This window comes from Lagopus muta, chromosome Z, assembly GCF_023343835.1.
Source record: "Lagopus muta isolate bLagMut1 chromosome Z, bLagMut1 primary, whole genome shotgun sequence".
In the NCBI taxonomy this organism is placed as follows: Eukaryota; Metazoa; Chordata; class Aves; order Galliformes; family Phasianidae; genus Lagopus; species Lagopus muta.
The window spans coordinates 62073389-62191065 of NC_064472.1; the positions used below are offsets into that span (position 1 = coordinate 62073389).

Consider the following 117677-nt stretch of genomic DNA (forward strand, 5'->3'; position numbering starts at 1 on the left):
CCCTGGCTCTGCCAGCAGTTCCTGTACATCTCAAATGCCCTGTCATGTTCTGGAGACCAGTGTTGCTGCAGTGACATCCCAGTGTCCCATCAGACCTGCCCTGTGACATGAGTTCCAGCACTGGACAATCTGGGATTCAGATCAGGCTTAAAAAAAAGTTTAATTATCTGTCTAAATAAACAAGCATGGGTAACAGGTTGGTTTTTTTTTTTGTTTTTTTTTTGTATTTTTTTGTATTTTTTTTCTTTTTTAATAAGGAATGTTGTCAGTCCTACTTTATTATGCGTAATAGAAGGAGGTGAAAAAAAAATCAATATAATCACTGCACCTAACCTACTTAAACTACAATCACAATGTTATCTGAATGCCTTACAACATTGTTTAAATCCAACAAGTAGACAAGAAAACAACAAATCTATGCAGGGTTTTTTATACATATGGTGAGAAAGTTTGCAGAATGTTAAAATATATTTTCTGTTCTGTATGCTTCTGGTACAAGGAAGTGATGTGCAGAATACTGTATACTTATGAGCAGAGCCGTGACTCATACAAACAATAATCTACTTCAGAACATAAACTGCATATCTTAAAATGTTACTCCAAATCTCCTACCATTGCTCGTATAAAATAAAATCCAGCACCTACTAAAGTTCAGCCAGCTGATTCTCTTTGACTCCAGTGGGCATTTGACCAAGCCCATGATGACTGTGAAGTACCTGACAATTTAATTGTATTCATATGAAAAAAATCACATTGCATAGATTTAAACAGGAAGACATGCAATAACAAGACAAGTCACAGTATAGCAAAACCTTGTTTCTTTGGTGAAACAGAAGCAGATATAAAAGTTACAAAGATTTTAGACTTTCATTCACAAAAAAACCAGACATTCACATTGTACACTATACAAGATAATATAAATAGAGAAAAGTATTATGTGCATTGTTTGGGGGGAGGGTGGGGAATGAACCAGCCATCGCAGCGATGCATTGCCAGGCTGAAGCACAAAGGCCAGGTACCCAGGATGGAGCAGTCACTGCCATTTTCTTAGGAGATATTGTCTGGGACTGTAACCACTGTTCCCAATAAGCTGTGGCAAGGCTGCCTCATGGGTAGCTCTGCCTAGGACAAACTCGCTGTGTTTTCAATTCTTTTCCTTTCCCTTTCAACTTTCCGTATCATCTCTACACGTAACACAAAGGCATAAAACTCTCATCTGTCTCTGTATTTGCAGTGACATTTTAGAAAGTGTATCCCAGGGAACTCACTGTTCTTCATTTTCCCTTTTTCTTTCCTTTTTTCCTGTGCCCAAAGCTGCGCAGGGAACTTCTCAGAAATAATCACAGTCCTTTATGTGGAGAGGTCCTTTCAAACATTACCTTCTACACTTACTGTACACATCCAGGCCAGTTGTCACACTGACCAAGGTAAGAAATTAACAGAAAACTCCTACGCACACACTGCACCAACTACAACCTATAATTTCTTTGTGCACACACTTTTGTCTAGAAAGCCAAGATCCTGATTCTTCTGCAAGTCGCACAGATCTCACCCATCTAACCACAAACAAATGAGCCTGTTTAGCAGGAATTTTTGTTCTCTAGGGAAATAGCATAAGATGGTTCCAAAAGTGGAGCTCAGGGGCTAATACTGCTCTGGAGAGCTCTTTTAATCTTCTTTGCATGGGTAAAATAACATCCAATAAATTAAATCAGTATGGCTTACTTCATTTATTTATGTACGCTTCACAGCTGCAGCATTCATACACAAACATTCATTACTTTATAAAAAGATTAAAAAATGGTTATATATACAAAATTATTTACTTTTTTGATTTTGTTTGTTTTTTACAAAAATTGATCCCCCAAATACTAGGTCTATCTCCATTTTAGAATGCAGAGACCTGTAATATAGACCTTGTAGTTAATGTTGTGAAAGTCATTTTTTTCTTCTTTTTTCTTTTTTCTTTCTTTCAAAAAAGGTGGCCCTGGTTGATAAAGTTAATGTATTAGCACTTGGATTTTTACAGGCCCTCCTTGTCATATACAAGTCCTCCATGCAGTCCTTTCTCACGAATGATGAGGCTGGAATGGAGAGCAGAAAAAAAGTTCCACATTGCAGTCCCTAGTTCATGCTATATCCCCGCTTATGTGCTCTAAATTTTGCTTCACATGGACACAAACTGTACCTTGAATGATAACTGGCACAGTTTGCATTTAAAAAAAATTCATGTAACTTTTGTGTTTATCTTCACCTGTTAATAGCAAATTTCAGTCAGTAAAGTTATTTCCACCATTTCCAGCCTAAGTAAACATAAAAACAATGTCATAAATGACTGAAGACCTCTGAGGCCATTCTAACCATAAATATGCCCGAACTTAGTGTGACTTTTCATTTTATATACAGGATTTTAAAAACAAAAAACAATTAAACAACATTAAAATCATCTTATTTACATTTTCATTGGTGCTAAAATTGAGCTGTTTAAATATTGCAAAAGGCTGGTGAGTATCATAAAATGGTCCACACTGATGGCATATAGAAAACTAATGATCATTATAGGCTGGAAATGGTTTCTTTTTATCCCCATAAGCACTTCTCCTCTATATACTTTTTAAAATTTTCTGATAAACACAATATTTTTGCAAAATGCATTGTGAATACCGGAGTCCGTAGTTTCAAAACAATTTCGTAATACTCCTAAAAGTGATAGAAAAGGCACAGAAAGTTAGAACTTTGGCTGAAATGGTGGAAATCCCCATTCACCATTTAGCACTCAGCGCCTTGAGTCCTGCCACGTCCTGATCCAGCGATGGTAGTGTTTTGATGAATTTAATGATGTTCCCTTTCCTGACGAAGAATGTTTATAGTAGTATTTCTTAGAATAAGTCCTTTGGTATGTGGACGCTGCAATGAGAAGGAGGAAAAATAAAAGGAAATCAAAATAATTCAAGCATGAATCATTCGTCTTTCCATCCCTTTCTATTTATTCTTGGTTAATTAGAGGGCTAACAAATGATTAACTAGTATGACCACGTTACAGACAGGAGAATCATCTCTTACACAAAGTCAGAACACACCGATAGAAGTTGTGTTGTAAGTAACCTATTACTTTAAGTAACCTATTACTTTAACCTATTACTTTTAGGGACTTTGCAAGAGACCTGCTGTTTGATTTAAAAGAATCTTAATGGCTTCTGTAAAAGCAGAAAAGCCACATTCATGGTAGCTCTTGGATCCAGATGACTTTTCTACAGAGGAAGTTGCACTGCTGTCATCATCTGTAATGCAAGACTTTGTTTATATCTCCTGCACTTCTCTTAAAAGATGTGCTTGTTACTTATCATTACTTACAATTATAGATGATAATTTTTACGTTAATGAGCCTATTGATCCCAGTCCAACACCAACTCATTTTCAAAGAACTTACGATTCATGCATGTAATTTTAGGCATATCCCATCTTCCATTCCCTTGGCAGCGTATGGTTGGAATATGACGCTGGATGAAACCATCTTTGCAGTGATATCTAATAAGGGAGTTAATCTCATAACGAGGTTTCATCTTCCCAAAGGTCTTTGCATTTTCTACAACAGGAGGTTGACCACAGGCAACTGAAAGGAAGACAAAAAAAACCCAAAAAACAAAAAAACAAAACAAAACCCAAAATGTCAGTTAGTGAAAGCTCATCTGAATGTGATAACTGTCTTCTGCACCAGTGGCTTCAGCAAGACTCCAAAGAGACACGTTCAAACAAGAACAGGGAGATTGGTCTTCTGTTCTTGTAGAGCAAATGGGAAATGGGAAATCACAGGTTGTGTTGTTAATATTTCCTTTTTGCATTAAGTTACTGATATAAATTTGAACCAAAAAAGTTTTCATACTCACTGGAGAACTGTAAAACCTGAAAAGTATTGAAGTTACAACAAGCATTTAAGAAAATTATCTTATTCTCAAAACGTATCATGTCCTCCTCAACAGCACCTTGTTTAAAGACACATTAAACTCATGCGTTCATCAGTGCACAGAGAACATAGTAACAAGCTGCAAACAGTAACTGGGCAGTGATGAAGTACACACAAGATTTTTGTTCTTCTTTACTTCCCCAGTCCAAAGAGGCAGAGAACAACTAAGATGTTAATGTACAGCTCCTGGCATTTCTCAGATTTATTCTATCAGCTTTAACAGTGTGTAAGCCCAGAATGCATTTCAGATTCCTAAAGTGCAATTGCGGTTGGACTATATCTCAGAAGTCTTTTCCAACCTTAACAATTCTATGATTCTGTGATTAAGCTACATGGTTTTGGAAAATGTGGAAGGGAAGGGCAGCATCACTTGACAGATGATGCTCAGTGCTGAAGAGGCAATTGGAGTCTAGAGCAATTTCCAGATCACTTTAGGGCTAACCAAAAGTCAATGCATGTTACTGAGGGCATTGTTCAAATGCCGCTTCAACACTGACAAGCATGGAGCACCCACCACCTCTCTAGGAAGACTGCTCCAGTGTCTGGCCATCCTCACAGCATGGAAATATTTCTTAATATCCAGCCTGACCCTGCCCTGTTGCAGCTTTGTTCTGCTCCTACGCATACTATCTCTGCTGCCCACACCATTCACAGTGATGTCATCAAAGGAAAGAAGAATTGGTAGTATTTTCAAGGCATGCAAGTAAAACAGTCCTGCCAGGTCTGTGAATGTCTCTTGAGATCTGTAAATAAGAAATTTGCCTGGTTTTAACCACGAGTTTCAACTGGGTATCATTCTGTGTCTGAGTCAAAAGAAGATTAGGAAATGTGATTTGCGGATAAAGGTGGTTTTCAGGGGCTAACTCACTTCTGAAATCCTTGTACTGATTACCAGAAATCGACAATATTTTGTCCCGTTAACATTACAAAACCGGAATAAAGAATTATATGCCATAGTTTCTGTAATGTTTCTACCTGTTCCTTTCTTGCAGGTGTAGGTCAGGTGGTAATTGCATGGAACATCATTCCATTGTCCATTCTCATGCCATATTATAACAACACAGTCTTCTCCAGCAGAAAAGAAACTATCTGGCTGGTTTGGTCGCCAGTTCTCATATTGCTGCAGGAAAGATTAACAAATTCATTATTTCCAGAGTTGAGATACATTTACATTCCATTTTACAGAAGAGCACACAATATTACCATTAATGAGCAGCAATTTCAATTGTTTGGTTCAAGCAGTTAAGCACAAACTAAACAAAGCTAGATTTACAGTATCTTCCCACTCTACCAACAGATGCAATAAATAGACTACTATCTCTGCTAGTCCATGACTACTAAATGGCAAGACACAGGTTGGCTTCTCAGATTCAAATTATCTATCCTCTGACTTCATGTAATGAAGCCATGCAATGGGACAGCTTGCAGAATTAGGTGTAAAATAAATAAAGGTGTCAGGGTGTGTGCCCAGATCACTGCAGATCGATATCTCCATTAAAAACTAGAATATAGTACAGAGCAGCCTTTCAGATTAAGAAATGATTATCTTAATTCATCCACCTGAAAAAAAACTAACATCACAGATATCTTGATCATATGAGGGCTGCTCCAAAAGTATTGCTTCCTAATTTTTTCTGTTGGCTGAGGACGTCAGAGGCAGACGTTGGTTGGTGGTATGGCAGTAGAAGTTAAACCTTCCCACCAATATTCTGTTACATGTTATTGCCATGTGACTGATAGCAGTAGAGGGGCAGTATGACAGAATGGCATCTGACATGGAAATGCAGATGAAATGAATTTGGAACTGAATTCCTCCACGTGGAAAAAATGGCACCTGGTGACATTCATTGATGCTTGCTGAACTTCGATGGAGAGCAGCCAGTGGACACGAGCACAGTGAGGCAGTGGGTAATATGTTTCTGCAGTGGCATCCACAATGTGAAAGACAACCAACGTTCTGGATGGCCATGCAGACTGTTACAAGCACACATGAAGGTTCTTGTTCATCACTGGCAAAAATGAAATGCATAGCCAGTGGTCGTAACTACATTGAAAAAAAGTGTTTTGTAGCTGAGAATTTGAATTTGCTCTCCCAAATAGTGTTACTATGGTTTTTGTATCTGTTGACGTTTCCATGGAAGTAAATAGGAGGCATTACTTTGAGAGCAACTTACATGTATCTGTGGCAATGAAAACTGAAACTTGTACACTGTTATTGGAAGTACAAATCTGGTTGTTAGTACGTAACAGAAATTTTAAAAAGCTTATTTGTTTATTTATTTATTTACAAACTAAATTTTCTAGCCCAGTACCTGGAACACAAATCTGGCACATCAACATAGGCAGGCTCTGCATTTGGGGTTCTAAGGTGGCAATATACAGATTTGGAGTGACATAGCTACACAGCTCTCAGCTTCCAGCTCAGGATCTGCCTAAGTTATGTCCCTACCAAGAGCTCTGTGATCATGACTGCTGGCATGCTGTGTGCAGTTTGATACTAATGCATCTTGATGGGCTAGATGACTTTTTTGTTGTTTGTTTGTTTGTTTCCCTAACTAGCAGGAAAAGCAGAAGCAAAAGAATTGTCACACAGATTGAAAATCTGTGCAACAGTCTTTGATAGGTTACGTGTGATTTGCTGTCCTTGCGGTTAGCAGAGGCAAGATAATCTTTACTCCACTTCTTGTTTCATCTTGATCCCCAGTTAAGCACAATAATTTGAGACTTTCATAATGTTATGCAAAAGAAAGCTTGAGTAAATATGGAAAACTATTCTTAGCAATTTTCTTTGGGATTTCTGTGTCACCCCATGAAGAATTTAATGAAAGATAAAAATAGATATCTAAAAGAACAGGAATTCACATAAATGCCAGACTTTAACTGGGCAGACAGTCCCTTGTATGGTAAAAATGGCAGAGTTTCTATAATGCTTATGTTTTCCTGAGTGCTTACATCTTTCTGACTAGAGCTGGGCCATATAAATGTCATAAAAGTTTAGCTTTCTATTTTCTTAGCTTTATCACTGCCTGTGTGAACACATTTTAGAAATACAGTTAACAAATGCCATGTGGGTAGCATTTACCTTACAATGAATCAGGCTATGAAAAAAAAAAAATTGACCTTTTCCTGCTTTATGTCATCTCATTCATCACAGATTTTAATTCTCCAAGCAATTTAACAATTATAGTCTAAATAAATTTGTTCTGCACTGAATTTATTACCTCTTCCAATTCATAAAACATTCTTCAAGTGCAACAAGCTTAACTTCATTGTTCTTAGTCTCATCTGTGCCTAATAGTCCTAAACTACAATTCATGCTAACTTCTTTACTCAAGACCAGAATTGAGTACTTCACACCAGCTCCCAGCTAAGCCACACTCCATACACTGCTACTTGCCTTGCCTTAAGAAGCTGAACATTTGTGTTTGCTTTGTTGGCAGGGCTGCTGTGTAATGGCAAAGGATTATATCTAGACTTTGTGGTTTATTCAAGAATGTCTGATATCCTCTAGCATGACATGCTGTTACCTCACATCTGATATCATCATTGCACACATTTATGTTGGCGGAATACCACTGATTTGGCTTGGTTTTAGTGCCAGAATTGCTAAGCAGAGGAAGTTCCAGACTGCTGAACTGTTTCTTAGGTCTCCACCCAGATCTTCTGTAGTTTCTCAGTTCCTTACTTAGCCACTGATTACATGATAATGGTACAAAAAGATTCTCACAGTCCTAGTGGAACAAACTGTTAGAGAAATAAACCAATGCGCTTTTTGGTTTTGGTTTTTTTTTTTCCCTCACAGATGATATTTTTGCATGGCCACCAGCTTGAAACTGTTTTCTGCTTTCATAACTACAAACCAGAGGTGATTGCACTAGATGCAGTAAAACTACAACAGCAGAAATTTAGTGGGAAAGAACCAAAAAGAACCAAATCCCTTATACCAGACAGTGTATGCTACTGTTGATTTTCAACAACACTCCTTACAATCTCATACAAAGTGTGCTAAGTGTAAACACTCCCTTCACCACACAAGACAAAAAAAAAAAAAAAAAAAAAAAAAAAAAGTATTTTAAACACTCCATTCATAAATTTTCATTCAGAAAGCAATGCTCAAAATATTCTAAATAAGATGTCACTTAAGATCCTCAGTGCAATTACAGAATTTTAGAAAAGTAACATTTTACTGACAAGAAAAAAGCTCAATATTTTAATTTCATTCCTTGGCAACATGTATCACGTAAGACTGTTTGCCTTTTAAGACCATGTCCAAAATAGATCAGCCATGGTCAGAGAGGAGCCAAAACCCGCCGGCAACATCCCATGCAGCCTGCTGCTATGTCCACATCACATCCACACCAGCAAAACCACAAGAGGAAGCACGTGGATGAAGTGCAGGGCATCCTTCTGCCAACAGGCAAGCTTCAATCATGGCCATTAGCAACATTTTTAGCTGTATCACACATGAAGTATGAGTTATATTTCTTGTGTTTTGCTATCTGTATTTTCATTTGTCTCTTTGAGAGCTACACCTCTGTTGTGTCTTACCATTAGCTCTCACTGAAAATATGAGCTCCTGTTATACTTTTTTTTTTTTTTTCCAGAAATCTTTCTTGTGTTGTCTTTTGATGAAACTGAAGTCCACATGATGAAAAGTACCAAAAATTTCCCTCAGGAATAGCACAGAATGCCTATGGGTTAGAGCCACAGTTGAGACAGGCTTCCCTGGCTGAGTGATCTCCAGTCAGTGACACAGTGGCAATGTGTGTTCTTGTCTTGCTCCTTATTGTAAAAGCTCTGTGTTTGAGGAAGATTTCCTTAAGCAGGATTGAATTAAATTGCAGCCTTAATCAGATGACAGGATAAAGTAGGAAAAGAAAACCAAGATCACACAAAGAATTGTGAAAATACTGATTTTAGTGGCCATCATTCTTGTCATTCAGATGGCTGGCAGTAAGCATCACTTCCCTGATATGTACAAGATCCTATCTTGTGGGAGATTTGTTAATTTTTATTTTTATTTTTTTAAGACAGCCAGCCTTATTTGAGGGACTAATTTCCTTCTTAATGAGTTATCCATTCATCTCTTTCAGATGTTTGCCTTGCTAAGATGAATCTCCAACCCAGTATCTGATCAAGCTCTTAGACTTTTCAGCCTTCCCTTTATCTCCAAAGGATGCACCGATTGGTTTAGATCAATGACTGGGTTCTGCATTCCAGAACAGTCAACAAAACCATGTTTAATGAAGCACAGCTACTGATGCAAACAAAACATTACTGCTTAACCCCTTTGTAGTGCAAAGGCTAGTAATCTCTTGTATGTAACCAGAGCTAGGAAACAGCTTATTTGAAATGCAACTACTATTTAGATTTATAGGCTTAATGACTTTACTTTGGATTAAGAATGCATGTTTTCAGCATCTTTAAATGAGTTTAAAGCATAAACTTGTCTTGGCTACTTTTGGCACTTATAATGTCCACCATGATTTTTATTTTGTTTCATTTTGGCTGCTTTCCTACCATATAGCTTGTTAATGCAAGGTTAATGTAGCTAAAAAGTAAAACAAATGAACAAAACTAAACAAACAAAAAAGCAGTGATGCAGGGAGTCAGCTGACTGAATGTTCTCTATGTCATTTTAAGTGAAGCACGACATCATTAAGCCAGTGTAAGCCACCATTACAAAGCTTATTGGCTGCTGTCTCTATTTTTCTTCCCACTATTTTGCTACAGAATAGGAATATATTTTTTTCACAACAGCAGACAAATTCTTAGGAGTCTTCTTCAGAAAAGCCTTGTGAACATGTCCCTTACTCTGAAGGTTCTGTTATAACTAGACTACAAGTCCTGGTCATTTCCCTGCCTTATAGGTTGGGTGAATGAAAACAGATCAGTACCAGGGCACAGAAAGTACATGGATCACCTCAGAAATCTTTGGCTTGAGGCTCATGCTGTTAACCAGCACTGATACTGTTACATGAGATATTCATGGGGGGGTGAAAAGCATTGCATTTCCTTTCAACAGGAAAAAAAAAGTCAGATTACTGTGAGGATTTGGCAGTGAATAAAATACTTACATTAACTTCACCTAGTCTTTAAATACATTTATACATTGAGAAAAATGTACTTTACAGCATAGGTTCTGTTTCACTTAATTTCACCCCAGTCCTGAAAAAGATTTCCTGTTTAATTTTATGAATGGGAGTAGTTTGACAGAACTCACCGAAAGTATTTGTAAGACTAAAAAATCCATTCAGTGGGTGCTTAAGCACAGGTCTTGTTTTAAAGCCATGGATGGTGTCCTAAACTCCATAGGGTAGATCCCATGCATACTTCAAGCACTTGCTAAAATAACACACTGAAAGAAGGGATTGGGCTATGAAAGTTGGCAAGTCTCTGCTGCGAGAAATTTGAGCCAATTTGAAAACAACAGCTATGTCTAAACATGCCTATGAGCACATAAGATAAATCACATAATTACCCCAATATTATGAATATCTAGATCATAGCTGAATGACCTGCCACAAACCCTTAATCTGGGCTTTTTTCATGCGACTTGGGAAACAAACAGAATTTGGATCAGGCAGGCATGCAGTCCTCCCCACTGCAGTCAGTCACTCCGTGAGCAAGTCAAACTCTCAGAAGGAGTGTTGCTAAGGACCTTTGCAAAAGACTTCCCTCCATAGGCTTTTTTGTTGTTATTTTTTGTAACAGATGTAATGGTTCTGTGATTTTTGGTTTTCAGCATTCCACATCATAACATCATGTAGTGCACTGGGAGTTAAACTGTTAATGCTCCAGTTCTGGGACCTGTCCGGAAGAGAAGAACTACATACCCCAGGGGGCTTTGTGGTCAGAGAGGAGATATAACCCCCGGTAAGGTCACCTGATGTGCTCTTCTTCATCAGCTCTTCTTCATCTCCCTGCTGCTCAACCAGATTGTGCATCTCACCTCAGTGTTGTGGTGAGGCCTATCCATCTTCGGACATTCTCTCTCTCGTTATATTTGATTTATTAGCTTCAATTCTAATTATATTGTTTTATAGTGTGTTATCTTGCATTCTGATACTACATTTAGTAAATTTGTTTCTCCTGAGATCATTGCTGCTGTTTTTAATTATTTTGGGGTCCCCTGTTTCCCTTTTCCAGAGGCGCTGGTTTTATGAACCTGCCCGTACACCGCTGACAACAGAGCAGTCAGATATACTGCAAATGCTTTTAGTTCCTACAAAACAACTTGTAAATACAGACTCAGAAAGAATTTTGTGTGGCTCTGTAAACATCAATTAGAACTGATCACATATTGAATAAGCATTAAGATTTTTGCAAAAATATACAATTGGGATAAGAAATCTAGGAACTAGGGTTGAAATATGTAAAAATGATTTGCTAGCTGATGTTGCTGAAACACAAAAGCAGTACCAAACCTGTATTTTGGGGGGAGCACAAGTTGCATGTATGGCAGAAAATTCCCACTAGATGGCAATGTCTACTCACGACTGCCTCCAGCTGCTTGCAGTAGTTTCAAAATCATCATTATTCAGAAAAGATCTTTCTTTTATGAACTCTGTTAAAACTAACTGAAATAAGTGGACAGCATCTCAATGATTTCGACCTGCTCTGGACCAAGTCCGCTTAGGGTGTTAACTTTCACAATGGTTCATTTTTATGAGTATACTGTGTTGGTCTTCCAGGATACTCCCTAGTACAGAGAATGAAAAATGAGTGGCACAGAGAGCTGGTGAAATTCTTTTGCTAGTGGTCAGGTGTTTTACTGGAAGAAAAGTGTTTTACCGTGTTAAATATTGGTTGACAGAATATATGTTCTTTGGGAGTCACACCAACATAATTATATGTTATCAGTGTGATGCAAATTGTACAGGGTGTGACTTTCTCCTTTTGTGCACAACTTCCAGGAGAGCCACTCAAAAAAGAAAATCTTCCACTTTGTCATTTATTTCAACAGTTATAGCACGTCTGAAGTTGTCCAAGAGCTTTAGCCCAGCTGAAACAAGGCTCTGATGGAACTGGCCCCATGGGCAAAAGTAAGACAAAAAAAATACTTTGTCCAAGAGGCCCTCCTTACTGCCTATGACATTCTGAACTAGAAACATACCTGTCATTAATAACATTATATAGTTCTCCTCCATTTAAACACAGGTCAAATGAGCATCTTAAAAAGAGGCTGTAATGACTGACTACAGCATAAAATCAAAACATTTGGTAAATCTAAAATCTCCTTCAGCAGGGATCCTGTGGGATATTGGCACAATGAGCTTTTTGTTTGCAGCTGACTACAGTAGTTTTTAGTTTGTTTGCTTTATTTAACCCTCGGAGGCAGGCTGCCTCCCTACAGTACCCTGAGCCTTTTGAAGGGCTTTGCATTTAATAATGTTACTCTTTCTATGAGGACACAGTTATGGATTTGCTCAGGTCAGAGCCTTCTGATTCACTGACCAATAAAGAGAGGACAAGAGAGGGCTTTGTTTTTTGCCAGAATTAAACTTCTGTTTGGTTTTGCTTTTTTTTTTTTTTTTTTTTTTTTTTGCTTTGTTTTTATGTGACTACCTAGCACCGACAACTGCAGGGCTAGCATTGTGAATGCAGGGTGTAACGTTGTAGTGCCAAAGGGACGAAAAATGAAATGGAGTCTCTGGACAGTATTAAAAGCAGCAATATGCCCCATTACTCTCCCAGTGACAGACAATCTGGCCACAGACACTAGCCAGCTCTTTATTACTGTGCTAATCTTATGTAATGGGAGTGATCTCACTGCCCTACAAAGCATTAATTATCAACAGCATTTTCCAAAGGGTATGAATAACACCCCTTGTGAGATGGAGGCCCAAGGCACAACCCCGAGTAGCATATATGTGCTTAATCCATAACATGAATAGCTCCAAAGGACTCCTTTACCACTGTGCCAGCTCACAAGGGTCCTTAACAGTGAAATGCCAGCAGCCAAAACACAATGGAGAAGCTGCCAAGAACAACACCAGATTTTTTCTGTGTGGATGGGTGTGCTTTACAGCTGTAAAAGTTACTATTCACAGAGTTAAGTGAATTAATTAAATTCAATTTCCCTTAGATATTTTCAAATGTCACGTTGTGTTCATTCTTTCCTAGATCAAGCCAATTGTTAAATGTCTCCACTGATAGGTTAAGTCTTGTTACTTTGTGAAATTCAAGTCATAAAAGGACTCAAGTAGTTATGGACAAACTCTTATTTTCCTACAGTCCTATGGCTGTTATAGCCTTACCTCCTTCTGTATCACATGACTTTCCAAAAGTTATTTGTTTTTGTTGCTTCAAGATTACAATGTATGTGGCATAAAATTTATCCATGATTGAACATAAAAGAGTTATTCACTATCACAGAAATGTCAGAAGAAAAATTTACAGAGAAGTGCAATAAATAATTTTAATCCTGTAAATAAACTTAATAAAACTTAATAAAATATTTTATGTAAATAAACTCTTATACATGTATTTTGATTCCCTTGTAAACTATGAATTGGAGTAAAACTAAGGCCTTTCAACATCAAATACCAAGAGCACATAACCACACTGCGAAAGAATGAAAGCAGAGCAAACAAAACATGCTCTGTAACATTCTATTATTTCCTTCTGCTCTTCCATCTGTCAGTGCAATCATATCTGAAATGTCCTGAACAGAAATTTGCTTGATTTTGAGGAAGAAATGAATAATAAAGCCCTAGGAATAGTGGGGTACTGGTAAGATTAGATGTTTGGAAGCTGGGATCTAGGCAGGCAGGTCTTGGTAGGCCCAGTTTTCCTTCTTAGTGGCCCAGGTTATCTGGTGTGCTACCAATGTTCCAGATCTACAGCCATGGCCACTAACTTTCTGCAATCATTGTGGTGAAAGCTGAACTTGCACCACAAGTTCAACTTTGGTTTCCTGAAAGAACATGAACATTTTGTGTTGCACTCACACAGTGGCAATCAGCGCCCTGGGAACACTGAAACAGAAGAAATAGTGCTGAAGTGCTTTTCATGTAGCAGTTAGCTTCAGAACACAAATCCAACTTTCTTAGCCACTGCAAATGTTGGAAAATTCTTTCTATGAGAAATGGATCAAGAACATATTGAAGATGATAAAAGATTGCTTACTGCTGTACTGATACATTGCAACAATTAGAACAAACTAACAACTACAACAACTACAGGTGGCCAGCAATAGCTTTCACAGTTCACTGAAATCAGTTCATTTTGGTTTACATATTGGGCAAGATACCCTAGGTTTAGCCCAGAAGCTCCTTTGATGATGTGCACTTACGTCATCTAAGAAGCTCCCAATTATGTCTTATAGAAGAGTTATAAAAAAAATAGACAATTACAAATAAAATATGTCCTGGCTAATAAAATCCCATATAATGTAGTATTAGTTACCTAGAAAGTAATCTGTTTATGGAAAAGTAAAGTCTAGACTACCAACTGAGCTATAGGGTATAAAACGTATTACCTAATTACTTTACTCATGTTATTTGGCAGTTTTCAAGCTCAGTTTGTGTTTCAGATGTATTGGGAACAGCATGTTAACAGGTGTTTTTACAAGGAAATAGTAAGATTTTATTTAGACAAGTAAATCCAGTGCATAACACTGTGCTATTTTGCCTAAAAGAAAGGAAACTGCTGAGCAGTTTAACATTAAAAGCTACTTTACAACAAAGACCTAAAATCTGCCAAAATTCACTAAAAGTACATAGATAAATATGTACCAAATGATTCGGTGAGGTACATCAAAGTCTTCCCACATTCTCTTTGCAGGAACAGAGCCACACAATATGATGAATTATGACTATGTATGTTTCTATTTTGTTAAGAAAATTTTCCTTCTCCTAACAGTTCTCCTTAAAGAAAACATCTTGATGTTTTCAGTGTGTAATGTCAGTACAGTCAAACAAATATATTCAGCAGCACAGACATAGAAAAATGTCCTGTGGACTGAAAAAGAGTTTCAATGTTTCTGATGCTATAAACACTACTACTTGCTTTCTCACTGAATTTGATTGGACATGCTTCATTACTGAAAACATCTTCTTTGTGTCCTGAGTAACTCTGAGAATCAGACAGTGCTTTTACAGAATTACTCTTCATTTTTTCCAAAATATGCTTACTGGTATTATTTTTGCAAGTTAGATACAAATTCCAGTTGACAGATGAAAAATAAGCACAGTAATAGGTGGGCTTAATGCACTGCTACTCTTTTTGATGAACTGTTGACTGTCAACACTTTCTGTAGGGAATTACAAGAATGCTAAGATACTCAAAGTGTCTGACAATAGTAAGTTGATTATTAGGCACCTAAATAATTGCCCCTGTGTTCAATATGACCATGAACCTGTTCTGCTACCCTAGCTTCAGTTATGGTTTCCCAGTAAGTAGCTTAATTATATATGTTCACTCTTTAAAAGCCTTGGTCATATTCTCCCTAAGGAATTAAAAACAAATCTCCCATCTGACTGAAGTGGCATGAACTGATCTCATAGAAAACTTAAAGGCCCTTTCTTAGTTGACCAGCAAAACTGTTATCCATTGATTCATTAGGGAGGGGAAATTTCCACCACATCAGAGAATCTAAGCCTTCTCATATTACTAGACTAATGATAAAGAAAAACTCATCACTCTCTCTAGTCCTATAGCTGCAGCATTTCAGTACTCATCTCATATGATTGTATAAGAAGGCTATGCTGAAAAAAAAAATAGTATTTTGGGAGCCGATGGAGTTAAAATAGCACACGATTTAAAGCCAATGTTTGATATGACTATGAAGTCCACAAAAAGTAGCTGAGGTGTGTATTCAAGAGCACACTATAGATAGAAATGATGCACAGTGCATTTGGATGTATGTTTGCTGGTTTTCAATAAGGAATTCATATATCTGCTTTTGTCCGATGGTCATAAATAATAGTGGCTGGCATTTAGTTTCAGTTTAAAAATTCTGGAAAAACACACAGCATGGTTTTGAGCTGAAAACATTAAAAAAGTGACTGATTTCCTTCAACTGAATTCATTGGTTGAAATATCCTGTAGGTGCAAATGTTAAAAAAGCATTTGACCCTTTTTCCAGAAATTGTTAATGAGCTGTATGCAAACACCTGGTAAAACTTCCTTTCAACATGCTGAATATTTGAGTTGTGGGTTCCTTATGTCTACAGGAGAAGTGTAACAAAATAATCCAAGCCTTATTTCATACTGTCCAATAGTAAAGTCTGTCATTCAGTGATTCTCAGTTCCAGTTGTAATGACTCCTTTAATTTGGCTCAGAAAGAAAAATTAAATGAAAGACAAATCATAATTTTTTGTATAAACACTTTTCACAGCTATTTAATCTGGGCAGTACTAGGTCAGATGCAGCAGTGGGCCAATAAGTTAATCCATAATGTGTCTTGCTGTTGGTAGTGTTATTCATTTGCTCCTGTTTTTTTAATCTACTAAATATCACAACTTTTTTTTAACCCAAAAGCTTAGAAACCACTCAAGTATGATTTTCAAATTAAGCTAAGCTATTATCATAGTATATAAACAAGTATCAAAATAAAAATGAATGTGAGCTACTTTTATATGCACTATCTAGAAGTTTGTGTTGTGATTTTGATAGTAGGGAAACTCTTAATGTCAGGGGAATACCCAGCAGATTTGGCAAATTTTCTACTAAGTTAGAAGTCTTGAATAGAATCCCTGAATAGAATTGGATAGAAAATATTCTCTTGGAGAGGAACTGAGCTACAAAAATAAAAACAGCCAAATTACAGATGCACTCTGATATATATAAGTTTTAATATATGCAACAACCTCTACTCAGAAATTTATAACAGAATATGAGTTTTTAAGAATTAATGCTTATTTTTAAGATTGTAAATTAATACTATCATGACTGCTTTTCAGCTGCAAATACATAAATGATGTAGATTTTTGAACTATAGTATTGAAATTCATTGGAATTTTAGGTCAACATCAGGGGATTACATTTAATGAATACTGTTGATTATGTCATTATTTCTGTTAATTAATAGGGAAGTAACAAATCACTAGCAATAGAAAGTAGTGATGTCAAAGTTAAACCATCCTCAGTGGATGCCTGTTGCTGTTAGCAAGGTATGAGAAGCCACATTAAGAGAAACAGAATTAACTCATCTAGCGTGAATAAAGTTTGAGGCTACGGTCCATCTTTTGCTTTCAAAAATACATGAGGAGAATTAAGAGAAAGTGATGAAAAGAAGCTCCTCCACTGACATCCTGAAAAATTATGTGGCTCCAAGCACAAATGGGCACATTTGTTTGACCAAAGAGTCACCAAGCAACCAAGTGCACAAGAAAACTTATCATCTTCCTTCTTTTTTCCCCATATTGGCACCTCCCACGGTAGTTTCCCAAGAAATGGCTCATTTGTAAGTCATTTAAAGAACTTTAAACCTTTGGCTATTTACATGAAATGGCAATAAGTGAAGCCTGTTCCAGGTGTCTGTCTACATAAGCTGTAGCCACACAGAATGCAGTAAAGTACACATGTAATTATGTACATATGTGAGTATGTGCACATGTGTAACCTGAAGTCCAGATGCTTTCTTCTTTGAGAAGAATTCATAACTGGAAAGGAAATGAAAAGTGAACCACTTCTTTATATACTTGTGTGTGTGTCTGTGTATATACGTACATATATACATGTACAAATATACATATAAATACACATAATTCAGTGGATATTAAACAGCATTACTACAACTATCCCTGTTCTGGTGGAAAGAGCTCCACCATTTCCTGTACCGAGCATGCCTCTTTGATCTAGGTTAGCTAAAGGTGAGCAGAAAGTGTTTTCCCTCTCTTTCTGCTGATTTTCCTTTTCGTTTTAAGGTAACAAGTTGTATCAACAGCAACTTAAACGTTTATGGACAGATAATCAATTAAAGACCTCCCGAACCACCTAAGGATGGTACTTCCCCAGCCTAGCTGCACAACTGCCACACAGACTAGGACAGCCTCCAAGAAAACCTGAGAGGCTCCTTCATGCATTCTCAAAGATCCAGCCAATATAAGGGTTTGTATGCCATACCTTCATCCAAAAAAAATATAAATAAATAAATAAAAAGCATTCTGCTCCGTATATGTAAGGAAGAAAGGCGAATTGCTATATGTCATAATGTAAGAGCTGAAGATCACAAATTCTTCTCCATTTGAGAAGTATACTTAAGTAATGGTCTTAGACAAAAAGTCTAAGAGTTTTTCTCTTTGGAAACTCTGGGAGTCCAACATGTACAATAATAAGAAATAAGATTTTAGAACTACACCACAAAATAGTAATTATCCCAAAACAAGATGGTGTGCGTGTTGTTTGCTTGGATGCGTATTTAGCGACTAGATGTTTTTCATGCAGCTTCTCTCAGTTCTGGTGGGAACTTGATAAAACACCACAAAAAGCTGAGTGAATGATTTCATTTTAAAGGCATCTTACCAGTGGGCTACCATCAGTCCAGCGGAAGTCACGCTCAAACATTTTGTCATTGAGACCAATCCACTGGTAGTCATGCCCAATACCTAATGGGAAAAGAACCAGCAGGATATTTTTATTAACTTTCCCATAAATGACAGTGATTTCATCAAAGAAAATTAAAAGAATTTGCTCAGAATGAATCAGACATCCTGTTCTTAAGATTCTTCTAATACCTATGCAAACAACTATTTACAGTTATTTTCAGCTGATTTTTATTTTCAACTTTTTTTTTTTAATTTTAATTTGAGATATCTATAATAAAAACAGATTCTCATCTAACATTTTTAAACAATCTTGTCTCTTCTCTCCTGACTACATCCCCCAAAGAAAACAGATTTGTTTCCTATCAGTGCACATATCAGGAAACCACACTGAAAAAAGCCGTGTATTTAAGTCTACATTTTTAAAGTTTTATTTAGACTGTAGACTGTGACCAAAGTCCAGATTGTGCAGCATTTGGACACAGGAACCCTTTATGCCCACCTAATATGATGGCATTCATGTTATTTGAACAAGAAATGTAAAGCCACCAGAAAAAATTTTCATTATTTTCAATGCCAGAACTCTGTGTCTCATTCACTTCCTCAAAAAATGAAAATATTCTTCATAACAAATCGTAGTTTAGTAGAGATAGGAACATCACACGGCAGAAGTAAACACCAGGAAAATGAAGTGCATCTTTTAAACACTCTTAGTGCATTTTAACATGGAAATGCAAACGCTGAATAAACAGGAGGATACGTTGTGAATCCTGCACTTGTTTAGAGAGATGATAACATACGTACGGTTCACAAAGACTTGTTCCTCATGGGATAAAATGCTTGTCAAATGGGCCCCTTGTAGGCGGCATTCTCGCTCGGCCGTATCCCAGGTACGTCGGTGGGCAAAGTATTTGTAGCACTGTCCTTGGAACTTGTGCCAACCATAATCACAAGTCTCTGTGTCTGTGACAAATAAACAAACCATAATTCTGATAATGGGTGTGAAATATAAATGTTTTACATGGATGGATTTTTTGCAAGCACAAGGTGAAGATATCCCCTATCTGTAAAGAGGTATGAACACAAGCAATGAGCACTCATCCTTGAGTACTCGTTCAATTTGTTTTGTCTACCCACTTCAGTGTAAGCTTCAAGTATATTATTTGTGTAAGGAATATACCCATAACTGGTAACTCTGACCTGCTGATTGAATTATGCTGTACACCGACAATTCCACAAGGGCATTTTTACTCCATTACCCAGGGTGAACGAAATGCCTTTATGCTACATTGCAGTCAGTCTATATATCATCTGAACTTTCTGAGTCTGTATGTGAGGATTAGGATTTTTATTTGTAAGGGCAAATAGTTCTGTGAATGACTGCACTGAATTACCTTGGTTTGGAAGAAACTAATAATGGAAAATAATCATACAGGAAAGTTCTTACTATTGTTCAGTCCACAGATGCAAAGTTGGAATATTACCTTTCTGATTTTACTTCTCCAAATCCTTCACAAAAACCCATCTTCCTTGATAAACTATCAATTAATGAGCTTTAGGCATCAGTTTCAAAAGAAGGCTATAAAGCTGAAATACAAACTAATGTACACTGCCAGTACTCATATGAGGGACAATGCTGATATTTCCTTTTATATAAAGAGAAATAAACATGATCCTCAGAACAATCTGTGGATTTGATATTGTTTTGTCAAGGGTAGGCAAATGCAATCAGAATACGGAGAATATGGTAAAGAACAAGATTTCCATCCCAAGTCTGCTTTTGGACCAGCACTGTAGGAATGAATCACAGATGTAACTCAGCATTAATAAGATACGCAATAACAAATATGATGCCTGGGTTAGTCTGATCTGTGCTTGATAATGGGAAGAACCTGTCATTGAGAGAGCTTTAGAGAGGAATGGGACAAACTTCAGAGAAATCTCAGGATTCTTTTGAGCAGTGGTGGGTAAAGTGGCACCAAAAAGGACACTTTTTGGTGGCACAAGGTTATGGTGTATTCTGACTACAGCTGGTTCCAGCAAACTAAGCACACGCTACTCATCCTGAAGAGCCTCAGCTGCATGATGATAACGGAAACAAAAGCTTCTGTTTAATCTCCAAACAGGAATTTGTGACTTCCCAGAAGGTCTTGTATCAATGACCAAACAAAGCCTTATCTGAAAGCAACCATCTTGCCTTTCCAGTGTTATACATGCATTGTGGATATGAATCTTATCTCTTGTTTTCAGTTAAGTAATACAGATAATTGTTAGTAAGATTCTCTGGCCTGAAGGACTCTTTGCACTTTTTCAGGAAAAAGCCAAATACTATAGAATAGCCAATGACGTATGTCTGCATATAATTTAACTATGATATTTCTCAGGTTTGAGCTGCTACCACTGAGTCAGTTTTGGAAAAACAAATCACAACAGAAGGCTGATTCTTAATTCACAGAAGGAAGATGCTGCTTACATCCTGAAGCATGAATGTGTCAATTTTTTGGAAGTTTTTTGCCTTTTTTAATCTTCTGAGACAAAAACTAAACTTTAAAATATATCTGAATGGATATGTGCAAACATATAACTTCAGAGGCTTTCCCTGTCAACTCTTGGCAACGTCATTAACAAAACAATCTCATATCAAAATCTTGTTTTAGGTCATCACATGGATATACTGAATATGAAGGCATAACACAGCTTACGCTTGTTACCTCTTTTCTGTTTTCAACAAGCTAAGCTGCAGAAAGCTGCTTGTGCTTTGGCTAATACCAGATATGAAAAAGAGATGTAATCTATACTATCAACTTGTTAGTTTTTGGTGTTTTCTGCTTTGCATTCTGTAGGAGGTGCAGGCTGTAATCTCTGGGATCTAGGCCATTTCAAAGTTTAGTCTGCCTTTGGCTCCTTGAACGTTTTTTTAACCACACATTGCTGACTAACAGTGCCGTGTACTCTCTGAAGGCACTTCAGCTTTTATTATTCATCTTGTTCAGGGACAACCCTATCCCACAGGAAAGAAGCCAGATAACAACAAGGCATGTGTTGCATGTTGAGAATACTGTGGCTGGAGAGCGAGAGCAGATCAGGGCTGTGCTAGTCTGGCTCCAGCACAGGAGGAGCTTCACAGTTTGAGAGAAGGTCTGCAGAAAGGTTGAATGGGAGATAAGGAGTCTTGAAGAAAAGACTAAAAGATCAGGCTCAAAGAATGAGATATAAATGGCCTGAGCATAAATCATAAATCATACTACTGAATACAATACTGCATTTTCATTATATACTTATTCTGGGTTGTAATCACAGCTTTCTGCAACCTTGCTCCAAAATATGATGGAAAGACTGATAAACTGCGTGCTAAATTTATGGTATTTTAAAAGTTGTCTGAGTAAGCCTCAGGATTTATTACAACTTACAGGCTCCAGTGATGTGTGCAAGGAGACACCCACACAGCTCCTGCTCTTTGCAACTGCAATTGTGTACATGTAACAACATCTCTAAAGACTGCATTAAAAAAATGTATTAAATCTGTTCATTTAATACACAGACAGGCATGATAAGTACATTTTCAACAGCTGAAATACACTGCTGTACATCCTTTGTGTTTAGATAAATTTCATAAGAGGCATAAAGTAAATAAAAGAGTGAAAAACAGGTATTAGAACATAAAGTCTTACTCAGCTGTGAATATTATCTGTGACTGTCACAAAATCATACAATCACAGAATCACAGAATTGTAGGGGTTGGAAGGGACCTCCAGAGATCATCGAATCCAACCCCTAACTGTCAGTTTTAAGGTATCTAACTAAAGTATTGGGCCCATTAGCTCACATGTCTTGAAGAGGAACCATTTCTAAATATTCAAAATAGCCCTTTCTCAGCTGCAAGACATCAGCTAGAGACCATCTGTTTTCAGAAATTATCTCTGCATTGAGCCTTTCTCAAATACATCCATCCCAGCCTACCAAGTTCAGGGAACAAAGTGAATCAAATGAGACAGAGGTAATCATAAGCATTTCAACAAAGAATTTATGTATGAATAATGTTATTTAAAAAAAAAAAACAAAACCAACACATTGTTCCTGATACAATTATAAAGAAAAAAGCTGTTTTGCTTTCAGAACCTGGAATACAGACCAGCTGGCTATAGTATGGAGGAGGCATGTCCAGCAACAAACACAAAGGCATCATTACAAAACACTGGGCCACGCGTGCAGCTGCATTTGGTAAACAGACTTAGCTAGGTGTGCCTGCAGGGATCCTGGCAGTAGAGAAAACCAAAGTTTGAGTCTGAAATGCAAACAACATGCCTTGAAAGCAGGTAGATAACAGAGAGAATAACAAGGAGAGGGGGCAACAAAAAGCGAAGGTAACTCAAGCCATTCAAGGAAGGAAAAGGAAGGTAGAAGTACATGCTCATCTACCCAATTACTCTTGATGCTGCCGCCCAAATTGTAATTCTCTACCATTCTGTTGTTTCCAATGTAAACATGAAATATGGTTCCCCTCATCCTAAATATGAGCAGCTAAATACTGAATCAACAGTTGCATACATTGAAGTGCTGCACTGCACATCTTCTCTGGCATTCATTCCACAAAATGTGTGCAAGATACCTAGCTTGTCCCCTCTCCTCCTTTCTCAGCCATGGAGTGTGTGAAGCAACACTCTGGGAAGAGGAATTGGAATGCTCTGAGCTCTGACCTCATTTATGCAGATGCTGGAAGTTCTCAGAAGGTCTTTCCACAGAAGGATGCCAAGGCAATGACCACTGGCTCCCCTGGGATAAGGCTCATACCGAGGTCTACTTCAGTTTGCAGTCATCCTTTGAAAAACCTTTTCTGGATATTTCTGCATTTAGGAAATGACATGCAAATGTCAGCAAGTGGCATGCTGTGCTTTGAAAACATGCATGTGACGGAAAAAGAGAGTATTTTCTAGCAGAGGTCCTCCACTCCACTTTGATCTAGTCTGATTCAGAAGTAATGCTGGCATGCTGACCTACAAATCTAGTTTAAAAAGGAAACACCCTCAGTTGCTCTATTTCTAACATCAGACAACTTTAGCTCTCTTCAGGAAGAAGTTCCCGGGCTTGGATTGTCTGCTGAACCGCTTCCACCTGGCAAGAAAAATGTCTGTCACAGAGCCAGTTACAGCTCACTGGTTCTCAGAACCAATTCTTTCACTCTGGGTTAGATCACCCTGCAGGCTCCTCAGCTTCTACCACCTACTGGAGCTCCTGGGTTTATCCGCACGTCACATTTCCAAAAGTTGGCACACACTTAAAACTGTGGGGCTTTATGTCAGCTGGAAATCCACTATCCTAAAAAAGTCTCATTTTGAATTTGGTTTTCAGAAGCAATGTGCATTCATTTCTTCCTCTCACTTCCATCATATTTTGAATACTCAGCACCATGTCTAAGAAAGCCCGTCAACTTCACTTTTTCTGAGGATCTCTAAAATGAGTAGCATATACTGAAGAAAAAAAAGAGAAAGTAATGAAATATAATCTTAGTGTGCTCAACTCCACCTTTCCTGTGGCACTGAGGTACATACTCTGTTGTTCTGGCTGGTCTTTAAATCTAGTGAGGTCAGGACTGGTGCCCTGAAATAAAGCCTGCTTGCCAGACAACTGCATCTCAATTGCCAACACGGTTTTATTTTGTCTGGTGGAGTGGAAATTTGGCAGTGAACAATTTTCCCAAGTCTCAAACCACTGCAGGACTTTAAGCGGAGGAAATTTAAATTCCAAAGCTGAGTGAGCAGGGCTCTGGTTCTGATTGACAAACTAGGAAATGTTCCCATTAACCACCTAAAATGCACTCTCAGGTTAGTCATAAAAAGCAGCTGAAAGCTACCATGGTACTCGGAGCCCATCACTACTATGCGTTTGCTGAAATTAAAGGTAGAAAGAAGGAGAGGAGCAAAAACACTTCTTTCTTTTGTTGCGAGAATATTGACAACTCGCAATTTTTAAGAGCAAATTCAGAATTCCTTTCAAATCACAAGGTTGGGCAGACTACTGAAAAAATTCAACAGTGAAAAGTCCTGGAGCCAGTCAGCTTCAAGAGGTTTAAACTCTAAGAAACATCTCTATAGGTTGAACTGGAAGAGTTTTCAAACTGCCTTCCACTCACTGAATATGAGACACAAGCCTGAAAATAGGTAGCACATTGAAGGGTTAAGACACAGCATTAATTACACAAATCCAAAGGTCCAGTTCATTCCTCTGTGAATGAAACTACTCAGCTGAAGAAAAAGATATTTTTATAAGCTTCAGAAAGTATATTTTAAGGTCCCATTTCTTTTTCCTATAGAGATGTCTTCATTAATTTTACCGACAGAACAGATTTTGCTACCCCTATTGCACTCCTATATCTACACACTAAGTAAATATCTTGCAGCATGGATATTTCTCTTAAATACAACAACATTTCTTGCAAGGCAATGTTCTAACAGTTACAGAAAATCCAATGTTTGATCTCATTTCAATTGTCCCATTCAGAAAATTTTAAAACTTACTTGTAATTGTGGTCCTGCAACATACTTCTCCTAAAATAACACCAAATGAATCAATATAGAAAAGTTTGGGATGAAGATGTCAAGGTTATGAACCTCAGAGAATTGACATATAATCTAGTATACTGAGTGGGATATTTCCTACTTTCAAGTGACAGCTGTGTGAAGTGATGTGTTCTGATATGTCTTTCACACTACATGTAATTACTTTAAAACAAAAGTTCATAAGGCAGTAAAATTTTGTTCCACTCATTATCCCAAAGGCATCTCTACAGTGGTGAAATAACCTGATTTTGTGCCTGCAAGCCAATCTGAACAGGATGTGTTTGCCTTGGATCCCAGTTTCAGTTAACATTCAGTACAGCAATAGTATGAATTTTGATTGATTAAGCATGTGGATAGTGTTTGCTCTCATCCATCTGAGAAAGATGGTGTAAATGTAATGCTAAACAAAGAGCCCTCAGCTACAAATCATGGGAGTCTAACATACTCAAATTTTGTTCAGACTAAAAAATGCAAACCCATCTCACAATTATGATTTCCCATAAATCTTAATAGTTTCTTCAATCCTTTATCTACTAGAAGAAGCTACCTTAACCTAGCTATTCCAGAAGACTATTTAAATGGAAACAGATAGGTGTATAAAGTTGGAAGTGTCTTAGGTACCTGCTGGTATGACTCATCTCTCTAAAATGTTTCTCCACTGTTTGGAAAACAACAATAACAAAAATAACAACAACAACAAAACAAGACAAAATAAAGACATTCTACTCTTCATATTGAAGGTAGCTATGTAGCATAACAATGTGAGAGAAGAGGAAAAAGGATGAAAGGATAAACTTCTGAGTTTAACAAGAATGGACAGTTGGCTGAGTATGAGCCAGCAGCGTGCCCAGGTGGCCAAGAAGACCAGTAGACCAGTGGCATGCTGGCTTGTATCAGGAAAGTTGTGGTGAGCAGGACTAGGAGAGTAATCCTGCCCCTGTACTCGGCACTGGTGAGGCCTCACCTTGAGCACTATGTTCACTTTTGGGCACCTCAGTACAGAAAGGACAATGAGATGGTGGAGCAGGTCCAAAGAAGGCAATAAAGCTTGTGAAGGGCTTGGAAAATAGGCCCTATGAGGAGAGACTGAAGGTACTGGGGCTGCTTAGTCTGGGGAAGAAGAGGTTGAGGGGAGATCTTACTGCTCTCTTTGCACCAGTATCTGGAAGGCGCTTACAGCGAGAGAGGGGCCGATCTCTTCTCACTGGTGACAGGTGACAGAATGAGCGGAAATGGCCTCAAGATGCAACAGGATAAGTTTAGGTTGGATATCAGGAAACACTTCTTTACAGAAAGGTTTGTTAAGCGCTGGAATAGGCTCCCCAGGGCAGTGGCTGAGTCACCATCCATGGATGTGTTTAAAAACCATTTGGATGTGGTGCTCAAGGCCACGATTTAGTGGAGGGCTGTTAGAGTTAGGGTAGTATGGTTAGGTGGTGGTTGGACTCAATGATCTTAAAGGTCTTTTCCAATTTTATGATTAAAAAGAAACGTATATAAGCATGACTTCCTGCACTTCAACTCACTTAAGTTCTCACGGAAAACATGACAGAATTTTTCCTCTTTCACAGCCACATACACAAGACTTAAGTCATTCTAGATTTAAAAGCATATCTTACCTTGCTCACAGAGAGCACCGATATAGCTCGGTAGACACAGGCAAGTAAAAGTATTGAGGCCATCTATACATGTGGCTCCATTGCGGCATGGGTTAGACTGGCATTCATCAATATCTACAACATACAGATAAAAATGTTTTTATAATTCACTCAGCTATCAGAAGGGAAATGTTATTCTGCCTTATTCATAATTATTACTTGGACAAGTTCACACCAAAAAAATGAAGTATTGCGAAAGATCCAAGAGAGTGGTTTTATTTGCATGACAGCAGATTTCATACACATTTCCTTTCTCTTCATCCCAAAAGCAAGAAGCAGTTTCTTCAGTAAATGTGACTTTACTGATCCAAGAATCCTGCACTCCTGCTTTAATTTGTAAATATTCAGCACTGCATTGTATAGCTGAGAAAGAAGTTATCTTGCACAGCAGGACCACTATCAGTAGAGAATTTTGCCTGGATTTGTGACCATCACACAAAAAAATTCTCATCAAACACTGGAAACCTCAAATATCTTCACAAATCTCAAATGAGAGGAAAAAAAAAAATATTCTCTGATCTTTGGCTGGTAACCAGGGGATTCCTTGACAAAGAGAAACATCTAAGATGCAGTATCTAAACTGTGACTTCTAGCAGCAACAACCCACTAATGAACTACAAATTTCATCCATGTAAGCCAGGAAAAATACTGGCTAAGTATTTTTTTAATCATCTATCTTCCTGCAGAAAACAAATGAAACCATAGTAGTCCTGATAATTGTTCTGCACTGATATCAATCTTTGTCTTTTTTTCTCCCCAGTATATTATAAGTGGAATTCATTTTAGCAATATTGCATAAGGTTTTTTTCTTTCATATTCAGTGGATGACAAACAAACCCATGATACTGATCAGGGAATTAAATTAAAAACTTTTCCAAAGACTAAACTTGTGCAAAAGTTGTATACAAAATAGCCACACTGCTAGTTTCATCGTAATTTGGCTTGTTGGTTTGAAAGGAAAAGAAAGGAAAAACTGTTTATCCTGAACTGTATGGGTGAGTTTCTCAACCCAAGTTCATAGCACAGAAATCCAGGTGTCACAAGCAGTTTGAAGAGATCCTCTGCTAAAAGAGTTATTAAAATACTAACCTTTACCAGAAGTGCGTCTGATTATGGTCATACTTAAAATTTTCTTGAAAAAATACCAGCTAACATTCAATGGTTATATTTGGGTCTCGGCTATTTTACCAGTCTTTAATATAATTACATGATGCTTTTAAGGAATTATCCTGAATAAACTGATTTTACTTAATGTATTTAGGAATTTAATGTTTGTGCTTCTAGGTGATTCAGTTATAATTCACTTACATTTGTGAGTGCACATGCTAGTGCACACTACAGGCAGAGAGAAAAGGGGACAGTGGACCTATTTGTGTTCTCTTCTTAAGTAAGGCTTTACTGCAGAATATTTTCATATGTTCATGTTTTCTTCAACTTAAAAAAAAAAACAACAACCTACTTTTGCAAATCTCACGTATGAAAACTTTATACTTAAATTAATCTAAAGACAATCCAGTATCTTGATGACATCAACTTACCTAATTCACACTGCTCACCATTGAAACCTGGCAAACATGTACAAATGTAAAATGAACCACGTGGATAGCAGGTACCACCATTAAGGCAGGGATTACTTTTGCATGGATCTTGTCCTGTTAAGTAGAAAAATAAAGTTTACCCTGTGGTCCCAAAGTGCTGATATCTTTTCGAATTTTTGGAAAAATAAATCTTTCTTCATTTTTGTACTGATATTGCAAGACCTACTATTGTTACAGAAACTACAATAATAAGATAGAATATTAAGATACTTTTGTAAAATAATAAAGTTCATTTTCAGGCATCACTATTTACAACTTCAAAAATTACATGGCATTCACTGTGAACCAACATAAATAATTTTCAGAATCTGTACTACATTTGGCAGTCACAATGATCTACTGAGGATTTAGTCAGCATGACACGACAATTAATTATAGCTGAAAATAGTTAAACATAAGCAAAATGAATGGAAAATGCTTTTGCTTTTTTTGAACAGGGTTAGTTTATGTAGAATGACTGGGTACACAGAACATATATCTCTTGAATATACTGCCTGCCTGTTGATGGTTCATTTCATTATATTCAAACGATCAGTGCACACAGATTCTTATTTCTTTGAAAGTATGTTTTCATTCATGTACATTTCTCACCTTTCCTTAAACCACACTTCAAGAATACAAATAAAGGTACTGAGTACATTTGTAGATGAACTAAACATTAAGATAAAAGCTTACCTGCTGTGAAATCCTCAGGTTTTACAGGAGTTATCATTAAATAGATTTTTCTTGCAGAGGTGACTTCTAGTGATGTGTTTTTCAATTAAGTTTAAATACCTAGGTATTTGCAATTGATTTAATGCCTAGGAGCAATCACTCACACAAAAGTTCACTAGACAACGATTCATATCCACTTCTCAGCATTAGAGGAAAATTATTAAGACAACCCTTTTGGGATACAAGAATAAAGACCTAACTTACAAAATGGGTAAGAGTTTTGTCATCTAAGTTGATTCAAAGACAGGAAAAAACTTTATATTTTGGTTACATTTTCCCAAAGTGGTTTGGCTATTCTTTATAAAATAAAAGATAACATCTGTTTTACCCTTTCAGGTTTTTATGGAAGCAGTGTTCTTAAGGTACCAAATTCCCTATCTACTCGCTGGAGGTAAACTAAGTTCTGTTTGAAGCCTCCAAGAGAAAATCCCCCTTTATAAGTTTGGGCATGTAAGTAAGTGGGCAGACTCTTGCTCCAGAGGTTTTCAAAAGAATCTAATAATCTTAAAATAGAGTTCTTTTAGGACTGCTTATGTCTAAATCCAAAAAGCAGACCAATGTTAAGCACGTATTTTTACTGTGCATGTGTTTATCCACAGATAATTTTCTGGTAAACATGTTCAAATTCATAGCTACCTGGATTATCTGAAGATATATAATAGAAAGCTATGTAATTTTAAACTTGCCTTTTTCTTTCTTCAGCTATATCTAGATAAAATACATTGAAGTTATACTCCTCATAAAGATCCTACCTGCACCATCTGTGTATTTGATTAAATGGTGCCTAATAACCATTAATGTAAACCAAAATATTGTAGCAAATTATGTCTAACAAGAAGATTTATAATTTATGAAAGATAGATGCTTTATTAACTAGGTAAGCTACAGATAATCTGAATTCATGAAGCCTCAGTTTCTTCTTGGAAAATTACCTTGTAGATTAAGAAAATATATTTTTAATGGAAAATTCCAGTACTTAAAATGCAGCTAGATCTGCTCTGCAAAGTAATAATACTCTGAAAATCCTACCTGTAAACCAGTTGTATAAGTGCTATCATCATGCAAACACAGAACAGCTATCAGATAAAATAACTGCATATATCTTCATAAAAAACTGGAAAAATGAATAATCACAGCTGAATTCTCTATCACAATCAGTGTTATCATCCTGACTTTTAGAACTTGCTGGGCAGCCCAAGTCTGATCCAGAGCTTCACGATGCAAACACTCAGGAAATATCACTGACTTGAGTTTTGGTCTCCCATCCTCCTTCATTTTGTCACAGTAGAGTTTACCATCATACTGATTTCAGGCTTGAGGGTCATGAGTTCTGTTGTATTTCATTGCCATATCTCTTATCAGAGTTAAGATATTCATTTACAATTATCATAACAAATATATATAACAGTGATCATATGTGGAAGTTACCTGGAATTTGCACTGCTGTGCCTTCAACTGAACCCATACTTGTGCCAATCAGGAAATCTGATCCATTAGTGACTTCCGGAAGAGAAAATGATGAAGTTACAAGTTCAATAGTATTTAGCTCCTCAGAGCTTATTGTTGACTGTTCATTTGAATAAGGATTATTTCCAGGGGCTGCATTGTTTGTTGCAATGTTAGAAGAAACTGTTGTGATCTCCTGTCGACCAAGCAAAGCTGACTGTGTTTCCAAGCTTCTGTCCAAAGGCTCTAAAGATGAAGTTAGCATTGTAACCGTTTCCTGGTCAGGTTTAAATACTCCAACTTCTATACTGTCAGGTGAATCTGAAGCAGGTGTGGATGAAAGCCTTGGTGTCTCTCTCTCAGTACTCCTATCACTTTCTTGACTGGGATTTTTCACTCTCTCTGAAGAAAATTCAACTTCTATGGTGCTAAGTTTTGGAATATCTGTGCTTGTTCTTTCTCCAAAATTCAGAAAAGCAGTAGGGTAGTCATGTATTGATGGAGAATCTCCAGAAACAGTAGCATTTTCCTCAGTAATCAGATCATTTACAGAAGATTCTGTCTCCTCTGACCTCTCTGTTACAAGTTTATTAAAGTGAGGAGTACTTTCAGTAGTTACGCTTTCTGATTCAGGCTCAAAAGAAAACTCTATCAGAGAAGACTCTGTTGTATCTAGGTCTGTTGTGGGTGGTTTATAAGTTGCTGCAATATCAGAACTAACCTCTTTGAAAGTTCCATCTGATGAGTGATCAGACTGATCCGAATCCTTTGCAGATGATGTACTTGGAATGATTACCTCAGGATATTCAGATACTCCGTTAACTAACTGAACAGTTACCGAGGATTTGGGATTTTGAGAAACAGAATTTAAACTTACTGAGTCTGTTTCTTCATACTCTGCTGCTGACGCTGATTTTGTTTGCACATATACTGTAGAGTGCTTTTCTTCACTACTGCTAGATGATACAGTTGCATGTTGGGACATACTCTGTGTGGTGACCATACTTACATCAAATGTGTCAGTTGTCAAAGCCTTTTCTGTCTCCATAGTCAAATCTGGTGTGAGGGAAGGAACCACAGGCTTTTTATCACCTGATTCTTCTTGGCCCATTCCAGAAAACCCAGTTACAGACATTGTTTCACTTTGATCTGTTACTATTTGGTTGTTTGCTGAAGTATAAAGCTCATGCATATCATCTGCACTGCTTGTGCTTCCAACATGTTTAGCCTCGAACTCAGATTCTTTAGAGTCATGAGGCATATAGGGGCTTACCAGCGCGGGTACTGTTGGAAGGAAAATTCCCAGTTCATTGAGTATGGTAGTTGTGAGAGTTTCTGTTGCAAACTGCATAGCATACCCTGAACCTACATCCTTGTCTACTAATTTTGGTCCATGTCCAGCTGTCACCGGTTCACTATTTGGCTGAATGGAAGTAGTCAAAGAAAGATTATCACCAGATCTAGATATATTCTCTTCAATTATAGAAAAATTAAGTGTTGAATCATACTTATCCTCTTCAGCTTTCATGCTATCATCACTGCCATACGTTGACTGTACGGCAAGATTTGGCGTTGTCTGCACACTTATTATATCTTCAGGCATTGACTTGGAGTGATCCATGTCTATAATAGTTGTTTTTTCTGATGGGATTTGAAGTCGTTCTTCAATTAGTGTAATATCACCATAAACAGAAACATTCAGTGTAAGATGTCTTCTATCATCAACCACTGGAATAATATCCAGTGACATCCCAGTATCACTTGTCAGCTCTTCTGATGTAGCTGTCTTTGGATCAGCAGCAGTTTGATTTGCCACAATCTCTTTTTCTTCTGTAAAAAGTGAACCTAATCCTGTGATCACAGTCTGTGATCCATCTCCTGGTGCATCTGTTGTCATCACTTTAGGATAAATTTCCTCAGGAACCTGAGATGAAGCAGTTAGTTCGACTTCTGTCACAGGAGGTATTGTAAAATGAGTAAATGCATCAGGGGGAAATGAATCTGAAACACCATCCTGACCAGATCCCTCTCCAGAACTTTCAGGAAATATTCTGCTTGGCATTTTTGTTGCTGAGGTTGAAAGAGATTTTCCCATTTCAAGATAAGGAGTTTCACTCAGTATTACAGAAACAGGAGTTACGTCATTTGTAGCCAGCATATGTGAAGATTCCTCATGAGAAACATCTCCAGGAGTAGCTATTGGCCTGTTTGTTTCATTTTCTCCCCTCCTATGGTCCATTTCCTTATTGTAAGGTTCTTCAATCACAACAAAATAATGTGTTATCTCTTTGTCTTTAGAGTTGGAGCGATTGGAACTCTCTTCTTCTAAAGCTGGGGAACTGGTGGCCATTGAGTATGCAGTTTCTGTCAGCAGCTCTGCTGCAGTAGTTCTAATTTCTCCATTAATTTCAGCACTTGATTCAGTGCTTTCACTTTCAAAGACTTGTGTCATGTCAGTGGAAAGTTTGGGTCCTACACTTGCAGGAAGAAAAGACTGAGGACTTAAAGTATTTGTGGTTTCTTTGACAGCCAGTGACTCCACTGAAGAAATAACAGTAAACTCATCTCCCGATCCTTGTCCTGAAAATAATGGATCACTGATGAGATCATTGTTTGTTGGTTTTTCTTCTTTAGGTGTCAGGAGTAATCTGGGAATATCTTCTGTGGGAAAAATATTTTGTACCAACTTCTCTTCTTCCTCTGTACCTGCAACAGGAGAACTTAAGTATTTCCTTTCAATTATTGCAGACTCAGTAACTCTGTCATTATTAAATGGCAACAATATTTTTTCACCAGATTCAGCTTCTACTTTGTTTTCTTCTGAATATGGTCTGATAGTAGGAACATCTAAAAATTCCACATGTTCATGGTTAGCCTGTGTACTTCTGAAGAATGGATCCTCCATTGCTTCTCCAGAAGATTCTATTGCTTTTGTTGAAATTTCCCTTGACCTGTCTTGCCATGAGTGCACATCTTCTGACACAGGAAGATTTGTAGCGAAAGATGTCACTGTCAGCTCATTAGCTGTTTTCTCTTCCATTTTTGTATCAGTTACAGTTCGCAAAATGGTGATGTCATATTCAGGATTTGTGACTAGCTCATTAGGTTCAGCAGTGAAGGCATGAACCACAGCAGATGGCATGCTGACAGCTTTTCTGTCATACTGCTCTTGTGGTTCTGGTTTCCCAGTGGGTAAAATTGATGCTTTTGTAAATGATTCAGTTAAAGTTTCTGCTTCTCCAGATCCCTGATCAAAAAGTGAAAAATGCACTTTTTCCGTAGGTTCATTAGACATTAGTTTTGTGGTGCTGCTGTCAGCTTTGAGTTCTTCTCCAGAGCCATGCTCAATCATTAGAATTTTACCCAAAGAAACGGTTGAAAAGCTACCTTTTCCCTTTTTGCTTTCTGTAGACTCAGTTACTGCTTTTATGCCATCATATGTCACCATGGTGTCAAGAGTACTGTTATTAACAACTGATTCTGGAGATGACGTGACTTCAGCTCTTTGTAAATCCTTTGTTCTAATTACTGGTGCAACATGAGATGTTACCTCTCTTCTAGAACCAAGTCTTGGTTTATTGTCAGAAGGAGCTGTGTGAGTTGGTTCTGCTTCTTGTGTTTGTTCTCCTTGGTTTTCTGTACTAAAGACATTCTCAGACATCTGAATTGCTACTTCAGAATCCTTTGTTAAGCCATCTGACCCAGTACTTGAAACTGATGTTGCTGGTTCACTTCTTCCTATGTGCTCTTCATATTCTGTTGTGGCATTCTTCAGTGAAACATTGATGACATAAATATTTCCTTCATATCTTACTGTTTGTGTTTCCATGATAGACCTTGATGGAACTGAAGTCAAAGCAGCAGACTCAATGATAACATCTATGTCTCCAGAACCTGAATCAGTAAACGGGGAGTCAGTACTTACCACTTTTCTTGTGGGACTCCCTGAAAATAAGTCTGCTGGTTCTTCAGCTGATCCTTCATTTACAAAAAGCTTCTTCTCTCTCAAGAAAGGAGAGGTGGTAACCTTTTTGATTTCAGAATGCATGGTACCTGTTACTGGTACTGTTTTTCTGAGAGGGATCTGTTCCTGACTTACAGTTCTGACTTCATTAGTAGTGCTTCCAAGCTCACCCAGTTCTGATTTTCCCTTTGCAGCAGTGACTGAAATTTCCTGACTTGAATAAACAGTAGTCTGTAATTCTTTTTCATCTTCAACTTTCTTTTCAGTTGCAACAGAGCTGCCAACTAGTTGCTCCGTAATTAATTCAGACACAAAATTGGTGGAAACAGTTGCTTCAGAACTTTGATCAAAAGTAGAATAAAGATTTCTTCCTCCTCCAGGCAAAGCAGAGGTGATTTCTGAAATGCTTACAGAAATTTCTGTTGGCAGTAATGTGCCAGAACCCAGAGAAATATCTTGCACTGAAAGTGTTTCTGCAACTGCTGTTTCTGTTGTGGCTGAAGCTAAAGTGCTGTTCTCTTCTACATCCCCAGAACCTTCTAGAACTAGAAAAGAAGAAGCACTCTTCTCAGTCTTTGTTGCATAAGTTGTTGCTTCCAGGTTGCTTTCAAAAGGGTATTCTGCAACAAGTTTAGTAGTCGATTTATAGTAATTTCCCGGAGTGGTGGTCCCATCTTTTGGAATAAAGTCTTTCACAGCTATGCCTACAGTAGCAGTATCAAAACCTGCACTTGGAGCAGCAGTTACTGCAGAACTTTCCACAGAAATGACACTAGGAACAGAAGTTGTACCAGAAAATTTTTCATTATCTTCATGACTTGACATTGTCACAATTTCTGTGAACACAGACCTAGACAAATCAGATTCAGTGGAGCCATCTCCAGAAGATTCACTAGCAATCAAAAGCAAATTTTTTGTGTCTTTGGTAGAACTCTCCTCAGAGCCATGCCACATTACAGTCTCCTTATTTTTTTGTGGCGACTGCTCATACATAGAAGTGAACTCTAAATATTTGTCTGTTGTGGTAACTTCTGATTCACCACTATATACTGGTTCTAACATTGCAACATCTGCTGTCGGTTGTGTGACTTCAAATGCCCCCATTACCTCTCCAGCTTTGCTTGGCTGCATTGTACCAGAAGCTTCAGTTTCAGATATTATAAAGGTATTTGTTTCATTGATTTGTGAAAAGGTTACATTTTTTGAATGTGCAACACTTTCAATTTGATCACTTCTTGCTTCCTCAGCTTTTGTACTTTTAGGTGCACTTGTCACTTGTTGCTTTCCGTTGATGAATTGCAAAGCTGGAGGAGTTGTAACATCAGTAGTATTTTCACAGTCTTCTTCCTCCTCTTCAAAGTCCATAAAGTTTGGAAAGAAAGGATCCAATATTATATATTCAGATGAATCCTGCACAGAGTCTGAAGTACAGGGTTCAGTCTGAGATGATTCTGCATCAGTATGGGGTTCATCTACTGCATGAGGAAGAATGTGGCGACTGAACAGATCCAAAAACTCATTCACCGGATGATCTGCAAAAAAAAAAGAGCTTTTCATAATCCCTAAGTAACAGTCATGGTTGTGCATTATTGCAGACACATGAAGTATGAACAATCCTCTAGAGCAAGACAAGAACAACAGAAAAGTCAAACAGCAAATTCAGTATATTCTTCCACTCACACTATGTTAAATGCTTCCACAGTGTTTTACTTTCTACTCAGACCTTCTGAATATTGAGTTCACTGCTTACGAAGTGCTGTCCACACCAGAGCTAACCTTTCCTGTGCTAGATAGGAGAGACAAGAACTATTTCTAGACCACAAGACTCTGGTTCCAACCTGCAACAAATGCTTGTGATGATTAGTGATGTTAGCTAACCTCCACTAAAACTGAACGTAGAGGAAGCTAAACAAAAGAGAAATCTAAATTAAAGTAGGACATAAAGAACATACCTTTATAGCTCCATTTATCTTCAGTATAGAGTAACTCATATTACTAGTAACACCATGAAAACCACACCATGTGCTCTATTATTTACACTTGGATCCTTGGTTAGCAAATAGTCTCACTTTACAAAGACGTTGCAATTTGCCATTCTAAATTTTATATAAAATAACAAAAAAAAATACCAGATTCAAAGATCAGTCATCATTCAGACATTAACATGAGTAAAGCCCAGTTATTTTTTTTCTGTTTAATACTCGCTTCAAAAGATTTATACGATCTTACAGACTACAGACCTCTCATCTTCTATCTAGGTAGCCAAGCAGATAAAAAGGAAGAAAGAAGTTCTATGTAGACACTACAAGCCCTCATGAATTCCCCTAAGACTTATGATCATAAAGTCCACTGGCACTTCATAAATGCACCTTCTCAGAACAAAGATTACTTAAAACCCTCTAATCTAGATAATAAATACTATCCTCACTGAAGGTACTCCATCCATCCATGCATACAGACAACAGATTGAGAGAATAAACAACAATTTTCGGGCTTTGATTAATACAGCACTTAGCCTACTGATTTGAAGCTAGAAACTTTGTTCCAAATGTTACTCCACAAACATATTCTGCTTCTGAGGCCATGTTCAAAGCCATTTTGTCCATAGTGAAGTTACACTTTGCTGGTATAAACTCGAATAACAAATGAACCTCTGTCTACAACTACCTGACCCAACATACAGGACTCTTTGCAGCACCATCGGTAATGGTTACTATCCAGAGAATACGTTTAGGTCTTTTAGCAAACTAAATACATGATAGAGCAAAATTTACAAGTATATCTTCCTCATTAGAACTATTTACACAGAATAAAAGAAATGAAAAACTAAGAGGAAAAGTATTTCATTTGTTTGAAGTAATCCTATGTATGAACATCATTTAAGCTCTGGGACAATTGAGCCCTCAGAGATAATCAGATGATAATTCTAGAGAAGTACGTATTAAAACATGTTGAACTGATGCAGAAAAAGATGTGAAAGGCTGGTGAATCTTTGGCTTGTTCTTTTAATGCATGCAAACTGTCTGCAACTCAGGTTTTTGAAAGATCACTGCAACTCAGTAGAGAATTAATGTTCTAGTTGTTCACCCTGTGCTTACTGCTAAACTTAGAATTACCACTAAATCTTCATTCTGATAAATCTCAAGCTGAAGAGTAATGGTATTTCACAAAGAAAAAGTATTAAGTGCAGTGAATCAGAGGCTATGACCTAATTGCTAAAGAATTTGGGAAAAATCAAGATCCATTCAGGTTGCACAGCATTAAGTTCAGGGCTCCCATTACAATGAAAAATATTGTCTTATACCTGATTCTGCCCAGCTATTGGGGTATTTTCCCAGTGAAGCCTGTAGTATCAAGGAATTGTATTTTCAAAAAAATTAGAAGCTCTTATTAGCACAAAATTGTACACTTTGTTTTCAAAATCCTAAACTGAAAAAATACACAAGAAGTCAATTAATGAAAAAGGGAATGGCAAGTTAAATCTGCTAGAGAGCTTTCAGAATTTGATTCTTGGTAAGTTCGCCATAATGTGAAATACAGAAATACACAACCAGAGAATTACAAATGAGAATATGTACAAACAAGAAAGATGGCTGTGTACAAGTTTATGAAATAATATGTATAAATACCCTAGTATATAGACTAACGTGGCATAAGCATTATTACAATTTCGCATACAGCTGTTAGGATTGTGTGCACAAAGAATGTATCCTTTTGCAAAGAACTGCACATATTTAAGAAAAAGAAAGAAAAAAAAAACAGGATGGAACAGGATAGGTTATAATTCGTAGGAGGATACCATGACTAACAAGTTCTGACCAGTGTACTGCTTTTTGTAGCAGTGCACACCTGGGAGTCCCTCAAATTACTAGCTCATGCTAAATCACAGTAGGTAATAAATTAACGAACAACATCTGTTCCAAATTTACCTAGAAGACATATACAAATTCTTACATATGCAAAGATCTCTATCAGACATTACTTCTACTTTGTTAGCTCTTTCAAGATCTCACATGCCACAAAGATCCACATAAAAGAACCTTGGCTATGGTGTGATGTTCAAATAATAAATTTTGAGAAGACCCTTTCATCAAATACTAAGTATTATTGTCTTGTTTTGTTTTTCCCATGGACAAAACTACCAGCTCTTAAGAAAATAATAAGGAATCCAATTGAAGTATTTTTTATTAAAATTTCTTCTCCAGAAAAGTTTTGGTTATTTAAGTTGCCAGCACTCAGCAGTAACAGCTATAGTAAATTGTCTTAAGCCTTAGAGATGAGCAATAATCTAACAAACAATATAAGCTCATATATCTTGTAATCTTGTCCTCTAAGAATAAGCAAGACTTTAGGATGAAAACTTACGTACAATCATTAGATGTGAATAGGGAGGGAAAAGCAGATGGTCAGGGCAGACACACAAACACTCGCAATAGCTTTAAGCTGTCTAGATGTAGCTGAAAGGTGCTGTCTATATTTATGTTTGTGCCCATTTCATCTGCAGGGAAAGACACATACATTGGAGCCTGTTAATAAGGTGGAGTGAGGACAAGGGAAAGGAATTCAGTTCCTAAATGCTCTTATCAATAGTTCACACATTACAATGACAGATGAGACAAAAGGAGCACTCAAAGAGGTTCAAAGAGGTGCTCTTCTATTACTCTCAGAAGAAAGTAAGAACAAGCAATTAAAAAGTAGTCTAAACAGGGGTAGTAGGTCTACATTGCCAGTCCAACAGAGATTTGCCAGTAAAGCCTTTTGTGGAGAAAACTGAAGAGATATGCAGTGAAATAAAGATGAAATAGATAGGTGGATAGGTTTACATGCAGCCTACTGTGCTTCTTAATTGATTTAATGCATTTAGATGTTTTAAATTACCTGCATAGCATAAGAATCTATCTCAGAATATGTGTAACTGTGTATAAGAAATGGAAATTCCCTTGCTCCAGGCACTTTTTGGACACAAGAGAATACTACTGAAAACCACAGAGCAATGGATGGAGATGGCATTAATTTCCATTTCATCCCTTCTCATGATCCTTGGCTCTACAGTCAAATTAATTTTCACAGACTCAATGACAAGAATTCCCCAAAGTTACTCACTGCTGCCTTCCACACATGTAAATAATGTATAACATGTGATATCAGTTGTTGGTGTTTTTTTTGTTGTTGTTGTTGTTTGTTTGTTTGTTTTAAACAGTATTAATATTCTACAGAGAATTCTAAAAGACTTTTTCAAGATCATTTGGGAGGGGGGCAGGCATTAGAGGGGGCTTTCCCTCTAAAAACCCTTCTGATAAACAACTGAATTAGAGTAAAAAGTTAAATGAAAAACAGATTCTGATTTTTTCAAACTTTTAAAAAACTTAAATATAAAAACCAGTAGGCTTATGCACTAAGCATATTCTTGTCTTTTTCATAATCAGAAAATTAGCATTCAATCTGACATTCTGCAAACAGCACAGTTTCACCTGTGGATTTCTGCAACTTCTCCACTTATGGTGAAACTTCCAAAGTTATGTGCCAGAAGTAATAGTTCTTTGTTTTGTGGGACTAAAGGTCTGATAAACCCATGGTATCCACTGAAAGATTCACACAGTGTTCTGCGGACTTTGATTGAGGCCCTGCATTTTGTTTAGAATACAGATAAAAAGAAAAGATAATTTTAGAAGAAGACCAAAAACTTTTTTGGACTGTTTGTCTTTTAAGTGTGAGTATCATTCCATAGTGGGACACTATCACAGATTACATAGCATTCGCTATCAAGAATGCAGAGCCAGAAGGCTAGGATGAAAGAAACAAGATAGTTTGCATTACTCTTATTTATTCCTGCATTTCATAATCAGGAAATTTTTGTTTTGGCTCCATCAGAATTATATCACAGTGGATTTAGTTCATATTATGACTACAATTACAATACAATATTGTATATATGTGTCTTCATCACATTTCTGTAAACGTGACATTTAGTGACTGTTTTAAAACGAAATGTTTTTATCTTGCAATGCAAATTAAAAAAAAAAATAACCTTTGGCTCAGAAGGAAAAGTGATTAACGATTTACGACAAAAAATGCAGAATCCTCCCCTCCTTTTTTTTTCCTTAGTACAGTTGTTACATTCCATGCTTTGCTGGTTACATCACCTTATTTCTTCCCCACAGCTATATACTCTGCGCTTAATTTCAGGTACCTCCGCTTCTTTGCTACAGTTGGTCAGCACAGTACAACAACCACCAACTCCTGAAGACCCCCATCACATGTGCTTTGATAAACATGCACCTCAGCAACAGCCTTGAACATCACCTCCAATAGACCACATGCTCTGGGACTATCGTTGGGTGTCTGGGGTGGGGAATAGGGGATAGACAAAACTGTAATCCCTAGCACTGTGGAAGAACAGATCATCAGCTTGGGCAAGCTGATAAAAGAACTCAAGGTCAGAGATCTGAAGCTGATGGTTCTGCAAACCATCCATTGATTAGACTTCTAGAAAACATTCTGAAAAAGGCAATGCAAAGCATGATTGTATTTCAAAAACATGCTATGGAAAGCACAATGTCAGAAGTGAGGACTAGGTGCAGAAGCACAAACCAGTATCTGATTCATTTTTGTATATTCACAAAATTTAGCCTAGCTTCCCGCATGAGATAGGTCACAGAATTTCACTAAGTCCAACCTTACACAGTGGAAAAACAATGCTTGAATAATCGATTCAAACATGCATGTCTATGAAGAGTCTCTGAAGGCTTTTATGTGTTGTCCAAAAATTCATGCATGTTTGTGAGACACACCTGATAGGTTAGCAAGTGTGACCTCCCAACAGCAAACACAGAATCACTGGACATAAATTCAGACAGCAGATATTTCCACTCCTTCTATAAAATATTTAGTAATCCTCAAAGTAAGGGGTCCAAACTGAATTATTTGAACTGTGAAAAAATTCACTGAGGGCTCACATCTGGGCTTTGGAGAAGACCAAGCCTGAGGAATGACTAAGAGCTCCAAATGACACACTGACTCCCCAGAGCTCTCAGCTCTGCAGAGGAGCATCACTGCAGCTGAATCTGACTCAGTAGTTTGACGACTACGGCTTTCTGAAAATCTTCCAGTGAAAGAAAGCCCCGTCAATCCCATAGTAATGTGTCAGTCTCAATGAATATTTCAATTTAAAAGCGTGATGAAGGAGTGGAGGAGCAATTTGACAAGATGGCCTTCAATTAAAAAAACTGAAAAAAGTCTCTAAAGTTTCAAGAACTGAAATGTAGAATGACTTCTTTTTCAAAAAAAAAAAAAAAAAAAAAAAAGTTTACATTTGAATTGATATAGAATGCTTCTGTTTTACAGAAATAAAACATTCTGATAACATCTTTTGGACTCTTTTTCGTTTCATAGAGAGGCTTTTTTAAAATTATTATTATTATTCTTTTCATCTCATTTCAAAAGAAATAATATTTTGAAATACAGACATTTCCTGCTGAAGGAAAATTCCAAGTGTCAGTCTACAGTATGTGCAATTCCTCTAACTTGTGCCATCTTGTAATACCATTAACCTACCTAAGCAAGGTCAAAGTGCAGCAGTGCTCCAGGCATACCTCATCTCCCCCACCAGAAAAAGGTGGGAATGCTGCCAAGGAGCTGGTCTGAGTTGTTAAAGAAACATGGCTACTACTATACACACCTGAGTAAAAGACAACAAAGACAAGTCCAGAAATAATTAAACTTTTGATTATTTTAATCCTTTTACTTTTCATTAACATGCACAACATGTATAATGAGGTCTACTTAAAGACAGTTTCTTGATTACTCTTCAGTCTAAATAAATAAAGGGTTTTATTTAGTTCACTTGAAAGTGCTCCGCAGTTAGGTATATATTTATGTAAGTTTTGTTAACTTTGGCTCCCATTAGAAAATTTTAAGGACGTAACGTACGTTTCCATTGGGGTTTTTTGGTTGCTTTTTTTTTTTTTTTTTAATCAAGTTTAATAAAAAAAATTTTTTGCTTTCCATCTGACAGTCAAAAGAGAAGTTACTATTCCTCACATCACATTAGTCATTTTGAAAAGAAAAAGAAAAAGAAAGAAAAGAAAAAAAAAATCAGATATAAATTCTATACATTGAGCTTGAAAAGAAATCTAAATCATTTCAAGCAAATATCTGGAAGCAAATATTGGGAAGGAAGAGTTTGTGTACAGCTGGATGGGTAGGAGTTGAAAGCAATTCAAGGTAGGTGGTCAGCTTTGTCTCCTCAAATTGACTTCACCATTCTGCTTTACCTTATTTGAGTACCTCTGTTTTCATGTGAGATACAGCCCTGCTGAAAGCCTTAGTATCAATTGCTGGCATTAAGCTGCAGCCTTTTTCAAACTATGCCATTCCACATGTTCACACTTGACTGAATTGTTGGCCATGACCAGAAACACCTGTGTAAAGGGTGTCACTCATCTGGACATCTGTTTTGCACAAGGCTCTGGACTGCATCGTTTTGTTTCAGCATCCCTGCCAAATTTTGGAGTAATAGACATGATGATGTAAAAACCATGTCAGAAATAAAGGAACTGTTTTATTATGAAAGAGTATCATGAAACCTTCTGGCAGCCTTTGGCGTTTCCTTCAGCCTCATTGCTTCCTGCTTTCCCCCCCTGACACAATGGTGAGCTTGTTAAGAAAAAACAGATTGAGTAAAATGTCAAGTTGTTAAAAACGGCACTTTTACAGTGTCAAGTCTGAGCCCCTGCAAGTGCAGGATATACTTTCCTGGATAACAAGTGAGTATTTGCCATACAATATCCTAAGGACAACTATTTTGTTCCCATTTCCTCTCCACTCCAATATTTCATTAACAAAACTATGTTCCAGACAGCAGCGTCTCACTCCTGAGCATCCTTCCAACAATGACATTTTACTTTATGCCCATGGAGAAGACACTTCTAAAACTCTGCAGGGCTAAACAAACCCAAAACAAACCACTGGCAAGTACTACATCCGTTTCTGCAGCTAAAATCCTAAACAAAGTAAAAAGGCAAAATGTGCAGCCTGGATTAGCCGTTCTGCCTGTTATTTATAAAAGTCCAACTCCAGAGGCCAGCTCACCAGGGCAGGCAGAAAATTTGGCTGGGAAAGGAAGACAACCACTCACCAAAACTTTAGCTTTGATCCCATGGGTACTCTTCCATGGTAAAGAAGGAAACAGGTCTTGCCCTTTGCTAGCTGTCATTTACATGAGGGCAACCCCAAAATGCTTCTGTCACTACACATTTGGAACAAGTCAGAATCAATTCCATCCCTTCTAATGTGGGAAACGACTGCCCCTTCCCAGCAAAAAAATGACCTGTAGCCACAAAACTTTGGACCAAAACATCAAAATGCGACAGCCACAGTGCTAAAGCAGATGTCCATGAGACATGAAACGCCCAGTAATTAATGCTCAATCCCATGGTAAATGTCAGCAATCTTTGGCTTTAGCAACAAACTTAAGAGTAGACTCCCTACTGTGTTAGTTACCAAAAAATTTAAGTTGACTTCATATTAATGTAGGAGTAATACAATTGTTTTATGGAGTACACGTGTGCTCAGTTTTACTTTCTTAACCAATGTTATTTGCTTCAAAGGTGAAAGATTATTTGGCAAAAATAAAACCAGAAAATTTCCTGAAGTTCAAGCTCCACAACAGGTCATTCTGTTTGTACATACAGATGCACAAGTGAATATATCACATTATCCCACCTGATCTAGCTCACAATGCTTTTTCTACAGAGTATTGGAGTAGTTTATATGTATGTCTGCCATTTATTGTGATGCTTCTCTGAAATTTTATCCCCTAAAATTCTCTAAACATCTCTCAAACACTCCATAAGCACACTTACAGTTTAATCTCTGCACAAACCTGCTGGTCAAGCAGACAGCACAAAAAAATATAGTGAATCAGACACACTTTTCAGCTGCAGCCCCTGTTTCTTTTGGGGACAAATTCATAGCTATTATTTTTGTGACAATCCATACTCACCAATCTATTTTAAGGCTTGAATTTTATTCACTGAAATGTGAGCAAGGCTTTTCTAGAGTAGTCCATTGTGGGCCAAATCAATCTTGGCCAGGACCCATATGCTTGTGTTACTACACTTCTCTTCGTAAAACTTTAAATTCAAATGTATGTTTTCAAATATTTAGAGTGATTGTACTCATAGATATTGACTTACTTGGCATACGGATTTTTGCACATTTTATGCACTGCAAATTTACACAGAAAATACAGAATAGATTCTGTAATCACAATTTCAATGGGCTGTTCAGAGTATCATCTCTTGAAGTGTGAGAAAAACAATAAAAAAGCCTTCACACATTTCAGATTTATTGTGTAGGGGGTTAATGAGCATGGTTGCTTTGGGTATTACAAAGCCAAAGCAGTTTGGGAGTAAATTGGACCCTCAGTTTTACCAATATAAGACTGTATAAACCCACTGTTGCTGACAGAATATCTCAGACGTGACTCTTACTTTCAAATACACTTTTAGGAAAAGGAGAATAGTGCCATGCAGGTAAAAGCCTTTCAAAAACTAAATACTAAGCTTGATACAAAATCTCTTTCTGAATCAACTTTGGGATGTCTTTGATCCTCACACTTTTTTCCAGTCTGCAGGGACATGTGCACAGCAAATGAGACAGAAAGAAAAGTACAGCCAAAAAGGAAGCCTGGCAGAGCAGAAATACTCCAGAATGAGGTTGTAACTACAGAGGTCTTATCTGAAAGCAACCTCCTCTATCAATAATAATTTAATTGCCTCCTAAACTGTCACCTGGACCATACAACTTTTCCACAGGACTTTTGAATTTTGCTTGCAATATTTAATGGTGACTCACTACAAGCCTAAATAGCAAATGCAGGAGCAATCCAGGAGTCATTTCAGTCATCACCTCAAAGAAAGGGGAAAAAAAAAAAGAAAAAGAAATAATTTAGGTAAAATCCCACTATAAGTTCTCATATTAAAAGAATGTCATTCTGTATACATATAGGCATATCCCTTTTATGTTGGCACAGAACTATATCAAGTATGTGGAAATTCTTCTTCAAATGCCAAAAAACTCCAACTTGAAACTATCAAACTCTCACTGGATGATAAAAAATCAAAAGGTTACAGTTAAAAAAAAAAAAAAAGAAGAAGTAATCAAATACAGCATAGGGTTCTGAAAGACAAAATCAATCCTAAAGAAGACAAAACTTCCAACTCCTTATCAGGAGAGAGAGGAGAAATTTCAGCTCTAATCATTAATGAAGAGAAATGTCCATATGATTTCTGCTACTGAATTATCCTCATTGAAGCAAGGACAGTAATATAAGACTGATCAGACAAACCCTAATACAATTCAGCAAGCAGGTTTTTTTTTAAACATGAATTACTCCAATGATCAAGATGGATGACTTCAACTACATGTTCCCAAAGGCTACAGAAAATATGTAGCAGACACTGAAAACACATTCTGACTTGTGCCAGGAAATAATTCACAAACCTCCTGAAAGAAACCAGCAGGCATTATGTATATTATTGATCAAATTTATCATCTAAACACTAAAAAACAGAAGGCGATAGAAAAGGCTAGCTGGATCAGCAGGAGTGAATTTAATAATTACATCTAAAATGTGCAAAAAACAGCAGCAAAAAAAGAAAACTATGCACTCAGAAAGAAAGAATATTGCAAACACTTTTTGAGTGCTATTATCAGACCTAAATACAAAGTGTCCTATCTTAAAGGAATGATTTTCTATTAAGAGCTTTATTATTTGAAGCACTTATAAAAATATCTTTATTTATATTCCTGGGGCCATATATCCTGTATTCACTCAGAGTTTCACTGTATCCCATTAACATTTCATGTAAAGCAACACAGTATAGATAATTTTCTGAAAATGGCAAAAAAGTTGATATCCTCATCGTAAGTAGCAAGATTTCTTACAGAGGGACTAAGCTCAGAAAATTTTGGAACAGATGATCACCTTCCTTAAAAAAAATAAAGAATCATATTGTAGATATAGTTTCCATGTAAATGACAGTTCATCTTTTCTGCCAAAGGACTTTTAAAGACTTTCTTCACATGTAAACAAAACTCCTAACAGAATTCTTCTTCCTTTACAGCAGATGAATGAAAAACTACATTGTACCTATGAATAAAATTCCTTCATTTGTCTCATGAATAAACAAAGAGCTATAAGAAAGCTACAAATGTGTAATCCCTATGTCTAGGACGGAGACGTTTCCTTGGAAACAATGCAAAAACAGCAGGGAATGTGTATGCATCCTCTGAGCAGTATTTAATGTGAGGGCAGTGTTCCCTGTATCTATGGAAGTCTATAAAGGAATGTGAAAAAAGAAATCATTGCTCTTTAATAAGACTGCAGGAAGAGCCAGCAATAGTGACTTAAAAACTTCTTACTAATTCACAGACTTAGTTTATTGTGAAAGCTTCTGAATATCAAGTTTTAGCACAGAGCTGTTATTTTCAAAGTATAAAAGGTTGGGAGCTTGGTTTTTTTAAGTTTATTTGTTTGTTAGCACTTTCTCCCATGTCAGGCATCCTTGCTGGTGCATTTTAACTATGATTTATATGTGATAGTGACCAACTTAACGGCACTCCTTAAAACATCCTTCACAGCATCAGTACAACATGAATATTCTAATACAGAAAAATTCTAACTGGCTTGATTAAGTAACAGGTCTATCAGTTAGAATTAAACATGTTGCTTTAACTCTCCATGATATAAGTGTCTTTTGAAGTAAAATGTAACTAATTATAGAACAAAAGAGAAGCTGTGAATGCTATAAAGACATTCCTATTGTCCCCTAAACAATTCTGCTCTCAGTCACCTCACTGTAATTACTGTGGTGTAATTACACCAGGAAAGATGATATCAGAATCTGGCCATGTTTGCTGGTGTTTAGCCTGAGTTACTCTAAACAAAATAAAAATTTGGCTATCTGTATTCTACATTTTACAAGATACAGAGAATTCAGTCACTCAGGCTACGAAAATTATTTGAGCAGCTATCTAATACAGACAGAACTGTTTCATTCAGAATGTGCTTCAAAACTACTAGGCATTTTTCTTTCCTAGCTGAACAAACAAACCCAGAGCTCCAAACAAAACACCACTAGGAAAGACTGCATTAATAATTCATCAGCTGAAATAAAACCATGCCCACTGACTGCTGCAAACAGCAGGGAATACGACCAACTCCAGGGCTAGTGAAGGCCAGCAGCCACCATAGTCTTAATATCAGTTGGAAATCAGTTAGTAAGCAGACAAGTCCAGTTTCCATTAAATAAACAGGAGGCTTTGTATTTAATAAGATAGGAAGTTTACTAGTGCTCAGCTTACTAGTGCTCCAACATCCCAACAGAAATGAGCTTAGCTCAACACAGTACCAATAGAACCATGGCCATAGAATACCGTATCAGAAGAGATACACTTAAAGATTAAATGACATTTTGCTCGCCATGATGCTTAGGCACATTTTCAATTCTCTTTCTCTTAAATGCACAACTGATACCAGGAATCACACAGTTGCTAAGAGAGCTAAACAACCTGTGCAGGCAGAGATGTTCTATCCATACATGTTTGAGTGCGTTAGCAGGCACTGCATAAAGAAGGAGAATGCTTTATGCAGGACAGCATTTTTTTCTTTACAATAAACTTTGATTTGAAACAGTTCCTAAGCATAAACAATGTTTCTGTAGCACATTTCTATCAATTGCAGGAGGACATAAATGATTTCAGCACATAAACGACAAGGTTTCTTCTCCCTCAGCAGAACTCTCAAACACAACAATTATTATGTTAATAATTTCTGAAAAGTACACCAAAAGTTGCACGTAGCACACGTGCACCTACTACAAAGAACAGTGTCCAGATAGGTATTTGCCAGTAGACATAAATAAAGCAACTTAAAAGACAACAGTGTGGGTACAGGTGAAGACAGCTAGAGGAACAAATGCTGCAAGCTCCTAAAATGGCTTGATCACATGTGAGGTTCTACATGGTGAAAGCTGGGAGCCATGTAGTTCTGCTTCTTCACACCATCACCCAGCACCATCCCAACAACCTTGAGCAGTAGATCCTGCTCCTTGCAGAATCCCACAGCATTTTCACTCTCTCCTCAGTAATGAGAAAAATGAAGGCTGAAAGGGGACATGGTTATTCTCTATGACTGAACAGAGAAATAAAAGTATCAAGGGATAAGTGTCAAGAAGAAAAAAGACCTATTCAAGCTAAAGACAATGCTGGCAAGAATAAACACGAGTTTGAACTGGCCAAGAAACAATTCAGGCTAGATATTAGAATCAGACTTTAGGAGAGTCACGATGATCTGGGACAGCCTTCCAGAGGGAGCAGGGAAGAACAAAAGGATTAAATGAATTTTAAGATGGACCTGCAAAGACCCTATTCTGCCTCCTTTGTTCAGCTTTACGACTATGACTCATTAACATCTTGCATTCTACAGTACTCCTTTTCTTCCAAATTTCACAATCTTCTTACACTACTAAGAAATAAATATGCATGTCAGGGAATTACATGTTGAAACACAAAGGTTTGTAACCCTCTTTCCATAAAATTCCTCAACTACAGAGCACAAGTTTCTGCAATTTCATTCTGCTCAAAGCTGGAGGGGACAAGAAACCAGACAGAGTTGGTGTGAGTCCCAGGGTCCAATAAGCGCTTTGAAATACACTCACTAAGTAAAGACTTTTAAATGTCTCCAAAAAATGCAGGTGTGCAAATTACTCCTGATACAGACAGGAGTTATGTTTCCAGTATCACTGTTAAACAACACCCCCACAAGCATTTTTCAGCTCATAAAATCTTTATGAGCTGAAAAGTTCCTTCAGGTTTTTTTTTCTTTTATTCCCAGCTGCTGATACACTACCTTCCAGTAACAGCACCCGCGCTCACAACTGCAACACATATCAGATCTGTGAGGAAATAAAGGATACAAAGGAACAAGACTTCCCTCTTTGCCTTGAAAGAGATGATTCCCTTGTCCTATCCTAGGTAATGAAGAAGTGCTCATGTGGTCAACACTGGGATGAGAGCCACTTTGCTGTGTCACTATGCAGCAGGAGCAGCTTACTGCTTCGTAAAGGAGAATGAAGTTCCAGGCTTTCTCCATCATGAAACATGTGCATGATCCTCCTTATTAGAATAAAAACAAAGGAATGTTTCCCTGAACACAAATATATTTTCCTCACTAATTGGAACATCCAATCCAGACATGGCCACGTACCATAGCCCATCAGAAACACCATGCCTGATATTCCTCTTAAATCTGTGCACCTGCCTCACACGTGCACACGTGGAAGTGCGTGTATTGCTTATACATGACATTTTCTCACTGAAAGGTGACACATTCTGATACAAACAAGTTGTTCAATCCATCCAATGTTGCATTCTTTCCTGTCAGCATTTGAGTATATTTATCAGAATTTAAGCTAATGAGGATGACCTTCCAACTCCCCTAACTCTGCTTCCATAGTTAAATTTAATTATCTAAAAGTAACTGAAACTTCCCTTATGAAATTTTTAATGGATTGCAAGCACGCATTTTAAAAGCTAGGAGAAGAACTGTTAAGCTCAAGGATGGCATGAGAAAAGAAGCCTACTAGGAGAAACTGTTCCTGGATGGCTGGTTCAATAAATTCAAAGGCCTATTTTATTTAAAATCAGAAATATCTGACTTACATACAGTACCACTACAAATTATTCTGGTAGAGTATAAGAGAACCTGAAATCCTTGTCAGTAGATTCAATTGACTTTAACATCATCAATATTAAAAGTCTTTTAAGTGCAGCTTGAGTCTACAATAATAATCAAGAACCATATCCCCCACATTCCATACATCCATAACACATTCCATGCTTCTACAGCACATTCCAGCCGATGACTTCAAAGCACCTCAATGAAGGTGATGCAACTTTAGCAAGGCCTTGAGATCAAGTAGAAAGGCACAAGAAATCCTCCCTCTTTCTCCTCCTCATCACAGAGTGTGGCCATGGAAATGTTCCTCACTTCAATGGGCACAGGAGAGATGCCCATGGCCTCCCTATAGCCCTTGGCGTGAGTCCTCTTCGTGGAGTGTGAAATATTTCTCACAAAGACAACATTACCTCCACAGAAATAGTGTTATGACTACACTACAGATGGTAAATGGAACTGCAGAGAGTGCTATTCGGCTGTTAGTATAATAGCATGACTATACTGTAGCCATGTGGCTAGGGAACCAAATGTGATAATGTATTTCCATTGAGTACTGCTTCTGAAGAAAGCTGAATGGCAACGTGGTGAAGAAAGATTAAAAAAAAAACTAATCCCAATGATATTTCCAATACTTGTGCACACACAAGAAGGAAAATACTACATTCATTTATACACATTCATATATGCCCTTTATATAGCAGATTTCCCATTACTATTCCACAACAGCTGTTGTTTGAAGGGTTTGGTAAAAAGAAATTGCCATTTCTAAAAATATACTTCTGGATAATGACTTTAAAATCATGAGGGCCTTTTCTGATATTCTCCACTGATTATTTTATTTAAGAATGCTAAACTGTATTGCCTTGTAATGAATGCCAAAGCAAAAAAGGAAAAACTCCTGTTTTATGAGTAAGAGATAGTGAAAACTATGTCTTGCTGTCATTTAGCTGAGAACAAAACATCAGAGGCACAATTTACGTAGTTTGAGTATGTCTGCAGATCAATTTTCAGACAAACAATGAAAGAATAAGAAGTTGAACTGTGTCTGTGTGAAGGGCATATGTTAGTAATACTTGACAAATTCATTCCTCTTTAGCACCTCCTATATACATTTTCTTCAGTACAAAGAAAAGTTTATGGACTGCATAACAATGAAGTGAAACTTGGCTTGGCAGTCTGTTTCAAGCACAGTCTCTCATTTCTGGAGAAAGAAAAGAAAGCCCTAAACCATATCCTCAGACAAAACAAATCTTTGGCAGCTCTGATTTAACTTGTTGCAAGTAGGCATAGGGTGGCTTTTCTCTCTGAATATCTAAATGGAGGAATTATCACTGTCACACATGAAAATAGAAGAATAAAGCTCCTTCTTGACCTTTCACTGGGTACTTGATAAATCCTATTATTATTTAAGCAAAATGAAGATACTACCATACTATTCTAGGATATTTTTTTTCCTATGCTGATAGACTAAATCAGTCCTAAGGGCAGAATTTTAAGGCTGTAAACTTTAATTCAACATATAACCATCAAAAATATGCACATGTATAACTAGAAAAATGTTTGTGAAGAACCAAAAGATAAACCCCGAATAAAGTCGGTTCTGAGGACTACATCACCCCAGTGAGAGAAATCATGGCTGTGCACTGATCTGCTGTTCTTTAGGTAGTCCAGAAATTAGGAACTGGATTAATTCCTACCCACAGCATTCCAAAGAAAGCATAAAGAAGACTATCTGAGGGAGACAGAGAAAAATCCCGAATCATACACTGTAGGCATTATCTGAAAAGACAGGCAGATTCCACACACTGCCAAACCATCCTACTACTTCCCATCCATGTGGAACAAACAGCTGCCTGAAGACATCTACTCAATTGCGCAACAAACTACTGTATAAATCAACAATGGAACAGAGAAAACTATTATTTCACTACTACGCAGTCCTCCTATTACTTGTTAAACAGAATTATCCAAACTTCCTAAGGGATAAAAACATGTAACTTAACTCTAGTCTTGAGAAATTCTGTTCTGACTTACCGCTTTTGTCTCATTCAGTTGAGATTTCCAAGACACTGGCAACAACTATGGCTTCAGTTAAGATAAAGATAATATGTCACAGAAACAAAAGTAGTGCTTAAATTTTAAAATAACTATTGTTTGCTGAAATAGGTTCAGTCACTGCTGATATGACTTGTGTAGTTTTATGTCCAGTAAATATAAAGTACAGTAACAAGCACAAAGTAAATAAACATACCAAGTCCACTGGGAAAGTCAAATAACAATACAGCACATCTCAAGGGTTCTACTTCTGCCTCTTGATTTTTAAACATAATTCTACCAACCATAAACTTAATAAAACCAGTCTACCAGACTTCTATAAGTTATAATTTCTGTTGGATACATTATTCAAAATGAGGAGATTATGGCAAAGAACCAATGACAAAACAGTTTCTTGCATAATCATTCAAAAGCATCACATACAGTTAAGCTATAAAAAGCATAGAATGAATTTTTACTGTTTCTGTTGAAAAAAAAAAAACAAAAAACAAAAAACAAAACAGAATGCAATACCGAACACACTAGATATTTGAGCTTTTCCTTTTTATCAGTGTTCAACGCCTAATTTTTAAAAATAAGGTTTTACCAAGGCTCCTTAAGTAACGTTCATTTTACACGCTTCTTCAACTTTTGAATTATGGAGACATATTCTTAATAAAATTAAAGAGTTCATTGTTACTTCAGAAGTTTCTGTTCTGGATACCCATGGAATTGAAGCTGCATACACATGTACAATGTCATCAGCTAAAAAATAGAATGAAACTGCAAAAAATTACATCAACTTACATCTCAGATTCTGTAAAACTGGTAGAAAAAATCTAAGAAAACTTCAGAAACCTTTCTCTAAAATCACAGGAGATCCATCTTAGGACACAGCAGGATGCATTAGCCTTTTTTAGCTGACTACATGTACATGGCATTGTTAATTGCTACGGACTAATGGAATGTTAAAATAATCTAGTGCTTTGTTTAGGACTAGTAACGCATGGAATGGAAGCTGTGAAATTAAAATGCTTGTTCCACAGATAGCTGAAGTTAAATCAGTGACGTGACAACATTAAGTAAGAAAACTGGAATATAACCACCATTAGTCTTAATAGGAAGTGTAACAGTTCAATATTATTCTTACATAGAAATTAACCTCACCTGAAGCCATATATATAACACTTTTCCAATCATTTTGAATTGATAGAAAAATAGACCTACCAACACTTAGCAAATTGTTGTCTAGATAAAACTTGTGCTTTGCATGCTTCAGTGATCCAAGTAGCACTTCCTGTATATTCTAGAAGTGTCACACCAGCCTGTTATTATACACTGTCCATCACGATGGATTGCAGGTCTAAAAGGCAAAATCTTACCTGTATCATTGCCTGTGATTTGAATAACATACAATCTTATGTCAGTTCCACTATCAGGCTGTGAAGTAGGAGACACCTCTTGTGGTTGCAAGGCCTCTGTGGCCTCCATCACTGTGGGTGGGGCAGTAGGACGTGAAACTGCAGTAGAAGTTGATGATGTGAAATATTCCTTATCAATTTCTGGTTCTACCATCTTTCCTGTCAGATCATCTTCAGCAGTGGCTTTACTTGCAGAAATAGATTCATCAATTACTATGATGTCACTGCTTGTTACCTCCTCATCTTCCTCGGGAATAATACGTGGCGTCTTGAGAGAAACAAAAGGTTTGGATGCTGAGGTAGGCTGAATTTTCTCTACAGCACTAACAGATGATGTATCTACATCACTGAGCACAGTTGTTTTAACTGTTGCCTTAGATGAAAATGGAACTGTTCTGACTTCTTCCAGCTCTTCTGATATTCCTGAACCTTCTGGAGTTTGACTTGGAGAAGCTCCCAAAGTCAGAAGACTAATGCTTCCTGCAGTAGAAGGACTACTCAGCATCTTATGGGGGGGCAACACAGAACTCCAGCTCCCTATATTTCTGTCTTCTTCCCTTGTGGTGGTTCCTTTGCTTTCATACACTTTTGCCTGCGTACCAAACGTTACAGGCATCGCTTCTGTAATCTTCTCTTCTTGCTCAGTAGCAGTCTCAGCCTTGGGAGTCACTGTGAGATGCGAAGACCTGGTGCTAGTTACAACAGGCCCTGAAACTTGTCCATATTCTGTAAGCATTAATGCAGGCACTGATAATTCTGTTGCTGGATACATCTCATCATCGGCTGAACCTGTCTCATCGTGTTTTTCCAGAGTGGTTGTTAGAGATGATTCAAATCTTGCTGTCGTCTTTTGTTCACGCATTTGGACAGATGTCACAAACAAGGTAGACCCTGTGGCAGTACCTAGTTCCCTATCTTGATCTTTTGTGGAGAGCTCCTTTGGAAAAACTTCACTAGCTTTTGCACTTGTTACTGTTGCTTCAGTATGAATGATATTGTCAAAAGAAGTCTGATCAGTAACTCCAATGTTCTCACTACCTACAGTGACTGGAACTAGTGAAATATCATGTTCTCTCTGTGGAAATGTATTCTCTATCTCAGTTAAATTTGTAAACTTAAGGGGTTCCTTTGTTACTCCTAAGCCAACAGATGTTTCTCCTCCTCTTTCCTGAAGTGTTACCACTGACTTCTCCACAGTGGATGTCACACTGGTTGTCTGGCCTTCTTCTGTCACTGTGTGTTTTGAGATCTCCGTCCCTGTAGAGACTTCATCTTCAGCAGAGGTTGCTGGTGATTTCTCAGTAGTCTTTCTTTGTTCACCTTCTGGTGTAGAAAGAGTCATTTTCATAACATGTCCTGATGTTTCATCTGCTTCATGATCAGTCACCTCCAGGACAGTGGGCACAGCAGTTGGTAACACAGTACCACTAGAGGAGCTAAACGATTTAAATGTTGCACTACTTTCATCCACTGATATTTCGGATACAGTAAACTTTTCCAAATCTAAAGAGTTGCTTGTATGGAAGACATCTGTAGTACCTTCACTCAAATCAAAATCAGCTGATACAGCTTCTTCATCACTTTTTGTTTCTGCTGTCTCCATGCTTGTGTTGGTTTCATCCGTTACTGCTGAAACTGAAGCTCTCAGATGCTTTGTATATTCTATAATTTGCTCTGGAGATGATGTAGGCTCCATTCCAGAGATACCATCTTCAGAGTCTAGCTCAATTCTCTTAGTATGAGATATTTCTTCTGTTATATAGCCCTGATCCTTATCTGTCTGTAGCCACATGCCAGAAACTGGAGGAGTGTGTGTGAACTTCTCACTTACGAAACGTCCCTCAGATCTTGCACTAACAGAAGCAGGAAAAACAGTTGTGACATAAAGGACCTCATCATCTATTGTCCTCACTTCTGGCTCCTTTGTTTTTTCCTGCTTTTCTAAAATAGCTGATCCTTCTGTTTGCTGAGATGAGTGAAGAACAGATGTGATGCCTTCTTCAAACTTTTGTGGGGCAATGGTACCTTCTGTGAGAACAGATCCTGTTTCATTGGCAGTGAATACAGAAAAGGATACAGGTATTCCAGATGACGTAGTGTGATGCACATCTTTTAAATCCTCTCTGCTTCCCTCAGCTGATGCCTCATTATCAAACACAGTTGCAGACGAACTAAATTTAATGAATGGAGTTGACTCATCTGCTGTAGAAGATTGTCCAGTGGTTACCACAAGCTCATCTATGAGTGTCTCTGATACAGCAGGCACATCTGATTCTGGGATGCTAACCAGAGCCATGCCAGAAATTCTATCAGGCATAATGGTGTACATGCTCTCTCTTCCCTCCCCCTCTGTAGTAAGATCATACTGATCAGTGAATAAAGCCTTAGGGATTACAACAGTTGTAAGTTTCTTGTCAGATTTTGCTTCCATTGATTTTTTTGTGGGTTCTTTTGTTGACTGAGAACCAAGATACAGATTTTCTTTTGTTAGTGAAACTGAAGTCCCTGTCCTGGGTAACTCTCTCTGAGAAGCTGGTACCAAGCTATCTGTAGCTGTCATCAGAGGACCCACTTCTATTTGTTCAGTCTGATTATCAGCATCATGTTTTTGTGTATCTCCTGTTTCAATATCTTCCCACGAACCAGTGGAACTCTTAGCTACAGCTGTGCTATCCTGAAAAACTACAGAGGTCAAGAAAGCGTCCTCAGTGCTTTCAGACCTACCTTGTTCCTCGGACAATTCTGCTTCAGAGTAAGTGTGCTCCACTTCCAAAGCTGCAGATGTGCTCTCTGTTAACCTAGGTGAAACATCATATTCAGTCCTTCCCAGCATATCATAAGGGCTTATTTCACCATCTGTGACAGTCTGAGGTAAAAGGGTGGTTAACTTAATGTTCTCCATAAGCACCTCCATTTCCCTTTTCTCCTCAGCCACTTCAGTAGTCATTTTTGTATCTTCATTCTCTAGGGTTGCTTCCTCCCAAGCAGGGACCTTTGTTTTGGTGACAGCCACTTCAGTAACTGAACTCTCAAAAACAGAAGGTTTAAGAGTAACTTTAGCAGTTGATAGTTTCACACTGTCAGTTTTCAGAGTTGTAACCAGCTTAACAGTTGTAGGCTCTGATACAATTTTTTTACCTTTAAAAAAAAAAAAAAAAAAAAAAAAGAGAGAGAATAAAGAAAAGTTAAGGAATCATTCAGTAAGATTACCAACATTTTCAAATAGTTCACATATTCCTAGAAGAAATTACATGTTACATTGAGAAATATGTATAGAGGCAAAAAAGCTTTCGACAACTGTTGAGCATACAACTGAGCTTTGAGTGACATAAATATCATATTATTAAAGTTGCATGTAACTTAATGTCAAATGAAATGAGAACAGGAGCAGTATTCTTTGTAGCTGTTATTTATATAATTATCTCTGAGTATCCTAATACTATACAAGTATCCATTCGACAGCTAAATACTGATCAGGACATATAAAAGTTTATTCCACAATGGCATAAATGAGTAGTACTGCAAATCTGTGGGTTTTCTTCAAAGCTTACTATAGCATACAACTCAAATGCATAAGGAGACTGAAACAGCACTTCAGTTTATTTTCAGCACATAATTACTGATTGCAAAAAGGAATCCTCACAGGAGAGCACACTTGAGAAACAGGAACAAACATACCATCAGAAAATTCTGTATTAAAATGCAAGAATTGCTGCACTGCTTTAAATTACACTGAGAGAAATTCTGATTACGGGGAAAGGTGAGAACAGTAAACCGTAAGACCATAAACTTATTGCTATGATGATGATCTCTGGAAAACACTTTAAAGATATAACTGAACTTCCTTCACAAACAAAAGTGCTTCCATGAGAGTGCTGAACTCTCAGAATTCTCATGAAAAAGCAGAGCGATGAACCTCCTAAATGATGTGAGCAGTAAAGGGTAGCTATGCTGGATAGCTAAGTAGGCACAAATAACTTTATGTCATTTCAATGAACCAAAGTGTGATGGTTTAGAGGATCCTGGTGCCATTTCTCTGTCCAATCCTGCCACAGATTGCTACCCCACCAGAGCAGGAAATGAATCATTCCACTCCAAATTTTGGTAATGGAATTTAAACTCTTGAAAAAGGTGGATTTGTGCTCAGAAGGCAAGATTTACTCAGGAAAAGTCCTAGGTAGATATGTCTCCCCTTCTGCCAGTTCTTCTAGGTCAGCAATCTTCAGAAGAGCAACAGGAATAGAGAGGTGGGGGGTGTGAAAGTCATAAATCATGTTCATTTCCAAGTGATTAAGAGTCAGAAAACTTGGATGGACACCAGCTAAGAGCAAAGCATTACACCAAGCACAAGGAGGATGCATTAAATAGATTGCATATATGAGAACTAGCAACTTACCACAGTCAGTTATTATTAGACATTTGGCGTCTAAGAAAATACTGCTAAACATCTATTTGAGCAAAGAAATCTATCCTCCAACACACAAATATCAAATCAGATTCAATATTTTGTGACTCCAGCCTGAAACCAGAGGGTTCTTTTTACTACTGTGAGATAGTAAAAGAGACCAGGAAACTCTAGCTATTGTAAGGAATGAATACCAGTTACTTATTGGGAGAAAAGTGCATTCTGAAACTGGGTTATTACTGCCTGGCACAGAGATGAAGATGTTCCAGATAATGACCTGGGACTTCAGTAACACTGGAAAAATTAAAGGAGTTAAGAGTATGCAGAAATAACAGAATGTAAACAAGGAAAAAATATTTAGGAAGGCTCAACTGTAGCTATATATATTTGTGTAGTGACAGTTTATTCTCAAGCAAACCCAGTATGTATGCACAGTTCAGTTACTTTCACACCACTATGCCTAAATGGGTGAGCCTTTGATATTGAACATGTGGATTTTGCCTTTGCAAGTGAAGGTCATGCAAATGTTTGTTTAGTTTCACACACAAAACTTTGAGAATGTCACCTTTGTAAAAAAGCTATTTGAACTACCTTGAAGGAGACAGAAGCTGCTAGCCAGACCCTGGCTGCTTAGAATATGTAGGTGGATTTACAGAGCAGTGGAATGAGGAAATAGAAATGATATTTCAGCTTTCTTGAAGAAGTGAAAGTGAAAAAGAAATTGTGAGGGTAAAAATGCAGGATGTTGCTGTGTTTAAAATGATGTTCTTTGCCAGCAGAAAAAGGAATAGATTCAGTTTCTACCACATATCCAATCTTTTGTGTACATGTGTGTGTTGCTTTATAAGGAAGATTTAGCCACTTATACACATTTTTTGTAGGCCAAAGTTGAGCACTTGAACAAGCAGGAGCAAAACTCTTGAAAGCTCACTAAGCAAAGCACAGCCTTAATACCAGTGACTTTTGAGTTCAGGGTCCTATGACCTGAAGAGGATACTCATTATTTGTTTCAGTACCTATGATCTTTGAATATGAGATGCTGCTCCCAAAATCAACAACTTAAGAAGTACTATGCTTTACAGTGCTTTTCGTCACTGAGCGTGCAGGGTGGTCTGAGGCATGGAGTTTCTTTTCATAAGCAGGGAGTGAAAAGTAAATCAGAACAGCTCTGCTGAGTGGCAGCAGTTAATTGCTGCGCTGACACCAAAGAACCACAGATCTGTCACACACCTCCTCTGAACAGCAAAGTGGGAAGCACAAAACATAGTGCCATATTATCCCTTTCAAACACAGGATGCATTTCCTTAATGAAGACTGAATTTGTTTTGCAGCAAATATCATCAATTGAGTGCCCAATTACTCTCCCTTAAGAGACAATTAAGAGCACTCTTGGAAAGAATATTGGTACCTAATACTCTTTTACAAAGCTAGATAAAAATGAGGGCACAAAAGTTGGTTTTATAGGCAGTGAAGTGAAAAGTAACTTAATTCTCCTGTGGCTGGGAAATATAAGCAACTTCCTGATCTCCTGGAAGTGTTTGCAAGTGCCAAAAGATCAGATTCATGCCCAAAATGCAGTTACTTTTTGTTTCCTATAATTATCTGCTTATCAGTGATAAAATCAGTACACTGGCAGTAAATCTGACCAAATAGCAAGTGTATTTGATTTAGCAAATGTGAATTCATATACTGGTATAAGTAATATATGTATTATTTTAATAATTAATCAATGAACAGCCTAACTTTCTCTTTTCCAAGACATGCAATTGCCAACATGCAAAGAGCAGTTCTGGTTCAAATAAACGTTAGGGCCTCCAAAACTGTTTCATCATAAATGCGATATATAAGGCTTTCCATACACATTATTCAGGTTCACAGACCTTTTTGAGTTTGTGTTTTGAGTTTCTTGGAGAAATCTATCAGTGTTCTTTTTTTTTTTTTTTTTTTTTTTCCTTCTGTGAGAAAAGACAAAACCGAAGAGAGGATTGCCTTTTTAGTAGAATGAACATCAGTTCGAACTCTTCACCCAGATGTTTTGTATTACTGTACTTCTTGCAACACGCATGCAATATGCTATCTCCTCTGTTCTTCTTATGCAAGACATGAGGCAGATTTTCCTAATAATATTCACGAACATACTAGCACCAAGAAAGCAAATTATCTCACCAGCAGCTGTTCATATCAAAGACTATCTTTCAGGTTTTTAATCAATTCTTTTTATATTGAACAGTCTGAATTAAGTTGATTTTGGATGGAGTATATGGTTTCATAAAGATACTGCACATTTTCATTCTCTGTTTATTTTATGTTTTCACTATACAGCACTTTCTTCCTCTTCTCTCCCACTAATGTTTAAAGAAGGATTTAAAATAATGGAGTAATATTAAAACTTAATATTTTTTCAAGGAAATCACAATGCACTACTTTATACATGGTTTAACTTTGCAATTACCAAAAAAGGATTTTAATATGTTCTATTCTATTTAATAATACTTTCAGGATATCTAGGTGTACTTCTTGGAGGAGAAAATGCTTTCGTAAAAGATTACATAAATTATCTACATTATGACTTTTATATATACATTTTCAGCATAATCAGTTCCACAAAACTTTAACCATGTGTCTAAAATGAGCCACTGATGCAGTCTCTTTGCACTTGGAGATATTGTTTCTGTGCTTACATTTAGGTATGTATGTAAGAACCTGGATGAACATAGACCCTATAGATAAAAAAAGAGATTTCTTCAAGTTACTGTCAGCACCTAGGACAATTAAAAAATATATAAATACATAAAAAGTTTTAAGTCACACTAAAACCTGGAAATGCTGAATTCTTTCTATGAATCACAAGCCAAAAAAAATTTTCCCAGAATAACACTGATGTTGAAAAGATCCAAATTAATGGTTTTTAATGGACATCTTCCATCCATTTTGAGTATGCCTACACCAGCAGTTTGCTGTGTTTCATGTACACATACTGTGATAACTGCTGCTTCATTAAGTTTGCTCTTAGTGTCTGTTCCTTCCCTGCCACCTGCCCGAGCACCAGCACAGTTCTGAATGCTCCCCTGCAAGATGCCCCATCTGGAATTTAAACAATAGGCAGAACCTCACTGCCTGGACAAGTCTAAGAATCAGATCAGAACAGAAAAAAATAAAAACTGGAACTTTGGGCTACAGACAGAGCCAAAGATTTGTCAGTAGTACACCAACTAGGTACCCCTTCACTGCCTGTGAGATGTGTGATATCATATGGAGACCTCAACATCTGATGTTCCAGCTATGCAGTTTCCCTATTACTCTAGGAATATACTCCCACTTACCCACATTGTGTTTTGATATCAGAACACAGCCAAATGTAATGAGAAAAATAATGAAAAATCTGAATGCAGTGCCATTTTTCACTTAAAAAATACATGCAAAATCAGAGAAACTAAGTGGGATTCTTAAAAGTAATAATTCAAATCAATAACTAGTTGGCAGTCTACTTTATTTGAAAGGAAAAACTTGAGAAAGAAAGGTTATGCATCCTCCTGACACTGGCAGCTAAGGCTGCTTCCTTCCAGCTAACAACGCAGCATGGGCAGCAGCACCATGAGCTCTATAAACACAGATACTGTTCTGTAATATATTTACTGTTCTGTAATATCTGCTCAGGCAGCTAAGGGGGGAAGGATGTTATCCCTAGTTTCCCCAGATGTAAATGTGGTTCTGTGAACAAATTTTAACTTGCCTGCCCATAGAAAGAACAGTAGCAAAAAGTACTTCTCTTTCCATGTTATTTATAATTAAACTGCCAAAGGATACAAAATTTAGGTGAGCTTCTTTACTCAGCTCTTCCTAACAAAGTCCACATTCCAGCACTAAATAAAAAAAAACAACCTTTGTTTTCTGGCTGCAAAAATAAATGATGGAAGAATAAAGAAAGCCAAGATTGTCACTTCAGTCAGGAACTGGTACAAAAAATCTCAGTGCTTTGTTCTTGCCACCCACTGTGAAAGGAGACAAATTACCTGTATGTTCCATGGGTGGTATGCAGCTCCCAAAGCAATGAGCACAGGCAATAAAGAGTAAAAAGGATTTGTCCTCCTTGTACTTAAATACCCAAAGGGACAGACCCTCTACCTTTTTTATACAAGAGGATGAAAAGAAAATGCCTCCCATTGCGTCCCCTTTCCTTCCCTGTTCACTGTGCTCAGGGGTGTGCTTCAGCAACCCACCTGTGGACCTCTCAGAGAAATGCATATTTGCATTCTTTGGCAAAAGAAGTGCATGAACCTGAAGCTGTACCTCCAGAGACACCAAAAGGCTGCAGCTGGATTACAGGACTTGGTCCAGGGTAAATCAAATCCTGTCTTTATACTTCACATGATATTTAAAAGGTTAAATTGCACCCAGCCACCACCTCATCACCCTTCTACAGGTATCAGGAAGGTGTGTGGCACAGAGAATTCCTTGCTTATTTTTCGTGTGCTCTGAATGCTTTTGCAAAATCCCTTCACTCTGTAAGTGTGGCAGGCTGACATAAGAACCACTAGAAGTTGTCCTTGTGCACAGCCTTCCTTCACAGCCTTCATGACATTCACTCACAGACCCTGCAGGGAGCCTGGGAATTTAGACATTTCTGGACAGCTCTGTTGCTTTGTAGGTCTGGCTAAACAGCATACTTGGAAGAGGCATAGAAATCCGCCATCTGAGCAAAATAATGAAAGCCAGAGAACTGTTTTGTTGCAATAAGGCCTCAACTCCACAAAGGGAAAGGGAGCATGAGCACAGCCCACATTATTGCACATACCAGCCAGCACCATCACCTACAAACATTTGCTTGCTCAAAGTTATTTTGCCCATGCTGACACTTAAACTGAGCTGTGAAGAGGTGGAGGATGCTGGCTTTGACAAAATCTGTATTCTACTGTGTTTCTCTAAAGATAAACAGTTTTTTTAAAATTTAATCCATGTTTACATTGTTGTGTGCTGAGTACCACTATCGCTGAGTCTACAACCTTCTGCAGCCATTCTCAAGATGACCAAAAACCCACAGATCTCCCTCCGTGCTGCCCCTGACATGAGGCTAGAAATGATCTCTCATCCAGAAAATAGGTGGGACATACAGTCATTGATGATTGCTGTGGAAAAGAATAGGACTGCTTAGTTATTTAATGTTTTCAAAACCCAGGAACACACAGCAAACAAATAGTCAACAGTGTTTCTGCCAGCTTTTGAGTTATGCCTAAAAATGTTATCCTTTTTGCTGTCAGACAAGCTAAGAACAGTTCATGCTCCTGGGCAGCAGTTTGTTGTCATGATGGCTAATGCTGGAGGACATTTTCTTCTTTCTAATTTTTTCTCACTTCCATAGAAAACATTGCTATCAAGTTACCAAAACCCGCATCCTAATGAAACACACCAAATAAAATAATAAGAAACAGAGGGTTCAGATTGGAAAGGCTTTGGGGCTGACAGGACAGAAATCTGCATAGAGACAAGTATTTTCCCTTTGGGTCTTACAAAGATAAGTTCCTGTTGCATATTATGAAGACTGTAGCTTCCTGTATTTCTTTGTAAAAAATGCACTGATTTTGAACTTCAGATGAAGCAGCAAATGAGCAAAACCCATTCATCCCAGAAAATCAGCAAGACCCAAGAAGTAGATAACTTGAAATGACTCCTGATGCAGCTCTTCTGAAAGAAAAAATAAAGAAAGAAAAAAAAAACCAAACACAAACCCTGTTCATGGGTGACTATGCAAGGAAATGCTTCCTCTGATGCAGAATTTCCCAGTTCCCAGCTAAAAGGAAATCATAAAGCCAAACCAAAGAGTGTAATGAAAGAGAATCAGTGAAGGGGCATGAAATAAAAAGTCAAAATGAAAAAGCAAATATGAAACAAAATGGTCAATCCAGAGCAGAATTATTCCAAAATGTCGAACAGATGTTTTGAGGCAAACAAAAAACTGTTTTACTGAGAAGTTCACAAAAACCATACAGCTCTATGAAAGTATTCAGCTTTAATAAACCAGCTTTTCTCAGTAAAACGTGCATTTATTCTTCAAAGCTTCATTGACCTCTGTGTGTATCTATTTCAGTTTTGCTACTGATATGCACATCAAAAACTGCACAGATATTGCTTAGTGCATTTCTGGAGCACAATTTATTCTACACATAATGCAGTATAAAATGCCTAATCCAAAGTCTGTTGAAGTCTGTGCAAGGTTCCCACACACTTCACTGAATTAAGCGTGAAGAGACAGAGGCTGGGGTGAGAACGGGGTTAAATAAATACCCTATAGCTCCATGCAACAATGAAATATTAAACAGGTATCCAATTAAAAATGAAGGAATTTTTTGCTGAAGCAATGTTTTATTCTCTTATCAGTTGTTCTACAGCTGTTCTACCATTAATTCTTGCGTGGATTTTTTTTGAATGGGTTGTTTTTTTTTTGTTGTTTGTTTTGAACCGTGACTAGAAGTCCTATAGTTTAACACCTGAAAAACTTCCCTTGATGATGGTCTCCAGGGAGCTTCAAGTACTTAATTTAATCTGAAACTTTTTAAGCTTTATCAGATACATGATTAGGCACCTCTTAGAGAAACTGTCATGGTTTTGTGATTTTTGGCTTTCGGTATTCCACATCATAACATCATGTGGGGCACTGGGACTTTAACTGTCAATGCTCAAGTCCTGGGTACCTGCCCTGAAGAGAAGAAGAACTGCATTCCCCAGGGGACCTTGCGGTCAGGGAGAGGAGGTTTAACTCCTGGCAAGGTCACCTGATTGCTCTTTCTCGCCTGCCCTTCGTCGTGGGCGCTGCTCCCGTCTCCCTGCTGCTCAACCAGACTGCGCATCTCACCTCAGCGTTGTGGTGAGGCCTATCCACCTTTCGGACATTCTCTCTCTCATTATATTTGATTTATTAGCTTCTATTCTGATTATATTGTATTATAGTGTGTTATCTTGCATTCCGACAATATATTTAGTAAATTAGTTTGTTTCTCCTCAGATCGTTGCCGCTGTTTTAATTATTTTGGGGTCCCCTGTTTCCTTTTTTTCCAGAGGTGCAGATCTGTAGATCCCTCTACCCTGCTCGTCACGGAACCGGGCCAAACCAGCCCGTAAACCATTGACAGAAACAAACAAACAAAAAACCCTAAGATGTCTGGCAATACTCAAAGGATGAGCTGAAACACATGGATAATATTTCAGAAATTCAGAGTCATGTGGTTTCTGTAGAATAAGAAAAGGATTGATCAAAGCGAAGAGGGTTGTTATTTTTTAACAAGATTTTTAGATTTTAAATCATATATTACTAGTCTAGACCACTTCTGTTTACCAGAAGTAAAGACACTTTGCACAACGTAATTATGTAGCCAGAAAAGAGCTGAAGTTTAAAAGTTGAACTTCACTATTAAATATTGTCCAGGTCAGCTGTTTTATTGAAATTAGTGCCTACTGGTTTTAATTTACAGTTGAGTTATGCTTTTTTTAATACATATTTTGATCATGTGAGTCTGAAAGTTAGATTTTCAATGCATCAGTTGAAGCTTCTTCTAACTCTACTGCAATCTAAAATTAATATATTGTGATATTCCATTTAAATACATTCAATCACAAATTAGGAGTAAAGACTTTAAGGAGGGCTGAAGAAAGAAGTATCCCTTTTCTTAAACTCAAGACTTGTCTTCATAATGATTCAAACAGCTGCCTGCTTTGCCACAGACCTATTGCTTTAGAGTACATGTAAATTTGAGAGCTAGACTCTGGTGCTGGGCAGCATTTGCTGCAGTGGTCTTGCTCAGGGAGGAAAGTGTTGCTCAGCATGAGTAGAAGTGCAGGTCTTCAGTCATTGTTGTTGCACTTCAAACAAAATATCAACATGTGGGCACAGTACTCAAGGCTTGATCAATGTGAACCTTGCTGGCAGAGGAAACTGTATGGGGATGCTTTAAAAACCCCAGGTCACTGTATGAACATCTGTGCTGCAGACCTTTGGCACTGGTGCTATCTGGACAGGCAACTTGTTCCTTCCTTGTTTGCAGAGGAACTCAGTGTTTTTTCTTGTAGCAGATGTGCATAGCCACTTCCCCATTTTATTCTTTTTCAGCCACAGAAATGTCTTGTAACATCAAATACCTAATGAGCATATTAAGAACTATGGGCAATCTATTAGAGTTAACTGCAAAGAATCAAGGTTTTAGGGAAGAATGTTTGGTTTCTTGGCACTGCAGGAATCACTGTGTTAGACTTCATATCAAGCTGAAAGCACTCAGAGCATCAGGATAGAGGACTTGATGTGGTGTATTGCCATGCTGAAATAAAGCTGACTGGAAAGCTTTAGATGAAACTTCCATATAAAGGATCATTTGAAACAAAGACTTAAATTCACATCTCCTGCTATGCTGCAGAGCCATTTTTAACTTTTTCCCTGTTCCTCTGTCCCCGAAAAGGGATTGGCTCCACCAGCAGAGTGATTCACTACAGCTGCCACTTCAGGAAGCTGTCTGGGATGTGAAAGACCAAACCACTAGATAGTCTCACTAACACATGCACAAATCTTTTATCAAAAGCAATGGAGAATTGCAGATGGTTTCTGAGAAATTCTAAGCACCTTATGAGAGGGAGAGAGAGTTTTCAGCAAGTATGAAGGGGAGTACATACAATTCAGCATTATACTTCTTTTTTTTTCCCCTGCACAAATCAAGATATGTTTGGCAAAACCTGAGTCATCTAACTAGCAGTGTTTAATTATGTCTGATGTAATGTTGACTGCAATCAAAATTGCTAGAATTCAAGTTCACTATTTAATAAATTATGGTGGCTTGGTATGGTCTTCTTTATTTTCTCATTAAAAGTTCCATACTCATGGACTATAAGCAAATCACTCAGTACTTACTTCAGTTTTTTAGAGGGATTAATGAGTTTTATGTCCACTAGTTAATTTTACCTGCAACTTACAAACAATAAATATGAAGTGGCAGAAGGAGTAACATGACAAAATTATGCCCTGCAGATTAAAACACACTCCTAACATAACTAGTCCTTATTCCTGGTATACAGTTCCTCTGAAGTCCTCCAGGACTACCTTTACATGCAAAGTTTTGCAGTATTTAACTCACAAGCAACAAATAACAATAATAAAAATTAAAAAATGCACGTTCGAGTGTGTGTGAACAATCAGACTGTAACATTACACTAGATCTTGGGATTTGTTCTCAAGCAGTAAGGTTTGTTCATAAAGGAGCCTTCAGTGCCTTGGTTGGAGAGATTCACATCTTCAACTAGCTCATCACTGACAAAACTGAGGACAGCATAGGTTGCAAATTTCAAGCAGTGGTGACTTACAGTCATAGAAGTGAGCCCCTCCAAACTGTACTTTCTTAGTTAAAGACTAATACAACACAAGCAGTCTTTATTCCTTAGTGCCAAAAGCACTGTCTGTAACCACAGGAACTTCACCAGAGAGGCCTGTAGGGAAATTATTGAGAAGTCTGACCTTCCTGTGTTGCTGAGGAGCCTGTAAGACTCAGGACATTCAGCTGGGAAGACACAAACTCCAACCTCTTTTACATGACTGACCTTCTAATAGTATCAGTGTCCTCTTGCATCAGGAACAGTCCTGTGATAGAAGGGATCATAAAGGACAGAAACAAGGTGATAGAATCCTCTGCTAATTGACACAGTTATCTGGTCTGCAATATTTGAAAGGTCTACATAGCAGCTCAAATGTTTATCATAGGATGTATGGATAAGTTATCTGGAAGTGGAGGGGAGGTGGAGGTGTAAGTAATCATCAGTGAGGATGGAGAGAATTGTCAGAGAGGTGTTCTGAAGGAGGCTGGGCAGATGAGGCCAGGTTCTCCATAGTGGTATATGAAGCACTGTCAGTTCCAGGAAGGTCAGAGAGACAGGCAGGGATCTAGACCTGCAGTGCACAGGTGTGATAATGGTAAAGGGAAAAGAAGCTCATAGTAGAAGCTGGGGAATCTTTGAGACAAATGGAATCTGTGCAGGGATAGACTGCACCATAATAACAGCAGAGCCAGGCTGCTTGATCAGAAGATGGAAGAGGTTACAGAGGAACATTTAACCCCAAAGACCAAGGAAAGTTGACAGGCATGAAGGAGATCTGATTTAGATTGATGCAGTTTAAAGATGGATGTGGCAAATACTTGATGTGCTTCAGAAAATATCAGATTAAAAAAAAGTAGCAGTAAGAAAGGCAATTTAGACGATCCACAGTGCCAGTTGAAAAGTACGTGAAACATCACGTGGGTGAGAGCAGAACATACAACTGCTTTAGAAGCATAAAAAATATGATGGGAGGAAATGTCTAGAATCCAATGACAGCCTCCAGATTACTGGCATTTCCATGGGTAGGGCTAAATGCAACCTGTAAACAGCCTCTCTTACTGCCATTATTCAGAATAGAGCATCAGGTTAGATGATAGTCACTCCCTTGGTCAAAGAAGACATCTTTTTCTGTTCTCATGTTCATTGACATTACATACAAGGAATCAGGGTGCAATGAGGCACTGAATTACATAGCATTCCACAGTCACAGGTCCCAGGGTGATTGTGGATAGTGTATATCACTGCATAAACAGAACAGTACTTAGCAGGCTGAAATCTTACCTTAAAATTTTGCATCAATGTACCAAGATGTTACTTTAAGACATTTGTCTTAGTTTGGCTTTTCTCTTATTACTTTTTTTAAAGCCACAATGACAAAACATTTTTTAAGGACTCGTGCACTTCAAGAACTGAAACAAAACATATTATAGTGAACAATTTTCAGACTTAGAACAGTGAGTGTACTGAAAATTATAACTAAAAAAGCTTACGTTCGTAGCAGTAGGCATCAAACTTGCTATCTGGGTAAGGAAAGCCTGTTTGGTTCTCATAGCGATACAGGGTTCTCACCCCAAGTAAACCTCCGCCACACTGGGGCCTAGCCACAGAGGCAGGGTAGCGAACACTTCCATCCGCCAGCCAGCCGTAGTCACACTGGTCAAAGCCATTCCTCCAGGCAACATACATGTTTCCAACAGAAGCAAGAACACCATCTCTTTTCCGACATAGCTCTTTTGCTTCCTCAAAGGTGAGTTTCTCAGGAACAGAAACATGAACAACTTCATCTACAGGGAGAAAACAAAGACAAAGATTGAGTATCAAATTCCCTCATTTAGTCAACTTAGCTTCTCTCATCCTGTCCATATCCTGCAAGGTGACTTTCAAATTTTGCTTAGATACCTTTTACTTACCATTTTGCTCAAAACGAACAAATGAACAACAACAAAAAAAACAGACAGAAAACCTAAATCTCACTTTTCTTATAAGTGAGATATAACTCTCTTATATCTCACTTGTAGGCACTATGAAAAAGTGCCTACAAGAAAGCCCGAGCATTCATACTCAAATTATACCTACATCATGGTTGGAGACCGAGTCTCTAGGCAATGGTAACACAAGCCTCAAAGCTCCTCCGTGACCTCCGCTGGAGCAGACTTTCCCACTCAACTTTGCTAATTAAATCCAGCCCAACAGAATTTACTTTCTCAGTATAACAAATCCTTTACATCTGCAAGCCTTTTACCTGACCTTTTTAGTCATCGCTAAAATCTCACTTGGGACACAGACAAAGAACAAATAATGCTCCTCCCTGCCTGCTTCGCAGCAGCTTCAAATGTCGTATTTACATCAATCTTGCTCTTGCCTTGTGGGGAAACACAGATGAGGGAATGCATCAGACATGTTGTGTGCACAAAGCCCGATTTGTGAAAAAGCCGAACTAATCTAGATTACCCCTACTATAGTTTTCTTTCCATTAAATAGTAATTTGCACTTACTAGCCTCTCAGTTAGAGACTGAAAACAAACATTATGCCTAATATTTTGCTTCAAAGTTAAATAGCCATTATATAGTTGATTTGTTGCCTTGTTCACCCAAACACTAGAAGCAAAACCAAGGCTCTGATCTTTCTGTCTTGGGAACGAAAAAGTAAACTGACTTCTTTCCAGATTTTGCTCAGGCTTCAGAAAGTACTGATCAAACTTAAAATCAACACATTCATCTGCAGAAAACAGTGCAAACTCAAAACATTTGTTACAAGATAGCAATTCTCTCCCACATTCCTTGTAAGCAGGCTAGAACACAGCAACCATTGTTGCAGGACAGCACCGCTTATTCACATTGGACATGCAATCTGTCCCACCTCAGAGCAGCTGTTTCAAGACAACCTAGCAAAAGGCAGACAGACTACATCACCCTAAGCAATTTCATTCACATATTACACTTGCTTCAGGCTTGAAAGGAATGCAAGTGTGAAAGAAGGCAAAATGCCAATATTCTTTTTCCTTCTAGGTAGAAACCCTGGTTTGTTATTACAGCTGTGATATCAATTCCACAGTGTAAGTTTCTTTATACGTGTTGTAGGGAGTTTTTAAATCAGAAGTAGCAACTGAAGGGCAGAACATGTCTACCAGGAACACTTCATGATAAAGAAAGTGAATAATCATTCACCCTCAGAGGTATCAGAATGCTTCTTCCAGCTCTCCAGACCACATAGATAATACAGCTTTTTTATTAAACAGATCTGCAGAAGACAGCTTTTTCTGTATTGTGGAGCAGATCTAGTATCATGGCCAACACAGAATGAGGGCTGCAGTTATCCCACAATCCCAGATGGGGACGTCATTAAACACCTCCCTAGTACAGCTCCCTCTTCTCTGAGGAATATATGCTCACATAGCAGCCATTATACACACAGAATTTATGTAGGTTGCTCAGTAGGTTGCAAAGAAATACCCAAGAGGCTCAGGAAGATTTTTACATAGATATTTGCCTGAATTTGTCTGTATATGCAATATTGATAATACTGCAATTTTAATAGGAGAGTGACATGCCTGTACCTAATCAATTCTACCGACCCAACACCAATTCATTTGGTTCACCTCTTGAAGCTGGCTATACCCACACAGACACAGTCTTTGTCAAAGGGTATCTTACCAGAAAAAAATTCAATGATTAAAAAACCCCACATATTTAAGAAAAAATGCAGTCTAACTAGAACAGTTCAGCAAGCAAGTAAAAGTCAAGCTTTTCTTTCCCACCTATTTGGCATATTAAAAATAAAATCTGAAGATAAATTCACAAAGAATGTAAAAAGGTACCAGAGCGATCAATAAAATGCTTTTATTTTCCCTTTAATCACATATCATTCGTGTATTTCAAGAATACTGCTGACAAAAAAAAAAAAAGTAAATTCATGCTAAAACTTAGCAGCTTGCAATAGCTTTAAAAAGTGATTTGCTCTGATTCCAGAATTCTTGTTTTAAAAACAATCCACTGAATCCACTGTTTAAAAACAACTCCACAATTTGGCTGTCCAGATTGAAGATAAATTTAAGTTCTACCTGTTTGTTTGAGTGTACACTTGATGTGTGTAATAATTGCTGGGACAAAATGTTAAAAAAAAAAAAAAAAAAAAAAGCAAATTTTTAATAAAGGCCTTGATATAGAAGTTCAAACATTCTTAAAAGCTGTCCTACAATCTTATTTCAACACCACATTGGAAAAAAAAAAAAAAAGGAAAGGTTTGTCTTCTGTCAAGCAATTGAAAAGAAAGCAGTGTTCAATATATATCATCAGCTGGATAGAATCAGTTTCATTTACAGCAGCCCAAGAACACAAGATGCACAATCCCTCCTGCACATCCCACCCGCAGCACACTGTGGTCATGTAAGATGCACGTACAGAATTCTTTGCACTTCAGGGATCTGCTAACCCATAGAGCACAGAAACAATTAATCAGTACCCACTGTTTGTGTGCACTGAGTGCAATCAGAATGGAATGTGTGGGGATGTTAAATGTCCTGTATTTCCTAAAACGAGCTTTACACTACTGCAGATCAAGAAGAAATCTCCTATCTCTATATTTAGATGAGATATTTTGCTATCTGTGTCATTTCTCTAACATTATTAGTTCTTAGTCAGAAAGTGATGGTTACCAAATTATCAAAACTTATCATGCATGTGCTGCAAGGACTATTTAATAATATCCCACTTCCTTTTCCCGCACTTCTATCCCCACAGCTGTGCAGAAATTCAGTTCATAGTACGTGAAAAGTGTTGGTCCTACTTCACTTTCCACTGGAAAGAGAACATGGTTTGAAATCATGTTGCATTAGCTACCCTTTTCCCTCTCTATTGCTTCTTCCCTCTTTCAAACAGATCAAACAGATTGAGGAAACCAGCTTTTTCTCTTGAAGACAAGCTGATTCACTGCAACCCCCAAGGAAAAAGCTTAGAATCCACAAACTTATCAGCTAGTTTTATAGCAAGCTTCATTCTTTTGAAGGCTAGCTCACTTATCTTCTCTCATCAGAGATATCTCACTGAGCTGGGCATGTTTGTAGGTGTGAATTTCATGAATCACACATCTTAAAAGCAAGCACAGAAATAAGGGCAGGCATAGCCAGGGGTCAAAATGCAACATGTATTGACTAGGGCAAAAGTAATAAAACTAGACTTAGTCCTACAGCACAGACCTCACCAGTAATTTATCTTCCAATAGATGAAACCACAACTAAGGTATTGGTATGCTGCTATTTCCTATAGTAGCTCTTTGAGCCTAGCTATGTGGCACTCTTCTCCCAGAGTATAGCATCACCCAGTGTGACAGACACAAGCCATGTACACTTGCAGAGGAAGGCATCACGTGCAAGTCACAACAAGAATTTTACAGGGTTCCCCCAAAATGCAGAGAAGCTTACAAGAGAACCCACGAGTCTCTCACTGAATATTCTGTAGACAAAAGTGGTAGCACAGCAGCTGGTGTTGATAGTGGTTGGTAACTACCTACTGAGTGTCCTAGCCATTATTCAACCAATTTCTAAGAATGACCAAAAGACCCCTGCATTTATCAATATTTAATATTTTTAGCCTTTTTGCCCATTTTACTCTCCCAAAGCAACAAGACTCTTCATTAACAATATCCCATCTGGGATTCAGCAACAATGACTAGGAAAAAGAATTCACAAGCATTCACCAATCTTGTGGCTGGGTTCTCAGAGTCTACAACTTCCATTATCATCAGTGTCATCTAAAGAAAGACAAAGGGAAGAATCAGGGCAACACAGGGGAATGTTAAGTATACAAGAATCTAATAGCTCCCAAGAAATTTCATTTTTGCCTCCACTCTTTTTTTGGCCAAAAGATCCTTGCAAAAATGCAAGCACTGACAGGGCTATCAGACTGCTCATGCACCATAAACAGAGAGCTACCACTCACATCTACCCTACCTAAGTACACGTGCATGAGGACACAGAGACCTCTACCCTTGTTTTGCTTACTCTGGAAAAAAAGCACATGCACACCCAGGCCAAGACGGACCTGACAAGTTCACCACATGCAGTGTCCTTAGACACTGTGTACAGTTAGTTTGTTTATTAGTCCAGCTCTCGAGTCAATTTTCATTTCCCAAGCTGCACAGACAAGATTTGTTGTCTCAGCTGCAACTCTTTTCCTCTGTCCTGCCTCTGCTAAGGGCTACTTCTCCGATACACCAGACTGTTAAAGAGGTATCCTTAACAGAAGCCCAAACAATGATGACACTCTTTCTAGGAAAGGAAAACCTGGAAAACCAGCCTGGATGTACAGCTTCGCTCAGGTTTACTTAAAGAAAACAGACTTACGCTGCCTTGAACATTTTATCACAAAGACATAAGCAGCTACATTGAACTTTAAAGCAGAATGTTAGGCAAGCTGAAGTCTTTTTCCTTTACACGTTAGAACAAGTTAGTTGATTCCTTTTGATACACATCAGTAACAATTTAATTAAATTCTCCTGATTGTCTTGGATCTGCTCTATGCAAAATCACAGGCTGAACAGGAATCTATTGCACTTGATAGGACTGGAAGACTATACTTTTCCCATCAGCTTGCCCTCCAGCATGCAAAGTACCTTGGCAACTGCTATGTCCTTACAGAGCTTTGTCACTGCCTCATACAAAGGCAAGAAATGAACTTTGAACTGCATATGATTTTTTTTTTCCTTTTTGTGCTTTACTTTCATAGAAAGTATTCAGAAATCAGAATTTTCGGATCTCCCTAAAGACGAGATTTCTCATGCTCCAGATCAAATACCACATCATGCATAAAAAGCAGCATAGAATTACTTTCTACCTAGTTCCATTATTTGAGTGGTTGAGAACTCTTGTATCCTTAAATCTACACCAAATCACATAGTTCAAGGCTGGAGACATATCCAGCAAATACCAATGCAAAAACTGTGGCTGTATCACAGGCCTTGAACTGAGAAGAAAAAATAATTCTCTGTGCTTCCTCTTTAAAATCCAGTTGTCACTCCAGAGTATGAATGGACTCTAGAGAAGATTTTCAGCTCCTCAAAACACAAGAGACTTCACACCTGAAGCAGTATTTTAGACCTCGACCTTTTAAATCACTATTGTTCTCACACAGATTTCAATGACAATAGCAAAAATGCATGAGACTAATTTGAAAGTATTTAAAGGCCATCTGGTTTTGTTTTCTTTTTCTTCCCCACACTCACTAGGGGGCTGAAAATGGTGCATGAAAAGGAGACTTCATAATCTTTCCCACAGACACCCAAAAATAACTTTCTTAGCATGACTTCCCATCTGCATACTATATATGTTTATTAGACATATATGGCTTGTAACTCTCTTTGGACAGAAGATGCTGCTGCATGGAGTAGTTTGTGCTTTGGCTCTGCAGCCCACTTTCACAGTCCCTCACTTCATCATTAGGCTTTGGCAACCAGATTTCACTTTGTCTCTATTTCTGACAGCACATATTCAACCTTATCTCTGAAGACACAATGGAAATCCTTGTTCCTCATCAACCGTCTCTTTACAAGGGAGTCTCCTGCATCAGTCATTGGTCTGGACACTTTTCAGTTGGAGGTGTTTGGAGAACCTCAGTTATATCCAAACCCTTAGCACTGAATCTCTTTAGATTAAACTCTTATTTAGGAATCCTCTCATATTTAAAGGTAGATACCCTAAATATTTTTAAACACTTAGCATACTGAAATATGCAATGCAATATGAAGATTTAGAAGTATATGAGTGCACAGTAAGACCCCCAAGCCCAGTACATATTTAACAAGATCTTAACTCCAGATTTTATCTCCACATTCTTATTTTTATCACTGGGAGCTCAGAAATTGAAAATCCTTCTCAGAAGTATTATCCTGTGTAGTTTGCTTTTAGCAAAACTCAAAATATTTTATGCATAATTGTGTAGTCTTTAATTTCTATGGGTTTCCTTAGAGCAAGGAAGTGGCAAGATTTAGTTTAGACAACTGGTTTTAATTTAGTTTTTTTGTGTTTCAAAGAGAAATCCAAGTTTTTGGCTAACTTACATGGCCAGAAAGGAAGAAAACTGAAATGGTGTGTTCCTACAAATCCTCTGTGTAACTTCCCGAATTAGTACTGCAAATTCAATACAAATTTATACTACAATGTATTCTAATTAAGTATTCCTACCACCATTTATGGCCTTCTAGGCTAACAATATCTCTAGTATTGGCCAACAGATCATTAACTATTCAATGACTTCCATGCTGACATCTCATCATGGTCTAGATTTTGATATCATTAATCAAGCAACCATCCTATTCCATGAATAGTCATCTGCCCAACATGAGCTCTCTGAATAAGGACTTATTTAGCCCAAATATAACATTTGGCACTGAAACAGAACAGACTATGTAGATAAGAACTTTCAAATTTGGATGGAAATAATCGTGTTTAAGCACAGTTCTACAATATGCAAAGTATCAGCTGTTTTTAATGAAATGTTGACAGTACTCAGTACAAGGGATGGTTGCACTTTCAGAATCAACCATAGGTGGGGTAAATATGGAAACTAGAAATTTGACTAAAACTTAATCTTGAACTGCTAACTTTTCCACCAGTGGAGGAGCATGCTACAATGCAGAAGATAAAATGCAGGAGCTGTTTTTCTGCAGTGTTCACTTTCCAATAACTTCTGTTGGCAGTTTATCTAAATTTAATCTGTCTTCTGCAATGAATGGTTGCAAAGTGTAATCCCACTGGTGTAACTTGAAACAAGTTCTGCATTTAAAATTATCATTTGTTCCTTAAAAAAAAAATAATAAATAAATAAATAAAAAACCACTCTGTTTCTGTTATTCAGACAAAGCCATCTTGGCTCCATAGCTCTTTCTTAAAAAGGAACTCTGGTTCAGAGGCACAGGTTTGTGTGAAGTCGGTGGAAAAAAGTTATCCTGCATTATACCATAACATGGTACTACATCTGTTCCTCTTCAGCAAAGAGAATAAATTAACTCCCCTGCATGTCAGTGTAACATATCTATACCATATAGCACTTCTGACTTGTAGATACTTTCTTCTGACTTGAGTTCATTGAAAACTGAGGAAATAGGCAAAAAAAATGTGGTTAGTTGTTGCAGTAGTCTAATAATCTGGCATTAAAATTGACAGACAGAAGCAACAAAATCCCTGTGCAGTGGGCTGAGATTCTACTGTTAATTGGCAATTATCTTCTCCACCACAGTTGCCTCTTCACATGAAGAACTTTCCAGCTACATAAATAGAGAGCTTAAGGATAAGCTTTATTATGTGCTCAGTATTGATCTGACAGTACTTTCTTGAAGTCAGTGGTGAAACTCTGACCGACCTAGTAGGAATTCTCCCCTCTACTCAGATTCAGTTTATTACTATAGTAAGGTATTTTGTGTAGTAATACCATTATATATGAACATAACCCACGTACTCCAGCAACTGGGACCGTTCTGTGACCATCTGGTCTTCATGGGGGACTTAAAACACCACGATATCTGTTGGTGGGACAAGACAGAAGGATGTAAGCAAACCAGAAGACTTCTGCAGTGCGTTGATGATAACCTCCTTCTCCAAGCGACAGAGGAGTCAACAAGGAGAGGTGGTGTGGTAGACCTACAAGGAGAGGCTAATAGAAAATGTGAACAAGGGCAGCCCCAGTAGCAGTGACCCTGAAATGTGGAGCTCAAGATCGTTAGGACAATATCGAGGGCATCGAGTAAGCATGCTGCTTTGCATTCAAGGAAAGCAGACATTGGCCTCTTCAGGGATCTGTTTGATAGAGTACCTTGAGAGGCTGAAAAAGCTGGCTATTATTCAATAATCATTATTTCCAAGCTCAGAAGTGATACATTCCAACAAAGAGGAAGTCAGACAAAAGCATCAGGAGGCCTGAAATGAACATGTGATCCTGGACAAACTCAAACACAAAAAGGAAGCCTATAAAGAGTGAAAGCAATGACAGGTATCATTGGAGGTATACAGTGACACTGTCCAAGCAGAGAGAGATCAGGGTTGGAAAGCTAAGTCCTGACAGAATTATATCTGAATTAAATCTGGCCAAGGAGGTCAAGGGAAACAAGGAAGACTGCTACTAATATGTCAGTGATAAAAGAAAGTGTAGGGAAAATGTGAGCCCTGTTCAGAAGAAAATCAGAGACCTTGTTACCCAAGCTGTAGTGAATGGTGAAGTATTCAACAGCTTTTTTGCCTTAGTCTTCATTAACAAATGCTCTAGCCCTACCATCCAAGTCAGAAACCAGAGGATGGTACTAGGAGAAATGAAGGATCACCCACTGTAGGAGAAGAGAAGATAAGGTTTGAAACCACCTAAGGATCCCAAAGATGCCCAAGTACACAGGACATAAGACACATCCTAGGGTCCTGAAGAAATTGGTAGACGAAGTTTCTAAGCCACTATTCATCATATTTGAGAAGCAGTGGTAGCCCAGTGAAGTTCTCACTGACTGGAAAAGGAGAAACATAACCCCAATCTTTAAAAAACACAAAAAGGAACACCTAGCAAATCATGGACCAGCAAGTCTCCTGTGTCTGGTGAGATCACAGAGCAGATCTTTCTGGTAACTATGCTAAGGCACATGCGAAACAGAGATAACTCATCACAGGCAATATGACTTCACTAGGGGCTAACTCCACTTGACAAATTCTGTGGCCTTCAACAATGGACTTACAGCAATGGTGAATAAGGGCAACTGATGTCAACTGAATGGACTAGTGGAAAGCATGTGTCCCGCATGACATTCTTGTCTCTAAATTGGAGAGACGTGGATTTGACAGATCAACCACTAAGAGGAACCACCTAGATGGAAAGGGTTGCAGTCAATAGCTCAATGTCTACATGGAGACCAGAGATAAGTGATCTTCTTCAGAGATCTGCGCTATTTAACATCTGACGTAGGCAGTGGCTTAAAGTTCAGTAAGTTTGCAGATGGCACCAAGCAACATGGTGCAAATCTTGGTGGAACACAACAATGGGATGCTATCCAAAGGGACCTGGACTGGATTGAGAAAGAACTGTGTGAACCTCATAAAGTTCAACAAGGCCATGTGCAAGGTGTTGCACATGAGTTGGGGCAATCCAAAACATGAACGTGGGCTAGCTAATAAGTGAATCAAGAGAAGCATTGCAAGAAGGACTTTGGAGTCATAGTAAAAAAACTCAACACGAGCTGGCAATGTGTGCTTACAGCCCAGAAAGCCAGGCATGTCCTGGTCTGCTTGAAAAGATGCCTGACCAGCAGGTTGAGGGAATTGTTTCCATCTAATGCAGTCTCATGTGACACCACCTATATTTAATTCTGCAGTCTCCAGCATATAAAAGCTGTGGATCTGATGGAGTGGCATCCAGGATGAGCTTCTCCATATTATAACACTTCCCTGTAATAAAGGAGTAAATGAAGATAAGAGAACGCTTCTCTTTTTCATTCCAGAACAATATAGATTTGTCAAAACTGCTTCTGAAAGCTAGGAACAATCTATTTTGAATGTATAACCTTAGATTCAAGAGCTGATTCGGAGGTGAATTCCATCATGGATTTATGGAGGAATTATATGGATTCTCTGTGTTCAAGCATGCTGTTCACTGTCAGACATAGAAGGAACATAAATAAAACTAAGACAAAACTAAGAGCATTAATTGCATTGCTTAATTTTCAGTTCCCAAGCTTGTATGAATTATAACTACCTGAAGGGAGGTTGTAATGAGGCAGGGGTCACCCTCTTCTCTCAGGTAACAAGAGATAGGGTAGAGGGAATGACCTCAAGTTGCTTCAGGCAAGATTCAGGTTGGATGTTAGAAAACACTACTTGTCCGAAAGAGTGGGTATGAGAATAGACCAATCACAGGAAAATTTAATGTGTTTTTTACTTTTCAACATCCAACACCTCGTTGAACCAAGACCGATCACATGATCACAAGTGGATCATGAAGTACCACGGACTTCACATCACGATCCATGGTTTGTAATCAACATGTGGCAGGATCATAATCTCTCTGCTGCATTAGAGTCATTTAATTAGCAACTTTTGCAAAGACTACAGTTATATTATATAACCACAAATAATTTAATTAAAAATGCTAATCCTCAATAGAAAGTTCATGCTTGTGTTTTTCTTTTTGATATTGAGATGACTCTCTTTAAAAAAAAAAAAAAAAAAAAAAAAAAAAGATTAAACTTGGATTTCAATTAAATATCTTTCTAACTTTATGTTCAGGACATGTGAAAACCTCAATTACATACCTTATGAACTATAATATATTTAGCAGCATTTGCATCATATCCATCTTCATATATATATAGATAGATAGATATATGTATATATATGTATATATATATATAAAAGATACATACAGTTTCTCAAACTTTCATTGTAATTTCTTTGAATATCCTTTTATAACATCTAAAAAATAAAACATTTTGACACTAGTTTTGTGTGATCTGCTGTCACTGACTATAGCATCTTTAAACCAGACTGACTTTCTGTAGACTTCACATTTGTTTTTAATTAAGGTATAGTACAGCACAAACTATAGGTTCACTCCACTCAGCAATTCACTTCAGATTCAAAATGGCCAAAATGTATTGCACACGGAACATATTTCTTTGCTTTTCCGTATTGGAACCCCAAGTTATTTTGAAATTTGTCATGCAGAATAAATATGGACCTATCTTACCTTGCATGTGTTCCACATAGCAGTACACATCGTAAGTTTCATTAGGAAAACGGCGTCCATATGTTCTGACTCCTTTCTTCCCCATTTTATCTCCAAAGCAACCAATCCTTGGATGTCTAATTGGATATCTGAAATGCAGCATGTCCATATTTATTAACACAGTAAGTCAGAACATTAAGTTTTTACAGGCTAAGCATACTAATTTGGAGAAACTCTGTCAAAGAGTGTTCTAAGCATCTCACCTAACAGTCTGGTCAGACAACCAGCCAGCATCACACTGTTCAAATCCATCTTCATATGCTGCTTTCAGTTGCTCTGGGCTTGCTATGACAGCACCATTGTCCAAACAAGTCTGCTGAGCTTGCGTAAAATTCAAAGTGTACCTGCTGGTGGCTGCACGATAGTGAAATACTACACCTGAAAAGATAACAAACTCAGATTACTGACACATTTTGCATCATTTCTGCAGTCATCATCATACTGTAACTTTACCTGGATATTATTATGATGGTAAAAACAGATGGGTACAATTAAAACACTAGAAGGCTGAGATATTCCACCAATTGAATTACGCCCCTCCCTCTAGTGGCTACTACCAGTAACTATATGACACCCTATCTTTTTAATAGTTTGAACTATATTCAGCATACTTTGAAAAAGTAATTAAACCATCTAAGCATTTCCACTTAAGTATAATGGAACATTGTGACCAAAAAGAACGTACACTGAAGTATATCCATATGCTGAGGCACTACCTGACACACTCACTTGTCAGCCCATCCAATTGCAAGTCAAATCATGTGACCAGGCAAGACTGAACAGACCTAATCAAAAAGCAAGAAAAGAACCAGCCTTTTGGAAGTAGCCAGCTGCAGTAACTGCATGCAGAAATGCCAAGAGTGAATGGGGCAACCCTTGAGTGTTTGAGATCTGTCAGCCACAGGGAAGCATGCAGCAAGAAGGCACACCAAAGAGTTTCTTTTGATGCAGGCTAAATCATCAGTGATGGCCCTCGTGTCTGATCCTACACATTCACAGATAATTGCAAACACAACATTTATAAATATATGCCTGTTGGCCTATTTTTCATTGCTAGGCTTTCCTGCATGCAGTACCAACAATACAGACAAAACAAAGCTTGCTTTTATTATTGCCTTTCTGGTTCTGGAAAGAATCTAGACAATTTCCAAAATTACAAGAATATGTCAGATGTCTGGAGAGAGAAGGGTAAGAGTTAAGATGGTTTTTGTTAAGACACGTTATGTCAAGGAACCACATTCTGTTTTCCATACACTTATGATTCAAACTCAGTTTGACAACAGTTGTGCCTGAACGCCTAAAACAATATAAAGGGCACCAATTCTAAGATGGCAGACAACAGATACCCCATCTGACCAAATCACATCCTTCTCCATTGCTAATGTCTTTAACAGTTTAGCACCAAAATGATACCTCCTGATGATGATTGAAAAATAACACCTAGTCTCATTTATTTAAATGAAAATCTTCAGAAGCATTATAGTACCATAAATAATCCACTATGCAGAATTGCCACAAAACAAGAAAAATAAATCACAAAATGTTATTTTTAGTGATAATTTTATTGGGGTATTTCCTGATGAGGATACAGTACACTGTTATGACCTGGGAAATGTTGGCATTAAAACAATAACAAATTTAATGAGAAGTCTTTGTTATTAGTATACTGTTGAAAGATGGAAGTCTGATAACTTACTAGTAAGCAGCAACATGAGAAGCTTCTAAAAGTGACCAAATTCCAACATACCTAGAAATTGTAGGTGCTTTTCCTGAAGATTAATTTAGTAAAATTATCCTATCAAAGATCTAACTACGGACAATAAGCAAAAAATACTATTTTTTTTCTCCTTATTGTGGTTTGCTAAGAAAGTTTCTCAAACAAAATTACAACACACTGTGTGTATTCACACACAGGTAGTTCAAAGCTCAGTCATCAGACATCAATTTTCATTAAAGCTTCTGGCAGAAAACAAAAGAAATGGAAGAAGCACCAGAAATTTCAACTTTACTGTGGACCCACACACCAGCTGCAGCCACCACTTGGATCCTCATAGGCTACTATTGACCCATAAAGTGCATTTTCAGAGTTGCTGACAGAATACATAATGCATAGTTCTTCTTACAAACAGCAAAGTAATTATTTCAGCTTCAAATATTGAACTGGCAAAGCCCAAAGTGAAGAGCAGGTCACAAAAAAATTATGGCTATGTTTATATTACATAAATTAAGTATTCCAGGTGCCTGCAACTCCATCATCGTGACTGCTAAAACTGCTAGACTAGTTCGGCAAGTTACTTGGCTCAGGCCTCCTAACATCCTTCCAAACAATTTTCTAGGCAGACTTCAGGAGTTAGCAAAGAGCAGGGACAGCTGCCCGTGAGTACCTTTCTTCTCTCTTGAGAATGAGAAGAGCAAGCGTAATGGTACAGATGAGGACCACAGCACACCAATGGCCCGTGCACTATGGCACAGCCTCGAGGAAGATATGCTCTTACTAATGAAAACTCTCTGTTCTGAGAGACACAGAAAGGGAATGTCAGACAGTGAGATTTACCAGCTCCTATGCCCCTACACTTTCTCTGCTGTAAGGCTTCTTCCACTGCCTGCTTTAGGCAAATTCACAGATCATTTGTGTTGCTTTAAGTTGTGCAAAACTTTGTGTTTGTATACCCATAAGCATATGTGTAGCAGTATTTTGGCTTTGTTTACCCCATAACCATGCAGTTCCTTATCACATGTCCATGTGTCCACAGTACACTGCCTTACAACACAAAAAGTTAAGGTAACAACAACTAATTACTTTTTGAATTTAAAAATTCAAAATAACAAGTATGTTAATTGAAGATTTAAGAGCTTTATTTTAATATATTGGTTATTTTATAACACAGTCAATAATCTGGGCCACATACCTGCTGGTATAAACCAGCATGACTCTATTCAGTGGCACAATAGTAAATAAAAATGCTGAGGTTCAGTTAACCTGTTTGGTCATGGTATAATTCACAAGCTGTCCAACTTGGCCTTATTGTACCAGTAGCATACAATATTTTACACTGACTGTTATACAGAGTCAAGCCAGAAATGCGCAAGTATGTGAAGTAATTTGCTCATTTGGCTTGTTGTTTTAATTTTAATTAAAACAAATTTTATAGACATTTAGACTCATTGCCTCAATACTTTTTCCCCCCTGCAAGTTCACTTAACTGATGTAACATGACTTCATCCAGGCACAAGAACACTGCTTTTCCATAAAGCCACAGAAAGGTTTATTAACTTAGCAGGAGAAGGCAACATACTTCTCTGAACTCGCACTATTTTAAAGCTTTAAGCTGCCTACATATGAGTGCCTTCTCAACAAGCCCCTTATTTCTTACAAACTGAAAGCAATCAATGGCTTTGCTGATGACATGTGGACCTTGCATTACCTTGGTAAGGCAGAACTAAAGAGTTAGTGCTAACATAAATTTAAAGAGCTGCTGAGAAAATGCCTTTGGTCATTTGTAAATCCTGGAAAGGAACTTGGAGAATGCTTTGTTCTCCTCACCCAGATCCAAAAGGTAAACTTCACCTATTCTCCGAGTTTAAGGCTCTTCCATTTCCACTGAGGAGCCAATGGACATAAAAGAGCCTCCAAGATGAATGGGTAGGAAGACGTCAGTATGTATAAGCCTGAGCAACAGCTGCAATAATTAGAAGACCCCCTGGGGCTAAGAAGATTAAAGTGCAGGACTTTCATTGTTTCAGTTAGACAGAGAGAAGGGGGCAAAATCCATTGTCCGAGTTCTTGCACTTTACAACATTTGTAAAGGATTTTTCCCCTTTGTCCACTTGCCCTCTGAAAGAAAAGGCAAAAAAGGAGTTGTCCCAGGAACAAATAAAGTAACTGGAAAACAGACTACAAGAGCGTAAGTTTGTCACCGAACATCTGGCAAAGTCAGTCTAATTACAGGAAAGAGCAGCAGTGTCTGCAAAAAAGAGCACTCACAGGAAAGTAATCTGCAGCACCCAAAAATTCACTGCTGCTGCCTGAGCAAGAGAGAATGTCTTTTATTCACTTATTTTTGCCTTACACCAAAGAAGGAAAGCATGAAGTATTTCACTTAACAAACTAGGACCTTCCTGAGTAAGAGACTGATACTATGGTTTTGCACCTTTGGATTGCAGCTTTGCTTTATCACTTGCCAGGGTATCATGCTACAACACTTCCTAGAACTGGAGGGAAGGGCTCCTTCAAGACACTTCCTGCTTTATTGTGGCTAATAAACAACAGCTTTCACTAGTGAGCTCATGCTGCTGCAACTTGCCTGCCTGGAGTCACATAAAGACTGAACTTCAGAAGTAGTCTCATAACACAAAGAATATGTAAAGAGAAAAGATAATTATGGCAGTCGTTATTCTGTTCATTTTTATTTTCAGGTCTCAGTCAAAGTGGTGTAGACCCTTCAAGCACCCCTCAATGCCAAAGCTAATAGAGTTCTAAACAAATTGGGTGATCTTCCTTACTTTTATGCAGAAATCAACTTACATTACAAATACAATCCAAAACAGAGGCAACAGGGAAGAGCACTGCATTAAAGGAAGAAACAGGAATTTTGAGCTTCTTGCAATAATTCATCTCTTCTCCCACTCCAGACTTTGCAAACATCTTGCAACTCCCATCTCTTGCTCTGGCAACCTGAGAGCAGCCTTGCATTGCATTCACAGATGTCTCCAGGATCCTCTCTGCACGCAAAGAGGAAGCACAGACCAACCACCCAGTTCCACTTGCTGGCTCTCCAGGGACAAGGCTTCTTGCACCAACTCGCACATCACCCCTCTGCCCAAAATCTTTGCATCCATCTTTACAAAGTAATGCAGCAACATGCAAGTGTACACAGACTCCTCTAAACAAGCTAGTGCAGAGAAAGAAAGCAGTTGATGCTCAGCCTGAACTGCATTCTTCTGACAGACAACTTGCCAAAGTGGAGGACTTGGTTACTACATCTGCAATACCTCGGAACAGACAGCCTAGATCAAGTACCTGCTGTTACCTCTGCATAACAATGTACTTGGACACACAGCATTCAGTGAGGCCAAGACACTGATATTGAAATTTAAATTGTTAAAAAAAAATTAAAAGAAATACATAGCCTCTCAGAACTGTTCTCACAATAGGAGATGACTGACAGGATAAAAATCAGTGTAGCTATGCATATCAGCACCTACTTTACTTTATCTTCTTAAGGGAGAAGGTGTGTGGTCCTCTGCAGATCTTCAGCCTGACCCCAAATCACCTGCAGCCTGAAAATCAGCTGCCACCTTCCAAGTCCCTGTGCCAGGGCTGTGACAGATGTATCATAGCATCCTCATTCTTACTCCCTAGGCACAGATGCATGCATAACCAGGTATCTGAATACAGAATTCAGTTTCCCTCTCTTTGAGCCATTGTATATTCTGCTCTTTACCTTGTAGCTAAGAAACCTCTATCTTCCCTACCATCACTTCCTCAGGAGAGTAAAGAATAAGCTTAAAAACGCAGCAGTCCATTTCTATTTAGTTATCAAGGAAGTATGAAATTTCAACATCAACAGGTGATAAGGATTCAAGATAGATAAATCTAAGAGATTACAAAACCCCATCTCTTCAAATGCCATACTTAGGTGCTAATAAAGGGGAGTTCTGGCTTTAGAGAGAATAAATCAATTACGTTGTCAACACGCAATCTCTTAGGGCTCAGGGCACAACTGAGAGGCAGTGTTCCCACACTGGAAACAACATCCATTTATTATCACTATAATGCCTGCAAGAAAGAAGTTTGCATAAAAATAAAATTGTGAATTACAGTCTACTCTGCCTCCCTAATTGCTGCTTCTTCCCTTTAAAGAGGTCAGTATTTTAAGCCTCGAATTTTTCTTATTGGCTTTTCTCTACAATCCGATTTGTAAAAAGCCTCTCAAACAGTGGACTCAAATAGAAGCTAACAAAAGAAGGCCTGTGAAAGCAGTGAACTCCCAAGACAGCAGTAAGAAAAGGGTAACATTATTGCCAAAAAATACTCTCTGACAAGATTTTCAAAAAGAGCAAGAAAACTGAAGGATCACATTTGCTACTTCAATCGAATGCGCAGGCATTTCCAAGGTAAATAACCAAAAACTGGCTCAAGTGAGTTGTTAGATCAGTTCTTTCATGTTCCTTGCACTTGTCCAAATATATTGCTTTTTAATATCTCGCAGAACTACAAAAAAACAACAGTTTCATTAAATGCTCAATTATGTTTGAGAATGAATCATGCTGTTACTCTGCATGTCCAGGTCAGCTTTTTATAAGGAAACTTACATCTATTTTACACAAGCGAACTTTATTATACCTAGAGAAATGGAATAAATATGGAGAGGTACAGTAGTACTTTTTATTAAACTCTGTGGAATTCAAACTTACCACTGTTACTCCTAAGGTTAGGAGCCTAGTTTACATTACCTGTCTAAGACTCTCTGAGCAGGGAACAGGAATGAGAACTACTAGAGAGCTCATCTCACCCACAACTCTCATCAGAAAAGAGCTGAGTGCTAGGCATCTGACTTTAAATCACTGAAAATAAAGTAAATTCTACTCTGACTTCAGACCCAGCACACCTGTGAAACTTGATAAACTATTAGTGGGTGGCTGAACACTCAAGGACGATGGTCAGAAGGCCTGAAGATCATTGCCTGCTGGCAATCAACCTCTACACTATCTCTATCCAAGCATCTATACTGGGTTGCAGGTGAAACCTCATCTGTTTCAAAAAGCAGCTTGAAGTGGGAATGGAGAGACAGCTCAGTGTCAGCTAAGGCACTGTAACTTGAAGTCTCTTGATGTTCAGTAACAGCAACAGGGAAGAAACTAAGAACAATGGCAAAATAGGTTTCCAAAGACAGTAATAGTAAAATAGAATAATTCAGTTGGAAAGTACATATAAAGATCAAATCCAACTGCTTTGGACTCCTAACAGGACAGAGTTTATGATCTGGGTTTAATAATTACAAAAAGGGTCCTAAAGATAAGCTCAAAACACCATAGAAAGACAAAATTACAACAGCTGAAAAGGAGGAACCGCACACAAGAAAAAGAAATTTTCAAACAGTACAGTGTAAAGAGGAGATATCACCTCAAATGAAAAGCAAATATGAATGTTCTGAATGTTCCACTTTTTGTAAGAGGTCCAAGTGCATAATACTGTAGACTGCTAGGTCTGCTATGAACAAAAAAATCATCCTGTCTGAAAAGTCGATTTAATTGTAGCAACAAGTAGGGTGTAAGGGAAGATTTTTCTTACAATTAGTAATGGAAAAGGAGGTATCCAGCATGATGAAACTATGTAACACTGCTGAGCAGTTGATGCAGGCTCCCTCCCCAGCCTCAAGGAGAACCCATAACTGCCATTAACTAAATAAGGTATCCAGGTGGTAGCCTACAGCTTCCTGTACAATTAAAATTAAGTATTTCACACTTCTCTCTTAAGCTTTCACCATTGAAAACAGTAATGAGGGGTACAGTTCAGTCTCACCACTGAAAATAGTAATGAGGGGTACAGCAGTCTGGCCCTACTAATGTTCAGTGACATAGACAGTGGGACTGAGTGCACCCTCGGCAAGCCTGCTGATGACATCAAGCTGAATGGTGCAGTTGATACAACAAGAGGAAGGGAAGCCATCCAAAGGGATGTAGACAGGCAGGAGAAGAGGTCCAATGAGAAGATATTGAAATTCAACAAGCCCAAGTGTAAGGTGCTGGATTTGGGTCAGGACAATCCCAAATATGAGGACAGACTGCAAGAACAACTCATTGAGAACAGGCCTGCTGAGAAGAACTTGAGGGTTCTGGTGGATAAAAAGGTGGGCAAGAGCCAGCAGTGCCCTTGCAGCCCAGAAAGCAACTATATCCTAGGCTGAATCAACAGAGGAGAGGCCAGCAGGGAGAGGGAGGTTGTTGTTCCCCTCTACTCTGCCCTCATTAGGCCCTAACTACATACAGGCCTGAAGACCTCAGGACAAAAAAGATGAACTGCTGGAGTGTGTCCAGAGGAGGGCTACAGTGATGATCATAGGTCTTGAGCCCCTCTCCTACGAAGGAGAGGTTGAGGGAGCTAGGACTGTTCAGCCTGGTGAAGAGAAGGCTCCAGGGAGACCTCACATTGTGTTCTTTCAGTACTTTAAGGGAAATTGCAAACAAGAGAGAGACCAACATTTTACATAGGCAGATACTGATAGAACAAGGGGAGGAGCTTTAATGTAAAATAAAGGAGATTTGGATTAGATATTACATGGCGATTCTTCACTCAGAGAGTGATGAGGCCCTGGCACAGCTGCCCAGAGAAGCTGTGGGTGCCCCATCCCTGGAGGCATCCAAGGCCAGTGTGGATGGAACCCTATCTGGTGGGTAGCAACCTGCACTTGGAGTGGTTTGGAACTGGATGGTCTCTAACATTCCTTTCAACCCACACCATTCTATGATTCTATGATTTTTGGGACATAACATGCAAAGTGCCTGACAATTCATTCAAATAGTAAGCCCTGCTCAATTTGGGCATTAATGAAGGTATATAACAAAACATGTAACATGGTGATCTGTAACACCAAAGGAATAAGTTTTCAAGCGATCAAGCATGTCCTTTTGGTTCTATGTTGCTACGACTTCTCCTTAATTTATTCTTTGATTTAACACAGACAACAGTGTTGGCATTAAAATAATTGAAATAGAATATTTAAAAGGAGATTATAATCAGAAGGGAAATCAAGTTTTTACAAAGGTTGATAGTGATAGGATAAGGGGGAATGGTTTTAAACTAGAGGAGGGAGGATTTAGATTGTTTGTCAAGGGGAAGTTTTGCACTGAGAGGGTGGTGAGGTGCAGGTATAGACTGCCCAGATAGATTTTGGATGCCCTTTCTCTGGAGGTGTTCAAAGCTAGATTGGATGGGGCCCTGGACAACATGGTCTAGTGCTTGATTTAGTGACTTGCAACCATGCCTGCGGTAGGGGAGTTGGAATTTGATGATTCTTGAAGTCCCTCCCAACCCTACGATTCCACAGTTCTAAGATTCTGTGCTTCCCGAAGCATCACAGAAGCATTCCTTCCCACCTCTAAATTGTCCCCAGAGTGAAGCTGGCAAAAGCCTCCAACAAGTTAGTCATGTTGGGTTCATCTACACAATCAAGAAGTTTACTGCAATGTTCGCAGTCATAATAACTGCTTTGTCTACACACTTTTAATTCACTGAAAAGGTGAAGCAAAAGGTGCTTGCTCAGACCCCAGAGATTAAGTGCTACACAAACGCATTTTATCTTTCATTCCATGATCATAAAATATGCACATTAGCAAAATGAGTGATAATTTTGCTCAGCTTTACACAAGCAACATCACCTGCAGGTCTGCTTGGAAGAGCAGACCAAAGCAGTGCTGAGCCACACCAGTACTCAACTCAGAAATTACCACAATTAACACATAAAGAAGATTTCTCAATAATGTTAACTGCTAACAACAGGTGATGAAGAACACACAAAGAACACACATCTCTCTTTCAGTAATTGTTATTATTTCAGGGCACAGATTCAAAAAGATGACATAATCAAAATAAATTATGTTTGTGACTAATACAATTGGTTTTGTTGGTTTGTTTTTTTTTCTTTTAAGATAATAGCTGAAGTCTCAAAAATGCTGAAGGCTTATTGAAGTAAGGGTACAAAAATTAAGCAACAACATTAATATAAAATTTTTACAAGTCTGAAAAATTATATTTGTTTAGTTAATATAGAAAATGGAAAATCAAGTGCACAAATGATAACTTAACAATGTTATTTTACCATGTGTATGAAGATACAGCTTGTTCTGTTCTCCAAATTTTGACATCAAAGACAAAAAACGACAAAAAAGAGTAGCTTCAGAAAGAAAATGCTGTGTTTGAAATTTTCTTTTAATTTAAAAGAGATCTGAACTGTGCATCTCATTGCAGTGTACTGTAGCAGCAGTAACACAAGCTAAAGTACTGCTGTAAATCATCTGATATTTTATTGTAGTGAACATCTGCTGCTCCTGGACACAGATACATAGCCAAGGGAGTGCTTTAAAGGGCTAAGGAATGCCAGGTATATTCATTACTGAAAAATAATGTTCAAACCAGGATTTCTTTTGCTTTTGCCATTAAGACTACACAGCTTATGAAGTTAGAAAAAAACATTAATGGTTACACTGATTTATTGTATTTCCAAATTAAGACCACACCTTCAAAACCTTTCATTGAACAGATGCCAAAAGACTGCTAAAGTTAGGTTAGGCATAGTGAAAGAACAATATAGTATTAAGCTTACAAAAAATCTTAGCCAAAGCCATGATTTCCAACAGAAGATCCTAATGTTTGTTTTGGGACTCAGTCACTTGAGTAAACACCTAAGTTTCAAAAAAACACCTGAATGCAGAGAAGTGCAAGGTAGAGTCCAAACCAACGCTCATGTAAGCTGGTACATCCACACAGCCCAGTGTTCTTCCGAGTAATTTTGGTCCAGAATTCATATGGCACAGTGCCTGGGCTAACATGTCCTGCTTTTCAGCAGTTTAATAGTTCAGGCTTGGTGCCAAACTGACAGGGCATCAGGCTCTGGAGCAGTCTGCACATGGTGCTGTATAAGCAGGAACTTAGGAGAAAAATGCCAATAGATCAGATGCTACTTTTGCCACCAACACTCTATTTAAAGTTTTGTTTCCTGTGCTTCTTTACAAGAACAATTCTCTTCCCCAAAATTTTGGAGGCTATTTCCTTATGGTGCTTGCATGCCAACTCTTAGGCCTGAGTCTTCCACATGGAAGAATAATAGCAGCCTTCTACTTGTCTTCCTGCAGCTTTTGGCAGGTGATTTTCTTAGCTATCCAACTGCTATTATGGAGATAAACTCTTCCTTGGTGCTTGATGTTTCTATCACAGAAAGAGCTGTTTGAGGTTAGACGGTTTACATTCCCACTGCCAAGCAGCAAGAGAAGGCAACCAGAGCTCCAGTAGAGCAGAGCAGTTGCTTCTTTTCATCCTACAGAAACAATTACTAAGAAACTGCTTCTGCCTGCCAAGTCTATCTTCTTATAAAGACACATTTTCAGATAGATGTATTATGTTATGTACTATGGTTCAAAAAGACTGGTTTTGGAGAATTTTAGAGGTACTTGCTAAAAAAAAAAAAAGTAATTGTGAAAACAGGAGTTCATCTTGTAAAGGATATAAAACCAATCAACGTGCTACTGGGACAAGTGAACAGCATTTGCTCTGTGAATCAAGAGTATCCTCCCAGAACATGTGCAGGAGAAATGAGAAAAATATGGGCTGGAAAAAAATCTTAAAAATAATCAAAAAGAGAATGGAACAAGTCAATAGTGAAGGAAGAACAATTTCCTAAAACTGGTCATATGAATGCCTTGTAGTTATAAGTAGTAGCTGTTACCGGTTTGACTGGGATTACAGCTGACTACAAATGAAATAAATGACTTCTTACCATCAACAGCCAGCGATACAATGCCTTGTGTGTCCTCAACTCCATACATCACATCACAGCGGTACACCCCTGCATCACTTGCACGCAGCCTAGAGAAAGTCAGTGAAGCATCACCGGTCTCCTCTGAATGGGTTGGAACTGACACCCTGTCCTTGTAGTTCTGGCCTATTTTGATGTTCCCATTCTGGGCCACAAGGACCGTGGTTTCTCTTGCATCTTTTCCGCTTTTATCCAGTTCAACCTTTGACCATTTGATTCGAAGATACTCGGCTGCGTAGCTGGAGGCTATGGTGGGTGTGGTTGAAAAGAAGCATGGAAGGACTGACGTTCCAGAGAGGGATCCCTTCACCAGGGTTTTTTTTTCTGCCTTAACTAGAAGAATGGGAGAGAGGAAGAGAAAGGATATATCACATTAGCAAACAGTAAAATCAGAAACACTTACATTTCATCACTGTTTAATGATTAACAGACTTTTAAGACCTGAACTCTAGCTGGTTCACAGAAGATCTGACCAGAGTAAGCCAAAACGGAGTCTGTACCAACATCCTCAGCCCTTGACTGAGCTCTTTCCTGTCTGGGTAAATTAATTCACTGCTCTTTGATTTGTTTTTTCCATTTGTCGTAGTCACTGACTGTAGCAAGGATTGGTATTGGCTTCCTTTGGAAACTGTTTTGAAGGTTACAGATGACAGTTGAATTGTAAGAGCTATGTTTTCAAACTTCACCAGACTAAAACCAGTTGTTGAAAGACAACCAGATATCTCACATTTGTTGCTGGCCAAAACTAGGCACTCAGGGGAGCTAATGATGTTTACACTTTGTTTTACCTTACAGCAGCCTGTTCATATGCTCATGTAGTAGAAGTAAAACACAGCCCAAGACTTTACATACACTGCCTTCCTTATTCCATTTCTCTTTCAAGGGTTAACTCTTTTTATTGTATACATGCTGAAACAAAAGCCTTTTCAGTGAGATTATCCTAAGTTGTCATTCTTTCAAAATTATTTCCTTGTAGCCCAGGGGCCTTTAACACATTACAGAAATGGGGTATTTTAAGATGTTAAAGCAAAGAAGGAAGCAAAGCACACAGAAAGTCCCTGCTTGGCTCAAGCTTGACTTGATAGGACCTTTATCATTTTTATGACATCTCCAGCTGCAAACACTTTACAGTGAAATGCTTCCATCTGACAATATCCCAAGGGGAAAGTTGACTACTGTTCATCCAACCTGCACACAGCAACTGTCTGAAAACAGGATTTCTGTTAGATTTATGTTGTTATGTGATGTTATTTCACCATATTTAATGGCTTAATGAAGATTAAAGGCTGTCATATAATAGAATGTATATGTCCTCTTTCACTGACCTGTAAACATTTTTTCAAAGGTTGAAAATGCTAATCATTAATTTGAAGTCAGGTAGAATTCATAAAGTTTAGAAACAAAAAATGTCTTCAAATACCAGGCACCAGCACGAAATATGAGATACCAGTACTTGAAAAGTTATCTAGTTATTTAGTTACCATCAAAAACATCATCACACTATAAAGAGAAGAATATTTTGAAAGAAAAACAGGAGAGAAGGAGAAAAAGAAAAAAAAAAGAAAAACTTTTTATTGAGCTGATGATTTTTAACAGATGCACATCACACAGAGAATAAAACATTAATAGTAACATCTACAAAAATATTCAATAATCACCAGTATGACAGCCATGCATTTTTACAACAAAGTCCTAGCCAGAAAAATACTGGCCCAGCCAAGGATGACCAAGAAGTTGGAACGGAAGTCTTCAAATAGTTTCCATTCATACCTACCTAAGTTAAGATTCTTGGGAACTTAGTGCAGAAACACTCAAGCTAGCTTTATCAGAACTGATTAGACCAGAGAGAGTCTAACAACAATGGTGTAGCATTCTGCCAATACAGCTGCACTGCATCCAAAGCTCAAATGAAAAGTTCACACAGAACTGAGCTGATTTACCAGCAAGATTTTTCGCTCTGATTCAGGCATGTAGTGAAATTTTCAGTCTTACAAGCAAAGATTGGTGAGATACTACAACTCATGTTGAACAAACACTACTTGAAAAAGATCTAGAAAGGATGTATTTATAAAACAGTGAATGACAAAAACAGGACCAACATATTACTAGGACTGAACAATTCACAAGGCTTTAAGACAAGCCTGCAGCAGTTACTGAAGGCTATAGACTAGCTCAAAAGCTCTGATTGCAAACACATTTCTTTAAAAAAAGATACTGAAACAAGAATTTGGGGAAGTCAGATATTGTTTAAAAAGAACTAAAAACCTGACTTCCCTACAACTGATTGCTAAACACCATAGTGGGCTGGTTTTATCCCAAGATTTACAGTAGGAAAACATCACTAACTCTTGTATCACCTTTAATTTCTTGGAACTTTATTTAATTACATTTGGGTAGAGCTAGAGAAATAGAATGAATACTCAATCCTATCAGTTGTGATGGAAAAACTGCCAAATGGCACAGGTGGGAGATTAAATCAGTTTCAAAATATTTAGTTTTTATTATGATCTCTTGTCATCTATATACATTACAGGAACTTCTTAAATGAAAAATGATCTACTTATAATTACGCTGACTGACAGAATTTTAATAAACTTTCAAAGGCGCTGTTTTCAGTTATGTGTGATCTAGAATATCAGTACCAAACCCTGAGGAAATTTCCTCTTCAGAATTTGTGTCTTCTCATCAGTAGAATGAAACCCTTGACAGCAAACAGATATCATAATGATATGCAAATTAGATCTACCCTAAACTGGACTACATCCAAGAATAAGGCAAAAACTATGTACCTACAAACTCATCTAGCTGTAGAAAGCACTATGAAGTGCTTTTAAAAGCACTCTGTTTTGACTAGCAGATGAGAAAAGGAGAGAAAATATAATTCACTGAAAAGCTTTGTATTGAAGATTAAGAAATATTCCCATTCAGTTTCAAAAACTTGGTTTCTTCAGTAGTCCAAGCCAGTTGAGACAGACTGTACCTTAGAAGGGATGCAGTCAACAAAATGCAAACAAAATATTTTGTAACTGTTTGCAAATCTGAATATGAGCTGAGAAAAGCAGATATTTACCCAATCATCAGTGAAGAGCAATCCTAGCACTGAACGTTGTTTCATACCACGTCTTCACCATCTACCCAAGTAAAACCTAAAACACTGATAACTCTTAAATGAGATATGGTATGAGCATTCTTTTCTCTTACTAACTAAAATGCATCACTCTTGAGCATATTTAAGTCCTTAGGGAAAATAGACAATAAAGAAACAAAATACACAGTTAAGCCCAAGTAATCTGGCTACAGATCTATCTTTCAAGAACTGCTGGTAAAGTCAACGAGAGCTTTGTACTACATGATGGGACAGCAGATTCAAGCCCAGAGCATGACATGCAGTCAGGTTATCAGCAGACTCTCTGTGTTTTAGCAGCTGGGTTTTTATGTCTTCCTCAATTTAAATATTAAATAGGTTCAATATCAGAATAAGAAGCAGGAACAGAATGAAGATCTCTCATACAGTATCCTGACAGGAAACAGTCTTGCCAGGGTAGGGGTTTCACAGACTAAACGATGCTGTATATTCCCCAAACCTAAAGCTAAGACATTTTAATCAATTTATCATGGCAATGACAGTATATATGAATATTTTTCCCTAGATGCCTTATCTTACAAATGACATGTGTTTTTATATGTTTCTCTTGAAGTTGGACACAAACTACTTCTTGCTTGAGCACAAAACAGTTCCTTAGAATTCTCTGTGCAATTGTTTGTAATCAATGTACTTATAGGATATATTTCCTGTCAAGAAAAATTGCAAAGACCGATGAAATTGTGTACTGTTACTTTAACGACTAATACTGAGCCTAAGAGATGTCTTTTCATTAACCATCATTTCTTTAATAAAGATACTGAAAAACTAAAATGTAACGCACAGCTTTTACAAACTTGTATGAAATTTTGATAGCAGAGGTAGTACAAGACCAAGACCAATAAAGTCCTCACTCAAGTTCTTTACAAGGTAATCTGCAGTCTTAAGATGCAGAGTAAGAAAAGGAGGCAAAGTAATGAAAAAACAATTGTTGTCATATTCTGTAAGAAAATCATTCCGCCAGAAAAACATAAATTCCAGCTGCCAAACCCAGTAACATGCATACAGATGTGCAAATATTATAAGCAAGCACACGTGTTCTAGAGCACGTATAACATTAACATGATATGCCAAGTTGATGTATATTATTTGTACCTTCAAAAGGACATTATCACATACTGTAACCTAAGATGTTTGTATTCTCTTCTGGATTGTAGGACTTTCATAAAAACACACTTATTTGTGACATGATAAATAGTTGCTTATAATGAGAGAGGTAAACTTCAACAATGATCATAATCACTGGGTCCAGCTTGTAAACCAGAGAATTGTAACACCAGCTAGTTCAAAGTGAGTAAATGGCAGGCCAAGAGTAGGTGTCATGAGCAAACCTTGCACATGAACTTCTATCATTAATCCTTCACATGCACCACAGCATGTCGTCCAGAGAAGGGCAGTGAAACTGGTGAGGGATCTGGAGCACAGGTCTCATGAAGAGTGGCCGAGGGAATTGGGATTGTTCAGTCTGGAGAAGAGCAGGCACAGGGAAGACCTTAAACTCTCTACAGCTGCCTGAAAGGAGGCAGCAGCAAGATGGGGGTCAGCCTCTTTTCCCCCATAACTAGAAATAACAAGGGGGAATGTCCTCAAGTTGCATCAGAGAAGGTTCAGGTTGGATATCAAGAAAGATTTCTATCAAAGCATGGTCAGGTGCTGGTTGGGCACAGGCTGCCCAGGGAGCTGGTGGAGTCATGGCCCCAGATGTGTTCAAGAAACACATTTGGATGAACACGTTTAGATGTTATACTAAGGAGCATGCCTTAGTAAGGCAATATTGGTGGTAGGTGGATGGTTGGTTTAGATAATCTTGGAGGTTTTTCCAACCTTGACAGTTCTATGATTCTATAACCTAATAATCTCTTGGATTCCAGAATTAATAACTTTGTTTGTCTGTTTTTTGAAAAGAGGGGTTTGGGGGAACTTCCAAAGAAAGCCTTTTGGAGCTACTGGAAGAGAAAAGGAAGTGCAACAGAATCAATGATGCCAAAATCAAACATCAGACTGAATGACAGATGATCAATACAGACTGGATAGTATAGCCTCTAAACAGTACACATTTTCAAACATTAGTATTCTCAATTGATATTTAAATTTTTCAACACAACATTTTTCCTAGCAGAAAATGCCAACTTGCCAAAGCTTATTTCTTTCATAAAATAACTGTTGATTTTGACAAATTTCCTATATGAGTTTCAAAAGAATGATTCTAAGCTTTCAGAACAGTTCTACCCAAAGGGAAACACTGCCATTAATCATAGGCAAGTGACTATTCAATCAACCCATATGGTTAACCAAACCCATTTTGGGAACACAGAGTATGGGAATCTGTGTTTCACAAAAGATTTCAAGGCATCAATATTTCATTCTGTATTCCTGAGATGACCACACCAGCACATTCACAGAACACTTGTGTTCCTGAAATTCTTTTTCTGGAAGTCACATGAACAATTTATAAACCATTTCAGAGGTGATGATAAGTGGAGTAAGTTGAGAGGCATCTAATGGTGTCATTCCTTCAGTCTCACCTCTCCACAAATATTGATGCACTCCTAATTCCCTAATTCTACCAGCTCAGGCAATTGCGTAAATCAGTGAGGCAGATCAAAGATCTGATCCAGCTGAATACTAACTTGCAAAAAGGGTTATCCGATGTCTCTCAGACAAGTCATTTACCTGACTGAGCTGGACAGATATGCCCATAAGTACCGTCAACACAAAGAAATACATGTCAGCCAGCACCAGGGTACGGAGAAGGGGAAGAACTACCCCATGTAGTGCTAAATGATGTATGTGAGATTAGACTGACCACTGAATTATGCCCTAAATAAACATGATCAGATTTTCAATAGGTTGTAATAGAAATGTCAGCTTTACATACAATGTCAGATTCATTCGTCTTGCTTATCCTCTTCTTACATGCTCTCCTCCCAAAGGTTGATTATCAGGTAAAATCTTAACTTCATACCTCTCATCCCATGAGTGATGTACAAGCATTTACTCCATTTTAAAGCTGACTAATAATGCTACAACTTATCAAATAAACATTTTTAAGTTCCCTATATAAACTGACATTGTTGGTCCATGATTTCTTCTGACAATCACTTGCTTTGCCTTCCAGAATACTTCATATGAACAAATAATTAAATGCCTGCAGATCAAAGAGCTGTACAGCAGTGTACATATACAGATTTTATTGAGTAAAAAATGGAAAGAAAGAAAAAAAGCTTGACATTTAATAACCAAATGAGTTTCAGCCCTCAATAAATGAGAAAATGGAAGCTTAGTTTTAGCATCTTGCCCCTCCCTGAAGCTTTGAGTCTGTTTCCTCTGAGAATGTCTTCTAATTGTCTTGGTCTGCTGTGTGTTTAGTAAAGAATGGAGAAACAAAACTAGATTTAAGGAGGAGGGGATGACAGGAAACAGAGAAGGATAGTGCTCCCAACCCAAGTGAAGTAAAAAAAAAAAAAAAAAAAAGCCCACCATCTTTTCTTCTAAAGTCAACACTTAAGCAAAACAGTTTTTATCTTACAGGAAAAACTATCTAAGAAAGAACTTTGCTATACACAGTATAAGAGCTAAAAAATAAAAAAAAAAAAAAGAAAAAAAATGTAAAAAAAAAAAGTATAAAGAGTATATCCGATTTTCCAAAGGCTCCTGAGAAGAAGAAAGTAGAATAAAAATTGTCTTGATTTGAGGCTTGGGAAAACCATCATTCCAATTTTCGGAGTCTGCAGCTGCTGTAGGGACCTGCTCTGTACTAATTTTGAGTCAAAAGTTTCAAACCATAGCAATCATATATGAATATGTACTTCAGCTTAACACATAATCACCATGAGAAGTAAACAGGGCTCCAACTTTCTATCCAAAGCTAACACCTGCAGCTGCTTTAAGATGTTTTGGTTCCAGGCCCCAGCAGCCAGGAGATTGCCACAGCTTCCAACCAGCTTGGCCTACAGCAGCCCCCACCACGGAGGGTCTGGCGACCCCAAAAGCATGCCTCCTTAGGCTCATTCTTCTGTTATTGCAGAGGCAGGCAGAGACTGGGGTTCTTGGTTTCTGTATATCTCACTTGTATGTGGCACTTTTCACCCTGAATATAGAGAGTGTCAGAGACATACAAACTCATAAGGCTGCTGTCATATCAATAACATGAATGCATGCATTGGGATCTGACTGGTAGATGTGCAGAACAGCTGTTCCTGTAGATCCAAGACTCCCCCACTTAATTTGCGACCTCTGCAGCCTGACTAGGTGTGTAGCAGCAAGCTGCTCTTGCTCTCATGCACTGGCACTTCTCAGTGCTGAAGCCCTCACGAAATTGTTTGCTTTTCACCAAAACTATCCCCTCCAGTACTCCCCACTTCATCCATGCAGGGGAACTCCTCTGTAGGCCATGCCAAATGAAGGTATGAGACATATCTGACAAACAGGCCCAACATTTCACAAACAGAGGTTAAAGCAGTTAAGTCACATTCCTGAACATTTGAAGAAGGCAAGCTGTTTCGCTTTATGCTTTCTAATGTCTTTATCGCATTATCACGCTGTCTTTATCATTACTCGAATTATAGTAATGGCACTGACAAACCTCAGGAGACACAAACTGTGTAAAAACCTTGCCAAAAACATGCTCAACCACCAGAAGTTTTCTATGTAAATCAGTAGGCAAAAAGGAGAAAACAGGAACAAAATTAGTTACACAGTACAGAGATAAAATCAGAAAACACATTTCCCCAGTCCTGGGAAGTACTTTCCCAATTGGACTGTGCTCCTTCCCGCTGTCACTGGAATTAATTTTAATAAATTATTCCATACATAACAGACTTACCTTTAGGTAGCATATAAGTTATAGCTAATGTAGAGCACATCCATATGATGCCTTTTATATTTAACAACATCTTGACCTACAAATAAAGAGAAACAGAATAAATGGTTAGTTTAACACTGAGTCCTTACAAAGTGTAGCAAGTCAGTGCAACTCTATTCATCATTGGTTGATACTAGAAGCAGTTGTGAGCTCAAAAAATGATGCTCAGAAGCACAGTGAATAATAATATTCTGATCTTCACCATTTTGTACACTGTTTTAAATCTGATACCACACAGCAACAGCAGTCCATAAGTAGAACATGATGACTTCTTCCTCCTGTAGAGCTGCCAATTCAGATGCAGCCTCCAGGAAGATCTGCATCCATAACATAGACTGCCCTATCAATTAGCATCAGCAAATAACCTTAGTTTAAAAGAGGCTCCCACAATAACTTCATGAATTCTGAGCGTGAATCAACATCTGCACTATGCACTATGACCCTTTCCATCTACAAAAGTCCTGCTTTAAAACTGCTGTATGTATTATTTCATAGTGGAGATTTATTATAGTGGCAGTTCTAATGACTATAAAATACTAATTCATACTGAATTTCAGTTTACTGAGTCTGCAGTAATAAACAAATGTGTCAATCCCCTTTGTGTTTGCTTATTGCTCCTTTTACAGGCTCCATGCTCTCACAGCTGAAAACATATATAACACATACATAATACATTGCTTGTTCATAATGGTATGTTCTCATTTTTATTTCAGTTTCTAATTACACATCTGCAACTGTCCTGCAAACTTAAGAAGCATTCTAGCAAAACCATCACAATTCCCATAAATGTCAACTATTGGAAACATAGAATCATTAAAGTTGGAAAAGACCACTAAGATCAGTTAGCCCATCCACCGATCCACCACCACCATGCTTTTAAAAAACAGTTCCTTCCCCACACAGTCATACATATGCACTACTGAGGCATCATAAGGAATAGCTCTCAGCAATGATTTGTCAAATGCCCTTGAAAAGTTTTAAATCACAGAACAGAGAGTTTCCTGATACTGCTGTCAAAGTACACTACTTGGCTTGGAAATAGGCAAGAAACCTGAACTCTAAAATAGGTTGCAGCTCAACAGCAAAATAAGGATTAAAGAGATCTATGTTATTGCTATGAACCTTGTATTACTTACATATTTTCTGACATTTTTTACATTAGCATTTTAGTTATTTAGTATTTATATGTAACGTTGTAGGGTCAAAGCCTTAACTAATAAACCCACAAACGTCCATAAGCTATACTGAACACAAAAGTGAAACACGCAGTAATTTCAAAAAATTCAAAAAATTATTGATGATGTGTTCAACCTCAGGAAAATTCCCTACACCGGTAACAGCTGCAGCCCATACTTAACATGAATCTGTGTGAATTGGCACCTGACCTGTAAGCGCTGAATGGTTCAGAAAAGACGCAAAACATCTCAAATGAAGAGTTTCCAGTGAGGCAGTCTCTAACATAGCAGCATCATGCTCAAAATTCCCACCCAAAAGGGTTGAAAATCCAAGCCATTTTCATTCCCCATATGCAGATGGCCAGGGCTGGCTGGTTGCACTGGGAAACATATGCTGCAACCTATTCCCAGGGCGTGGAGGAAAGAATACAGCTGCTTTCCATGGAGCAGGCTGCGTGTTGCCAAAGACGCCTCATTTCTGCTTCATCCATTTGACAGAGCTCACAGCACGATGTGATATCACTGATTTGGCAATATTAACTTCACAGAAACTGCACATTTTATGAGCCAGTCCCAAACATGAACCAAGACATCTCTGACTTTATTCAGTTTGAGCCCCATCCTCCACTAAGCTTTTTCTGAGGACTCAAACACTAACTGGCTGGTTTTATCTTTCTCTCAACTAACATAAGCAAAGCAGCAAATGGAGAATACATGTGTTTATTTCACAACTAATTTTAAAAACCTATACTGTGCTTCAGAATACTATGTTCCCACAGAACACTGTCAAGAGTAAGAACGTTGCACTTGGTAAGAGCTGCAGACATCAGAGTGCTTTGAATTCAGAGGGACAACTTTCAAATAAAGGCAGCCACATATTCTTAAATAAATGCTCAAGTGATCCCTGTTATTACACAAAGTCTCAGAAAATGAGAGGTCACCGTGAGACTGCAGATGTGCTGAAACCAGAAGATGTTTCAAGCACCTTTGTGTCCTGAGACCACTGTAAAACACCAAGGCCGTTGCCAATTAGCTCCTGTAGCAAAACAAGTACAGTGAAGGCAGCACACAAAGGAGACCTACAGTATCCTCCAACCTCAAAGACAGTGAATGCAAAAGCTCTGGCCATTCTGAAGACATGGTAGTTCCAGATCTTGCAAGCTGTTCTGTCCACATATTTCCCATGTGTCACACACTGGCTGCATCAACAGTTAAACAAAAGTCTAGAACAAACTATTTACAAGTTCAGCTTTCCATGTTTACCCATGCACTGCACATCCCTTCTCCCTTAGTAGGCAACTGTGGCTTTTGAGACCAGAAACAAGGGAACTGGACAATGGGATCAAACAAATTCACAATGGAAAAGGAATAAATGACTTTCCAGGAAGACAGGTATGCAGCACCTAAGCAGGGTGGGTTGCATGCTCCTCTGCAGTAGCTGCCCCTCTGTCAGTGGACAACATGCACCTGTGCAAGGTCTTGTGTCCCCCGAAGCTCACTGGAGTACTGTGACACAAAGTGGTGCAGTCAGTCCCATATGCAGGTAATTCCACCAGACCTACCACCATATTGCAGAGCTGCTGAGAGTCAGCTGCAGTGGGTATATGAAAGATCTCACCTTCTCGTTCCTGCCCACCTTGCACACAAACACAGAGTGCCATGCCTCCAGCACAGTGCTGGTTACAGCACTCTTAACATAGTTTGAGGAATCTCATTGTAAAAACATTTTCAGCTTTCAGCCCTGAATGATGAAAAAAAAAACCCATATACTCAAAATGAAATGTGGAAACAGAAAAGACAACTGCAGAGAGATAACTTCAAAGACACCTTGTGACTGCGGAGGACCAGATGGTATCAAACCATTACAGCACTCATGGTTGGGATCTTGACTTGGCCTTGTGATGAGGATTGATAAAATTATATTTGCTATTTGCTATAGTAAGAGCTCACACAGCTAAAAAAAAAAAAAAAAAAAAAAAATCCAAAATGTACTGTACATGACCACAGAGCTTAATACAAGACACCTGCCAAAAATCCTCACCCAGCACTTCAAAAATCTTTTCTCACACAATTTTCTAGATATCCTCCACCATGAGGCTGTTAAGTAATGAAAAATGCTGGGGGAAGGGTTCAAATCTTGGATTCATGAGCATCACGAGCACAACTGCCATGCAATATGCCATGCATGAGAGTTTTCACAGCCTGATCCTCCATGGGTTCCTATAAACACTCCTGGGTTACAAAGTGCTGCTCTACCACAGCTGCCAGAATTAAATGTGAAATTGCCCTGTTACCCTGTCTGAGGAACGATGGGCAGATGCAAACAGCAACACCCAGCCCAGCCTGGAAAGAGCACATGGGCCTCTCCTGGCATGCACCAATCTCCCTCAAAAGCAATCTGCAAGGCAGAGGAGCCTGCTAGCAACCAGTGCCTCAGCCACTCAGGAAACTATGATCAGATGGGACTGCTCCTGCAACAAAATCTTTGCTCTAAGAGTGGCTTGTATTTCTAGTCCTGCCCTCTACAGAAGCCTCTGCTGGCTGGCTGCAGCATTAAGTATGCAGTAAGTAGCCAAGCTCTTTCCAGTCATACCTTCTCCATGAGCTTTTTTTTTTTTTTCCCTTGGTGTTGCTGCGCCTAGAGGAAGAGAAAGCCATAACACTACAGACAGAGCAAAAAAGTTCTGCCAACTAAAGGCTGCATGATTTGAGAAAGTGTTTAATTTCCACCTCCTATTAAAAAAAAAAAAAAAAAAAAAAAAAAGCATCTTAATTCATGTGACCACACTCAGGTTGCCACTGGCAGGAGTCCAACTGGACTGGTCCACTTCATTTGGAGTTGCTGCTCACAGACTGATTCATAGCAGTCATTTGCATCACATTTCTAAACTGGATGCAGATCTGAGTTTTAAGCAAAAGTCACCAAGTCCCTGATAAACTTTATATCTCTGAAAACTAATGGTGGGGGTTCTCCCTCTGAGCAGAGAACAGAGCTCTTATTTTTGCAGGCGCTGCTCCTTTCCCTACAACAGCAGAGTGTCATAGGAGCAGTAAGTTCTGATCAAATTCCAGCTTGTGCTTAGTTTACAGTGCAAGCTTGATCTCACACCAATGCTATTTTAATTTAACCAGGAGGGAGAACATCATGTCTCTAACACAAAAGGTTTCCCTAAAGTAGGAAAAATGAGAAATTAACTGCTGTCCTAGAGTAATTGTCATAAAAGGCTGCAGCTTCTCAGGTCATTCAGCACATGTTCTGCAGTTGTATGAGATGCAGAGTTGTATGTTGAGTATGAAGAAAGTAGTCTCTGCCCATTTAACCTCTTTGCCTATATAATGAAGTAAGGTTCATACCAAGAAAGAATAATTTTTTTAAAAAAAGGGGGGGAGGGGGAGGGGGGAGGAGGACAAACATCTAAGAGAACCTGACACTAGAGTCATAAGTCGAAGTTACTGTACCTACTAATGGGAAAAACAGTAAACTGCATAACTTTCCAGTGCAGCCCAGATGCAGTGCCTTTCCTACTGCCTCCTGAGCACCAGTCACTGGGACGTTCTCAGCTGATGTCTGTTCTAAGGCTCTGCACTTTCTTTTCTGCTGGCAGGCTTTTGATTCCTTCATGCCATCTGACTGTTAACTGCCAACACATACCAGCTTCACTGTAAGTACCGTTCAATTGACTTTGCTAGTTTCACTGCATCTCTGCTGTGTGATTAATCAGCACACTGTGTTGTCTCATCTCATTGTTGTCTCACCTTCCATCTAACTCATCATCGTTGTCTGCTGGCCTGTTATCACTCCAAAGGAATTACTACGGTCCTCAAAAAGGCTGTGGGGCATCTGCTGCATCCTCACCCAAGGTGCACTCCCCTCACCCCAGAGGGCAAGCAGCACAGTTGGTGGCCCCAAACAGCAGCACAGATGGGAGAGTGACCAGAGCACAGTGTTCTGGTGATCCCCATGCTGGCAGCTGTGGGCAACCTGCTGCTGCCTCAGGACATCCCTCCAGGCCTGCACTAATTTAAGCCAGAAGCAGCTCTGGGCTGGCAGGCAGCTATGCAGAGAGGTGTTGGGAAGCTGTCCGAGGGAAGCAGGGCAGCTCAGCCTCACTCAGCTCTGCCCACCTCTCCCAGCACCTCCAGGCCGAGCCGAGCGCACCTGGCCCGAGCCTCAGCTACCAGGCACTCTGGGAAGTTGACGTCGTTCTTTCCCCGGTACCCTCAGTGCAGAAGGTGGCAGGACTGGCCGGGCAGGGACAGGCGCTGCAGCCATGAGGTGGGCAATGAGGCGCTTACGCAACATGTCCGCCTCTTCGCCGAGGGAGCGCTTGGCTCGGTTTGTGAAAGCCGTTACCAACGCAGGATATGTTACCCCTCAGTGCATAAAATTAGCAGGACTCTTAGAAACAAAGCGCACGACGGCGGCTGCTGAGCCAGCAGTGCCCCGACGGCTGACTCGGAGCAGCTCCGCAGGATCCCCGCTGCCCCGCAGCGGGCACGAACTGGCCCCGCACCACCAGCCCCCGCCAGAGGCGGGAAAGGCGCCGTTCGCCGCCCCGCCTCACGGCGGTGCCGCCTTGCTGTCACACCGCGCCCACCCGCCGGCGCACGGCGACCATTTTATCCCCGTTTTCGTTCTCCATTCTCCTCCCGAACGCGAGCAACGCCGCCGGCGGGAAATTAAACACTCGTACAACCACAGCTCCCCGCCCCGCCGCCGGTCGCCGCCAGGGGGCGCCATAACGCTGCCGCCGCCGCTCCCCGTCCCGTCCCGTTCCTCGAGAGCGGCGGAGCCGCGCCCGGTGGCATCGGGACCCCTTCCCGGCCCCGCCGCGGAGTACGGCCGTGCCGCCGCTCTCGGCACCGGCGGGAGCTCCGTGGGAGGGGGCCCCGGGCGCGGTTTCAGCGCGCTGCTGGTGAGCCCCGCCGGCTGCCCCCGCTCCGGCCATCCGCACGTCCCCGGGGTCCGCCCTGCCGCCCCAGCCAGCGCTCCCCGCCCGTAGCCAAGTCTTACTCATCCCCTTTTGGAAGGAAACTTCCTTCTTTCTCCCTTTTTTTTTTTTTTTTTTTTTTTTCCCTAAAAGAAAATCCACCCAACATTTACACTCCAGTTGTCATGGGATGGGTTTCTGCAACACGTTTCATTCCTTTAAAAAGGAGGGGGGGAGGGGGGGAGGAAAGGAGGAAAAAAAGGAGAAAAAATGCTTTTGGGTCTTAATCCCTGTGCCCGAAGGGAATGGGGGTGGCCGGGAGGACGTGACAAGTGGGACAATGAGGGCTGGCCCGCGCCCCGTCGCCCCTTTGTGTGGCGGAGTCACCTCGGGGCCGCCCGTGGGGGCGGATGGAGGGACAGAGGTTGTACGCGGGGCCCCATCCCTTGCAGTGGGTGCTCGACCCTCCGGCAAGCCCCCCTTACCCACCCACCGCACACACAGACCCTCTTTTTCCCGCCGTCGGAACTCCCTTAATTCCTTCCGCGATGCTCTCTCACTTTCTTTGTGACACAAAGGCGAAAAGCCGAAGGGCGGCGGGGGAAAGCAGTGCCCCGTGCCCCCGAGAGCCGTCCGTGGCTTTAGAGGCGTTGCTTTGCTCCGCTGACCCCGCGGTCTCTCTCCGCGTCCCCTGCCAGCCCCTCCCGGCCGTGGAAATGTGGTTCGGACGGTGCCCGTTCTCCGGCTCCTCCGAATAGATGCTGCTACCCGAGCGCCTCTGCCCCACTCTGCCTTGGCAGAAGCTTTCCAGAAACAAGGAAGAAAAAAAAAAAATTAAAAAGAAGAAAGAAGTAAAGACAAAAGAGAAAGAAAGAAAAAATGAGGAAAAAAAAAAAAGAAGGTGGGGGGTGGGGTGGGGTGTGGGGAGCACACAAGGGCGGAGGAGGCTGAGCGCACGCTTTTCCAACGCAAGGAAACCTGGTGGCCGGAAAGGTTCCCTCTGGCCATTCCCTTCTCCTGCTGCACGAGCGCTTTGTGTCTGCAGTACCCGTAGGAAATAGCTTTCTTCTTTCTCCCCCAGGCGAGAAAGTGCCCCATCGCACACCAAGGTGCAGCTCTACCTTCCCGAGCAACCGGTACGAAGACTTCTGGGGCACCCACCCCAAAATTGCCCAGTTCTCTTTGTTCTCCTCTTTGCACCGAGAGGTTTCGTTGAGTGCCCGGGCATCCCTTCTCTCCCCCGGCTGTCGCTGAACTTACCCCAGGTTGTTCAAAATCATCAATCATTACTATCCTCTCCCGCTTAAGGTTTGCCGTTCAACTCTTTGTCCTTACAGGTACCGACAGAGAAACGATCGCTTTAAACCCCACGCTAGGTGTTTACCGGAGACCACAAGTAAAGGAGGGGGTGAGGGGAAAGCGCGTTAAAAAGAGTTATAGTTACCTTAAAAGGTAGCGTATTGCAGAGATTGCAAAAAAAATCACAACGCGGTGGCCAGGCTAGTCCAGAGATCCCAGTGGCCGCATGAAAGAGTAAATTCCCTGGTTGGTGCTGGAAGGAGGTGCTGGTTCCGGGGGTCTCCCCTTCGACCCAAGCCTCCCCTCCCTCCCTTCCCACCGGTGAGCACCTGCCTGCGAGCCGCGCCGAGCTGCGGGCACCCGGAGCTCGCATGCAAGTTCAAATGCGAGCCTCAGCCACCCATCATTATTATATCGTTGTACCGTCAGCGCTGCAGAGGAGGGGCGCTGGCTGGGCGAGAGGAGGGTTCTCAGGCTCCACCAGAGCCTCCTCGCGATTGCAAAGCTCCCTCATCCAGCAGCTGGGCGCGGGAGACCCCTGCTCTGCGCCGCCCCCGAGCCGCGCAGCCCCCGCGGGCAACGCAGGGGTCCCGTAGCCCCCCGAGAGCCGGGGAGCCCCGCACAGGTCCCTCCGCACACCGGCATCAGCCCCGCAGAGAGGGGCAGGCGGGCGCGAGAGGAGCATTGTTCCCCAATTAAACAATTAACCGGGGAGAGAATGGGGAGACCTCCTCCGCTCTGGCTCCCGGAGTCGGCTGCAGTGGGGAAAGTGGCTGGGACCAAAATCCCTTTTTCCCCTCTGCCTCCCCAGTCTCAGCACAGGCTGCAATAAAAGAATATATGGGTGATTGTTCCAAACTTCCCCTAGTACTGCCAATTCACAGGCAGCCTCGCATCGGCAGCCTCCCGAGCCAAAAGCTTCTCCACCCTAGTTTTGTTTTACACATCTCCAACTTCTTCCTTTCCTTTTCTTTCCTTTTCCTTTTCCTTTTCCTTTTCTTTCCTTTTCCTTTTCTTTTCTTTTCTTCTTTTCTTTTCTTTTCTTTTCTTTTCTTTTCTTTTCTTTTCTTTTCTTTTCTTTTCTTTTCTTTTCTTTTCTTTTCTTTTCTTTTCTTTTCTTTTCTTTTCTTTTCTTTTCTTTTCTTTTCTTTTCTTTTCTTTTCTTTTCTTTCTTTTCACCTTTCGTTTCCTTTCATTTCCTTTCCTTCCTACCCTTCCTTCCTTTCCTTCCTTTTTCTTTTTCTTTTTCTTTTTCTTTTTCTTTTCTTTTTTTTTTTTTTTTTTTCCTTTTCCTTAAGATTAACCTTTGCATTTTCTTTCCAGACCTCTCGGAGATTAAGTCATAAGCAGAACTCTAAACTACCCTTCAAAAGGGGACTTGCACCAGTTAATAAAGTGTCAGTTGTGCTTCTCGGGTAGCTCCTTCCCCACAACATACCTATCTCACTATGTGGCAGAAACTTAGGACTCACCACCCTGGCACAAGCTCTGGCAGCAGCATGTGCAACAGCCCCCTCCTCCAGGATGGTACAAATCTGCAGCCAGGGAAGAGATGCCTGGAGCAATAGGTGTGACTGATCCACTGCTCCAGGCACATTTCTGGCAGCCCCAGATAGCATCACCAGCAGTGAGAAGGAGGGGTTTTTCTCCAGAGCCTCTCACCCTTACTGTTCCCCCCCCCCCCTTTGTCCCTGGAACTTTGGTGACAGTGAGTTTGAAACCAGCACAGAGCCCTTGTTTCCAAGCACAGCTCTCCATGCCAGGCTGGAGGAATGGGAGGTAAAGGAGATGACAGCCAAAAAGGGAGACAGAGACCTGGTGGCTCAGAGCAGCTCAGGTTTGGGTGATGGAGCTGGGCTGTAGCATGAAATCCTTATCAGACCTTCTCAGAGTTTGCTCCTTTTTCTTCTTTAGACAAGAGGAACCCACAATTGTTTCCTTGTTGGAAAGGGCTGCAAGGAGTGGCTGATGCTCATCTCCACAGCTGCACCCCCACTTACCCGATGGACACCAGGCCCTCCAGTTCCCTGCTGCTTGGGTGATCCCGTCTCAAAGGACTGGACCTCCTCCAGCTGTGCTGTGAGATTCTTGATTCACTTCATGCTTTTAATTGAGCTCTATGAGAAGTTGGCAACACAAGCATCTGCCTGGATCAGTCTCTCCTGTGTACCAGCCCCTGTGGCCCATCACCAACACTGCAGCTCCCAGTGGTGGTGGTGGGACCCTGCTGCCATCCCAGGCCACAGGAAAGAAAGTGGAATGCAACCTGGGACATGAAGCGTTTTTCCTTCTTGTCACTGTAAGTGAGGAGACATCATGGCCCAACCAAGACTTGATCAGATCTCTCCTCCAGCTCCCACCACCCTTCTCACTCAGCTTCATCTATTCTCCCTCCCTCTGCCTCAGCAGGCTGGAGGAAATCTATCACAAAGCAGAAGCTGCCTCTAGTCCTGCTTCTCCACTCGCTTTTTCACTCTCTAACACTGGAGATGGGAGAGTTTCTCCTAATAAAGGAAGGAAAGAGAGATCAGTGCCTCCCTGTTCTCTCTAAACCCAGCAGATTTTCTCACGGCTTGGGTTGCCCAAGTAATGGCATCTGGCCATTCCTGTGCCATGCTCCAGCTGAAGAGTTGGTGCAGGCACCGCGTACAACCAGGATTTTTAGACGGTAAAGTTACACCTTTTGCCCACGGTCACCACCACAAAGCAATGAGGCTTTAACCCCTGGGCTACCTCAGTGCAGAGCAACTTTAGGTCCGATCACTTGGCTCTCATTTTCCACGGCGGGTAAGAGAAAGAGATGATTATTTACGTACAAGACCTGTTCAACTCCCGTTCTTCCCCACTCGATCCCCCCAAGCGGCGGAGTCCTGGTGGGAACCGGACGAGCGAGCCGCTCATTCAGGGAGCCGGGAAGAAAGCGGAGGCTGCAGAAACCACCCCCTTCCCCCGCTCCTCCTCCTTCTCCCCTCCCGCCGCGGGCTCCTCGCCCCCTCCCCGGCCCCGCTCGCCCCCTCCCCGGGTCCGGCCAGGCTCCGGCGCGAAGCTCCCGGCGCCCCCGCGGAGCCTCGAGGCCCCGGGGCGGAGGCCGGCGGTGGAGGGGGGGGTGCGGGGCTGCCTCCCAGCACCTTCCCGGCGGGGGGAGCCGCGGGGCGAGGAGCTGTGCCCCCCGCGCGGGGCTCGGCTGGGTGGGGCCGTGAGACAAAGGCGGAGGCCATGAAGGTGTGGCTGTGCCGCCTGGCTGAGGCGTCCGGAGGGCTTTTCTCCGAGGGAACGGGCTGGAGGCGCTCGGGCCTCCTAGGAGAGGCGAGGAGGTGGAAGGGAAGACCTGGGCTACCTCTGGGTTCTTTCAGCCTTGTTCTGTTCTCCCTCTTTTCCTCGAGATCTCACATTTCTGCCCTCAACCAAAAATTCAACCATACACAGGCGCTCCTTTTCTCCTCTCGTGAGCTCTGTCAGGGGCCTGAAACGCTGTCTGATTTACTGTGAATGTCAGATATTTTTTCTCTGTAAATATTTTAGGCAAAGTAGAAACAGTAAACCTTTGCTCGGGCTGCCAAACGTCTCCCATGACAAATCATTGTTTTCAGATCTTCAGATTTGTGTGAGAAAACCCAACAAAGAGAAGATATTTAGGCGGTCTCATTCCTAGAGCATATATTGTTAGAGGAAGAAAAAGCCCTATTAGCTACATTATCATCAGAGATGATGAAAAATATTATTTTCATTACACACTTTTTAAGCACAGGTTTTATGTTACTGATTCAACAGTGATTATCATTTTAAATGTGAACCACAGACCCTAAATGGCTCTTTATATGAAACCATTGTTTTGAAATATCTGAAATTAATTAGACTGTGGCTTTGGCCAATGTGCAAATATCAAACTGAGCATCTGTGAAGAAAAAGGCTTCCCATCACTTGAAAGAATAATATGAATCTGAAATACACACTATCAAGGAAAATCGCCCTCATCTCACATAGGTTCTCTTGACCCTTCTTCTGCAACTCGACAATCACATTTTCTTTGTCTTTTCTTGCGATTATTTATCCTTTTTTTTTTTTTTTTTTTTTTCTCCGAACTGCTGTGTTCAAAAAGCCTGACATAAAATTCAAAGAAATAATGTAATTTGAATGCCAGCAGCAGCACCACTGTCAGTTCAGGCAAATCAAAGATCCCTGTAAAGTTACTCCATTTGGCTGACCTGCTCTGGAGGAGCACTTCCTATGCCCTTCTACCTACCAACAAGCCATACCGTACCAGCTGCACTGACAATGAAAGCATGGGTCCGATGTTCCTCGTAATCATAAAGAAATGTATACTGCTTCCTGTTTCTGCTGTGATTCCATTATCTAAACCAGTGCATTTTCAGAAACGGTAAATTCTTTTGAGACAATAGACTTCAGTGAGTTTTCATGCTGTATTTAAGAAAAGCTTTTGCCAGTTGTTCTCTTTCCTGATAGCCACACTAATTTTTAGAGGGAAAGTAAAAACCTTCCAGTTGATTTTAGCAGAAGTGAGCACAACCATATTCTGGAAAGAAACACATGATGGCTTATGTCAATGTTTCTTTTGTGGCAAAACCCTTCTCCACCTATTTAGGCTCTGTTTTCCTGTAGCTGAGGAGGGAGCACTAAGTTATGAAAAACTATGAATAGAGTGTTTCATTTGGTATCAGAACAACCCACAATTGATGGTTAGATATTATTTCTGTGTTAAATGTAATGATTCAGACACCACATTATCTACAAAAAGATAGCCAGCTTCCAGAGCAGTGTTTGTCAGGAGGAGCTCCAGGGCACAAAGTCAGCAGCTTTTGACTGTGACAAAGTCTCCCTGCACCTACATTTTTCTCCTACATTTTGATGCTCTTTTCTGTCCTGCCCCGATATTTCTGCCTCAGTGCTTTGGATGAGGGGCCACACTGAGATATTTTCATTTTTCTAGGGCATCACTGTTTCCACAGCTAGTCTCCTTGAAATCCATGTTGAAAAGCTGGTAGTGTTTAGTTCTGTCCCATATTTGCAAACAATTTCAGGTTTTATCTTCCAACTGTGCTTAAGGAGCAGTCTGTTTTATGCAGTCAGATCCGACTCTTAAAGGAACAGTTGCTTTCCAATTTTGGGGAGGAGCTGTTAGGGTGAGCAGGTCACAGACAAGGTCCTTATCCACAGTGATCCCTGTAGGAGTGAACACAGTACAAGGAAAGTGAGGAGAGAAAAAACTAGGCAACATATCAGCATGGGGCAGCCTGGGCCATAGTCAAGTGTTGTGCTAATCCCTGCTGTCTTGGGCTTCCTCTGATAAACTCCATCCTGGACAACCATTATTTTTATTTTGATAACTCAGTGTCTGCATCATGAGGTTGAGCGCAGAAGTAATCCCAAAGAATCAAATGTAGTTTTGTTCCCTTACTGTTACCAAATGAAGTGAGTCTTTCATAACTTTTTTTTTTTTTTTTTAAATATATTATATGAAGATACCACTACTGCGCAAAGAACAGCTTGCTGGGTCTGGTTCTGCACTGATAGGGTGAACTCCTGAAACGGATCAAGAGAGATTTTCTTAACTAATCTCTTTTTCCTGGGCCTTCTCACCCCTCACTAATGCAATAACAAACATTAGCAATGAGATTAATTCTAAACCCACTGAAGTCACTAGCAAGACCCCGCTGACTCCACAAGTATCAGTCAGTAGTTTCTTCCCCTTTGCCACATTTGAAGAAAAGAGATAAAATGGAAAAGGAAGGTCTTAAAAACAGGAGAGTACTAGGCAGCAGGCTTCTTTTCTTGTCCTCCATTGTGCATGAAAGTCTCTGCTTTTCCTCTTCAAGACCAGTATTGAAAGACTGAAATAAAGAGACAGAAATTTTGAAAGGTTTTAGTAAGCAAGTAAAAAGAGAGAGATCCACGTCTACAGAGAAAATCAACCCATCTCAAGGAGTTGAGTGCAAGAAAGAGTGGAGTCAGACCTATTCCTGGTATTGCTGGCTCTCAGGTGTGGCCAAGATAATTCCTGTGACACATAAATTTTAAATAATTTACATAAAAAGGGCAACAGGGTCTGCAGATACCTCTTGCTATGTTATATTATATGCAGTTGAGAGAATTCTTGGGGTAGTGCCAGGATTGTCCTCCATGGAAGACCTATTGCTTCCTTGATGTCAACCAGTCTTACTCAGTGGTATAAGGATATGTATACCCACCTTTTCTGCTACAAAACATCTCTCTACAGGACTGAGCGTGAAGGCAGGGCTGCCTGGGGCTCCTGCAGCAGTTCTGGTGTTTTTCTGCTCTACATTCTGCTTGTCACTGATACCGCTGGCGTCTAGGCCACCTGTCTCAGGAGAATGGGTCTGATGAGAACTGCTATGCTCTGCTGCATGTTTTTAAAAGAAAATAAAGGAACTGTAATATTGGAGAAGCCCATTTTGCGTTTAACAATAAGCAGGAATTGCTGTGGTAGCAGAGAAAGCTGTGGAGGCAGGAAGCAGCTTCACCATAAAGGCCTAACGCACAAATTTAAATAGTCAAAGGAAGGAAGTTGGTCGTGATTTTTGAAGCAATCTGATTACTTCAGATGTTCAGTCTTTGGGGAAATTTGGAACTCCATGCAAGTTGAGCAGGGAAGGATATCTCTTAATCTTAAACTCCAGGCACTAGGCAGTGCTGCTGAAAAGGCTGTGCAGGCTGAAATCAAGGCACTCTGCACACTGTTGCCTCCCAAAGACACGTGCTTCTGTTATCTTCTAACTGCTGAAGGAAGGATAAAATGAGGCTTTTCTGAGATCCAGGTATTAGTGAAATGTTTCCTCTTATCATCATGAGCGAAGTTTCCCAGGACTGGGGAGAAGGGGAACAACTATAGTGTTCATAATGTTGGCTATAGGAGCTAAAAATGTGCCTTCTAGTGTAAAATCAGACAAAGTAGCATAGACTTTGTGACATTTTTCCATGCTAGTGCCAGTGAACCTACTGCTAGGTCAGCGCAGAGTACAGCCATCTCTAATTCAACCTGGATACCCTGGACACCTTCCACACAAACCGCCCCAGCAGCTAACATCTCCATGCCCACAGCACTGAGATAACACCTGGTGCTATCCATGCTGGTGGTGACATGCTGCAGGGCAGATAAGGAGCTCTCAAACTGAGGCTGCCTCTCACAACAGTGTAGCTTGCCTGGGACCTGCCAAAATCTGTTGTTGTTATGGGTATTTTGCAGTCACCATGGGCTCTTCCCACTGATGCTGCCAGCAGTCATGACCTGCAAGCCAAGGAAGGAGAGGGCTGCAGTACAATGAACACAGACAAACTCACCTGGCTGGTATTTTATTTCAGAGAGGTGGTTTGGATCTGCTTGAATTTCTTTTCCTTGCTTTTATGCCTAGCTACATGCACAGAATATTTTGAGGAATGCCAGCCTGCAGCTGCTTGATCTTTTTCTTTCTCTTTGCTTTTAATCCCCCCATACAGATGTATGAGATGCACGGGTGAAGCTGTGGCTGTGGTGGTCCTGGTGTGGTAGGAGAGGAATGGTAGGGTCGAGAAGTTTGCTTTTTCAGACTGCTTTCTGGCTAGTTCCCATTAACTGTTCCGCGTCCCTCAACTGCATGGGGCCTATCAGGAAAGCGAAGTAATAGGGAGTGTGTAAGTTAGAGGAAATCCCAAAGCACAGAAGCAATAACTCATGGTGAAGTAAACGTTGGCTGGTCCTTAGGACAATGCTGCTGCATGGCAGCAATGACCAAGCTGTTTCAACAGAGTCCTTTAGGGAAAAGTTACCCTCCCCTCTTGCATGGATCAAGTCTTTATCACTGAAGGCTCAGGGTGTTGCAAGAAGAGGCAGGGTGTCCTCAGAATGCTCTTGGAGAGTAGCTGAAGGAAGCCTGGAGGGGAGGCCTGCATTTCATTTCTGAGCATGAAAGCACAAAATGACCTGGATGCAGGAAGGCAGAAGCACTGTGAGAGACAAAGTGGCCTGGTTTCGGGAAAGGTCTGTGCTCGCACAGGCAGAGGGGTGAGGAACAGCAAGGTGCCATGGAAAGGAGGAAAAGAGGAGGCAGTGTAGCTGAAGGAGAATGGGTGTCAAAATAAACTCCAGAGAATGACAAAAGTCAGGGGAAAAAATACGTGTTTGTTTTGCTCCCTGTTTGCTTTTTAATGAAAATAAGCAGGCCAGTGTTTGAGGACTGTTAGCATTTTGTGCTGACCTGCAGCTGGTGCATTTTTCGCCCACTTCTGTCAGAATTTGACTTTGGTACTGAACGCTCATCAGACTTTGCCCCTTGCTTTACTTAGGCTCGGAATTGCTTATACAGCAAACACTCTCTGCTAGAGTCCTCATTAATCCACTCTTTGTTCAGGTTTCCGAGAGGAATTCCTATTTGGTAAACCAAACAGAATTAAAAGGAAGGCATCTGCACTCGGGACATCCATCTTGGGTTCTCTGGGCTGCATTGTCCCCATCCGTCAGGCTGTGCCTGCTCGGAGCCACCGCTCCCGCCGCCCCCTACACAGGATTCATTGCGGGTTTCGGTCCCGGCGGCCGCTAGGTGGCACTTCCCTTCTTGCAAATTACAGCAATTAACTCGCTGCTCATCAGTTCTGGCCACGCTGTTTGGTCGCTGGGGGTGGGGGGGTGGAAGAAGAGAAGTAATTTTAAATTATTTTCTAAAGGCCAGATCAGTGAATATTCCTTCATCTTTGCTTTCTTATTTTAATTTTCTTTTTTTAGAGTTTTTTGTTATTGTTGTTGGTTTTTGTGTTTGTGCATGTGTGTGTGCGTTTTGTTTGTTTGTTTTCAGGCGAGCAGAGCTAACTGTAGTTTCTTTTCTGTTTTTGCAGAAACTCGTCCCAGCTGTACCCTGTGCATGTACCAGGAAGCCTTTGCTCCGGAGATAGTGCCTGTTATTGAAAACAGACAGCCTTCAGTCCAGCTCAGCTCTCATTCCTCTCTTGTTGCCTTGGTGCTGGGCTCAAGAAGTACACCGTGAGAGAAGGCAAGGCTGAAACCTGTGGGCCTCCCAGCTTCTCCTTTCACATGGAGAGTTTAACAGGAGTGAAAAATTCAGAGTTTGGCTCAAGTAAATGTGCATTTTCTTTAAAAAGAGAAAAGGAAGAAGAAGCAGCAGCAGCAGCAGCCAGGTTTCGCTGAGGATTATTTGACATTTCACCTTGTGTTTTAAGTTACTATAAAGCCTAGTTTAGGTCAAACTGATTTTGGCAGAACACCAGGCATAACTAAGAGCTTCATATAGTTTCCATCTGAAAACATAAATCAAGCAGCAGGCTCGCGGGCAGCCCCGCCAAGCTGTGCTGAATCTCGCTGCCCCAGACAGTGAGGCTTTCAGCGAGTGCACTCCGATACCCGCCTTTGGCTAGGATACGTAGATATGTAGCTTGTTTGTTTTGCAAAGCATCTGGGCTCAAAGAGAAGAGGGAAGATAAGTGAAATGTTGCCTTTTCCACACTTGGAGGCTGCCTAAGCTTCCTGGCTTCTGAGGAACAGTGGGTTCTTTTACATGGCCCAGAGTAGCTCAGGGGGCACAAGGGATGCCAGTGGGGACACTCTGAGAAGATCCATACATCTTTTAGTGTGTGTTCAGGGGTATTTACACTCCACCATCTGTACTGTAGCCAGATATCCACCCATACTTGTACTGTCCCATCACTTGTGTCCCTCTTCATCTGGTCCTCTTCAGTTTCCCATTGTGAAATAATTTCGTAACCCTAAAGCCATGATGTGCTTCAGTGGGCATGGTGGTGATGACCTGATAGTTGGATTAGATGATCTTAATGGTCTTTTCCATCCCTAGCTATCTATGATTCAAATAGAAACACAAAGTTTTATTTTATTTTATTTTATTTTTAGAATGTTCTGCTTTTGTTTTAATTATTTCATGGTGCTTGAGTCTGTGTGGGCTCTAGCAAAACCTCTCTCAACATACAATCTCTGCTGATCACTCTCCAATTCTTACACTATAGTGGTAATTTCACTCTGATTCACAGAGGGCTGGACAATTTCTGCGCTGAGCATTTGATATCCCTCAGAATTAATGCCCTTTAAAACTTTCTAACATACTCCAGCCTGTTCTGCTGCTTTCAGCATCATCCTGATGACTTTCAGCACACCACTCCATACTACAGATTCAGTGTCTTATGGACAAATACTAATTATGTCACTGTGGCCATGTGCTGCAATTGTTTCCTTATATGCAATCCAGATACACAAGATGGGGGAAAAAAAGAGAGAGAGGGAAAAAAAAAGGTGAGTAAGAGTATGATATGCTGGATGGATGTAAGGTGAAGTTATTTTTCCCGACTTCTGCCATGCTGCAAGGCTGGTAAGGAGAAGCAGCTGAGGAAAACTTTACAGGATCTTTCCTTCTTGTAAAGCGAGTATACCTTCTGCTTATGTGTGTCTTTCATGGATGTGTAGCATATCTGCCTCCTTCCTGTGCCTCCCTGCTCTTGGGAAAGCACTCTCACTCTGCAAGCTGAGGAACTCCTCACTCACCAGTTGTGTTTGGGTGCCCACATGGCAGCAGGACTGGAGCCCTGCTATTGCCCCTTAACACAAGATCACTCTTTGTGATAGTGTGCTGCCTCTGAACCCCAAACTCCATCCATCAACACAAA

The 117677-nt window shown here is 39.4% G+C and overlaps 1 protein-coding gene across 4 annotated transcripts; it reads right to left on the reverse strand.

The window, feature by feature from the left end:
- Positions 1–289: 289 nt before the first annotated feature.
- VCAN (versican) lies at positions 290–107326 on the reverse strand. Of its 4 annotated transcripts, XM_048932249.1 has the most exons (16): positions 107185–107326; positions 99596–99671; positions 91590–91961; positions 80298–80472; positions 80056–80183; positions 68835–69128; positions 53553–56729; positions 30413–35926; positions 28211–28324; positions 26634–26747; positions 19262–19420; positions 18438–18520; positions 4940–5084; positions 3431–3613; positions 2767–2907; positions 290–2084 (listed from the first exon to the last, which is right to left on the reverse strand). In XM_048932249.1, exons 2-15 carry the CDS (start codon positions 99663–99665, stop codon positions 2777–2779), a joined length of 10659 nt encoding a protein of 3552 aa, XP_048788206.1. In that variant the 5' UTR covers positions 99666–99671; positions 107185–107326; the 3' UTR covers positions 290–2084; positions 2767–2776. The 4 variants fall into 4 exon arrangements, with proteins under 4 accessions (XP_048788206.1, XP_048788207.1, XP_048788205.1 ...); XM_048932250.1 differs by having other exon boundaries at positions 290–2907; positions 56316–56729; XM_048932248.1 differs by having other exon boundaries at positions 290–2907.
- Between the last annotated feature and the right edge of the window lie 10351 nt (positions 107327–117677).

Excerpts from the sequence above, each read along its gene's own strand:
- VCAN (XM_048932249.1), bottom strand. The coding sequence starts at position 99,665 with ATGTTGTTAAATATAAAAGGCATCATATGGATGTGCTCTACATTAGCT. Across the intron at positions 35,927-53,552 it reads AATCACAGGCAATGATACAG|ATCATCCGGTGAATGAGTTT; the intron begins GTAAGATTTTGC and ends TTTTTTTTGCAG. Across the intron at positions 5,085-18,437 it reads GGACTGATGGTAGCCCACTG|CAATATGAGAACTGGCGACC; the intron begins GTAAGATGCCTT and ends TCTTTCCTGCAG.